General features: G+C 41.5%; 1 protein-coding gene and 1 long non-coding RNA gene across 11 annotated transcripts; one reads left to right on the top strand and one right to left on the bottom strand.

Moving 5' to 3' along the window:
- Window positions 1–942: 942 nt before the first annotated feature.
- LOC103350741 (uncharacterized) lies at window positions 943–29,476 on the bottom strand. 3 transcript variants are annotated; one of them, XR_016212378.1, is made up of 4 exons: window positions 29,409–29,476; window positions 24,223–24,302; window positions 20,258–20,321; window positions 943–1,127 (listed from the first exon to the last, which is right to left on the bottom strand). It is a non-coding gene; the product is annotated as an uncharacterized LOC103350741 (long non-coding RNA). The 3 variants fall into 3 exon arrangements; XR_007909427.3 differs by lacking the exon at window positions 943–1,127 and adding an exon at window positions 10,771–10,870; XR_016212379.1 differs by lacking the exon at window positions 943–1,127 and adding an exon at window positions 19,288–19,418.
- A 191-nt stretch (window positions 29,477–29,667) lies between these two features.
- SLC39A8 (solute carrier family 39 member 8) lies at window positions 29,668–112,694 on the top strand. 8 transcript variants are annotated; one of them, XM_008267560.5, is made up of 9 exons: window positions 29,670–29,885; window positions 30,696–31,182; window positions 55,673–55,835; window positions 69,953–70,122; window positions 72,988–73,110; window positions 73,544–73,708; window positions 108,010–108,217; window positions 108,350–108,534; window positions 111,196–112,694. In XM_008267560.5, exons 2-9 carry the CDS (start codon window positions 30,964–30,966, stop codon window positions 111,343–111,345), a joined length of 1,383 nt encoding a protein of 460 aa, XP_008265782.1. In that variant the 5' UTR covers window positions 29,670–29,885; window positions 30,696–30,963; the 3' UTR covers window positions 111,346–112,694. The 8 variants fall into 8 exon arrangements, with proteins under 8 accessions (XP_008265786.1, XP_008265782.1, XP_008265781.1 ...); XM_008267559.5 differs by having other exon boundaries at window positions 29,685–29,824; XM_008267558.5 differs by lacking the exon at window positions 29,670–29,885 and adding an exon at window positions 30,045–30,255.
- Window positions 112,695–144,179: the final 31,485 nt, after the last annotated feature.

Here is a 144,179-nt window from a genome sequence, read left to right on the forward strand (position 1 = left end):
AAAGACAGGATGAGAATAGAGAGGCCATGATTACAAAGGAATGAGGCCCCAAGTGGGCTAGACAGGACAGAGTCATTACTAAAGGACCTAAGAAAGGTGCTCTCTAAGCCACGACTGAGTTTTCTGATTAAGAGGCAAATAGAGACTGACAGAAGGGGCTGGATAATAATCTGGTGGGCTTTAAGGCTTTGTCAGTTATGAGGCCCAGACCTATCTCTTCACATGGGGTGCATCCTAAGGGAGGTGTGAACCTCCTTGGGGAAGGCACCCTGTTGACTTCCATTACCCAGCTGACCTGGGAGGAGAGCTGGCCAGGTAAAGGCAGGTGGCATCTCTAACAGGAAATGTACAGTTCTGCTGGCAATGTCACTGACCCTACTTGGCTGTCCCCTCAGCAGCAGTGGTCACCTTGGAAGCTGGGCAGAGTGAAGAGCTTTTCAGCTTAGAGCCAGCAAGATCTGTGGCTCTGACCTGGGCGTCCTTCGACTCCAGGGCAAGAACTACTTATTTTTAAATTTATCATAATCTTTGAATTTTATTATAGTTATTCTAATAAATAATTTTCATAAAATTAACTTAAGGAAATATTTCAGAGGTAATGGGGGAGGGTGGAAAAAGTAACAATTGATTTATTTAGCAAGAAGAATTTAGAAACATAGGATTTCAAGGTTGGAATGGTAAGTTCATCAAGCTCATGTTTGAATTCCCTCTTTAATTATGTAACCTGTGATTCAGTCCCTTTAGTGAGAAGACACTATCATACAAAGCTACTTCTTCTACCTTGAACATGCCTATGAATTCGGCTTCAATAACTTAAAAATTTTTTTCTCATTGTAACTCCTTGCAGAGAGTGACAAAGTAAGGGAAACAAAGCAAGCTTATTTTTAGTAGCAGTAGTACAGTTGGTTGGAAACTTAAAATTAATTGTTCACAAGTGATTTAAGAATAAGAACTATTTAATTTTTTTAAAATTAGAAACACCCATGGGAGACCAGGAAAAGCACCTGGCTCCTGGCTCCTGCCAGGATCAGCGCGGTGCGCCGGCTGCAGCGGCGGCCATTGGAGGGTGAACCAACGGCAAAAGGAAGACCTTTCTCTCTCTGTCTCTCTCTCACTGTCCACTCTGCCTGTCAAAAAAAAAAAAAAAAAAAAAAAAAAATTAGAAACAAAAATTTAATGGATGATAAAAATAAATGTAATATTAAAATAAAAATTTCTTTAAATTAATGACAATTTTCAACTATTATAGTGATCTTAGGATCCATGTGCATTATAGAGAAATCCATCAATTAGGTCAACTTTTTTGAGGGTTTTTGTTGGGGATGATGAGAAAACTTAAAAGATACCTGTTTTATGGAGCTTACATTTTTCTTGAAAAGATAATATAAAAATAAAGGAAATAGTTGAAAATATGAGAACACCAATGATGTGGATTCATGAAAGATTAAAAATAATGACTTAGGGCTTGGGGAGAAAGAGAATATGAGGCAGTGAGTGAATCTATGCACTGGTGTAGAGACTGTGGGAAACGAGCTGGGCCTTCAAGGATGTTGTGATTCGGAGACTGATAAGAGGCCATGTGAATGAGGATGAGGAGCTCATTTCAGGCTGAAGGGCAGAGAGGACGAGGTCATGACCATTGCTACTTGATATACAGAAAGCAGGCGTGTGCCAGGAGGCAAGTGGAATAAACTGCAGGAGAATAGGTTGATGTGGTAGAAATGGGCCAGCTGGTAGAAGGTAAGGTGAAGGAAGTCATGGTTTATCTTGCCAGGATTTGGAAGTGTGTTAGTCCATTTCCTATTGCTGTAGCAGAATACCTGAAGCTAGGTAACTTATAAAGAAAAGAGTGTTTTTAGCACACAATTTGGAGAATTCTAAGATACAATATTTCTTCATGCGCTAAGTGGTATTTTTGTTTCCTTCTGTTCAGTTTTATTAAAAATTAAACTTTTTTATCTACTGAAGTGATTTTATGAACTTTGCATGGGTTGTTATCCCTAACTTGTTTTTAGGAGTCTAATTTAAAGGATGCCAGAAAGTTATCCTTCTCCAAGACCTTCTATTGATGATGCATTTTCAGCATTGGAAATGGAGATTGCAGTACCCTGTTAAATCAAATTTCTTTGCCAAAGGGTCAATTTTTCAACCTTTTACCTTAAAGTAAGTGATTTATTGTCTTTTTGGAAAGCAAGTTGTATCAGTGGGCAGAGTAGAGAAAACATATGATATTTGTCTTCCTTTTTAAAGGTTTATTTATTTATTTGAAAGAGTTACACAGAGAGAAAGAGAAGCAGAGAGAGAGGGAGAGATCTTCCATCCACGGGTTTACTCCCCACTTGGTCACAATAGCCAGAGCTGTGCTGATTTGAAGCCAGGAGCCAGGAGCTTGTGGGTCTCCCATGTGGGTGCAGGGGCCCAAGCACTTGGGCCATCGTGTACTACTTTCTGAAGCCATTGCAGAGAGCTGGATGGGAAGTGGAGCAGCCAGGTCTCCAACTGGCACCCATATGGGATACCGGCACTGCAGGTGGCAGCTTTACCTGCTACGCCACAGCGAGCCCCGATATTTGTCTGAGACTGACTTATTTCACTAAGCATATGTTTCCAGTTGCATCAATTTTGTTGCAAAAGACAGGATTTCATTCTTTTTATGGTTGAGTAGTATTCCATAGTATACACATACCATATTTTCTTTATCCAATCATCAGTTGATGGACTTCTGGGTTGATTCCGTATCTTAGCTATTGTGTGTGTATATATGTGTGTGTGTGTGTGTGTGTGTGTGTATATTATTTGACAGGCAGAGTTAGACAGTGAGAGAGACAGAGAGAAAGGTCTTCCTTCCATTGGTTCACTCCCAAAATGGCCACTACAGCTGGCGTGCTGTGCCAATCCGAAGCCAGGAGCCAGGTGCTTCCTCCTGGTCTCTCAAGCGGGTGCAGGGCCCAAGCACTTGGGCCATCCTCCACTGCTTTCCTGGGCCACAGCAGAGAGCTGGACTGGAAGAGGAGCACCTGGGACTAGAACCCAGTGCCCATATGGGATGCCGGTGCTGCAGGTGGAGGATTAACCAAGTGAGCCATGGGTGCTGGCCTGAACTATTGTATATGGAGTTGCAATATGCTGATTTCATTTCATTTGGGTAAATTCTCAGGAGTGGCATGGCTGGGTCATATGGAAGATCTGTTTTCAGATCTGTGAGGACTCTCCTATACTGTCTTCCATAATGGTTATACTAGCTTACATTCTCATGAACAATTGACTAGGATACTTTTATGCACATTATTGTTTTTGGATTTTTGGATGATAGCCATTCTAATTGGGGTGAGGTTTTTATTTGCATATTGAGGTTTTAATTTGCATTTCTCTGATGGCTACTGAACTTGCACATTTTTGTCATGAATCTGTTGGCTGTTTGTCTTTCATTCTTTGAAAATTGCCTGTTTGTGTCCTTTGCCCTTTTCTTAACTGGATTGTTTGTTTTGTTGCTTAGTTTCTTGAGCTCTTCATAGATCCTGATTATTAATCCTTTGTCAGTTGCATAGTTTACGAATATTTTCTCTCATTATGTCAGTTGCTTCTTACCTTTGTTGAGTGTTTCTTTTGCAGTCTAGAAGTTTCTCAGCTTGATGTAATCCCATTTACCCATTTTTGTCTTTATTGTCTGTGCTTCTGGGGTCTTTCCCAAGTAGTTTTTACCTATGCCAATGTTTTGTAGAGTTTCCCCAATGTTCTCCTTTAGTAATTTCATGGTATCAGGTTGTAGATTTAGATCCTTGATCCATTTTGATTGAATTTTTGTGTAAGGTGTAAGGTAGGGGTCTTGTTTAATACTTTGTATGTAGATCCAATTTTCAGACACCATTTACTGAAGAGACTCCTTTCTCCAGGAATTGATTTTTAACTCATTTGTCAAATATTAGTTGGTTGTAGACATGTGGGCTAATTTCTGGGTTTTCTATTCTGTCTGTTGGTCTACATGTCTATTTTTGTGCCAGTAGCAGAATGTTTTGATTATAAATGCCCTGAGTATGTCTTGAAGTCTGGTATTGAGATGCCTCCAGTTTTGTTTTTATTTAAAATTGCTTAGTTGTTCAGGGTCTCTTTTGTTTCTGCATGAATTTTAGCATTGTTTTTCCTAGATCTGAGAAGAATGTTGTTGGTATTTTGATTGAGATTGCATTGAATCTGTAAATTGCTTTGGGTAGTGTGGATATTTTGATGATATTAATTTTCAACCCATGTACATGGAAGATTTTTCCACTTTTTGGTGTATTTTTCTATTTCTTTCTTTAATGTTTTATAATTTTCATTGTAGAGATCTTTCACTTCATTGGTTAAATTTATTCCAAGATATTTAAGTTTTTTTTGGTAGCTATTGTGAATGGGACTGATCTTGCAAGTTCATTTCTAGCCATGGCATTTTCTGTGTATATAAAGGTTATTGATTTTTGTGTGTTTAATTTAAATCCTGCAGCTTTACCAAACTCTTTTATGAGTTCCAAGAATCTCTTAGTGTAGTCTTTTAGTTGCCCTGTGTACAGAATCGTGTCACCTGCAAACAAGGATAATTTGACTTCCTCCTTTCCAATTTGTATTCCTTTGATTTCTTCTTCTTGCCTAATGGCTCTAGATTAAACTTCCAGAGCTATATTGAATAGCAAAGGTGAAACTAGGCATCCTTGTCTGATTTTCTGAATTCATCTTTTGCTTTTGGTTTGTCATATATCGCCTTGATTGTGTTGAGGAACATTCCTTTTTAAAAATATTTATTTATTTATTTGAAAGGCAGAGTTACAGAGAGGTAGAAGCAGAGATAGAGAAAGGTCTTCTAGCCACTGGATCACTCTTCGAATGACCACAATGGCCAAAGCTGAGCTGATCTGAAGCCAGAAGCCAGGAGACAGGAGCTTCTTCCAGGTCTCCCATGTGGGTTCAGGGGCCTAAGGACTTGGGCTATTTTGTACTGCTTTCCCAGGCCATAGCAGAGAGCTGGATCAGAAGAGGAGCAGCTGGGACTTGAACTGGCACTCATATGGGATGATGACACTACAGGCAGTGACTCTATCCATTACGCCACTTTGCCAGCCTGGAACACTCTTTCTATATCCAATTTGCCTAAGATTTTTATCAGGAAAAGATATTATTTTTTTTATCAAATACATTTTCTGCATCTATTGAAATAATCATATGGTTTTTATATTTCCATTTGTTAATCTGATGTATCATATTTATTGATTTGCATATGTTGAACCATCCCTGCATACCAGGGATAAATCTCACTTGGTCTGGGTGAATGAACTTTCTGATGTGTTGTTTGATTTGATTGGCTAGTATTTTGTTGAGGATTTTTACATCTGTGTTCATCAGAGATATTGGCCTATAGTTCTCTTTCTTTGTTGTATCTTTTTCTAGTTTTGGAATTAAAATAATACTGGCATCACTGAAGGAGACTGGGAGGATTCCATCCCTTTCAATTATTATAAATAGTTCTATAAGAATTAGAATTATTTCTTCTTTAAAAGTCTGGTAGACCTCAGCAGTGACATCATCTTGTCCTGGGTTTTACTTTTTGGGAGGCTCTTTATTACTGACTTAGTTTCCATCTTGGTTATTGGTCTATGTAATTTTCTATGTCATCATGATCTCAATTTTGGTAGGTTGTATGTGTCCAGGAATCTATCCATTTCTTCTAAATTTTCCAATTTCTTGGCATATAGGTGTTTGTAGTAATTCTTGATGATTCTTTTTGTTTCTGTGGTATCCATTGATATATCTCCTTTTTCATCTCTGATTTTATTGATTGGGGTCTTCTCTCTCTTTTTGTTGTTTAGTTGCACCAGTGGTATATCTATTTTATTTATTTTTTCTAAAAGCTAGCTCTTCACTGATCCTTTTTTGTTTCAATTTTGTTTACTTCTGCTCTAATTTTAATTATTTCTTTCCTTCTAGTAATTTTGAGTTTGATTTGTTATTGCTTTTTTAGGTCCTTGAGATGCATTGATAGCTCATTTATTTGGTGCATTTCCAATTTCTTGATGGAGGCACTAATTGCTATAAACTTCCCTCTTAACACTGCTTTTGCTGTTTCTCCTAAGTTTTGATATGTTGTGTTGTCATCTTCATTTATTTCCAGAAACTTTTGGATTTTCATTTTGATATCTTCAGCAACTCACTGTTTATTCAAGAGTGTGTTGTTCAGTCTCCATGTATTTGCATATTTCCTAGAGTTTAAGTTATTAATTTTAAGATTCATTCCACTGTGGTCAGAAAATATACATAGTATATTTTTTTCAACTTTTATTTAATAAATATAAATTTCCAAAGTACAACTTTTGGATTATAGCGGCTTTTCCCCCCATAACCTCCCTCCTACCCTCAACCATCCCATCTCCCACTCCCTCTCCCATCCCATTCTTCATCACAATTCATTTTCAATTATCTTTATATACAGAAGATCAACTTTTTATATAATAAGTAAAGATTTCAACAGACTGCACTCATGAAGACACACAAAGTATAGAGTACTGTTTGAGTAGTAGTTTTACCGTTAATTCACATAGTACAAGACATTAAGGACAGAGATCCTACATGGGGAGTAGCATAGTATGTTTTTATTTATTTATTTATTGAATTTTTTGAGACTTGCTTTATGGCCTAGCATATGGTCTATCCTAGAGAAAGTTCCATCACTGATGAAAAGACTGTGTATTCCAAAATTGTGGGATGAAATGTTCTGTAGATATCAATTAAGTCCATTTGGTCCATAGTGTAGATTAGCTCTGTTGTTTCTTTGTTGATTTTCTGTTTAGTTGTTTTGTCCATTGATGAAAGTGGGGGGTTAAAGTCTTCCATTATTATTGTATTGGAGTCCATGTCTCCCTTTAGATCTGCTAGCATTTGTTTTAAAAAGCCAGGCACCTTGACATTAGGTTCACATACATTTATGATAGTCACATCTTCCTGTTGATTTGATCCCTTAATCATTTAACAGTTTTTGTGTTAAACTCTATTTTGTCTGATATTAGGATGGCTACACCTGGCCTTTTTTGCTTTTCAATAGCATGGAATATCTCTTTTTATCCTTTCACTTTCAGTTTGTGTGTATCTTTGTTGGTGATATGTGTTTCTTATAGGCAGGAAATAGATGGGTCTTATTTTTAATACATTCACCCAGTCTGTATCCTTTAATTAGAGAATTTAGATAATTTACATTTAAGGTTATTATTGATAAGTCACAACTTGGTCCTACCATTTTTCCATAAATATTCCTATTGTTTGCTTTGGATTTCCTTTGTACTTTGACTAGGAGATTTTCTGCCTTCACACTCTTTCATAATGATGATGATCATTCTCAGTTTCTATGTGTAGCAAATCCGTAAGAATCATTTATACCTTGGCAACTCATGACGAGAGTCTAGGGTGCCGGCGCCGCAGCTCACTAGGCTAATCCTCCGCCTTGTGGCGCCGGCACACCGGGTTCTAGTCCCGGTCGGGGTGCCAGATTCTGTCCCATTGCCCCTCTTCCAGGCCAGCCCTCTGCTGTGGCCAGGGAGTGCAGTGGAGGATGGCCCAAGTCCTTGGGCCCTGCACCCCATGGGAGACCAGGATAAGTACCTGGATCCTGCCATCAGATCAGTGCGGTGCGTGGGCTGCAGCACGCCGGCCGCGGTGGCCATTGGAGGGTGAACCAACGGCAAAGGAAGACCTTTCTCTCTGTCTCTCTGTCTCTCACTGTCCACTCTGCCTGTCAAAAAAAAAAAAAAAAAAGAGTCTGGGGTGATTACTGACGCCATAAACAAGAGTGTCAATTTGTTAAGTCAACAACAGGAGTCACTGTGCACTTACTCCTCATGTAGGATCTCTGTCCTTAATGTACTGTACATTGTGAATTAATGCTATAACTAGTACCCTTTGTGTTTCTGTGTGGGTGCAAACTGTTGAAATCTTAACTTAATATATACTAAATTGATCTTCTGTATATAAAGAGAATTGAAAATGAATCTTGATGTGAATGGAAGGGGAGAGGGAGTGGGAGAGGGGAGGGTTGTGGGTGGGAGGGAAGTTATGGGGGGGAGCCACTGTAATCCATAAGCTGTACTTTGGAAATTTATATTCATTAAATAAAAGTTTAAAAAAAGGTCTTTAAAACAAAAACAACAACAACAAAAAGAATCATTTATAAGGCTAGACAAGTGGTTACAAATTCTTTCAGTTTATATTTGTTTTGGGAGGTCTTTATTTCACCTTCATTTATAAATGAGAGCTTTGCTGGGTACTGTATTCTGAGTTGACAGTTTCTTTTTTAAGATTTTGGCTATGTCTCTCCATTCTTTCCTACACTTTATACTTTCTGATTAGAAATCAACTGTTAGCCAAATTGGAGATTCTTTAAATGTAATCTGGCATTTTTCTTGTGCACATATTATAGTCTTTTCTTTATGTGTTACTGTTGAACATTTGACTACAATGTGTCAGATCTTTTCTGATCATGTCTATTAGGAGTTCTATGTGTTTCCTGTATTTGGATGTCCCTTTCTTTCTCCAAATTAGAGAAGTTTTCTGCAACTATTTCACCAAATATGCCTTCTAATCCATTCTCTTTCCATGAGTTTAGGAATTCCTAAGACATGTATGTTTGGTCATTTGATGGTATCCCATAAATCTTGAACATTAGTTTCAGTTTTTTCTAATTATTTCTTCTCCTCCTCCTGCTGCTGCTGCTGCTGCTGCGATATTTCCAAGGATTTGTCTTCTGGTTTTAATTCTTTCTTCTGCCTTAATAACTCTGTTGTTGAGAATTTCCACTGAATTTTCTATTTGACATATTTGAATTCTTAATTTCTAATATTTCAGTTGATTTCTCTTTCATATATCTATCTCTCAGCAAGCTCTTTCATCCATATATTGTACAGATTTCTTTATTTTATGCATTTATTTATCTGCATTTCTGAGTAATCCTATGATCACTCTTTTGAATTCATCTTCAGGCATTTTTGTCAATCTCTTTGTCTTCACAATCTATTATTGGAGTGTTGTATTCCTTTGGGGGAGTCATATTGTTTTTTTTGTTTCTTATATTTCTGCTTTTATTTTTAGGCATTTGTGGAAACATTTGTTGGTTTTCTCCTCTTGTGGCTTTTATCTTTGAACTGTGCCTCTGTGGCTTAGTGGAGTGGTGACTCCTTCAGTGCATATCTAGAAACAAATGCTAAGTGGGGTCAGGGGTCAGTACTCAAGGGTGGGGTGAGAGTTCAGGGTGACACCAAAGGTGGGCATAGTAGATCTCTTCTATTGTCAGCAGTAGGGAGATCATATCCCTACTGATCATATCTGCTGTTGTAATCACAACCTTGCCTCCTCCCTTCCAAGGTGATCATTGCTCTCGGGTTAGCCCATGGTGGTTACACACCCCCCCCCATCCACACAGGCGCATGAAGTGCACAAAGGATCTGTGCAGTCCTCAGTGTGAGCACAGAATCCTCTGTAGTGATCCACCCCAGGCAATCTGGAGCTCTGAGCCTCTGAGACCAGACACAGTGCTTGCCCAGGGACCCAGCTACACCCCACACGCTATCATACAGTCACAGAATTCCCCACAGTCATAGCACACAAGGCTCCCATAGTCACAGGGTGCAGGGGATCCACTCTCAGCCCCTTGTACTTCCCCTGTGCATGGAGAGAGCAGAGGCACTCTGAGAGTCAGCTGCCTGTGGGTACTCCGGCTTGGCAATTTGAGCCCTGGAGTTTATGATAGGGTAGGGGGACAGGAGCACCTCGTAGACCTACATGGGTGCCCAGCCCCTTGCCAACCCTCCCAGTCAGACTCAAAGTCATAGAGAAATGCAGATTTTTCCCTCTGATAAAATCCCCTAGTCATGCATGCTAGAGCTGCTGCAGCATTCATTGGTGTTAAGATGGCACTTTCTCCCTGCTTGTCACAAGGCACCCTTGTTGGGGAGATGAGGAGAAAGAAATGTGCTTTTCCTTCACAGAATTTAGTTGGTACTCTGACCCTTTCTAGGGCTCTAAGCTGGACTCATTATCAGTGTGGTTCAAAAGGTTCTCCTTCAGACACTAGCATCAGCAACAAGGGCTACCACAGTCTGCTCTCACATTGCTTTCAGAAGCTGGCTTCTGCAGCTCCTGGCTGTCGGAGTCACGGGTTGGTTGGTTTCCCTCTTGCTGCTGTGTGTTTGTATTGCCCATGATGCTCCACGGTGTATTTTTTTTTTCTGTAGAATTTCCATTGCAAATCTCTCTCCAACTCTCCCCTGTGAATGTACTTCCTCTGCTTTTCTTCTGTTATCTTTACAGGTAAATCTTGTACACCAAGTATATGATGGAGCCAGCATTGTGGCACAATGGGTTAAGCAGCTTCCTGCAAGGCCAGCATTTTATATGAATGGCAGTTTGAGTCCTGACTACTCCACTTCTGATCCAGCTCCCTGCTAATGTGCCTGGATAAGCAGCAGAAGATGACCATGTACTTGGGCATCTGCCACTCACATGGGAGACCCGGATAGAGTTTCAGGCTCCTGGCTTCAGCCTGGGCTAGCCCTGGGTTGTTGTGGCCATTTGGGGAGTGAAACAATGGTTGGAAGATCTTTCTCTTGCTCTCTAAGTCTGCTTTCTAAATAGATAGATAGATAGAGAAGTAAATAAATAAATAAGTAAAATAATTGACTTACTGATTTTATTGTTCAGACCAGATCTTAGTAGTTTATTATCTGAGTGAAGACAAACAACTCTGGAAAGAAGGTTAAACCAGGATTGGCAAACAGGGCAGAAAGGCACCACTGGTTAACCAGATGGAGAAGGTATTCACCAGTACAGCTTGAAGATGTAGAACAGGACATGGAGTGTTCTGGAATTACAAGGAATGGGAAATTAGGGAGAAGGTGGTTTAACTCTTCCACTTCGAATTTGTCAATGTGACAGGAAGAAGGTGACTCTGGTCATTAGATTAGACAAGTTCCCTAGTTTGAGTCCTCTGTCTTTTATTGCCAAGACTCAACTCTTTTAGAATAACCCATCCAAACAAACGAATGGATAATTAGGAAAAGTAGTTAGATGGTGTTGTGAGGAGAATAGGCCAGTCAGAAGTTAATGTGCTAGAAGGTCTGTAGATTGGGAAGAAAATCACTTTGGAAAAGGGGCTTAGGGCAAGTGCCAAAGTGTGTCTGTGTAAAGAGAGGTTTTCTAACTCACTGGGAGAGTCCTAGGTAGTTCACATTGCCAGCTTTTTTGCTGTGTAGTGTGTGCTCTGCAGCTTCTTGGCTATGGTTGGGCTAAGGACTCTCATGAACCCTGCAGAGCTGTTTTGTACCAGCCACTTTGTGGAATGTAGAATATGGTGGTTTCATTGTCAGCTCTGAGGTGTGAACTAGCACAAACTGCAGCCAGTGAATTAAGTCAGATAATTGAAAAGAGCACAACAGATGCATTAAATTTTATCATGGCCCTGACCTCCGTTACCAGTTGTGTAAGATTTCTTTTCCCTCGAAACACTAATACCCTTAGAAGAAAGATCAATGTTCTCTTATTTAATAAAAGAGGCATTAAACTGATACATTTGTAACTTTATCCTCAAAATTTATACTTACAAGTTTCCCTTGAATTCTAATATATTTTGCAGAAATGGAATAATCAGGTAAACTCAATCATTTACTCTTCCTCAACTTACAGAGGAGTCAGAATACAGGATGTGACCCTGTTGCTTACTTCTCAGAATAACAGCTGCCCACATGCCTGAGGAGAAGCCTAAGGCATTGTTCAAAGTCTTCATTTCTAATAGTCTGTTCTGAGAGTTTGAGAGGTAGCATGTGGACCTGAACTTACCTGCCTGAGAACCCTTTAAGAGATTTTGCTGTTCAAGCCTTGGCTTACTTATTCCCGAAGTACTTACTTCCCTTTACACAGTTGGATAGATCAGGAATCTTCCCTGAATATTGTATACCAAGGAAAACTCTGCTATTCCAGGTAGTCATGTACAAAACCCACATTGTCAGATGTGTTTCAGTACAAATGGCTCTTAATTCCTACTTTCTCTCAGAGACAAGTACATTCAAAGCCAGACCTGTCGATTCTGCCTGGGACAGGGAGGAGCACCTACCAGAAGCAATGGACCACAGTTCTAACCCTGCAAGTACCATGCTGCTTCTTCTTGAGGAACAGTGAATACCGACTTGGGATATTGGATGGGTGACACTTGCCTCCTCTGGCAGGAACCCATCACCACTTCATTGATTATGCATAATGACCCACATGCTAAAGGTCTCGTCAGGGTACCTGCTCAGTGAACACACACTCCTAGCGCCATCTAACAGGAACTGGTATGAGAATTTTAGGAAAAGAATTGAGTGATTGCCTTGGAACAATAACTCATGGTCTACACAAAGTTAACATTTGCACATTTCATATGACTTCAGAGCTAGGATAAATGACAAGATCTACATGAAACGTGCAAGCAGGCAACTGCTGTGAGGGCCCAAGACCTTTTGATTTTACCCATCTGACTCTATCCTCTGGAAGGTCAGGCTGAAGAATCTTGACTTTCACATCCATGCACTGTAGTTGACTAAACTCTGGGCTGGTATCCCAGCCTGTGTGCTATAGATGTCAGGTGATGTGTTCATAAGGGAACCATGAAATGAAAAAAAATCGCAAAATGGAGTAAGTTTTTCATAAGGCCAAATTTCCTAAATTTGGAGAAATTTCCTTATTTTCAAATATATGCTTATATTTTAGTGATTTGATTGTCTTTTCTTTATAAAGAATATGGAGAGTATGTCTAGGTCTACACAAAGGTTCTTCAAAAATTCTTGGGAAATGGAATTAAAAGACAAATTTATTTTGGTACAAATCATTTGGAAACCCATGTATTATGCAGGATCTTCAAAAAGTACATGGAAAATGTTTATTTTTTTAAAAAATGCATGAATTTCTTTTTTTTACACCAAAATAGAATTATCTTAGAATCCATTTTCCCACAAAGTTTATGAAGTCCCCATGTGCACACATATGTATGTTGAACAGGCTTACTTGGCAAAGGAAAAGTGGGAAACTGTCTTCTTTTGCACTTTTGAGAATTCTCATTGCTTCTGAAGTTCCCAGATCTGGAAACCACTATTTGTAGTTTTGAGTCCCATGCCAGTGGAAGATCAAAACAAGAGAGTGAGTTCATCTTAGCCCATTTCTCCCCCAAATCAACACATTTTTCTTTTAGAGGAATTTCTGGTTGACAGAAAAGTGCGTGGAAGGCACAGAAGGTTTCCACAAACCTTGCTAGCCCTTTCCTGCAGGATTTCCCCTGTTATCAACTTCTCCCACTTGTGTGATTTTTTTTTACAGCTTGTTATCATTTAAATAGTAGTAATTATTTAAATACTAGTAATTAATTTAAAATTAATTAACTAGAGAAAGAGAGAGATCAATCCCATCCTGGTTCAATCCCCAAATGCCCACAATGGCCAGGGAATAATGAGGGTGGCAGAAATCCAGGTACTGTAGCCATTACTGCTTCCTCCCAGGGTCTACATTGGCAGGAAGCTTGAATCTGCAGCCAAGGCATGTATTAGAACCCAGGTACTCTGACGTGGAATACAGGTATCTTAACAGGCATCTTAAGCACTAGGTCAAATACCTGCCCTCATGTTGTCAAAATTTTAAATTAAAATTTAAAAAGAAAAAATGAATTATTTTAAGAGGCAGAGAGAGTGTGTGAGAGAAACTCTCATTTATTGGTTCACTTTCCAAATGCCTCCAAGGCTAGGACTGAGTTATGGCCAGAGCCAGGAGCCAGGAGCAGAACCCAGGTTTCCTACAGGGGTGACAGGAACCCAATTACTAGAGCACCCACTGTTACCTTCAGAGATCTGTGTGGGTGGGAGGCCAGCCACTGGATTGAACCAGTCAGGACCTGGGGCTGGGGATCAATTCCAGGTACTTTTGGCTGTGGATCCTGGTGTCTTAACCACTAGGCTACATGCTAGCTCCTTGAAATTTTTTCTTTTAATTTTTTTTTTTTGATAATATGATATTTAATAATGACATAGTGACTAATTTGATAAATGTCTTGAAAATGAGCTTTTTACATTACTTCATTCTACTCCTACTAAAAATGGGAATCCTAGAAAGTCCAGGATTTTAACCTGTTTTGTTCATCAATGATCTCAATACACAGAGGAATATCTGAAATATTTTCTGAGTAAATGAAAGAATTTTATTTTTGAATTTTGCATCATCTCATTAGCTACTCCTTAGAATCAAATCAGAACCTGTTTATGGTAAAAGTTATTGCCTGCTAAATTGAAGATCAAAATAATCGCATAGTCTTAGATACAATGTTTTTAAGGAACCAATTACCATAGTGGCTTTTTCATATAGCCAGTGATGACAATATCTACCAGTTCATCATCAGCAGGATTTGTAACGTGAGAGTTTCTTGGTGATAGGGCAGCATTGTTCCTGCTCTGCCCCTTTGCTTGACAACAATGGCACACTGTTGCTAAGGAGTTGGTGAGGATTAAGTATTTTCTCCAACAAAGCAACATCATCTAAGCAGGGACCACCTCCAACTTGGGGGCAGCAATGCTCAGTGATGGGGCTCAGGCAGCCTGTGCTTTCCTGACCACTTGGAGGCTCCCTGGGTGAGACCGTCTTACAGAGTGTGCTTGTGAGGTTCTTCAGGGCCATGCCTTACCCTCCCCATTTTCCTGTAGATTGTCTAGGAGTCCACCTCTTCACTCTCTCTGGCCTGGAATCCCCACATATCTGCTCAAGTGCTGACATTTGTTTTTGTGTAATAAGGTGGGAGGGTGGGGAGTGGCAGTGATAACCTGCTATTTAGATGGATGATAGCAGGGAGGGCAGTTCGCCGGGGAATTCCAGTAAGAATCTTCAGTTCAGCAGGAAGCAGCTCCTTGGGCAGACTCAGGAGGCTTCGAATTGTAGAGCAAGGACGAGGGTGGGGGTGGGAGGAGGAGGGACAGTTGTTGGATTGAGAAATCAAGGAGTCAGAGGCCTGGAACAGGTTTGATTTGCTTCTCAGCCTTCCTGAAATCTATCCCTTGTTGTGCCTTTGGGTGAGGTCAAAAATTAAAGGCATCTCATTAAAAAGTTATTTAAGATATTCACTGACTTATGGCATTTACTTAAATTCTCCATTTGAAAATTTTTGCTTTGGTTATGAACTCTTAAAATTGCTTTCTAAGTAATGGATTTAAAAATCTGAGTAAGTGTGTATCCATGGTTGTAGAGGTAATGGTAACCAAGGTTTTTGAAGGTAGCATTTTTGACTACATTTTATAGACTTTCATTTGTTAGCCTTGCTTCTATTTTGCTTCAGCTCTTTCTATATTGTTTGAAAACTTATTTGCTGGCTTTTTGGTATTGAAAATATTTAGTAATATTATTCCATAATTTTCTTTTATTCATTAACCCATTTATTCTGCCAATATTTATTGAATATATGAAATAAATGAAATACTTTAAACCAATGAGAAATAGAAAGCTTTAAAACTTATAATTGAGTGGATAGCTTAAACAAATTTAAGTAGATAATGAAAATGAAGCGCAATACATTTTAAGACACAGAAGGGACACCTAACCAAAAATAAACAGCAGAGAAAATCTTCAAGACTAAATGTGATGTAAATTAGGTACAATAACATAAATGGAAGAGTTGTTGAGTAGAGAAGGTCATAAGAGAAGGGAGCTGCATGTGCAAAGGTTCAGAGGTGAGAGGTTGCATGACTGGTCAGGAATCTGAACATAGATAAATGTGACTAGTGTATCAAAAAGAAGTGGGGATGGTGAGAGACGCAATCGGGAGGGAAACCAGACTTAATTATGAAAGTCGCATTAAAAATATCATTCCAAAGACAAAGTTTTTATGAGTGAGTAACTGGGATCCGATAGTCCACTTGGAGAACAACTTGGTAAAGGCAATGTACAAGCTGGGGAGGTCAGTTAGAAGACTGTAGAGCATCCAGGTAAGAGCTGATTGCGCCATAAACCTCGGAAAGACAGTGGCCTTGAAGAGAGCAGACCCATCTGAGAGTCTGTCAAAACTGATGGCCAGATAAGATGCATAGAGGAGAAAGCTAAGAGGGTGACACTGACTATCTTAGTATGGGTTTCCCCAAATGCAAATAAGAGTCAAAACTGGGATGCAGAGGTTAATTTTAATGATGAACCCAGGAAGTAAGGAAGAGATAATGAGGACAGCGCATCAGGGAGGGGGCTTGATATTATGAGAGAATCCCCCAAGGAACTGTGTTGCAAGATTTCATTGACAAGGGTCTCTCTGAAATACTGGAGCCTGGGCCTTTGGTCCTTGACTCTGCTTTTTGGTTTGGGATTGTCCCCAGACAAGCTAGCACCCCAACATTTGAGAGCAGCTGAGCAGGTCTCAGAACTTTGGAGAAAATCTGAGGCAGAAAATCTGCCAGCCCTACTTGACGTGGAGTTAGAGCTGGAATGGGCTAAGAGGACCTGACACAGAGCAGGAGGGTGGGTAGCCACAGTGAGCATGTTCCCGGCTCAGATAACTGGATGAACCACCATGAGCTGAATTCTTGAAATACCTTGTGGGACATCCATGTGGTGAGATCCAGCTGGTGGAGGGACACAATATGGTATTCAGAGCTGACACTATAACAATGGCTTTAGGAGCTGCAACCTAATCATAGAAAGTATATTAGTTTGCCACAACTGCTATACCACAGACTGGGTAGCTTAAAAAACAAAAATTTTTAAAAACTTTGTTATTTATTTGTGTGTGTGTGTGTGTGTATGAGAGAGAGAGAGAGAGAGAGTGAGCGAGCAGGACTGGTAACTCAATCCAGTCCTACCAAGTCAGTGGCAGGAGCTACCACTGCTGCCTCTCAGGTTTTTTATTAGCAGAAAGCTGAAATCAAGAGGTGGAGCTGGGCGTCGAGCCCAGGCACTCTGATGTGGGTGGCAGATGCCCTGACTAGCATCTGCATTGCTAGGCTAAACACCAACAAAATAGACTCCTCAGGAGTGTAGAATGGTGGAAGGTGCAGGTGTTTGGTGCAGTGATCAAGATGGCACCTGGGGCACCTGCATCCCTTACTGGAGAGCCTGAGTTCAGGTCCTGGCTCTGCTCTTGACTGCAGCTTCCTGCTAACGCACACACTGGGAGGGAGCAGGTGATGGCTCCGCTACTTGGGCCCCTGTCTCTCATGTGGGAGAACCAGATAGAGTTCCTGGCTTCTAGCCTGGGCTTGACCCAGCCCTGGCTGTTGTGGACATTTGGGGAAATGGGTCAGCAAATGACATATCTCTCTTTTCCTTTCACCTTTCAAATAAATAAACTCAACTATTAGTTTAAAAAAAAATGGAAGGAAAACCAAAAAATGTGTGGCTTTTTGGGAGAGAGGGACAGGATTGTTTCAAGAAGGACCAAGGTGCCAGCCCACGTGGTGTACTGGTGAGTGACTTGGTAGAAGGTGACAAGCATGAGATTGTCAAACCCATGGCTTGATCTTGGAAAAGAAAGGGAAAACTCTGGCTGAGGGAAGAGGAGGTGAACTAGAACCCTGGCTGCAGGACATTGTATTGTAGGTGTTCGGCTTCAGCGTTGCTGGGAAGATGCTACACGTGGGTGAGCAAGTGGGAAAAGTGCAGAAGGGTGAGACTGTTGGTGGAGCAGAGCCCAAGGCGCAGGAGAGCAAAGGGCTCATAGTTGAGGGGGAGGATGGGCCTGAGTCATAAGTCTTCCAGTTGACTAGAGTGAAGGGAGGGAATGATAGGGCAATGATGGGAAAATGAGCAAAGGAGCGTGTGAGGCTGGGATTTTGGGAAAAGAGACGATAGCTCAAATGAAACTAAGGGTTGCAGTAAGGTTTGATTACAGAGCATGAAACTATATGTTTAAAATAATTTATATGAGGACATTTTAAAAAGTTCATGGAGAATGTCCACTATGAAAAAAGTAGGCAAGGATTTAAAACATTTTCACACTGAAATCAACTCATCTTTTAATCTCATTTCCACACAAACTTTTTGAAGTGCCCTTGTGGACTATTAAACCTGATATCACTTTGTTATTGAAATGTTTCAATCTGTTTTCTTCATGAAATCGAGACATTAAGACATCTTTAAAAAGATGAGTTTAATGGAAATTTGAAGTAAAGCTTTCATGAAATTGTTACATTTTCATACAAAGATGATTAAAATGCTGTTGCATTACTTCATTTCCAAAAAGCAGCTGGAATAAAACACACAATGCTCTTCTTCCAGGAGAGTTTTGAGAGAAAAGCGTGGCAATTCGTCTGTGATGATTTAGTCACCAAGTTTCACCATCTTTAATATGCTGCCCTATCTTGGTTTTAAGCTACTATTTACTACCGATAAAGATGGCAATGAAACAATGGAAAAGACAAGTTTATGTGGATTCAGATAGTTGTTGACCATGAACTGTTACATCATAGACTAATGGGATCATAGCCCTGTTCAGATGCTAGGTAATAAAATCTGTAATAAGAGGAAATATCATAGTTTATTTTACAAATATGATTGAATGCTCTTTAATTTTTTCATTCGATTTCATGTGCTAAATTTCTGCTACCCTTCAGAGCATGAGCTGAGCAAGAATTTTCATTTATTGTATTTATTTACATAATATTTCTGACTTCAAATTCTTTATTTTTAAATTGCCTTAGGATCCAGGAGGAAGTTATTTTCCCCATATACTAAGATAATAATTTTTTAATTTTTATTTTTTTTTAAATTTTTAAAAAATTTTTTATTTTTATTTTTGACAGGCAGAGTGGACAGTGAGAAAGACAGAGAGAAAGGTCTTCCTTTGCCATTGGTTCACCCTCCAATGGCCGCCGTGGCTGGCACGCTGCGGCCAGCGCACCGCACTGATCCGATGGCAGGAGCCAGGTACTTCTCCTGGTCTCCCATGGGGTGCAGGGCCCAAGCACTTGGGCCATCCTCCACTGCACTCCCGGGCCACAGCAGAGAGCTGGCCTGGAAGAGGGGCAACCAGGACAGAACCCGGCGCCCCGACCGGGACTAGAACCCTGTGTGCCGGCGCCGCAAGGCGGAGGATTAGCCTAGTGAGCTACGGCAATAATTTTATGTGTCAATGAAATCATATAGTAGGATTGATGACAAAGGATTTTAATGGAAATTAAATTAATTTGATAATCAAAAGTTTTTTATTTAAAGATTTATTTTCATTTAAAAATTAACTCTCAGAGCTAGAGAGAGAGAGATCTTCCATTCGCTGGTTCACTCCCCAGATGGCTGCAATGTCCAGGACTGGGCCAGGCTGAAGACAGGAGCCAGGAGCTCTGTCCATGTCTCCCACGAGGGTGGCAAGGGCCCAAACACTTAGATTATCTTCTGCTGCTTTCCCCAGGCACATTAGCAGGGAGCTGGATTGGAAGTAGAACAGCTGGGACATGAACTGGTGCCCATCTGGGATGCCAGCATTGCCAAGTGGCAGCTTTAATTGTTATAGCACAATGCTAGTGCCAGTCAAAAGTGTTTTATACCAGTTTATATTTGGTCATTTATGTATTTAGATGTCTTAGGTATGCCTTAGTTCCCTCAACTTCTAAATCTGTAAGACAAAAGTTAAATACCTTTTTTTTCCCTATTACATAGGGTGAATATGATAATTAAAGTCTGTTAATGGCTGTGAAAGGTATAATACAAAGACTTCATAGTTTTACTTTGGGATAAAATATTAATGACAATGTGTTCTTTTTTTTTTTTGACAGGCAGAGTGGACAGTGAGAGAGAGAGACAGAGAGAAAGGTCTTCCTTTGCCGTTGGTTCACCCTCCAATGGCCGCTGCGGCCGGCGCGCTGCGGCCGGCGCACTGCGCTGATCCGATGGCAGGAGCCAGGAGCCAGGTGCTTCTCCTGGTCTCCCTTGGGGTGCAGGGCCCAAGTACTCGGGCCATCCTCCACTGCACGCCCGGGCCACAGCAGAGAGCTGGCCTGGAAGAGGGGCAACCGGGACAGAATCCGGCACCCCGACCGGGACTAGAACCCGGTGTGCCGGCGCCGCTAGGCGGAGGATTAGCCTAGTGAGCCGCGGCGCCGGCCGACAATGTGTTCTTGCAAAGCATAAAAATGTTAAACCTTGAAATTCTTGAAAAACTATAACATGGTCCTTGCAAAACTCACCATAAACAGTGAATGCTTAAATGAAAAATGGGAATTGTAGCCCTCCATGTTATTCATGATCTAAAAGCAGGTGAGGATACCTGGAGTGAATTTGCACCAGCAGCTGCTTCAGTTCTGTCTTCAGCTTCATGATTTTTCCTTGGCCTGAAAGCACACTGAATTATTTTCCAGCTTGAAGCATTAAGCAAACAGTGGCAAGGCAGTGCCACCAGAACCATACATGATTTTTGAGGCAAATGTGGCAATGCTGTATTAGCAACTGGGACCTCTTTCTGTGGTACTGTATGGACATTTGCAGCCACACAAGTTAGAATACAATGGAACATGTCCTCATTGCAGAGTCGCCCTAAAGGAATGGGGTGTTATTTTAAAATCAACTCACAATTCATGCAAAGTAAAAATGTGTGTAGCCATTGAAATATGGCCTTATTGAAGAAATATAGTACATTTGAAACCTTAAGATAAGTAATCTAGACAAGGATGTATTTCCACTGAGGACCTAGTGAGTACCAGGGCCGACAATATGGTGAAAAAGTCTATCAATTCCCTGTTATTTTGGAACTTAGATTGTAGCAAGGGAGACAGGCAATGGCTACGTTAAGAAACAAACACATGGGGCCCAGACTGCGGCATAGCAGGTAGGGCTGTCGTCTGCAGCGCAGCCATCCCATATGGACTCCAGTTGTAGTCCAAGCTGCTCCACTTCCAGTTCAGCTGCCTGCTAATGTGCCTGAGAAAGCAGTAGAAGATGGCCCAAGTCCTTGGGCCCCTGCATCCTCGTGGGAGACCTGGAAGAAGCTCCTGGCTCCTGGCTTTGGCTTGGCCCAGCCCCCACCTTTGTGGTCATTTGGGGAGTGAACCAGCGGATGGAAGATCTCTCTCTCTCTCTCTCTAACTCTCCCTTTCAAATGAATACATAAATCTTTAAAAAAAGAGAAATAAATACATAATGTTACTTGTCATAAAGTAAAATGAAGTACAATACATTACCTCATCAAAAGTAGCTTCTGGGGAGGGAGGAGCAGAGTGGGGGGCATTTATCAGAGTACACACTTTAGAGAATGGGATGGGAGGAAGTGATGCCAGGAACTGTAATAACTCTTTTCAAGAAATTTGCTCTCAGAAGGAAGCAAGGAGAAGGGTGGTAGTTTAAGGAAGACATAGGGTCAAGGGAACTTAGGAGAGGTAAGGTTTTCTGCATGTGGACATAATCTAGTGCAGAGGGAAAACTGATGGTACAGGAGACAGAAAGAATAACAGTGAGACCAAAGACCTCAAGTGGGCAAGAGAGCAACGGATCTGTTGTGCCAATGGAGGACTGGTCTTGGAAGAAGGCTTGGAAAATGAACTTGCTGTAAGAAGAGAGAAGGAAAAGTTTTAGAATTCAGATAAAGATGGATCATAGTTTTGACGATAGGAAGAAAACTTTCTTAGTGTTTGTACAGTCGTATACCACATAAGGATGTTTTCGTCAATAATAGACCTCATAGTTGATGGTGGTCCCAGAAGATTACATAGTCCAGTGAAGTCATAACTGTCTTAGGTTGTATAAGTATACCCCATGGTATTGATGAAATCATGGAATGATATATTTCCCAGATTATATCCCCAAAGTGACATATAACTGTGTGTTTCTCATTTGATATTTAGACCAATGTCATAATCCTCATTATCATGATTTTAGGGCATTGTGGTAAGTACTGAAAAAAGAGAAAGGTACATGAGAGCACAGCAGACAGTACAGAGTTTGAGATACACACTCACACACTTTTTTTTTTTATTAGGCAGAGTTAGAGAGCGAGAGAGAGAGACAGAGAGAAAGCTTTTCTTTCTGTTGGTTCACCCCTCAAATGGCTGCTACGGCTGGCGCTGTGCCAACCTGAAGCCAGGAGCCAGGTGTTTCCTCCTGGTCTCCTATGCAGGTGCAGGGGCCCAAGCACTTGGGCCATCTTCCACTGCCTTCCCGGGCCACAGCAGAGAGCTGGACTGGAAGAGGAGCAACGGGACCAGAACCTGGTGCCCATATTGGATGCTGGCACCGCAGGCAGAGGATTAGCTTAGTGAGTCACGGCGCTGGCCCCACCCATACACTTTTTATAAATATACTGAGCATCTAGTATTTGCCTTTATGCTAGATATTATGAATACATAGTATATTTTAATGCTCACAACATTTTATAATGTGAATTATTGTCAAAAGAACCTTTGTATACACCTGTATAAGTATTAGATACATTCATATTATAACCCAGGGGTAACTAGTAGGAAATAGTCATGAGGATATATCCTTTGAAAGTTATGTAGTCAGTGCAAAGCTGAGAATAGCGTTTTTCAATTTGTTTCTTTAAAAGAAATATTTGTGATATCAATTAAAGATCAATGGAAAGGCAAGCCCCAACTATTTTAAGAGCTTTAAAATAATCGAAGGTAAAAATCCGCTGTGAGTAAGCACACGTAGGTTATCATAACACTTGATGGGTTGATCAAACACTGCAGTCACTTTGGACTTCACCCTGGACTTCTTGGCCAAAAGTCTGTTTCAGAGGCTTTTTGTTTCTCAAATGTAAATCAGTTTTTAGTATCCAGGGGTGTTTATCATCTATGTCAATATTTCTGTCAAAAAAAGATCACAAGTTTGAAATATGTGTTGCATATGGCTTCAAATTTTGGCCTTGCTTGCTTTTAAAAAGCCAACATTTAAACTAATTTATTTTTATGTTTTCTACCTGTCTTTGATTTCAATTAATTCTGAAAATATATTTTAAATATGGATTTATGTGTGTGAAAGGGAGAGTTAGAGAGAGAGAGAGAGAGAGAGAGAGAGAGAGAATTTCATCTGCTGTTTACTGCCGGAATGGCTGCAACAGCTGGGTCTGGGCCAGACTAAAGCCAGGAGCGTGCAACTTCTGTAACTAACTGGATCTCCCACATGGGTGCAGGGGCCCAAGCACTTGTGCTATCTTCCACTGCTTTCCCAGGCGCATGAGCAGGGAGCTGGATCAGGAGTGGAGTAGCCTGGTCTCAAAGTGGGGCTTATATGGGATTTTGGCATTGCAAATAGCTTAACCTGCTGTGCCACAGGGTTGGCTCCCACTCTTAATATTTAAGAATGTAGACTGTAAGCAAAACATTCTTGCCTAGCTAAGGCAATAGATTAATTTTCCAAATGTTCTCTTACTAGAATTGAAATATCAGATAACAATTCAAGCAATGGTTATAGGAAGAAAATAACATCTATAAGAAAATGATGATAATACAGTGAGGATAATGTTCACGGTTGGCTTTGACCAGACCTGCCTGGTAGAGCAAATTGCCCTAGAATGATTATGTCATCATATTCAATGTGGATTAAAGAGAGTAATTATAGATATTATTTTTGTTGATGGTACTGGTTCTAAGATCATAAACACTGGGCCCTATTATGTCAGCAGAAACAGATGAGTAAACAATAACAGTGGTGTAAATGTTCTGTAATTATCTTAAAACCCAGGCATCTCTGAACCAACTGTAGCAACAGCTGTGATATGATCTGGTTTGCCATGGAACCCAATCTCACTCTGGCTCCATACTTACCGCAGAGGCCAGGCGCAGTGTATGAAGCTTGTAATGCCATATATGCCTCTTCCTTTTCTAATCTTTTTTTAAATTAATTAATTTATTTGAAAGGCAGAGTTACAGAGAAGCAGAGAGAGTGAGAGAGAGGTCTTCCATCCACTGGTTTACTCCCCAGATGGCTGCAACGGCTGGAGCTGAGCCAATCCAAAGCCAGGAGCCAGGAACTTCTTCCAGGTTTCCCACACTCAAGCACTATAATAAATGTATCTAGTTTTCAGTGTTACTAATAACTGTAAAGGATCTTAGATGGTTGAACCCTAAAGCCAGATTTATAATACACCCAGTGTGTTCTCTTTCGAATTTCTCTTCTAATTCTTGTTTTATCACTCTTTGCTCAGTACTGTGCTGTGTGAAGACCTTGGGTTGGAATTGTCTGTGATGAATTCCATAGAGAGCATATAGATCTTTCCAGGAGGCCCCATCATCTTACCAGAGTGAAAGGTGAGTGCTTAGTCACAGTGAGAGTAAACACGTCACTCCACAGAGTTGTTTTTCAGTAAGAACAGGTTTCTAGAAAAGATTGGAAGTGAAACTCATCAAGAGGGTTCTTATATTGGCTGAAGCTCCTGAAAGTGCTCTCTGCTTGCTTTTTAAATTCCAGAGTCTCATTTAAATTCTTAAGTTAAAAATACCTTGCAAGTTAGATAAGCCAGGTGCCATTGCCGGAAAAAAAAAAAAATAAATAAAATTACAGCTAGTGCCTCAATCAACTCTCCTTTTTTGTTCTTGATTTTTGATGTTTTTGTGTGACTAGAGATATTGGATTTAGCAGACTTGTAGGAAGGGCAGCAAGGGAAGGAAGAGGGGAGGATGTGGGTCCCTTAGTAAGAGGTTGAGAATTCAGAGGAGAGAGGAGCTCCTGGTGAGTTTCATGACATGGATTTGTTTAACACTAGGCTTTGTAGGATGTTTCTATCTTGAAAACAAACTTTTTAACTGTTCTCACACTCATATTTCCCAACAGCTCAGTTGCCACCAAGATTTTGGCCTTAGAGAATTACAATAGGGGACATATCCCTTCCCGGGAGAGTTATTAATGCCTGCTGTTGAGCCTACCACATTCCCCATCAAAGACAGAATGAAAGGCTTGGATGCTTTCAGTGGCATTTACAAAAGTATACAAAAGTAGCAATCTATGCTACTTGTGCTAGTTACTGTGAGAAAGAAACCTGCAGCCACCCAGCATGGGATCTCCCCACTGGGCCCATGGAGACGCAGGACTGAGTCTTCCCCTCCTTATTCCCTAGCGAGGCCACTCAGGCTTCTACTACCCTCTGATTTTGACCATTTTTATCCCTTTAATTGTAAAAGTAAGGCATAGCTTTTTGAAAAATTCTAATACTATCAAAGGGTATAAAGAAAAGGGACACATTTCCTTCATTCTTCATTCCAAGGAAAGGTGTTGTTCTCTTGTCAATTTCCTGCTTTCAGTCCTACTTTGTAAGAGAAGACACTGTGAACAGTTTAGTTAAGATACTCCAAACCTTTGTTTGTACCTTTGTGTACACACGCACACACAAACACACACACACACTTTGGCTTACATTTTTTATAACATATCCTGCCTCTTATTTTTTCCATTAATTTATTCATTATATTTCCATGCAACACCTATAAGGTTTCCAAGTACTTCTAGGAATATCGTAAAATATTTAAAGAATTATAAAGCATAAATGCCATGGTAGGTGATGCATGTGAGCGGAGCTGAATGAGAGCAGGAATATTGGTTCATTAGGAAAGAGTGGAAGAGAAAGGATGAAGACAAGGAGCTAGAACAGAGGTCAGTGTAATTCCCAGTTTTTATTTCCCCCTCAATTAAATAATTGATTCATATTTGCATCATAATTGTACAGGATAAGAATCTCTAATCTCACAACCTGAAATTCAAAACCCAAAAGTTTTTTAAGAGACATAGATACAATTACACAGTAGAAAATTCCATACCATGAAACTTTGTTTCATGCAAAAATTATTAAAAATATTGTATGAAATGGTCTTAGACTATGTGAATAGGTGAATATGAAACACACATGTGAATAAGGTAAATACAAAACATGCATTTTGTGTTTAGACTTAGCTCCTATTGTCAAGATATCTTACAGTACATTTGCAAATATGCCAAAATCCTCTCCCCCCAAAAAAATCCCAAATCAGAAACACTTCTGATCCCGCATATTTCAGATGAGATATACTCAATCTGCACTATCCTTAAGAAATTGATTAATGTTGGGGCTGGCACTGTGGCTTACTGGTAAAGCCGCCGCCTATAGTGGCGGCATCCCATATGGGAGCTGGTTCGAGTCGTGGCTGCTCCACTTTTGATCCAGCTCTCTGCCATGACCTGGGAAAACAGTAGAAAATGGCCCAAGTCCTTGGGTCCCTGCACCCACGTGGGAAACCTAGAAAAACTCCTGGCTCCTGGTTTCTGATCAGCTCAGCTCTGGCCATTTCAGCCACCTCTGGAGTGAACCGGTGGATGGAAGACTTTCTTCTCTCTCTCTCTCTCTCTCTCTCTGCACCTTTGCTTCTTTTTAACTCTGCCTTTCACATAAATAAGTAAATCTTAAAAACAAAAAGAAGTTGATTAGTGCTTCTTTTGTGGGGATAAAATGGAAAGAGACAGGTTTGGGCTTAAATGTGTTACTTTACATGTCACTTAATTTCACTGAGCGTTCTTCTCCAAAATAAGACCATATTAAACTTGATGTTATCTATAGTTCTTTCTAGTTTTGATTAGTGCTTTAATATCCTGGAGAAAAAAATAACCTCAAGAATTTTGTTGGGTATAAAGCAGTCTTTGTTCTACAATATTTTTAGTGGATCTTTTCCCTTTCCCATTGGCAGTTTGGTAGGCCAGTTTCCAGAGCCCATTAACCTCCCATCTTAGCTGATGATAGTATCTATATTCTGTTTTATAGTTGATAAAGTATTTCATGAATCTTTTCTTACCTGATTTTCGGGTATCAGTGATGTAAACTGAGCATATATTATTTTAATACCTATTTTATACATTAAGGATGAACTTCAGAAAAGTCTTGCAGAAATCTGATCCTACCTATATATTATTATCCCTAGCACTGATGGCTGAACAGACCTACATGATCCAGATAGTCATCTTGTTCTTGTTTGAAAAATTTAAGCATGGCATATTAGCAACAATAACGACTGAATGTTATTTGATTCTAGTAATATAGGAGAAGAGGGGTATAAATTCACTGAGATACTTAGTGCAGTTGATCATAAATAATCTTTTGGAGCATCAGTAGATGAAGACTTCTGTTTTTTAAAGTAACTTTTCTTTCTTTGAGAGGCAGAGGGAGAGAGGGAGAGAGAGACAGAAACGGCACTCACTTGCTGTTTTACTCCCTAAATGGCCATAATAGCCAAGGTTGGGCCAGGCTGAAGCCAGGAGTCAGTGACTCTCCATCTAGGTACTTAGGTAGCAAGGAACCATTTGAACCATCATTGTTGCTTCCCAGGGTTTGCATTAGAAAGGAGTTGGGGTCAAGAGTTGGAACTGGGTATGGAACTTAGGTATTCTCTATTGGATGCTGGTGTCTTAACCGGCATCCACCAGGCCAGACAGCTGCTCCCAAGAAAGCGTTTTTGACCCAGTGGGAATTTGGGACTTCCCTCCACTTCTGCCAGACCCTGCTTTTCTGCCCTCGGGTCTCCAGTTCCAAGAAGTCTCCTGCAACTCTCTCAGGACTTCTTACTTTGCATTTCCCTTCTTGAATGTGTCTCCACATCTAGTCTCTCTCTCACTGTTCTGCTTTCCTTCAAGCTCAGGGGTTACCTGCTCTGAATTATTTGCTCACTGTCATCTACAGACCTAGGTGCTCCCATCTCTCTCCACTGCAACCCCTAAAACTGCCACAACAGTCCTCTCACTTCTCTCTAACCTGTAACTACTGGCTTCTTAGAGATAAAATAAGGTGTACTTTTCCATTCTTGTATTTCCAGGCAGCATAGACTGATGTAAATGCTGAAAATGTGTAATGATTAAAATTAACAAGTTTGCATTTTAGCAAAATGCTAGTTTTCAATATATTTGCTTGTGCAAACCTTTCTTCTTCCCTTCTTAATATTCTGTTTAATTTTTATTTTTGCTATTTTGAAAAGATTTACTTACATATTAAAAGCCAGAGCAACAGAGAGAATGAGGAAGAGAGAGAGGGAGAGAGAGAGATCTTCCATTTGCTGGTTCACTCTGCAAACACTCATAACAGCCAAGGCTGTGCCAGGCCCAAACCAAGAATCAGGAACTCTAGTTGGGTTTCCTATGTGTGTGGCAGGGGTCCAAGTTTTGGGCTAACCTCTGCTGCCTTCCCAGGCACTTTAGCCTGAAGCAGAGCAGCCAGCATAAGAACCCATGCTCTGACATGGGATGCTGGCATCCTAGACAAAAACTGCAAGTACAGTAACACAATCTTTTCCTCCCGAGCCATCTGAGAGACACAGTTTGCTGATGCGAAGCTTTATTTCCCCAGAATAATTTAATGTGTACTTCCTACATTCTTTGACCATTTCCTGGCTTTATTTCAGATTTATCCTGATTTTTGCCTTCCCAGTACTGGAATCAGCCTCTTTTCAGGGAGTCCTGGCCCAGTTCAGTAGAGAATAGTATGTGCAGGCCAAGTTCTGTGCCCTGGCCATTCTCAGGGCTGTTATGCTGGTGTTGTTCTCAGCCTTCTCCGCAGACGGAGCCAAGCATTATTTATGATCCTGTTCCCGGCGGGCGCCCTGGCTCACTAGGCTAATCCTCCGCCTTGCGGCGCCAGCACACCAGGTTCTAGTCCCAGTCGGGGTGCCGGATTCTGTCCTGGTTGCCCCTCTTCCAGGCTAGCTCTCTGCTGTGGCCTGGGAGTGCAGTAGAGGATGGCCCAAGTGCTTGGGCCCTGCACCCCATGGGAGACCAGGATAAGTACCTGGCTCCTGCCATCGGATCAGCGCAGCACGCCGGCTGCAGCGGCCATTGGAGGGTGAACCAATGGCAAAGGAAGACCTTTCTCTCTGTCTCTCTCTCTCTCACTGTCTACTCTGCCTGTAAAACAACAACAACAACAACAACAAAAAAAAAAACCAAAAACAACAACAACACAACAACAACAACAACAACAAAACTCAATGATCCTGTTCCCATCCTGGAAATCACTCATACACACTGATGTCTCCAATTCCAACCCAACAGCACGAAGCTCACCCTACCTTTCTCCCTCTCCATATTTGCACTCCCTTTCCTGACAGTGAGAAAACTGGTGCCTATAATCATTAATATATTTGCTTACCTAATGATTTTCCTTATATGAAATCTCTATCTGCTGCCAACTCCTCCCCACTAATTCCACACTTCCCCCCTTGGACTCTTACCTGGCTGGCTGCCCTCCTCCCTGTACACTGAGGATATTTTAGCTACTGCTCTACAGGTCGCCCTCCTTCCCCCGGGTCTAACTTCTCCGTTGTGCCAACCAGATCCCATCCTTCTGGAATCTTCCCTCCTCATCTCTGTGGCGTTTACATTCCTCCCGGGAGAAGGAGACCACTTCCTCTTTCCAGTGTCCGTGTCTGGACTGAGTGTCTCTTCAATGTGCTGCTGTAGCAAGGCTGGGTACTCACCCCACAGAAGTCAAGAACAGCACTTTGCATTCCAGTTGTCCTTAGCCATGGAAAGCAGAGCACCGTTCTATTTTTTTTTTTTTTTATTTTTTTGGACAATTTATCTACCAGACACAACCTTTGTTCCCAAACACTGCATTCGCATTACATAAACCTGTTGACCTCACACCTAAGCCAGCTTGTCTTGAACCCTCATTGGAACAAATAAACATTGCTTCTGATCAGCGGATATCCTGAGCGGGGTCAGGAAAAGCCTTCCCTGGGCAGTGCTGGGTCAGCTTAGCTGGCCCCCAGGCCACAGATTTGGTTTCCTCTTTCTCTGATTTTTAAGAAGCCAGACTAAAAGGCAGTTCCTGTTAATCTCTTAGATAATGGGACCAGCACCAGACTCTATACAGGAAGCTCGACTCAGCAAGGTAACAAAAAGGCGGATCTTCACCTAGATCCACAAAGGGGGCTCGGGACCCCGACATGAAGGTAACCCTTGTGGTGATGGTGGGAAGTGAGCGGCTGAGGCTGGGAGGGAGCTGCGCGGCCAAAGGGGGCAGGCTTGGTGCGCCCCGGGTACTGTGTCCCCACAGGCTGCGGAGGCGTGGACCCGCCCTCCTCCCCTTATCTGCAAAGGGCGCAAGGGCCGGGCGCAGGAGTTGCACAGCGGACTTGCAAGAGATAAAGGAGCAGAGAGAGAAAGACGGAGGGTGAGGGGAAAAAGAGGAGAGAGAAAGAGAGGGGCAGAGAGGGGGAGAGCAAGGGCAAGAGCAAGAGCAAGCAAGTTGTGGGGGGCGCTGTTGACCCCAGTTAGACCCACAGAGAAAGCCGCACCAGAGGAGAGTCAGAAACAGAAAAGGTGAGAGGCTAGGGAGTCCCTGCCAGTCACTTGCCAAGCCCAAAGAGATCCGGGGACAAGGGGGTGAGTCTCATCCAGACGCCCAAACCCCCGGCCTCCCGAGGGGCCGCTTGCTGCAGCTGCTAGGAGTCCGCGCGTCTCCCTGCTCCTAAGTGTGCTGCGGAAGGAACGCAGTGTGGAGACAGGAAGGGGCGGCGGGGAGCTGCCCCTAGTGTGCTTTTAGCTCTTCCTAAGCAGTGGCGTGGCTTGCCGCTTCACATCCGGGAGGAGCACGTGTCATCACACAGTAAGCAAATCCTGGGGCTTTTGCAAACCCGGCTCCGGGGCAGCTGGCCCCATGCCCGGTCCGCCGTCCGAAGGCTCCGGCAGTGCTCCTGGGACTGGCCAGCTGGTGGCCCAGTGGCCTTTATCTCTGTCCCCCTTTGTCCCCTTTATCTCAGGTTCTCCAGGAGGCCCCCAGGGTGGGGGTGGGCCCACTCTGCCTATCACTCCCCTGCCGCGCTGTCACTTCAATGCCCCGAAGGTCGCGAGCTGCTGCTGTGTGGAAGGCGGTGGAGGACCAGGGGTGCCCCGCGCCACGGCTGACTCCGACAAGCACCGCCGCCTGACCCGTGCGCCCTAGGGCTCGGCCCCCGCTGCGCCCGCGCACGACCCAGTGCGCGTCAGCCCGAAGCAGGAACTCGGGGGTGGGGGGCAGCCCCGGCCAGGATGGCTCCCGGAGAGGCAGTGGCCAGCCTCCTGCTGCTGGCGGCCACAGGCATTGGAGGGGCGGCCGAAGGGCCTGGGCTGGACTTCAGTGAGGATGTGCTGAGCCTGTTCGGCGCAAATGGGAGCCTGTCGCCGGAGCAGCTTGGGCGCCTGCTGGAGGAGCTGGGAGCCGCCCCTGGTGAGGGCGCCCCGGAGCCTGGCCCGCTGCACTTTAACCAGGTAAGGTCCGCGGCCTTGCTGCGCTGTGGGTGTTCCTCTTGTTTGTGAATCGCTGTTATTTGGGACAAGTGCAGGAGAAAGACTTGAATCAGGTGCTTCCTGTCGCTTGGTTGCTTGGTTTTCACCAGACTGGACTGGTGTTCATGGAATCTCACAAAATTTGCGTTTTATGCTTAGTGAGTGGAGAGGCCAGGCGCTTGTGGTGTTGATTGTTAGAGGAAAGTTTATGAAGTTGTTGAGGGCGGGAAGCCACTGAAACAGCTTTTTAGCTAGGAGCCATGTACTTAAATCTTCCCTGAAAGATTGTGGCTTCCAGGCTTCCTACAAAGTCAGCAAGAAGAAGAAATTGCGTGCTATTCCGGTTAACAGCTAACCCTGGTGGGTAACAACCGCTATTTAAAACAAGACATAATGTCCTGCTGGCTCGCGTATACGTTACCTGACGCGTGTAGGACAGAAGGGCCTCTTGTCTGGATGGGGAATCCGAGGCAGCGTTGAGCCCAAGTCTGTGGCAGACTGGGTTTAGAGGGTTAGTTTTTGATCATCAGTCAGGTCACGTGTTTGATTTTAGTAATTATTCAAAGAAAAAAATACATTCTCTTACATATACCTAGCGTTATCTAGGCATTTGGCTATACCTTGGACTCAAGGGCAATCAGACTGTCTAGGAGCAATTAAGGATCCTATCTGTGGGTAGACATAAAAGTCAAATTTCAAAACAGGAAGATAGAGATTTCTTAGTATTTCCATAATGTTCTATGATTGGACATTTCTTGAAATTGCAAAGTAGACAACTGTGGTTTCTTCAATCTACCCAAACCACCCTTTGGAAAACTCACCTAACTCAGTGCTCTGATTTCCCCCCTTCTTCTCCTTAGCCATTGATAACTGGTGTTGAATAGCAGAATGCAGTATGTTCCATATTGTTTGTCACTTTGGGCAATGTTAATTTGTTACACAAAGGTGTTGTCATCCCAGATGTTTGTGAAGTACTCCAAACTGTACTCCACTCTTGGAAACTGGGCATTTCCCAAGGGATCTGACTTTGGAATACAGTTCAGGAAAATTTAATCAGATAATTCTTTTGGCTAATGTTATAGGTAGATATAATGATATCTTATGTCAATTAAAATGTACAGTAGTCCATGGGATATCAGAGGTGATCTCTCTTTGAGCTGGAAGGGTCTTGCAGTCCTCTTATGCATGTTCTATAGTAAACTGTTTGGAGTTCTGGTTCTGATCATAGTATTATATTTCATTTAATGTCTGAGAAAGGATACATTGAAAAAATTACAGTGTCCATGTATTATATTGATGTTTCAGAAAAAATTCAAGTAACTTCCCAAGTTTTTTCTGGCTAGTTCCATTCTCTTCTTTTCAAGTAAGGGAAACAGCTGAGCTGACTCCAGTACATCTGGGTAGGTGTAGTCATGTGCTTGCTGAGATGCAGAGGGACTTGAAGCTGCGTATCTGTAGCCCACATACTGGCTGTTTTGACGTAAATGATCACCTTATCTTGCGGACTGGAAGTGTTGTAGAATTTTAAAAGGGCAGAAGACCCCCAAGCCACTCTTGCAAAGACAATGAAAAACATGCCTAAATTATTTAAACAAATTGGTACATTTACTAGCAGTATGATTCTCAGTTTATTAACAGATAGGATGTTGCAATAGGAAATTATATGTATGTTATACCTGTTTCTCATTCTTAGGTTTACATATTTAACCACCCTCATAATGGCCTTTGTGGGCATCAAAAAGAGACAGGAAGACGCCCATAATTGTCTTGGAACAAAAGGGCAGTCAAGGAAAACTTACCACGTAATCAGGCTTTAATAAACGTCTATTTGATGTTCTAAAATATCCTAATGAAAACAACAATCATGGGTTAAATGATGACAAATGAAAAGCCAACCTAGAAGAATGCATTAATTTGCTGGTAATTGGTGGACTTGAGCCAAAGCATTCATGTATGGTCCAATATGTCATCAAACAATGTGGAGTAAAATTTAAGGCTGTTAGTGTCTCCATACCTTAAAGAATGCACCTTCCGTTTCCTCACTTGGAACAGAGTAGAATAAACAATGTTCTGTTTGATTTTTCTTACATTAAAAAAGGTTAAGAAAATAAGATTTATTTTTATGGGCCAGAAATTTCAAGGACGTTCCAGAAGATGTACCTACAAAGGACAGTGTTCTTTTGCTTCTCTCAGGTGAAAGACTAACTGAACTCTGGAGGTTAGGCAATTTTATAAGATTTTTCTAATATATTTTTAAGCAATCCTAGGTACTATTTATTAACTTGTTGCTTTGGGAAACCAAAATGGTCTAAGTTCAAACTTGAGACAATAGAACAATTCAGTTTTCCTTTTTCTTCTTATAGCTGCTGAGGGTACAAAGAGTAAGTATAACAGGTAACCCAAACAACAGAGAAGAGGGAACCCTTTTAACCAAGTGGATCTCTGGGGCCCCAAGGGTGTGTAGAGGCCTGATCTATTCACTGGGGTTCCTAGAATACACAGGGCCCCCATGTCTGACTACCTCTGGGTTAACGATCTAGGGAATTTAAGAATGGCCCCATGGCCGCCTTTGGCTTGTTCAGATAGTCCTTTCTCATTCTCCAAATGTTCCCTTTCCTTCACATTGTCTTCTCAAAAGCTTCCTTCCAAGTTCTTATGATAAGACACTGGGTAAAAATTCTTGTAAAAGCAAAGAACATCATTCTCCAGATTTTCCCAGTAAGCTGTTGGGAATGCCTCCATTCAGACAACCAGGCTTGAAGGAATGCTTGTGGGGTGCCGGATGTGTGGGAGTGAGTGGTAGGTGGAAGTGAGAAGTGACCTTTGTGTCATGCTGACACTCACTCAACCTTCAACTTTTGTTTGTCTTTCCTCCTAACTCTTTTGAAAAATGATCTTGCAGCCCATCTCCTGCATTATATATTTTTTTCTTTCACATGCCTACTATTATTTGGTTGCCAGAGTCTTGTTTTAAACCTTTCACAATTTAAGTATTCCTAAAGCAACAGTTCTCTCTCTTCCTCTCTCTCTCTCAATGACTTTAATCATTTGAACATCAGAGAGAAGGAAAGAAAGAGAGGGAGAGAGAGAGAGAGAGAGAAAGGGAGGGAAGGGGGAGAGAGAGGAATCTTTCATCTTTTGGTTCACGTCCCAGATGGCTTCAATGGCTAGGGCTGAACCAGACTGAAGCCAGGAACTAGGTTCTCTCCCATGGGTGGCAGGGGCCCAAACACTTGGGCCATCTTCTGCTGCCTTTCTCAGGCCATTAGCAGGGAGCTGAATTGGAAGTGAAGCAGCCGGGACTCAAACCAACGCCCATATGGGATGCTGGTGTTGCAGGTAGTAGCTTTACCCGCTGTGCCACAGCGCCTGCTCCCAAGTATTCTCTTCTTTGAAAAATTGCATAAACCATCTTTTCACTGGCAAAGTCTAAATCCTGAGCCTGCCATTCAAGGTGCTGTTGCCCCTGTGCCATCCTGCCTTTCCAGACCTGGTACCCACCAATGAAGCTATTTGTTCTTCCATTAATTCATTTTCTGCACAATTTTGCTTACCCAATTTTAGGTCATTATTTTTCTTGAACCCTTCATGCCTCTGACTGGAGTGTTTTTTTAAAAAGTTTTTTTTTTTTTTTAATTTATTTGAAAGAGTTATAGAGAGAGGTAGAGACAGAGAGAAAGGTCTTCCATCCATTGGTTAACTCCCCAGATGGCCGCAACGGCTGCAGCTGCACCAATCCAAAGCCAGGAGCCAGGAGCCTTTTCCAGGTCTCCCACATGGGTGCAGGGGCCCAAGGACTTGGGCCATCATCTACTGCTATCCCAGGCCACAGCAGAGAGCTGGATCAGAAGAAGAGCAGCTGGTGCCATATGGGATCCCAGTGCTTCAGACCAGGTTGTTAACCTGCTGCACCACAGCACTGGTCCCTGGAGTGTTGTTCTTTTAGCTATCAAACTTTGTATTTTAATAAAACCCAATTAAAACTTGCCATAAAACACTTGTGGGACATCACAGCCAGTCCTGATTCATTTATCTCTCTATTTTCTGAATTACTGAAATATTTTTATTATACTTATGTCACTTTATTCATGTGTCCAGAAGATATTTTGAATTACTGCCATACTCTGTTTAGGATGGACAAAGTACAGCTGTGATCATTATCACTCATCTCGTTAGAACAGTCCAGTCCCTTGAAGATAAACGTCAAACACTCATGTGGCTTAATAGCCTGTTTATGATCTGGTTCCTGTATTATTCTCAAACCTCACCTTGTGCCACTGATGCAGTCTTCCCGGACTGTTTATGGTATCTGCTTCTCCATATGTACCTGCTATGCTCAGGAAACAGTGCAGGCATGATTTCTTTGCAGAAGAATTGACCCTCTCAAAAGTTTAGCAGGAGTCCCTTTTAGTGACCCTGTATTAATTGGTGCCTGTGTAATCAATATAACATAATCTTATATATACTGTAATCACATTATAATATGCAAATGATTTTATATGTATTAAAATTTTCTTTTTTTAAAAAAAGATTTTATTTGTTTAAGAGGTAGAATTATAGATAGAGGGGGGAGAGACAGAGAGAAAGGTCTACTGTCCGCTGATTCACTCCCCAAGTGGTTGCAATGGCTGGAATTGGGGCCAATCTGAGGGTAGGAGCCAGGAGTTTCTGCTGGGTCTCCCACACAGGTGCATCCTCTACTGTTTTCCCAGGCCATAAGCAGAGAGCTGGGTCAGAAGAGGAGTAGCTGGGATACGAAGTGGTGCCTATATGAGTTGCAGGCACTACTGCAGAGGCTTAGCCTACTACGCTACGGCACTGGCCTCTGTATTGCAATTTTTTATTTACATGGCTATACCTCTGGCTGCCTCCCTCTCCATCCCCAAAAGATTTTAAACAAGTTGAAGACAATGGCCTGACTCATCTATCTTGGGAGTAGTGTGGTGCCTGGGTCATACCATGTATTCATGAAATAAATCTTTGAATAAATGAATGAAGATTGTTTAAGATGAGTGAGATCATTTGGGGCTCATATGACTTGATGGTTTATTAGAGGAAGTATAACATATACATACATAGCCATAATGAACAATTGAATGATTTAGGGCTAATTTAAGAATCACAAATGTGGGATGCTATCAGACTTGTGTTTTCATAAAATTAATCTGACATGGGAGTGTGGAACGTGGTAGAGTGGGTCACGAATGAAGCTAGGGAGGCAGCTGCAGTAGACTGCATGGGTTGTGATGACCACTTAAACCGGGAGACAATCAGAAGGTAAAATAAAACTGCCTCCAGAACCTTCTGAAAGAGCAGGCATGGACCAAGGGTATGCAGAAGACCCCCAGAACAGATGTTATATCCTTCAGCCTTTCTTTTTTTAAGATTTATTTATTTATTTGAAAGAGCTACAGAGAGGCAGAGGCAGAGCAAGAGAGGGAGGTCTTCCATCCGCTGGTTCACTCCCCAAATGGCCACAGTGGCCAGACCTGGGCCAATCCAAAGCCAGGAGCCAGAAGCTTCTTCCAGGTCTCCCACATGGGTACAGGGGCCCAAGAACTTGAGCCATCTTTCACTGCCTTCCCAGGATTGGAAGTGGAGCAGCCGGGTCTTGAACCTGTGCCCCTATGGGATGCCGGCACTCAGGCAGCGGTTTTACCTGCTAGGCCATGAGCGCAGGCCCCTCCTTCAACCTTTTACCCCTGGCAGTCATTTAGGTATTATTTGATCTTCTCCTTCATTTTCTTCTGGCCTTGTTATGCCAGAGGGAGAGGCAGTGAGGGAACTTTTGGCCCCTATTCATGGGTCGCCAGGCTGGTGGTGTATAGCAAACAGATGATATGTGTGTGTGTGTGTATGTGTGTGTGTATTGTTTGTTGTCAGCTATTGAATCTTTTTTTATGAGATGGGGCAATAACAGAGTAGACAAGGGAGGTTCTTGGAAGCACTGACTATGGACAGAGGAGATAAAGAGAATCTGCTTTTTTTCCTTTTTTCTTTTTTCTTTTTTTTTTTTTTTTTTTGCCTTTATGTGCTGAGAAACGCTGAGGGTTAACCTAGTAGGAATGTGTTCCAGCCTGATGGTTCAGGTGAGTAACTGGAAGGCTGAGTCAGCAGGGTGAGGTTGTGCTTGGGTTTCTAGTCAAGAAACTTCTAAGACAATAGCCTTGTTCCAGTCGATCTATTACTCTCATGCAGGCTGTATACAGTGTGTTGATTGTGTTTCAGGGTTTGGGGTTAATAAGGACACTCATGCTTGATTTGACTGTAATGTCAAGCGATTAATTTGCTTTGATATCAGGTGTGATTGGAATCCATATAGGAAAACACTTTAAATTTGTGGGGAGCAACTCGGACTAGACTAAGTTACTGGAGTTAAGACTTATTCTATGCATCTGCTCTCCCACAATATGGCGCTGAGAAGGGAAACAGCTTCTACACAGCTGCCTCCAGTTCAACCAATAAACTGTGGGACCTGCTCCTGATTGGAGGAGAGCAGCGTACTCGGCGTGTGGGTAGCAGAGTTGGGATTGGTGGAAGAGGACTATAAAGGAGGAGAGAGACGGCATGCACCAGGAACATCTAAGGGGAACACCTGTGCAGCCCCCGAGAGAGCCGGCCGGCGGTGTGCCGCTCCCCCGCGGAAGTGGGGAATGTGGCAGGGGGAACCGCCCTTCCACGGAGGTGGAAGGGATGGTAGCCAACCCGGGAAGGACCAGCAGCCAACCCGGGAAGGACCAGCAGCCAACCTGGGAAGGACCAGCAGCAAACCCGGGGAGGGCCGAGCAGACAGAAGAACAGCGCAGGGTCCTGTGTCGTTCCTCCACGAAGAGGGAGAGCGACATAATGGTGCCGTGACTCGGATATGAAGCCTAGGCAGGGTTTAGTGTCGTTCCTCCACGAAGAGGGGGAGCGACAAAATTGTTTTCAATTTAACTCCCACATTTGCACACTTAACTACTATTCTGAGTCACATGGACCTTTTTGTATATAATGTAAATAATTAGAGCTAAGATTTATGAATCGATTATTATATGACATACCTTTTTATCCAGTTGTTCTATGGTATTTAATAAATCAATCTAGGGGGGAAAAAGTCCCATTATTACCTAAATTTTATGCACAAAAAAAATGTAGCACAGAGAAGTTTAGCAGCTGGACCGATGTCACGAAGTAAGAGCAGTCTTAAATACTGTACTGTCGTTATAGTCTAGGAAGCAGTATTTCCCTACCCACAGAGACCATTACCTCAGATGCTGTAAACCAGACAGAGGTTACTAATGGTTGAATACTTGTCTGGCACCTTGCTCGGCTGCAATGGCTACAGTGACTGGTCCTTGTCCTCAGAGACCTTTTGATAGCGTTAGGACATAAGATGGAAACCTGTGCGAAGCAAGCATGCAAGGCAACACTACAGTAATCCCTGAAGCAACCACTGGAAGGCATCACAAGTTCATGTATGATTGCCAAGTGAATATAGGCTGAGAGTCATTTTGGCTTGGAAATGCCTCCTGAAAGAGATACAAGTCAGTCAATTTTGCCTACCTGGTTTGTTTTTTTTAAATTACAAATTGATTGAATATATTTTTCTACCAAATGTCTTTGCACTGTTAATTACAAGATGGTTTTCCTGGGAGTTGTAAACATTCTCTTTAATAGGATGAAGTTTTATTTTTTTATTTCTTTTTTTTTTAAGAGACTTATTTATTTGAGAGACAGAGTTACAGAGAAGCAGAGGGAGAGAGACAGAGACACAGAGGTCTTCCATCTGCTGGTTCACTCTCCAAATGGCTTCATTGGCTGGAGCGGGGCCAATCTGAAGCCAGGAGCCTGGAGTTTCTTCCAGGTCTCCCACTTGGATGCAGGGGCCCAAGTACTGGGGCCATCTTCCTCTGCTTTCCCAGGTGCATTAACAGGGAGCTGCATTGGAAGTGAAGCAGTTGGGATATGAACCAGTGCCCATATGGGATCCTGGCACTGCAGGCAGAAGCTTTGCCCACTACTCCACAGCTCCCTATTTTTTATTTATTATATGATACTTTTTGCCTACCAGAGATTATGTATTAAGCAACAGTAGTCCTCTTGTCTCTAGAAAGAGTTTGTATGCGAGGAAAACAACTACACAGGTATCTTGAAAAATTTATGCAAAATGGAATTAAAAAATGTATTTATTTTGGTGCAAAAATTCAAAATTAGTACATAGGAAGGGTCTTCAAAAAGTTCGTGGAAAGTGCATATTATGTAAAAAATCATGTGTGGGTTTTGAAGTTGTCTGCATGAAAAATAACATGTTTTATTTCCATTTTCCATGAACTCTTTGAAGTGCCTTCCTATGTATAGTGGGAAAACTTTCAGTCTAATTATCACTCTGGAATTTTCTGCCAATGAGTTCTTTCTCTCTTCTGGCGGTTTAGCATGGAAATCATACTTTAACATACCTGTGAAATAACCAAATTCCTGACTGCTCTACACTGGAGAAAGAGGTTGGTGTGTAGGTGCTGGGGAATGAGTTGATGCAAGGATGGGGGAGTAGGGAAGCTGAGTACTTTAACAAAGTCCCTAACTCTGTCTATAGGCATATAGGCAAGACATTGGGCTCAGGAGGGAGTTCTAACTTTCTCCTGCACTCACCAGGAGAGGGGGAGGTAAACTCCTTTCCTCAATTGGTCTAGATGCAGAAAGTAGGGTCCCTGGGTGGGATTTTGCCTGTGTCATGGTTTCCATGGTTCAGGCTGTATTTCTGTTTCCTGATTATAACCATGTTGGGAGTTTTTGAGGAACAGGGATTTAGTTTCAACATCATAAATACCCATTGCTTTTCTACTGAGGCTATAGTTTCAAGGGGTTGCTTTTAAATTTAACATACTACTGAATTCTTTGCATTATCAATTTCTTTTTGTGGCAGTAGGAGTTAGGGTAGGAAAATGGGAATACAAAGAGAAGTGGAAAGTAAAGCCTGAGGTTGAGAATTGTGGACATTCCACAGGGAAAATAAAAGCAACCCCTAGTGCCTGGCAGTAAGACTTTGCAAGTTATTTGTATTCAGGGTGATGTTTCCTCAAGGGGTGTGCACCTTTGAGTAAAAACAGCCAGAGTTAGGATCATTTACAATACAACATAGTAAAGGAAAGAGAGAGAATGTTACTAGATTTTAGACAACCTTAGTAACTATGCTGTTTTCAGAGTTTTCCCATTTCCTTCTCCAAATAACAGTAGATTCCTGCTGGTAATTGAAGCTAATTAATTTATTCTCAAACTATTCCCAGTTGTCTGTTTCAGTTGCCAAATGGGTTTTCTGAGACTTGAGATTTGCTTTATAAGGAAGTGAAACTATCATTGAATTACCTGTGTGATGATGGGATTTGGGAACCTTGAAAACCTTCAGAATGGAGCCTTGTTTAATTTGGTTTCTGTCTGTTTCCAAAGATCCTCTGTTGTTTCTCTTGGCCTGAAGTTTAAGAACAAAAACAAAAATCTGTGAATTGAGATCAAAGGTGTTAACCTGAAAAGTAGAATGATGCCTTCAAAGTCCAAATATTTAACACCTCGACTTTTTCATTTAATACCTAACTGAGTAGTTGGAGAAAAAAAATCAAGTGAGCATTGATAAGGCCTCTAAGGATTTAGTTCTGTGAACTGAGTTAAAAAATAACGCAGAATTGTCATCAGTTTACTTAGTGAGTTTCTTAGATCTTTAACCACAAATAGAGAGTACAGCATAATGGTGAATGATTTTGCCTCTGCAGTCAGACCCACTTGGGCTGAAATTTTAATTCTGTCACTTGTTAGTTGGGGAGTCATGGACAAGTAACATGACTGTTCATTCTTAGTTTCCTCATCTGTGGGGTGAAGAAATGGGCCTTACACATGGGATGGTTGTTTGAACTAAAATATAAGCAGAGGCCGGCACTGCAGCTCACTATGCTAATCTTCCACCTGCGGCACCGGCACCCCGGGTTCTAGTCCTGGTTGGGGCGCCAGATTGTGTCCTGGTTGCTCCTCTTCCAGTCCAACTCTCTGCTGTGGCCCGGGAGGGCAGTGGAGGATGGCCTAAGTGCTTGGGCCCTGTACCTGCATGGGAGACCGGGAGGAAGCACCTGGCTCCTGGCTTCGGATCGGTGCAGCGCACTGGCCATAGGGGCCATTTTGGGGGTGAACCAATGGAAGGAAGACCTTTCTCTCTGTCTCTCTCTCTCACTGTCTAATTCTGCCTGTCAAAAAAAAAAAATGTATGTATATAAGCTGAATGATTACACTGACGGAACATTTGCTGTATTCCGTGCACTTATAAATTTAGTTTACATGTACTAACTCAATAAAATGTAATATTTTTCATTACCTGTATTACTTTGATTAACAAATAATTAAAAAGACAGTGTATGTAAACCACTTACCCTGGCTCAAATTATGTGCTCAGAACCCAGTTATTATCACAAAACTTATGTACTTTTTGTAGCTATATTATCCCTAGCAAAATTGACCTGAACACCTTAGGGTCAATCAACTTACCCAAGAAAGCAAAGCTATAAAAAGACAGAAAGAATGAATTAAATAAAAAGTTCATTGAGAAATAAATCAGTTTAGTGATGCTGGTTTAAGTCCTAGTTTCCATGGTGATTCTCACCTCAGTGGAAGCTTTTAACATATGCTTCTGTTTCCCTTTCGTCAAGCACTGGTAATAAATTCCAGACAACTTAACCCGTAGGTATAGAGACTAATACAATAATTTGAGTATTTCAGTGCACATAGAAATTATTCTCTTCTCTGTAGAGAACTTCTAAGCTATATTTAATAGTTGGCTCTGTTTTGTTATTTTGGTCCAAAATTTATATCATTACTGAAATGTGAATGGTGGGGAGTCTATATTATACTTCTTGAAATTGACAGCATTATGATTTTAAATTTAGGTTTATTTCTGAATATACGTAAACCTTCATGTGTTTTGAAAGCCAAATAGCCAGGACCCTCCTTGTTTGCTGAGCCCTGTTAGCTGGAAAGAGAACAGGGGCCATTTTGGTGTAACTGGGAGGAGAGTTGTGTCTCTACAGGGTCATGGAAAGAGAAGGTTAGTTCAAATTTCGTGTGAAAATAACATTGGTAGGTGTATTCTGACTGGGTAACACATCATAACTGATCACATGTGCTACTCAGCAGACTCCTTTGTGAAGAGATGTGTGACATCCAGAGACTTGGGAATTGAGTTTGAATATGAAATCATGGTGCTCTACAGTTTCTTTAGGAACAGAGTCCTCACAATTTAGGTGCATCCTTTGGTCACCACATTTCCACATATTAATGAGAAGAGTTAGACACTGGCTCTGTCCCTAGTCCTGGGCTCATGGCACGGGCAGGGCATTCGCAGTAGCAGAGGAAGCAGGTCCTGTCTTAATAAGAACAATAGCTAACTTTTATGGAGTGTTTCTTGTGTGCCAGGCATTGCGCTCAGTGCTTTCTCATACGAAATTGCATTTGTCATCCTAACCCCACAGAGTAACTGTTCTTGCTATTCCCATGAGAAGTCCCAGGGGTAGATAGGTTAAGTAACTCACAAGTGGTAGCGGAAGGGTTCCGCTCCGGGTGCCAGGAATTACCTGTGCTCCACGCACTGTTGCTTTGCAAGATGAAGAATGTCATTCCACAGAGGGCTGGCTTATGTTTTCCAAAAAGCTGCGGGCCTGGATATCAAGGTAGAATGGATGCCAGTTTCATGAAGCTGCTAGAAACTGGACAATCGTTTGAAGGAGGAAGGAAATTTTTTTTCTCCTTCTGAAGGTCTTCCTGCAATAATCAGGTTAAATTTTAAAGTCTGATATTAATTCCTCTTACAAACCATTTTCCAACCTTACAAAGTTATTTCCTGATTAGTGATATTTGATACTCAGAACAAAACTCTGCAAGAGAAATTAGGACATATTAGGTTCCCTAGAAACTGAGGCACAAATCAATCGTTTGGAAAAATTCAGACCGAGTGTTCACATTTGTATGAGAGATGAGACATTTCAATTTGGAATGCTTGGTTCTTTCCTCTGTGCTGATTTAAAGCAGATGTATTTTAATGAGTCTAGTGCACTGTGAATCCCCTGAGAGTCCCACGGACTTGGTGCCTCCCGTTCTGTGTGTAATTGGACTGTGGAAGTATAAGAATGCTTGTTCTATTTTCTCACTTCCCAGTCACTTCTCATCTTGTGATCCAGCTGCTCCCACCACTTCCTTGAAATTATTCTACTCAAGGTCACTGAGTACCTTTTAAACAATAGTTAAATACAATGGGAGTGTCTACGGCCTTACCTCTTGGTTAACTTTGAAGGTGTTGATTACACCCTGCTTTCCTTGTACAGCTTGCAGCTGTATCTGCTGTTTATCCCCTCTCCCAGGCTGCTCCGTTTCAAGTTCCTTTGCTCATTCTTTAAATATTACTGTCCTTCTAGGTTCCGTCTCAAGCCTGCTTTCTTTTAATTTTCTACACTTCGTGCAAATTCAACCTGCACTCTGATCGTGGCTAGCTTTTTGAAGATGTTTTCTCTATGAGTTGGCTTGGTTCAGATTTCTTCCTTGAAATTCAGCCTTGCACACCCAGCTGCTTGTTGATGTCTACTCTTACCTCCTCCCCAGTTCAACAGATCCAAGCCTGTTTCAGATAGAACTCAACTCCATCCCTTTCTCCATCAGCACTTTGGCTAATCCTGTTTTGCCTGTATCGTTGATAAGGATCACCATTTGCTGGCTGACCTAAGCTGAAAAACCGGATAGTATTCCTGACTTCTGTCTCTCTCCTTACTCTTCTCCCACCTTCTAGCCTACTCCCATGATATCTACTGCACTTGAGTCCTGCTATAGTAACTTCCATTTAATCTTTATAAATCCCAGGATCCTCTTCGAGTAATGAGGAAAATGTGTACCTACTTCATGGGATTGTGTGTGTGGGGGTGAAGTCAGATCGCATGTCTAGCCCTTCTGCTTTGCGTCTGGTGTGCTGTTACTGCTCAAAAAATGTTCACGGTGTTGCTGCTATCGCCTTCTGCATCCAGTTTTGCCTGGTGTTTCTCCCCATCCTTCACATTTCTGCCAGACTTCTATTTCTAATGTGCAAAACTGACCCAGTCGCCGTCCTCGATAGCTTCCCATTACTGTCAGAATTAATTCTCAATTTCTTGCCCAGCTGTTTGTGACCCTGCAGCCTCTGCTCCCACTCCTCTATTTCTCCACCCTTATTTCTCTTGTTCCTTTACATCTGATTTTTAGATGTTGCTTTCCCCAGGAAGCCTTTGATTTTAACCTGGGTTAATTACACTGGCTTCCCATTCAAGGCTCTTACCTAGCACTTACCAGGGTATGCTGCCGTTGTTTATGCTTTTATCTGAACCCTGTCTGGAGAAGTATGGAAAATTTCTAAGGTGGAGGACTGGCAGAATCTAGCATAGAGATGGTATTCAGGAAATATTTGTTGAATGAATAAGTGCTTGATAAATAACTGTAGCCTGTTGAATGGGCATTTGGCCTAGTGGTTAAGATATAGGTTAACATATCCATGTCCCATATCAGTGTCCTGGGTTCTGTTTCTGGCTTTAGCTTCTGCCTCTAGTTTACTGCTAGTGCAGACCCTAGGAGGCAGCTGTGATTGGATTCTTATCACTCATGTGGGAGACCTGGATTGCATTCTTGACTTCAGCTTTGGGCTAGGCACTGGGGAGTGAAGCAGCATATGGGAGCAATCTCTCCCGAACTCCTTCTTCCACACATACTTTCTTTCTATCATGCAAATAAATATTGAAAGAAAGAGTGAATATTGTGCAGCAGGTAAAGCTGCTCTCTGCAATGCTGCATCCCATATGGACGCTGGTTCACGTCTTGGCTACTCCACTTCAGATCTAGGTGGAGAAAGCAGGGGAAGATGGCCCAAGTACTTGGGCCCCTGCCACTCTTGTGGGAGACCTGAAAGAAGCTCCTGGCTCCTGGCTCCTGGCTCCTGGCTCCTGGCTTAGGCATGGCTCAGCCCTGGCCATTGCAGCCATCTAGATGGTGGACCAGCGGATAGAAGATCTCTCTCTCTCTCTCTCTCTCTCTCTCTCTGTGTGTGTGTGTCCCTCTCTGTCTGTAACCAAGACTTTCAAATAAATAAATAAATATTTTTTAAAAGAAAATCTTATGTACAATAAATTTTATAACAACACAACTAGGTTAGTTAGGTCAATCTAGTGGCTCATATAAATAGAGATTAACCAATGATTCTTTTCTTTGATGCAGACACATGAATTTTGAAAATAGCATTAAAGAAGTGATGTGTTAAAGTTTAACCTATATGTTGTCTGAGTAGAAGGATGTAGTGAATTTTTTGTTACTTGATTTTCTCAATTTTACGTGATTTCTCAATCACTTATACTTGAATTTCCTTCATAGCATATAGCTGTACTTTCTAGGGCAACTTGGAAAACCTGGTGCCAGTATTAGGTTACTAGCAGTGGAAGCACCATACCACGATGATTCTGGGAAAGTTCATAGGATGAGCAGAAGAACTTGTGATTGTGAAACTTGGTTCTTCCGAGATCCTGATACACGACTCTCAAGTTGTTGATTCATAGTTCTCAAAAGTATATTCATACTGTTGATAGTGTCTCATTTAGCTTTATCCACCCCCTTTCCTTAATCTACCAAAGTAGTGAATGTTTATACACTGAATAAAACGTGTCTAAAGCCTTGTAGGAAGTTGAAGAAGGTATAGAAAGGAAGAAGTCCAATCTTTGTAGAAGTTATGACCTTATTAAAGAGTCGTCTATTTCATGAGCAAATAGTCACACCAGGAAGCACTCCCTAAGTGTTAAACGAATACCTTGGGTCCAGGAGTCTGGAGAGGAAGGGGTAAGTGAAGCAATATGAGGGAATTTCTGAAAGTTCACAGGAAATATGTATTATGAAAAAACTACACATGGGTTTCATAATTCTTTTTATACCCAAATAAACCTATCTTTTTTTTTTTCACGATTTATGTATTTATTTGAAAGGCAGAGTTACAGAGAGGCAGAAGCAGAGAGAGAGAGGTCTTCCATCTGCTAGTTCACTCCCCAGATGGCCACAAAGGCTGTAGCTAAGCTGATCCAAAGCCAAGAGCCAGGAGTTCCTCCAGGTCTCTCATGTGGGCACAGGGGCCCAAGGACTTAGGCTATCTTCTACTGCTATCCCAGGCCATAGCAGAGAGCTGGATTGGAAGTGGAACAGCTGGGTCTCAAACCAGTGCCCATATGTGATGCCGGCGCTATAGGCCAGGCGTTAACCCACAGCACCACAGCGCTGGTCCCAGTTCAGAAGCTCTTTGGTTAAGTGGCATATGGGGGCTTTGTCATTGTTGTGTGCTAGATTCTCAAACTTTTTGTTCTGAAGACTCATTAGTACTTGCAAAAATTATTGTGGGCCCCAAAGAGCCTTAGTATATGTGATTTATAGCTATAATATTTATCAATATCAGAAACTATAAATTAATATTTAATAAAATAAAACTAGAAATTAATGTTGATAAAATTTAAAATGTTTATTTAATTTATTAAGTGTAATGATACTAATACACCCACCCCTGGTTAACATTTAAAATGAAAAAAACTGTATCTTACATAACCAAAAAATAGTGAGAATAGCATTGTTTTCCATTTTTTGCAAATCTCTTTAATATCTAACTTATTAGAAGTTGCTGAGATTCTCATATATGCTACTGTGTTCAATCTTTTGCAACCTCTGGAGACCCCACAGAAGACTGAGAGTAAAAAAGAAACATGGAGTGTCCGTACTACTCTGAATATAATTTTGATCTTTAAGATTCTCTGCTAGGGCCTTGGCAACCCCCATGAGTTCCTGGAGCATGCCGTGAAACCCACCGTCCACTGTCTTGTGGTTGCGTCTGAGATAGACCAGGCCAGTCCTCGTATGCAGAGGTGAGGTGGCTTGGAAGGATGAGCTCATTCCTTGTGGGATCTCTGTGGAGGAAGGGAGGCTTGACCTTGACACTTGGTCCCTGGAGGCACTGAGTGGGAAGTCCTGGGTGAGCATCAAGGCAAAAAGGCATCTAGTTCTTGGCAGCAGTTGGGAGAAAGCCTTTGGGATGAGCTCACAGGTAATGGAAAGTAGGGCGGCCCCTGCCACCTGGAGGCAGGGCAGGGTAGGGAGAGGCAAGAATTCCCCGAGTGTGCTCTGACATCACTGCAGGCCTTTGGGGCAGAGAAGGCCTTGGGAAACTGTGGAAAAGGACAGGGCTTTGGAAGCTGCCAGCCTGTGTGATCAAGTCAGAAAACATCGTCAATATCTTTTAAAAAGCATGTTGTAGCTCTTAACATATCTTGATTTTAGTAAAATCAAAAAAACAACTCCCGCTTATCTTGCATTTAATGGAAGCTAGAAAAGTGATAAAAATCAGAATTTAATTTTTTATTTTTCTAAATGAAAGGGGAAGTCAAGTACATTGTTTGAAACTTTGGCCTATTTAGAGAGGCGTAAGGAAAAAAATAAAAATCACCTGTAATTCACCACCTAGCAATAAACACTATTAACTCCTTACTATCTTTAACTATTAACTCCTTACTATATTTAACCTTACTTACCACAGTGCTGCATTCCATGCAAATTGTTTCAAAATAGCCTTTTTCTCCCTTACCAATGTTTGATGAAGCAAGACATTTTCCTCTTTTAATAATGTATCTAGGAAAGGCTCTTTTCATCTCTTTTTCAGGAAGAGTCTGAGTGATTATGAGTGTGTATGTGTGTGTGTGTGTGTATGTGTGAGAATTCATGAGTGTATGTGAATGTGAGTGTGCATGTGAGAGTCTGAGTGTGTGAGTGGTAGTATGAGTGTATGTGAATGTTAATGTGTGTGTTATGTGAGTGTGTGAGTGGGAGTGTGTGAATATATGTGTGTGTGTATGTGAGATCTGTGTGTTTAAGTGTTGTGCACACGTGTATGTGTATGTGTGTGTGTGGTGTCTATGTTGCTGGTGGGAATACATTAGCACCTGGGAGGCTTCTGTAGCAAAACCTGAGGGAGATTTAATCTGGTGGAAACAGAGTTGGGATCCCTTGATGAGCCACTTCTTAAACCTAGAGATAATCTTTGTTGTTGAAACCTTAAAAGAATTCAGCCTTCTACTTCGATAAGATAAAAATGAGTAAGCTTTGAAAACAAATTTAAGAGGGAAAAGCTTCAAGAGAAGGTTGGTAGAGGGCGATTTGGCTCATATACAAAATGAACAGCAACCGGGGAGGGTAGGAAGTGACACTGGAGTTGCCTGTAACAGAGCTTAGGTAGTCGCAGCAAGGACCAGTCTGGAAGGGACTCTTGCTTTCCTCACTCCTGCTGTGAGCGTGGAGCATTTAAATCACCAATCTCACAACGTTGCTCCGTGACCCCCGAGAGGATAAATAACTATAACTGGCATTGTTCAGTTGTCTCAGGGGTCAGAATTGGCCTCCCTATTGTTAAGCCCAAATCACCATTTTAAATTTATATATTTAAGCTGTTCTCTTGGGATCTTGGCCGGTTGCCTTAACTGAAATACTCTTAGGTGTACTTTCCTTTGTGCATTTTTTTTTTTTGCTTTTTCATAGTTTTTTTTTTTTTGGTTATTACTATGAACTTAAACCAATTTTACAATTAGTTAAGCAATTCTAGGAAGACAGGGTGAGAGGTTCATTCATTCATTTACTCATTCATTCATTCAACATGTATTTATTGACCACTGCTGTGTACCAGATATATAATATTAGTGGTACTGCAGTCAGTGAGTACCGAGTAGATAGGAGTCCAAGGATTCCGAAGTTTCTTTTCCAGTAGGGAATCATTTTGGATCTTCACCTTTTCTTCCTCTGAGTACGTTCCTAACAATCTGGCCAGTTGGATTGGTCTCATCGTTGTGAAGTTATGTGATGTAGCTCAGGTGGATGAATTAGCAAGGTGTAATCTAGAGAGAGAGCATTCAAGATGTTGTAGGTTTGATGATCTTGTGATGCGAATACTTTACAGCAGGGTTGTCAGCCAGGGGCCTACAGCACAAGGAGCTGTGCTGGTTCTGGGCTGTCAGCATCTGTTGCCTTAGCAAGGCTGATGCACCTGCTCTGTTTTCCTATAATGGGCAGGAAGATTTATTGGGAGGCAAAGAATCATGATCATATTTCATTTCCTTCTTAGGTCTCAGCTTGGTGAGAAAACTTGGTTGATGTTTGAGTTATAGGATTGTTTGTAAGGTCCCTTTCTGGGCAGGATCTTAAATATGATCTAAGAGTCATTTAAGTTTATGACTCAAGTCTCTAACATGGTTGACAAAATACGCTCCCTGCCAGGGTCTGAAGGATTTCCTCTTTCACTGTTTGAGTTTTCAGTGTTGGCTCAAGACATGACAGCCAGGGTACTGGCTTAGAAATCGAAGACTTAAGATGATACAGTTTTGCATTCTGTCTTTAACATTTCTGACTTGTTTAATCTTAGACAGTTTACCTGCCTAAGAGAAATCTTCATCCAGATTTCTTCTAAAATCCACTTTATTTGATGAATGGATTAAAAAAAGATGATAAGCGTTAAGCATATATCATAGCTCTGTCACTGTGGCTCTGCTTCTTAAAACTCCTGTGGTAACTATTGCTTCTAAAATTCACTTATTAACTAATCACACACTTGTTTTCTCCCTTAATTTTTGTGAATCATCTCTCCTTTCCCCAACTTTCAAAAGCACCAAAATAGCTTTCCTGACACTGTACATATCTATTTCTCTAAGACATCTCTCCTGACTTTTCTTTTTATCTGACAATACCTTGCACATATCTTTACTGTACTTCTCCATCTTGTTTCTAGCTATTTTCTCTGCTGAATGGTGAACCTGTTAAAGATGGAGCCCGCGTCTTATTCTTATCACCTATGAGAACATCTGGCACAGAGAGAGTGTAATTCACCTAGTTGGTGAATGAATAAGGATGAGGGAGAAATGGAATGGGCTTCTTCTTCACTTCTTCACTTCTGTGACAGCAGAAGTCACGAATGGTGTTGTGTATTCTTATTAAGCCTTTTACTTGTTGCATCTCTTCAAAGCACAGGAGGCTGCTTTCACTTGGGGTATGGGCGGGGTGTGTTGCAGCCTGTTTGCACAGCTGCATGCAGGGCAAGCATGAGAAGGGGCTGTAGTTATTGCTGAGAAACAACAGCTGCAACCGTGCAGAGCAAGGCAGGGCAGAGAAGTCACCAAAGGAAGAGGAGGCAGACAGAGCCCACGCTCTGCCTCTGGCTCCCTTCGGGGCTCTGTAATGGAATTTGAAGTGTGTGGCTTGGTTGTATCACAGCCGAGCAAAACGGACTGATCTAGATGTTTCATTCTAATTTTGATGGTCACTGTGTCTAAATGTATTACACACTGTTCTCCCTGCCTCCCCTCCCCTCTACAGAGAAATCATAGCCATGCCCAGCAGTATTCTCATTGGGAATACAGACTGCTTAGCTTCCCACAGAACCCAGTCCATGGCAACATAAAATCTGAAACCATCTCTGGGGTGACTTTTGAATGGGATATTTCTTTTCTGGTGTGGTGTGAATGCCTTGGCACAATGGGCATCGAATCATGTGGTCCTGTTGTATTTACTGTTTGCCACTTGACAAGACAGCCAAGTAGAGAAAAAAACCCATGTGTTAAGAAAAGGAAGATGAAATGGAGAAGCTTTAAAGAGTGGTAAAGTTTATCATTTTGTTTGCCCATAGGTTATGGATGTAGAATTCATTCATCAGGCTTGTTTTTTGGTATTATTTTAAAGACAGGATTTCATTCATTTTTAAAGATGTATTTTATTTATTTGAAAGGCAGTATGAGAGAGGGAGAGAGAGAGAGAGCGAGCGAGCGAGTGAGCGCGAGCGAGCCGGAGAGAGTGACCTTCTATCCCTGGTTCACTCCCCCAGATGGTGGCAACAGCTGGCGCTGGGTCAGACTGAAGCCAGGAGCTTCTTCTGGGTCTCCCACATGGGTACAGGGGCCCAAGCAGTTGGGCTATCCTCTGCTGCTTTCCTATGTGCATTAGCAGGGAGCTGGATCAGAAGTGGAGAAGCCAGGACTTGAACCAACACACATATGGGATGCTGACATTGCAACCAGTGACTCTACCTACTGGCCCACATCACCAGCCCCCATTCACTAGCTTTACAAACTGATGTTTAAATAATGTGTTCGCGAATCCATCAAGACTCTTTCATTTGGAGAAGTGAAAGAGGAAACAAAAGAGAGTTCAGTGACTCAGGGAACTGAAGAATCAAGGAGTGAAACCGCTTCAGGCACAGGTGCATGCAGGCGATCAGCTGTGGTATTGGAAAGCTGTGGGTCTCTGTCTTTCAGCCAGCTTTCTTTCCCATGGCAGCAAACAAAGTTTAAGGGTTCCTCAGCATCATAGCAGTCCTAGTGGAAAAATACATCTTCGGGAGCTTAGTTGAAGAGTAAACAGGTCTGGGTCCTATGTACACTGGTCAGCCCCACCCACATGACATAGACGGGGACTTCCGGCCAGGCCGGCAGTCAGTTACGCCATGGTGGAGAGGGAATCCCAGGCAGGCATTCACTACATTTTATCAATTTAGATTATTATCTTAAACGCATTTCTGTCTTTGAGAGGCAGAGAGAGAGAAACAGATACACAGAATTTAATTTGAAGAATTGGCTCATGTGCTTTTGGAAGCTGAGCAGTCACACCATCTCCCGTGAACTGGGGACCAAGGAAGGCTGGTGGTGAGATTGAGCCTGAAGGCCTGAGTCAGGAGAGATGATGGTGTACATTCTAGACTGAGAGCTGGGGAAAAGGGGAGAGAATGTCCCAACTCAGGCAGTGGTGCAGGAAAACAGGCAGTCTCCCTCCCTCCACCTTGTGTTCTACTCAAGTATTCAGGGCATTGGTGATGCCCACTCACGGTGGGGAGGGCCATGTACCACCTCCGCCGCCTCAAATGCTCATCCTATCTGGAAACACGCTCAGAAACCATGTTTAATCTGGTCAAGCTGACACAAAGTTACCCATCATAAGGGGAAAAGAGACCTCTGTGCAGAACTGGGCTCCATCTGGATACCGTGTGACAATGAGGACTGAGAGCCAAAGAGCTCGGTGGGTTCAGTGGATGGGAAGTTACTGAGGGGGATTTTGGTTAAGTGGACCTAACAGGCCTGTTACAGAAGACAGGCCAGGGTGGGAAGAAATCCAGGATAGGGAATGAGGAATTTGACTACTTACTGTGTGACCAGATAGGGTAAAGGATTCTCTAGAAAACATGCTTAGCAGGTGACTTACTACATTAGGAGGATGCAGGCCCCACAAGGATAGATGATGTGGTCAAGACCTGAGCTTAGAGGCCCCTGAGTGAAGCTTAATTAAGGAGGGAGTCTTCGTCAGCATCCATGCTGTGTAACCCATATCTTGGCAGACTCCTAGGCATTTATTATAAGCAGATGTCGAGTGTATAAACTACTGAGGGAGGAACTTGCCCTCATCACTCAGCCTTCCTCCTGCCCAGTCCCTGCACCAACCCCGACCATTCTCCCTAAAACCTATTTGGGAAAGAAGCAGAGAAACATCTGTGTAGCCAGAACTGGTGAGGAAGGAGTTAGGAAGGCAGATATGCATGGAACTATTCTCTCAAATGATTTTCAGTATCATTTGGGGTTCTTATTTAGAATATGTGTCTAACTCCTTTTACCTCCATCTCCATCTTACTGTATTTTATGAATCTGAGGCTCCATTTGAGATCACTTTACTGTGACAGAGACTATCAAATATGAATTTAAGTCAAAAGTTATTAAAAGTCTTTAGGAAGGCATCTGCTGATTAGAGTTTTTCCTCATCCCCCACCCCCCACCCCAAAAAAAAACACCCAGCAAGTGTCAGGGTGGCATTCTTGAGAACTGCTAGATACAACTAAAGCAATAAGAAGGAAAACTGTCAGGATAGGAGCGTGAAGGGGAGTGAAACTCATCACAGCATGGCATTCAGGCCCACACTATTCAGTATAATTGCAGGGAGTTGTTTTCTAGGAAGCCTTGGGCATCCTACTACTTCCATAACTTATGTAGTCATTTTTTGGAGGTACAGGGGTATGCTTGAGAGAGTGCTTGAAGTTCCTCTTCAGCGGCAGTGGCTCAACTGGTTTTGTTGTTGCCCGCACTGTCCTGGCCCTGGCCTCATCCTATTGGTCCCTTTAAGAGACACTGCTGTGTCGTAGACAACTGCCTTCTTTTGTTTTAGATTCAACTTTTTTAAAATCAAAGTGCAATAAAAATCAAGTCTGCTTTGACACCAGCATAGGCTACTATCCAAACGTACTTGCATTCTGCCTATAGATAGGTAGCTCTTGAAAATTGATCAGGCCTGTGATGAATTCAGTTTTGGCCTACTGTTAGAATTCTTGTTTTCATCTGCTTATCAGGAGGCAAGGCCTTGAGTTGTGTCATCTCCTCACCTCCATGTGCTTCCTGGTGATTGGGCAGTTGCAGCGGTCATATTGTCTATGTTGTGTTATCTATGTCCACCTGCACAGATCATCAAGGCTCTAAGCTGTCTTACAGTTCTAATTATGTCTCATTTGACAACACCATTAAAAAGACTTTGGGAGAGAGTCTTTAACGATGTACAGTGGCAGTTGTGATATCCTAAGAGGTGAGGACATTCAAAGTCCTGTTGTCATTCCCAGTAAGAAGTAAATTTTACCCTGCAGTCTAGTTTACACATGTGATATGTACAGTGTGTAACTGAGGCCGGAGTTTGACTAAGCAACACTTATTCTCTTAGGTGTGCTGCACTTGTCATTTCTATTAGTTTTTGTTCTAAAAAAAAAAAGTAGTGACTGTGCCTTGTCAAGTGCACCCCTGATCCAGGGAAGGCTCCCAATCTGAGAATGAAAAGAATGGCTTACCAATCAAGTTCTAGGAAGTCTTAAAATGTTACTTCTGAGAAGTTTTGGAGATTATCTAGAGAGCTTCCTCTTTTCCTCCTGCTGAGCCTCTGGAGGAACTTGAAGCCCAGGGAGGTAAATTCATCCTTGCAGGAAACAGCTCTGCTTTGTGTTTGTTCTCCCACACCTGCTATTCCTGGAACGACCCAGAGGCCGGTTGAACCACCTGGGCCCTGTAATTTTTCAGTCTAGCAATTATGCTCCCGCATGACTGCATGGTGATAAACTATACCCAGTGTCCCTTTCTTAATTGGCTGTTTCCCGATTTCTTTGATAAATAGTAGTGATCTCCTTGTACCCAAATCTGACAAATTACATTGTTTCTGTTATAATTGTTATAGTCAAACAATTAACATCAACTTTTGAGTTTTCAATATTATTCATAGTGTATTAGTCAGTTCAGGTTGCCATTACAAAATATATATGTAGCCTAGGCAGCTCAAACAACTGAAATTGATTTTCTCATGGTTCTAGAGATTGAATGTGTAAGACCAAGTTGCCAGAGGATTGCTGTCTGGTAGAGTTTAGAGAGAGAGTGCACGTGAGCAAATTCTCTGATGTTTCTTCTTACAATGACAGCAATCCCATCAGGCCAGGGCCCTACCTTCATGAGTTCAGCAAACTCGTTCTCTCCCAGAAGCCCAGGGGCCTTCAACATACGGATTTTGGGAGTCTATAGAAGTCTATGGCACATTGCTAAGGTCTTAGTATTGTTTAAGGATTGACTGAAGTGTGCAGAAAACTTTTCTCCACTGCATTTATTACAACTGGACTTTCCTATTTGAGTGAATGTTTTTCACATTATATGTAAGGCATTTATTAGCATTTATTTTATATCATTTTAAAATTTTCATATCTATGGAACCCAATTTATAGTTGAAAGTTTAACCTGAACATGAAATGATATCTTTAACAAGTTATTTTGACAGGTTTGTTCTAGTATAGATTCTATCAATTCCTTAATGAATTTCTAAATAGCACACCACTATTTTCCAAACTTTATAAAATATACCTACCCTCACTGAGGTTAATACATATTTTAGTGAACAGTAATTGGTGCCAAAACATATTTTAAGACAACTTTTATATATTGGAATTACTATTGCTATATAGAAAAGGAGTGAATTTCTTAACTATGGAACTGTAAGGAACCAGGTGTTTGTAAGAGCCATGCCAGTAGCCCATTCAAACTATCCATTCAAACTTAAAACAAGTAAACTGAGAGGGAAGGCTGAGATCATAAAATTGCCTTAAAATCATTTGTATTAGTTTTTTAAAAAGTCTTTGGACACTTCCAAATGAGCTGCTGTGTTTTTGTCTGTTGTAGAAAGGCTGTCGATTAAGAAGATTTTTTTTTGCTGTCTTTTTGTTTCTAAGGTTTAAAGATTTGGGCTGTGTTACAATTTTATGGTCCATACGTTTCTCTGGTGAGCTTTTGTGTAAAGAGTTAATGCTGTGCAGTCTGATGAAATCTTGCCTGTGTGTTTTTACAATGCCAACAAATGTATGTTTGCTTTGTTTATTCTGTTCCAGTGCTTATCTGCCGAGGAGATCTTCTCCCTGCACGGCTTTTCAAATGCTACCCAGTTAACCAGCTCAAACTTCTCTGTCATCTGTCCAGCAGTCTTACAGCAGCTGAACTTCCACCCTTGCAAGGATGGACCCAAGCACAAAACAAAGCCGAGTCTTTCCGAAGGTACGTGGTTCGTGTTTCTGTCATTTCTGTGAAAAGTCTCTGAGCCAGCGTGAAACGCCGGGAACGCATGTCTCTTTTTTGGCTTTAAAGCTTTGAATGAGTCTATTTAGAACTTCTTGGTAAAATAATTGTATTTTGAAAATACTTAGAATAAGAGTAGTTAGAACTTATTTAGCTTTCCTAAGTTACGCTCTTCAGTTTGTGGACTCCAAACTGTATTTCATATGGCCAAGCAACTTTATAAAACTTGAAGTTTGATTTAAACTATATATATATGTATTTTAAAGATTTATATATTTATTTGAAATGTGGAGTTACAGGGGATAGAGGGAGAGGGAAAGTTAGAGAGAGAGAGAGAGAGAGAGAGAAAATCTTCCATCTGGTGGTTCACTCTCTAATTGGCTTCAATGGCCAGGGCTGGACCAGGCCAAAACCAGAAACCTGGAGATCCATACAAGTCCCCCGCATAGATGCAAGGACCTTAGTACTTGGGAATCTTCTGCTGCTTTCCTAGGCATACCAGTAGGGAGCATGATCAGAAGTGGAGCAGCTGGGACTTGAACCAGTGCCTATATGAGATGCTGGCACTGCAGGTGACAGCTTAACCCACTGCACCACAGTGCCAGCCCCAACAATATATATTTTGTGCTGTGCATATTGGAGTGTACATTAACTATTTGGCTTTTAGCTGACCAGTTAACTTCCACTACCTCTTAAAAATGTTTCCTTACTTAGTTTATCTACTTGAAACAGGGAGGGCGAGAAAGACAATGAATATGAATCTTCGATCTGCTGGTTGACTTACCAAATGTCAGCAAAAGCAGAAACCAGGACCTCCATTCAGATCTCCCACCTGAGTGGCAGGGTCCCAAGCATGTGCGCCATCATCTGCCACCTTTCAGGGTGCCGATTAACAGGAAGCTAGATTGGAAATAGAGTAGCCAGGACTTGAACTAGCACTCTGATATGGGATGTAAACATACCAGGCAGCAACTTAACCCATTGTGCCACAATGCTTTCCCCTCTGTTAACTATTGCTTTTCATATTATTTAAAAATGTGTCAGTCTATCAGTTTTCAATGAATAGGTATGGGAAGTTATTTGTTCTAAATTAAATCTTAAGGAACTGAACTGTGACTGTTTTACTATTCATAGGTGGAAGATAGTATCAGAAATGATTTTAAGCGTCTACAATGGTGTTGCCATAAGTAATAGTTTATTTATTTAGGAGGCAGAGATAGAGACTGAGATAAAAAGGAGTGGTGGTGGTGTGGTAGAGAGATAGAGAGAAAGCAAGCCCATGCTCCCATCTACTGGTTCACTCATGTGGGTTCACCCACATATGCTTGCAATGTTGGGGCTGGGTCAGTTCACAGGTAGGAGCCAGGAACGCAGTGCAGATTTCCCATGTGAATTGCAAGCAGTGAAGCCATTGTCTGCTGCCTCTTGGCATGTGCATTTGCAGGAAGCTTGAATTGAGCAAGTGCCAGGTATCAAACATAGGTCTTCTAATATGGGACAAGGGTGTCTTAACTACAAGGTCAAATACTTGTCCCTAAACACTACATTTTTAAAGAATAATATGGTATAAAGAAATTTTAGGGGGCCGGCACCATGGCTCACTAGGTTAATCCTCTGCCTGTGGCGCCAGCATCCCATATGGGTGCTGGTTCTAGTCCTGGTTGCTTTTCTTCCAGTCCAGCTCTCTGATGTGGCCTGGGAAAGTAGTGGTGGATGGTCCAGGTGCTTGGGTCCCTGCACCCACATGAAAGACCAGGAAGAAGCACCTGGCTCCTGGCTTAGGATTGGCACAGCTCCATCCGTTGTGGCCATCTGGGGAGTGAACCAACAGAAGGAAGACCTTTCTCTCTGTCTCTCTCACTGTCTGTAATTCTATCTGTCAAATAAAAAAAATTCTTTTAAATATAAGAAAACAAATGGATGCTTAATATATAGTTCACATCCTTAAACATGTAGAAGTACACATTCACTAGTGAGGTAAACCAGTTGTTCAGGGAGTCTGTTTTGCAGCTGTATGCATTGTATTGGTATCCCTAGATTGTTAACTTGCCCTACATGTATATTTTAATTTTAATTTTAAAAATTCCTTTAAGGGATAACATAAATAAGATCAGTCATCTACTAATAACAATAGATAGAATTAAAAAGGAGAGAATGATCCAACATGGGAAGCAGGCCACATAGCAGACTCATAGAATGACAAACACCCTAAACAGCACTCTGGCATCAGAATCAGCTCTTAAGGCATTCAGATCTGGCTAAAAAGCCCATGAGAGCATTTCAGACATGGAAAGCCCATACACTTTGGCAAAAATGACCTACATGAAAGATCTGTGTGTGTGAGATCCCGGCGGAAAGAAGGATCAATTGAAGAAGGAGGTACCTTTCTCTGAAGGTAGTAAAGAACTTCCACTTTACTTATGGCCCTGTCTAAATAATGTTGGAGTTTGTGCACTCAAAAGGCTTCCACAGCCTTGGCAGCTCATTACAAGAGCCTCTGGTGATTACTGACATCATAAATAATAGTGTCAATTGTTAAATCAACAGTACTATTGTACTTGCTCCCCATGTAGGACCTCTGTCCTTAATGTGCTGTACTATGAAAATTAATGGTAAAACTTGTATACTTGAATTCAAACAGTACTTTATACTTTGTGTGTCTGTGTGGGTGCAAACTGTTGAAATCTTTACTTAGTATAAAGTTGGTCTTCTGTATATAAAGATAATTAAAAATGAATCTTAATGAAGAATGGGTTGGGAGAAGGAGTAGGAAGTGGGACAGGAGTGGGGGTGGGGGGGAGAACTGCTATATTCCAAAAGCTGTACCTATGAAATTTATATTTATTAAATAAAAGCTTTCAAAAAAATTCCTTTAACAATTATCTATTGATTGGCACACCAACCACTGTTCTGTGCATTGAGGTTTCAGTGGTAAGCAAGAAGAAAAGTTCCCTGCCACTTTAGGGCTTATGCTTTGTAGAGAAGAGAACTAACGCTTACTTATAAATATTTTTAAATGTTTGTTTATTTAAACAAAAAAGAAAATAAACATTATAGTTTCAGAGGGATATGTACTAAAAGAAAAGAGAGAAGGTATAGGAGGTGATGGTGGGGCTGGGGATGAGATTTTGTTGAGTTCAGGAGTGACAGTACATCTGAGTTTGACTGAGGGGGAGTAGAGGACTATGGCAGGAACCAGCATAGCCAAGGAATATATGGCAGGAGCACAGAGCAGCAGGAGGATCTGTGTGTGTGGAGGAGAGTGAGCATGTGGGAGTGGAGAAGCAGGTGATGCCCTGGAGGGAGACGAAGGCTGCATAGGGCAGGCCTGGAGGGCTGTGATAAGTTGACTACCTTTTATTCTGTGTGGCATGAAGCCACTGTCGGGTTCTGAACAGAGGAGTGCCACGGTCTTACTTGATTCTGTAAAAGAGTTTGCTACCTGAAGTTTGAAGCGTAGGTTGTAATACTTGAGAGTAGAAGCAAGGTGATTGGTCTGGGGTTCATCCTCAAGATGAACAGGATCTGGGCAAGGGGGCAGGTAAGTAGGAGTGGGGAGAAGCGGTCAGATTCTGGATGGATTTTGAATAGGTGCTAAGTGTTTTGCTTCTGGATTGGATGTGGAACAGGAAAAGAGGGATCCTAGTTTGAACCGAAAACTGGAGAGGGAGATGCACCAGTATCAGGAGTGGAAAAGACAGGAGAGCAGCTGATTATAGTGGAGAAGGAAGTGGTGAGAATGAAGAGTGAAATGCTTGTTGACACTTGGAGACTGCAGTAGTCCACAAGTAGTCATTGGTACACACACATGTGGAGCTCGGAGGAGAGTCCAGGCTGGAGATTTACCATCTTAGAGATGGTGTTTAGACACTGGTCTACATGAGATCATTGAACATGAGTAGAACTAGAGAGCAGAGACTATAAGAGAGCAAAGGTAGAGAAGAAAAGGGAAAATGCTACAGAAAGGTGCCACTTGTACTTGTTTTTGGTTTCCTTTGTGTATGTGTGTTTAAATCTACATGAGGACACTTCAGAACCTTTGTAGAAAATGGAATTAAAAGATAAATTTATTTTGGTACAAAAATATTTTGAAAGCTATACTTATGAAGCATCTTCAAAAAGTTCATAACATGCATGTTGTAAAGCAACTATGCATGGATTTCAGTTTTTTACACCAAAATAAACTATCATTTAATTCCATTTTCCATGAATAATAAGGCTAACATTGACAGGATAGTGATTATAACCAAGTTTTTGGTAGTGATTACAATTTAACAGTCACTGTCCCAAGAACTGTATGTGTATCAACTCACTTAATCTTCATATAATTATATGATGTTGGCACTGCTATTCCCATTTTACAGCCAAGAAAACTGAGGTATGGAAGGTTAAAAATCATTTGCTCAGTTTCACAACTTGTATGTGGTAGAGACAGATTCAACCCAGGTCATTTCAACTTGAGAACTCATGTTCTCTTTTATATTCTAAATTTATATATACAAAGAATAGAAATCACTAAGTATAATATGTCAGTGTGATTAGCAATTTCTTCAATAACAATTTCAATTTTGAAATAATTGTGAATTGTTCATGCAAATATTTTTGCTGGCATATATTTATATTTCTATAATTCTGTAATAAATTTTTTTTGACAGGCAGAGTGGATAGTGAGAGAGAGAGACAGAGAGAAAGGTCTTCCTTTTGCCGTTGGTTCACCCTCCAATGACTGCCACGGCTGGTGCGATGTGGCCGGCGCACCGCACTGATCCGAAGGCAGGAGCCAGGTACTTATCCTGGTCTCCCATGGGGTGCAGGGCCCAAGGACTTGGGCCATCCTCCACTGCACTCCCTGGCCACAGCAGAGAGCTGGCCTGGAAGAGGGGCAACCGGGACAGAATCCGGCGCCCCGACCGGGACTAGAACCCAGTATGCCAGCGCTGCTAGGTGGAGGATTAGACTATTGAGCCGTGGTGCCGGCCACTGTAATAAAATTTATAATTTACATTCAAAAGTAAATTCAGCAAATATTTTAATATACTAACATTTATTAACATTGTAGCATGGTAAAGACATAGACTTTGAAGTCAGTTCACTGGAGTTCCAATCCCAGCTCTAATTTTCCACTGAGGTTGTTCATGTGCCTTCAATCTCTTTCTGCTTGAGTTTCCTCTTTTAAAATAATACCTTTCTCATAGGGTTCCTATAGTACTAAATAGCAGCATTTATGAAGCACTTCAGTGCTACATTAGGTCCATTAGTTGGGTCTGTTGAGTAACATATATCTTATATGTACATAATTCTGCGTATAGGAAGTGAGACTTCAGAAAAGCCAAATCTCCTACTCTGTGTAGGTTCATTACCGTTATTCCAAAGTGTTTTTACCCCAATTTCCCAAGTTACTCTATCTTGGGAATCAGGAGATGAAAATAGGAAAGTTGGTACAAGTAGGAAGGGAGAGAATTCTAGAGTGAATTCTGCAGGGTCACAAAATGAAAAAGTCCATGATTCTGAGCTACAAGATCAGAAAGGCACCAAATATTTGGACAGTGGAATGATTAAAGAGATAAACACCTCTGAGGCTGTATATTGTCTTAAGGATTTAAATGGTGCTGAAGCTGGGTGGGATAGGGTAGGAGAGGATACTGAAAAGTTCTGGAGAATTAGGGAGACTGGTGGAGGATTTGTTAATGCAAATATGTTTACTCTGATAATATATTGCCTTTTGTGATGTGCTATCTTATTGCTTTATTTCAGTGCAACTTAATGACCTTGAGAGACTTACCTAATGTCTCATGCCTCAGTTACTTCATCTGTAAAATGGATACAGTGATTGTACCTTCCTTATAGAATTGTTGGGACTTTCAAATGAGTTCATATATGTAAGTGCCTTGAAAAGTGTGTGGCTAAGAGTAGGAAGACTATGATTTTGATCTTCTTATACATGAATTTATAGGTTCATTTTATTCCATGTAATCCTACTCTTTTTTAACAAAATAGTGATTGATAAAAATTATGTCTATTAGGCCAGCACCGTGGCTCACTTGGGATAATCCTCTGCCTGCGGCGCCGGCACCCCAGGTTCTAGTCCCAGTTGCTCCTCTTCCAGGCCAGCTCTCTGCTGTGGCCCGGGAGGGCAGCGGAGGATGGCCCAAGTGCTTGGGTCCCTGTACCCACATGCGAGACCGGGAGGAAGTACCCGGCTCCTGGCTTCAGGTTGGCACAGCGCCGGCTGTGGTGGCCATTAGGGGAGTGAACCAACGGAAGGAAGACCTTTCTCTCTTTCTCTCACTGTTTATAACTCTCTCACTGTCTCTCTCTCACTAACTCTGCCTGGCCAAAAAAAAAAAAAAGATATCTATTGGATAATTGATATAATTGCATACTTAATACATTAATTGCATACTTTATACATTAATACATTAATCGCATACTTAATCTGAGCTCATCTAAGGGAATGAAAAAACCAAAACAAAACCAGCTAAAAGGGGTCACGAGATAAGATTTTCATGAAAATATTTATGATGTTGCAGTAGGAAGATTTCTCAGAGATCTCCCATTTTGTGATTTTTGAAGTTGACTTTGAAGTGCTTTATAAAACCATGTTAGTGAATACATCAACTGGTGGCAAGTTAAATTTTTAGGAGAGAAATTTAAGTAATTTAGTGCTCTGAAATGGCCGTATTTGATGCAGTCATGGCATACTGTTTAATTCAGTTAATTGGTAAGAATAGCAGAATTTTATTTGTGACATCCTTGAAGATCATATAGTTCTACCCTGTATTACAACTAATGATACATGTCTAAGTTCCAGGGAACCTATGTGGCTTCCTGTAGATACAGTATTTAGGTGGGACAAGAACCCAGTCTCCTGACTCCTAGTTTGTTTTCTTTTTGCTAGATAACAATGAACTAAATTAACTGCATTTTATATGATGGTCTACTTAGTACTGTTTTTGAAAATAAAAATAATAATAAACAGTATTTATTGAAGACTGACAATTTTCCAGGGGTAGTATTAATTGGTTTTATTATTTTTTTGAAAAACTCTGAAAAAGGAACTGCTTTTAATGTATTTTATTTATTTTAAAACTTTTTATTAACATTTTTGAGACATACAAAAATTGCACATATTTATGGAGTACTATGTAATGCCTCAACCCATGTATATCTTGTATAATGTCCAATCAGGGTAAATATATTTATGTCTTCAAACATTTAATATTTCTTTATGGTTAAAACATATAAACCTCAGAACTTTTTACTCCTATGTAGCTGTAGCCTCATACCCATCCCTATATGCATTTTAAATATGGAAAAATTGAAGCTTAGTGAAGTCAAGGAACCAGCTCTATGTACCGGTAAAGGTAAGAGCTAGAATTTGAGCACAAATCCTCTGGCTCCAGAATTTGCACTATTGACCACCATTCTGTAATGCTTCTCATTTGCACAGTGCAGACCAGGTAGAATTTTTTTTTGTTTAATTTAAAAAAAAAAAAGGTTTATTTACTTATTTGAAAGGTAGAGTTACAGAGAGAGGAAGACACCAACAGAGATTGATCTTCCATCTGCTGGTTCACTCCTTCAGTGGCCGGGGCTAGGCCATACTGAAGCCAGGAGCTCGGAGCTCCATCCAGATCTCCCACATGCATAGCAGGGCCTTAAGCATTTGGGCCATCTTCCATTGCTTTCTCAGATGCATTAGCAGGGAACTGGATCAGAAGTGGAGCAGCCAGGATTTGATCCTGAGCTCATAAGGGGTGCCAGTTGCAGGGTCTTAGTCCACCCAAATGAGGATGGACTGGGTCCAAAGAAAGGTAAGTGCGCCACTCACCCGTTCCCCAGCTGTGCAGGGGAGTCAGCTTTGGTGGTAGACAACTTTGGATACCTCCCACCTTACTTCCTTTGGACGCCATCTTTGAATTGCCATGAGTGCCTAATTTCCCTGCAGGCGCCATCTTTGAATTGCCTCCTGTGCCTAATTTCCTCAAAGATTCCCCCTTTTTTGTTTTATATTAAAGAGAGAAAAAGAAGAACTGAGTGGAGAGTGTGCCTGTCTTAGGTTGTCCTCTCTGACTGGGATCAGCCCTTTATGGAGCATGTCTGTCTTAGGTTGTCCACCTCTGGGGATCTTACCTGTCTTTGACTACTACTCCAGCTGTTAAGGGCTGCCCCAGGGGATCTTACCCGTCATTGGCTACCACCTCAGCAACTCAGGGTATTATGTATTATACCTCTACATCTTGTCAGTTGCCGTGGGTGGATGTAGAGTTCCCAATCTGGTGCTTAAAGAGTGGCATAACCCAGTTCTTAAAGAGTGGCATGTAGTTGTCGGACCACCATTAACTGGACAGCAGCAATGTGATCTTGGACAAATTTACAAGGACAATGGAGACCAAGGGTCATCAAGGGGTAGGAGATAAGGAAGCCATTCCCCAACACCAGACCACAGGTAACTAGAGCTTCAGGATCTTCTTGGAGGGTCTTGATCTTGTCCTTGATGACGTTGGAGCAATTAGCATAAAAGCAGCACTCCTGATGTACCATGATGATCCAGTCACAATGAGGCAGGGAGTTCAATATGGTCCCTTTAAGAGAGTGCAGAGAAAGGCCATGGTCCCCCATTTACAGGGAAGACTGCGCACGCCGGGGCCTAGCAGGACTGGCCGTGGGGTTGGGTAGGCACGCTGTTTACAAGATGGTGGCGGGTGATCCAAGGGAGACAAAAAGGGAGAATACCCATAAAGGGGTGCCACATAGGTGGCACTAGGCCCTCTGTGATTGGAGGTGTGGTTGGTTGAGGCAGTCCTGGGCCTTTCGGGGTTGCTGCCACACCTGAAGGCTCCACCTTAGTTTTAACTGCCTCTGGGGATTTATGAGCCTCCCTCAGGCCAGTGTAGGCCGTCCCCATGATGATCAGCATTCATTCCTTCCCAAAGAAGCATCTTAACAAACTGGTCCCGAAGGTCCCCAGCCGGCAACTTATGATGGAGACTGTGTTGGACCCTGGCTATAAAATTCGGCAATGACTCTCCCGGTTTTTGTTGCACCCCTGTGATGGGAGATTTAGTGGGCCCCTCATCCAGCTTGTACCAAGCATTAAGTCCTGCCTGCCTCACTTGTTCACAGTAAGGAGCGGGTAAGCGCGGCTTGCTGGATCCCGGTAGAGAATCCCTCCCCCATCCCAGCCTGCATAGCGTATGTAATAGGAATAGCCAGCTGGGCTGCTCGGATAGCTTCGGCCTTCACCCGGCACTCCTCCGTAAAGAAGGCGCACCACTTTATGAACTGGGAACTCATGAGGACTGCCTTGGCCACGTCCAACCAGTTCTTGGGGACACATGGGTGATAAGCTATGTCTTGCAGCAGGGTTTGGGCCCAGGGGGAGTGTGACCCGTCTTCCACCACTGCCTTGCAAAGCTCCTTTAAGTCCTTCGCTTCCCAGGGATACCACTCCAGAGGTCTGTTGCTGCCCGGAGCTAAATTAACAGGGTAGGCTTGAAGTGGCAGGTTCCTAGGCCCAGAGTTCACTTCCCTACGCTGCTTTATGTCCATTGGATAAGTTTCCACAAAGGTCACCTCATTTCTCCTCTCCCCTACCGGGCAGTCGTAAGGGCCCAGATCACATAGCACCCTCTGTGGCTCTACGTAGGGGGAGGCCACCTCTGCCCCTGGGAGGTATGGGGGGGGGGGTCCCCGGCCCTTCTGTGGCTGATGGGCTAGGTGGGATGATTTTCATTTTCGTTTTTACCTCAACAGTTCGTGCCTCCATGGGGTCTCTGCATTCCTGATCAAACTTAGCCCATTCTCTCTCCCCGCCATCTTCCTCTGAGTCTTTAGGCTCTCCCAAGTCCTGCGCTGCCTCTTTCTCCCTCTCACCCTTGGAAGTTGGGGGTATAGTGTCTGGGTGGAAGGATGCTTTAAGGGCGGTATCAAAGTTTCTCTCCCTCTCAAGGGTGAGTTTTTCCACCCATGACCAAGTGTTCCAAGAAAAGAGATTAGCCGTCTGAATCCAAAGGGCCAAGGTTATGAAGGCTTCCCAGACACTTTCTAACATATAGCATAAGGCCTTTAAGGCCGGGTCCTTTTGGGATGAAACTGCATCACTCATACTGAAGGTTTCACTTACCCTGAGAGACCGCTTAGCTTCAGCCGAAAAGTTACTGGTCATGCCCCACGTTGGGCGCCAGATGCAGGGTCTTAGTCCACCCGAACAAGGATGGACTGGGTCCGAAGAAAGGTAAGTGCGCCTCTTGCCCGTTCCCCAGCCTCCTGATCCCGGAGACAGTCAGACGCAGCAGGGAGTCAAGTCAAGCAAGCAAGAACTCGGTTTATTGCGTGCATAGCAAAGCCTTTTAAAGCACAAGACTGCAATTGTCGTCACGTCCCCTGATGCTGTGCAGGCAGTCAGCTTTGGTGGTAGACAACTTTGGATACCGCCCACCTTACTTCCTTTGGACGCCATCTTTGAATTGCCTCCTGTGCCTAATTTCCCCACACCAGTGTCAATGAACCACAGTATTGGTCTCTCAGGTAGGAACTGAAGTCTCAGATATTTGCAGATTTGTAAAATGGTAATAAGAATTGAACTGTGTCCTAAACAGGGACTATAATTGCACCTGCCTTATAGAATTGTTGTATCAAATAACTTAAAAAAAGGAAATAGCGGCGCTGGCACATCGGGTTCTAGTCCCAGTTGGGGCGCTGGATTCTGTCCCGGTTGCCCCTCTTCCAGGCCAGCTCTCTGCTGTGGCCAGGGAGTGCAGTGGAGGATGGCCCAGGTGCTTGGGCCCTGCACCCCATGGGAGACCAGGAGAAGTACCTGGCTCCTGCCATCGGATCAGCGCGGTGTGCCGGCCGCAGCGCGCCGGCCTTGGCGGCCATTGGAGGGTGAACCAACGGAAAAGGAAGACCTTTCTCTCTGTCTCTCTCTCTCACTGTCCACTCTGCCTGTCAAAAAAAAAAAAAAAAAAGGAAATAGTCTTAAAATAGGAGTAGTAAAATTTCTTGACATACTATTATTACTAACATTCCCTGGAAATCCATTAAAACCTTTCAGAGTTCACAAAGAAGTAGAAGGGACCCTCTCTGAAAGGGCTTACTAGAGGAAGTACTTTGTGTGTATAGAGAGAGTCAAGGAATATTTTCATACTGACTCGCTCTTGCATGCCTCAGTTGAGTGGAAACACTGATCTTTCCCCCTGAATAATGTCCTAACAATGCAAGAAGGGGAAACTATGCAGTGTGTCTTATTCTCTCAGTGACTCGTAGTTCTGATAAATGTGCACAAGAACAAGGAGGATTAGAAAGACTGGATAAGCAGATGAACTGGTAATTTTTGACAGAGTTCTGGGCTACCCCATAAAATAGAACATTCATTAATTCATTCAGCAAGGACTGTGTGCTGTTTGCTGGGCAATTTTCTAGGCACCGAATATGATTAAAGGATAGCCCCTCTCCTTGTGAATCTCACAAAAGATGCAGACAAAGATATAAGTAATATAATTACTGCAACACACAAGAAATGGCAGTTGTACCAATTGCCTTTGAAAAAAGAAGCATGGGAATTTTGATGAGCAAGGGACTGTTGCTTGGACGAGGAGAAACATCTCATAGAGAGGTGTTTGTATTGGCATGGAGAAACATGTCTGACTTTCTCAAGCAATGAAGATGGAAAGGTGTTTCCAGACAGAGAACCACATGTGTGTTTGGAAAACATATTGTCCAGATAAATACCAAGTTTAGCAGCGATAGATAGGACTGGAGATGTTGAGTGAAAGACAGTTTATGAGGGGCAGCTTTGAAGAGGTGCATTTGCTAATCTTGGTGTTTCAACATAGAAGCCTGAGGCCATATCCAGTAGGGGAGGGAGGCCAGAGAGGAAGCTGTCACATCACATCTGATGAGGGCTTGGGAGGCGATGGGTGCCTGAGCTCCCACAGGAAGTGAGGATGGAAGAGTTGGAGGTAAGAAATAACTGAAGCAGAATTGATGGGGTTCAGTTACCAATTATCTATGGAATTGATGGGCGGAAAGTGAGACATTGGGATTGATCTTGATGTTTTTTCTATTTAAGGAGGCAGTAAACAAGGATATTGGAACAAGTTTTTCCAGGGGAAGCCGTTGAGCTCAATATATGTATGGGGCTTTGCCTCTGTTTAGTACTCTGAAGTTTCTTTGCCTCTCATGTTTAGTTTTCAACATGTAGATATCTAGTCTGCTCAGGGGCATAAAAATATCTGTTGAATGGGTGAATGACTGTAGGTCTGTAATGGGATAGAAAGCTATTTGTGTTAAGGGAAAACATATGTAGATATCATGGGGGAAGGTGTAGGCTTGAGAACTCTCTCTTAAAGGGAACGTCCAAAGGGGTAGATGGTATTGTTTTATGTGATAAGGTAGGGAGTGGGAGGAAGGTGGGCTGTTGGATGACTGTGTAGGGCATGGCCAGGATCTGGGGCTGATAGGAAAGTGTCTGGAGAAGATAAGGTCGTCCTGGTCAGTGCTGTGATGATTCTTGTGGTTACACAGTACATTGGTTATCTGTTTTTTTTCTTTCTGTGTGTTTCACAGTCCACTTTGTGTTATATTGCTCTGTGTATCTGTGTGCACATGTGTGCATTTCTCAGCTCCCAAACAGAATATTGCAAACTCCTTGTTGATGGGAACTATGGTTTGGTCTATATCCCAGGCTCAGTGAATATTTCCTGTTTATTCATTTTTAAGTCAGATGATCTCTATAGATGTAATGACACATATTGCTGAAAAGTTTGGGCCCAGGAGCCAGATGATCAGGGTTTGAAATCCAGCTTTCTCTCTGACTGGGGTGGCTTATTGGGACTCCACTTGCTTTGATCCCTCAACTGTCAGAAAGAGGTAGGTTAGCACTTTTAGGAACTTGTGAGGTTCTGTGTGTGAACCATGTTGATCAGGTGCAGTGCCTGGCATATGGCAGGTGCTCCTTGAATTACTGGTGTACTCTATACATAGTGCTAATGGGGAAAGTGGCCCGTTTAAACTTGGTTTCTGGGTGTTATGAAGAAGTAGCAATGCAGAGGCAGCATTCTTATCTTTCACATTGTACTTTGTGCACCTTGTGGAAGGCCATAGGCAAAGCCACGCATTACACAGTTCCAGGGATCATGTTGTAGTGAGGCTGTGCTGCCATTGCTAAGTGTTTCTGGGTATGTTTCACTTGCATTTCCGTTTTGTCCTCAAAGCAACCTCTTTAGGATCAAGAAGGGGAAATCACGGCTTAAAGGCCATAGGTCACAGATGCCGTTGGCTTTAGAGTTTAGGTTAGCGTTCATTCGTTTCATGCTAAGCCACCTTTACTGTGTATCTGTTGGGCATTGGGCCCTCAGTACTGAGCGGAAAGATGCACACCTCTGTCTGTTCTCAGCGCGTCCTCTGTATTAGCACATTTTGGCCTTACTCTGGGCCTGCCAGGTTAGCTGTGTGATTCTGCAGCTCCCTCCCCCATGGCTCCCTGTGCTCTCTTCCCAGTGCTCACTGCACTAGGCTGACTCTGGGTCCTGGGAGGCCCCTGCTGAGGGTTGAGGTGCTGCTGCCTTCTTGGAGAAGGTTCACTCTGGAGTCTGCAGAGAAGTGACTGTGGCAAGCCCACTGTCTGTAGCTATGATCACCTTGAAACCAACCCACCCTGACTCAGGTCCACCCTTGCCCTCCACCCAGCACCTGCTACCTTTCTCCTGAATCTCACACCCGCTCTGTATTCCTGTGAAAGGCTGTGTTCTAAACTAGGCCTTGAGCAGTAGGTGAATCCAGGAGGCTTGGAGCCTGTGGACTTCAGACTGTGAGTCACTGCCCTAGATGTTCTCCAAATTCTCTGCAATCTGTAGATCTCGTTGATCCCATAGTCAAAATCTAGGACTGATGGAAAGACAGGCAGTGTTCCTGTTACCAGTTCCTGTGTGATCAGCTTTCTGGATGATTTACATGAAGAAGATTCTGTTGTTTTAAAGATTATTGATTTCAAGCTTTTAAAGCAGAAATTTGTTTCCAGCTCAGGGGACACTGACTTCGCCTGATTCTTATGCTCAGATTAATTTCTTCTCCCTTTTCTCTCTGACTCACAGTTTGGGGATATGGACTGCTGTCAGTGACGATTATTAACCTGGCATCTCTCCTCGGATTGATTTTGACTCCATTGATAAAGAAATCTTATTTTCCAAAGATTTTGACCTTTTTTGTGGGACTGGCTATAGGGACCCTTTTTTCAAATGCAATTTTCCAACTTATTCCAGAGGTAAGGATGTTGGCTATTTGTGAATAATTGTTTCTTTGAAATGTTTTAGTACTTTGTATAGTAAATGTTTTAGTACTTTGTACATTTTTAGTCTCCATAATTCTCACAGCATGTTATGGTCTGGTTTATAGTGTTTTGGATAAGAGAAAGCTGAGTCACGGCAATCATAAAAGCTTGTCCCAAGCTGCTGTGGATGTTGGTGTCAGAGACAAAATTAATATTCCAGGAGGCCACCAGGCAGGTTCTGATGGCCTTGGCACTTTATTCTGCCTTGCACTGGGCAGAATTATCTGTTTTATTATTTATTTATTTAGTTTTCTAAAGAGCATACCATGTTACATTTGCTGAAGATTTACCATAAAATTTCCTCCCATATTCCTACAGTCACAGAGGAATAGAGGATAAATGAGAGTGTGGTTGACAAACCTTTTCATTTCATTTGACTTTGGGAAAAAAATCAATTGAGGGTGAAGAAACTGCAAGTGTTTTTTTTTTTTTTCTTTTGATGAAATGTGTTATTGACCTGACATTGACCACAGTGTGCTATTCGATTACGACAAATCATGTGTACGTTATATTTTAAATCTGTATTGTGGTTATATAAAGAGGAGAAGTAGGAGAAGGGAAGCAAGTAAGAAGGAGAAGACAGGGTACTTGGTAAAGGAGGGGGAAAGAGAGAATCATCAAGAGGAGGGAGCCACAAAGAGACTATCAAAATCTGGGTGTGCACGCGCTGTCTGTCCCCACCCATGGTACACACAGCGAGGAAGGGGTCTGCCCCTCTTTTAGTTTTCACATCTCTATGTGAAAAGAGGATTATAACTTCTTAGAGACACACATTTTTAAATTTTTTAGCATATTTTTTGCTACAAAGGGAACAGATTTCATGCATCCTGTAGGTACAATTCCAAGAAGAGAACTGCACTTTCCTCCCTCCCCTCTCTTCCTTTCACCAGTTTTGCAGAGAGATAATTTTAATTCACTCTATATTCACAGGCTTAATTCACCACTAACCATAATATTCAACAAGTAAAAATTAGGAAGACCACAGTTCCACAGGAGTGTAAACAAGGGCTAAAAATGACAATCATATCACATGATGTCCATTTCATTCCTGTGCATTTTTTTTGTTTTCTGTATTAACTACCACATATCAGAGAAAACATGTGACATTTATATTTTTGAGACTGGCTTATTTCATTAAGCACAGGTTTTATAATTATTATGATCTGATGTAGAAATTACCTAGGAGAATATCCACTTCAAACCCTTAACTGTAGAAAAGAAAAAAAAATTAAAAGCCAGATGTACTCAATGATTTGCTTATAGCTAGATAGCAAGCTACTAGAAAAGCTAGGAGGACAATAAAGATTTTCTAGTTAGGAGTACATCCTATGCAACCTATTTAATAGAATACAATATTATATGTATATGTATTTATCATGTCATCTGTTTTGATGAGGTCAAAGTAAACTAATATTGTGTGTGGACTGGAGATTCTATGTATCTGATTTTAAGGTTTTCTATTTTCTTGAATGTAGCAGTATAAAGAATCTGTCTATAATAATGCCTCAAATTTTCATAGAGGGTTATTTGTTTTTTGTCATTTCACTGTATGTTTATCTCTTTGATGTAGAGTTTATAGATCGCATGTTTTATGCCATTTTTACGCTGTGCAGACCGTTAAAGGGAAGTCATTCCTATGAAGATGTGGCCATGTGGTCTCCTCAGAGGCAGTTACAGGATGAGAACCCACCAGACTTCCGTTATTCTGTCCCCAGGGGAAGATTTACAATGTGTAGGATGGTGCAGAGTCATGTGGCTTTTCACACATTGCTCTCTCCTGTTTTATTTATTCTAAATTTATGCTTCATGTCCATTAGGAACATCTGGACTCTTTATAACTTCAAACTCTAACTCTCGCCCTTTAGTCTTTTAAAAAATGAATTATTTCACAGAGAATATCAATATTCACAGAGGCCTAATATCTCCCACCCCCAATCCACACAGCCATGTCAAGGGGGCCAGGACGGGGGATAAGCAAGACCATGCATACAAAACTTAAGGTTTAACTTACATGGGTATGCTTTATCTGCCATGGAAAGTCTATGGCATACATATTTGAATACTTGGCATAAAACACACACAACCCCCACTGTATCTGACACGGATACTCCATATGCTATATAAAGCACAAATTTCCACTTTATTTTTCCAGAGAACAATTTTTCTTCAGCCTTTAAAGATTACACTCTTTACACGGGCTTTCCTGGAGGCTGTGGGGCAGCACCGGCAGGTCTAAATCGGGGTAGTGATGTCCAGTCCTTGCCGGCTTCACAAGATTGATTTCCGACCACCTTGGTGTGAATGACACAATTCACACAATAACGTAGCTTCACATACAGCTTGGGAAGCATGGAGGCATTGAAAGCACTCCCTTCGCAGATGTCCCTGAGGGCTGCAGCCTCCACTGTGTTGTGAATGACAAGCTTCTTAATGGCTTTGTCCCTGGGCAACCAGAGACTGCAGTTGGTGTTGCAATTCGGCTGCATGGGCCATGGCCCTTTATAGCACCTGTTGTTTCCCCACTGCTAAACATTTCCTCTTTTTAAGGCAGTTACTGCTTTTGGTGTAATAGCAAGGACACAAAGACCCCTAGTGGCATCATTTAAGGGGACTTCTGGTTACAAGATCTCTATGCTGTCCCATGCAGATTGGTTACTCAGATTTCAGTCTTTGTTTTGTGACATTGGAAGGTAAATTCCCAATATTATGTGGATGGAAAGGGGGGAACTACAATGAAAATTATGGTTCTATCTTTTTGAAATCAAATTAAATGAGTTGGCTTTTCCTGAATTGTCTCAGGCATTTGGATTTGATCCCAAAAGTGACAACTATGTTGAGAAGGCAGCTGCTGTGTTTGGTGGATTTTACATACTTTTCTTTGTGGAGAGAATGCTTAAGATGATACTAAAAACGTATGGTCAGGTAAGTGAACTTAAAAGCCTTTCATATGTTACCCTCTTAGAACTGTGTGAACAGTCCTGTTCTTAAACTTGTGAATGTGAGGAGAATGAAAGAGTTGACAAGAGCAAGAAAAATGCTTGCTTCAGATTATAGAATTTGGGGCAAGTATCAATAATTTAATGTCAAATAACTGATGTACATAATTAGTATTCCACTCATATTCACCAAAATAGGAAAGTATATTTACACTATCATGAAAAAACCTAGCAACAACAGAATTGAATAAATGGCAACATCCAAAGAGAGAGAGATTTAATTAATCTTAAAGATTGCATTATATATGGAATAGTTGTCACCAGTTTTTCTCTTAATGAAAGCAATAAACTGTTTTCTTATCCATATGCACACCTGTTTTTCCTCTTATAACTTCATCTTTGTTTGTTTAACTGCGTAGAATGATCATACCCACTTTGCAAATGAGGACTTTGGTCCTCAGGAAAAAACTCATCAGCCTAAAGCGTTACCTACCATCAATGGTGTGATGTGCTATGCGAATCCTGCGGTCACAGAGCCCAATGGACACATCCATTTTGACACTGTCAGTGTGGTGTCTCTGCAGGTATTTCTTGATTCCAGCTTCCCTTTGTTATATTGCATGCTTCCTGTTGTGTCAAGACTGCCATGTTTTTGACATTCACAAGTTATTAGTGTGTTCCTGTATATGTGGGGTAAGTGGGACATAAATCTGTATTCTTTTTACATTTTCCCTTTATGTGTTTAAACAAGAGTGTTGAGAAAGAAATTATGAATTACTGGGTCTGAGGATTCATTATTTTGTAAGAGTGCTTAAATATGCAGCAGTCTCTCATTTCAATATATGTAATAATACATAGCAAGATTAATTCAGATCATTTATCTTATTTCTGTTCTCTCAAGATAAAAAAAAAAACAAAGAATCCTTTGAGTGATTTTGAAACTATAAGAGGAAAGACTGCTTGTAAGTTATTGAAATGATGTGCATAAATTAACTGACTCAGCATTTTTATTTGCATCTTCTAAATAATAATAGATACTATTTATTGAGCAAGTATTATGTGCCAGCTAATATGCTAGGCATTGTTTTCTATGTTATAGAATTATTTTGATTTCAAGTGATGGATCTCAGACTCAAGTTATGTATACACAAAGGTAAATTTATCGGAAAGATACTAAGATGTCTAATGGAACAGGCATACTAGAAAGAAGTGACAGCCTAGGAACCATTGCAACCATTGGTACCGCCTCTCCTTCACTTTCCTGCATCTCTGCATCACTCTTTTCTTTCATTGTGAACCATTTCCTCTGTGAAGTGGCAACCATGGCCACTAACGACTCCTGAGATCTGTGTCTTATTGTTTCAGCTATTAGAAGGCAATTAACTCTCTCATTCCTAAATCCAAAATTCCTGGCAATTGACTTCCTGGTCTAGCTTGAGTTAGGGCATCAACTCTAGAGTAATTTAAGTGCTCAGAGAACTTCATCCCTTTTTCGGCTCCAAGGGAATAGAGATGGTGTAGAGGAGTAGTTATTAAAAGGGGGTATTGGGACTAGAGTAACGTTGACATTCACAACAGTTCTTACTTGGTAAAGAAAGTGGAGCCTTAGATATTAAATAATCTCTCTGGGATTACTCAGCTACTAAATGGCAGATCCACAGCTACAAATTTAAACACAATATAAAAATGAACAATTAAAAATAAAAAAGAACAGAGTGAGTGTTTAGCATAGGGTTAAGACAACTATACCCCACATTGAAGATCCTGGGTTTGATTTCCAGCTCTGGCTGCTGACCCCAAGTTCCTGTCAGTGCAGACCCTGGGTAGTGATGGTTTAGGAAATTGAGTTTTTTCTGCCCACCTGGAGATCTAGATTGAGTTGCTGGCTCCTGGCTTCAGCCCTTCCAGCCTTGGTTGTTGTGGGCATTTGGGAAGTTAATCATTAGGCATTTGGGGGGTCAACCAGCAGATGAGAGGTCTCTGTTTCTTTGTCACTCTGCCTCACAAGTACATTTTTAAAAATTAAAAAATAAAAAGGAGAGTCAACCAAAGGAAAAAAAAAAAGAAAAGCAGAAAACTGATTTCAGAAACAGAATAGGATAACAAATGACTTGAGTTTCCTTCTTGAAAGAAAACATGATTGATCATATACTTCTCTCCCATCTGATGAAGGAAAATCTCAAGTGTGCTTGATGAAACAATTTTGTGTTAGCACTAAACTAAAAGGGAATTATTTCATGCAGTATAATGAATGATCCTTTCAGCCAAGATTTTGGAAAGAGTGTGGAAATGTTCAAATGGATAATTTCTTATAATTACAACTAATATGTAATGTGTAAAGACTACGCCTAGAATGTTAGAAAATTGCCTCGTTTGATCTTCACAATAACCTAGGTCAGGTACTGTTTTGCGGCTTTCGGAGGTTAAATAGCAAACCCAAAGATACCCAATCCCTGTATGGCAAAGCTCAGGTTAGTAATGAGGCTGTCTGAGGCTGAAGCCTGTGTTCTTATATACTTTGCTGGACTGCCTTGCTTACGTCACTCTACTAGAAACAAGATGACAGCATTAACTTTTTATTAATAAATATTTATTTTTGTAGAGGAGAAAGACAATTTGGCCCAAGGTTATTGCCTTCTGAGGATAAAATTTAGTGTAGGGCACAACAGAAAGAACCTAGAGAATGAGAGTTAAAATTTTTCCTTACACTATGTGTTTAAATCCTAGTGGACTTGTGCAAGATTTTGGCAAATACCAGATAGTGGTGAAATCATGGCTGAACCTTGGCGATGCTTGAAGAAGTGCTGGTCAGCTACTGCTAATTTAAACATTGATTAATAATTTTTCAGATGAATACTTCTTAAGAGTATCACCTGTACCAACTGGCAACTTGAATTACTGCCCCAAGGGAGGGTCTTCCGGCCTCTCAGAGTGAACAAGATAATTGTAGGCAGGGACACAGGTCTGTGGAGAAGGAGCTTTGAGCCTGGTCCTGACCAGAACAAGTTCTCAACTAGGATGCCCAGATTCTGTAACACAAAGCATGGGAAGATACAGAGTTTTGGATTTAAAATATATCAAGGGCTAATGATTTCTTTGACTATATATGTATATATATATAGTCCATCCACTGGATGGGAGACATTTCTCTCTGTCTTTCCCTCAGTCTGTAACGCTGCCTCTCAAATAAATAAAATCTTTTTTTTTTTTTTTTTTTTGACAGGCAGAGTGGACAGTGAGAGAGAGAGAGAGAGAAAGGTCTTCCTTTGCCATTGGTTCACCCTCCAATGGCCGCCGCGGCTGGCGCGCTGCGGCCGGCGCACTGCGCTGATCCGATGGCAGGAGCCAGGTGCTTCTCCTGGTCTCCCATGGGGTGCAGGGCCCAAGCACTTGGGCCTTCCTCCACTGCACTCCCTGGCCACAGCAGAGAGCTGGCCTGGAAGAGGGGCAACCGGGACAGAATCCGGCACCCTGACCGGGACTAGAACCCGGTGTGCTGGCGCCGCAAGGCAGAGGAGAGCCGCAGCACCGGCCAAATCTTTTTTTTTTTTTTTTAAAGAGGAAGGTGTGTGCCAGGACGACAGTCATGTACCAGGCTTTATGAATAGTCCTGACACTGATTTCTCATGGGGACCATTTTATGGCCATTTTGGTTGAAGCTATGGTCTTGAATGTAGAAAGAGAGCTCAGAACAAATCAAACAACATATTACTATTTTCAGTTTTTTTTTTTAAGTTGCATAACAAGTTGAAAGAAGTGAACTTAAGAAACGATGTAAACATCTAGGAATTGCTTCAAAAGATATTGCAGTAGAAGTGATAGTGATTCTAATAAAATTAAAATGTTTTCTATCATGAAAATAACTTAGAAAAAGTGAAATAACTTAGTTGGCCCCATTAAAATGATTGGACATTATCTGTAAAATTCATGGTTGATTTAAGATCCAGGCACAACTTTAAGAATTTCGTTGATGGAGCCAGCACTGTGGCATAGTAGGCTAAGCCTCTGCCTACAGTGCTGGCATCCCATATGGGGGACCGCTTCAGATCCCAGCTGCTCCACTTCCAATCTAGCTCCCTGCTAATGGCTTGGGAAAGCAGTGGAAGATGCCCCAAGTGCTTGGGCCCCTGCACCCATGTGGTAGACTCAGAAGAAGCTCCTGGCTCCTGACTTTGGATCAGGCCAGCTCTGGCTATTGTGGACATTTGGGGAGTGAACCAGTGGATGGAAGAGCTAGCTCTCTCTGTTTCTCACTCTCTCTGTCTATAACTGCCTCTCAGATAAATAAATAATCTTTAAAAAAAGAAACCAAAATTTTGTTGACAATTTTAGCTGTTGATGTCTCACCACAGTGAAGTTTTACTATTTTACTAAATTGAACGTGACTAAAAAACTACCTAAAATTATGAGTTAAGGAAAGTAGTGTAATTGAGCATTACTGTCATAACAGCATGAGCACTTTTTAAAAAGATACTTGAGAGGCAGAGAGACTGTAGGGAGAGAGAGAGAGAAAGAGACAGAGACATAATTGGAGGCAGACAGGGAGTCTGTCATTGGTTTACTCCTGAGATTTGTGAAACAGCCTGAGTTAGTTGGGTCTAGCTGAAGCAGGGAGCCAGACCACCATCCAGGCCACCCAGGTGGTGGCAGGGACCCAATTACTTGAGCCATCACCACTGCCTCTCAGGGTCCACAGTAGCCAGAAGCTAGAATTGGGAGCAGGAACCGGATGCTGAACTGAAGTAATCTGATATGGGACATGAGAATCTTCATCCCTAGGCTATACACCTGCTTTGCCTTCATGATTCTTGGTTTTACTGAAGTATGGGAAGAAGGGAATAAATGATGTAGAATAATTTGATATATGACTTAGGGATCCAAACAATTCTGACCTATCCCAGAATACTCAGGTATGCGAGAATATTAAAATACAATAGTTTTTGGCATTTTGTTTCTATTCAGTTATATAAAAAACATAGATTTATCTGTTTTCATTTTGTTGTCCTGGCAGCATACCTGTATAGGATTAGAGGATATTTTATTTAACAGTTAGCAAGCTTGATTGTAATTTTTATATAATTTAAAAATAGAGCAATCCCGTGAGGCTTCCTTAGCACTTTTGCTCCAGACCCAGGAGATGTGAGGCACAGTTCAGCATGGTGTGTGCATCTGTGTGTGTGCACTGCCCGTAGACATGCACATTGTCTGGGAAAGGTCAGGGGATTAGGGGACCATGAGGTGGAAAAGCAGGGCAAAGAGGAGCACAGGATTCCATTGCTGTGGTTACTCTGTTATCAGCACGAGGCAATGTGTCACATTTCGCTGTGTGACGTCACCTTGTTCTTTGCTCTCTCTCATGTGAAGAAGCCATTTCAGTTCCTGTGCAGTCTTTTTTTCCCCTTGAGGCCACAGCTTTGGAAGGACCAAAGTTAGCAAAGGGTTGGTTCCTTGGGAATGCTAGCTTCTTTGAGGAGTGTGTAGCTCTTCAAGGCCACTAGAGGGACCACCAGGCAGCAGTTATAACCAGCCTCATTTTATGAAATTGCCTGTGCTTTCATTTAAGAATTGGAAGATATACAAAGTATAAAGTGATATGATCCACCTATTTTTATAATAAAAGTAAAATAAATATCAGGCATTTTAGAAGTTGCCTGATGTGAAATTTATGTTTAAAATAGAACTAAAATGAAGTGGCATTGACCTGCAAAGTTTGGTGGAGTGAAAACTTACTTTGTCAATAATGGACAGAAATTGATACTCTGCAAATATAACGATGACGTATTTGAAGAGCTTGGGTCCCCATGAGAGTCTAACAGATTTTAAATGCACATAATTTATAAAAAATAAATATTCAATAAAAAATCTAGTACTTAGCATGCTGTTGGTACAGGGCGTACATCATTGAGACAGAATTGACAATCTTTCTGCTCATCTTATACATAACAGAAATAGTTTCTTTTTTTTTTAAGAGAGTTATTTATTTATTTGAAAGTCAGAGTTACAAGAGAGAGAGAAGGAGAGGCGGAGGGGGGGCTGTCTTCCAACCGCTGGTTCACTCTCCAGTTGGCCGCAATGACTGGAGCTGGGCTGATCCAAAGCCAGGAGCCAGGAGCTTCTTCAGGTCTCCCACGTGGGTGCAGGGGCCCAAGGACTTGGGCCATCTTCCTTTGCCTTCCTAGACCACAGCAGAGAGCTGGATGGGAAGTGGAGCAGCCGGGTCTCGAACAGGTGCCCATATGGGATTCTGGCACTGCAGGCCATGGCTTCACCCACTACATCACAGCACTGGCCCCTAGTATGTATTTTTCACAGAAAAGTAGAAAGCGTTCTCTTTCTTTAAAGTATGAGATACCAAATATTGATTGGAAAGTATGTATGTGAGTCTTTCTGGTGGTTGATTTTTTTTTCCATCCTTTCGTGGAGGTGAGAAAGGTAGAGTATATTCTTGAATGCCTGTGTTGAGGAGTTGGGAGCAGAAGGGTACTGAGGCATTAAAAATATTAAACTGAATGCCCCTGTATTCAGCACCATACTTCAGTCTTAGGTTTGCTTTGTGTCCTTGGACTGAAAGTCTCTCTGGTTCAGTTTCTGCAAAGGCTGAACCTCCTGTAGTGATGTATAATGGCTGCCTCGCTGTACCAGCTTGGGAGGAAGGATCTGAAGTTCTCGTTGTTTCTGAAATAGACTCACAGTCAGTTCTCTTATGTTTAATTCTACTCTTTACCTTCCAGGCCCTGAACTTTGCTGGTGATCTGTGCGTCCACCACTTTGCTCCTTGTTAATATTTCCCTGTATGAAGTCACTTAGAACTCATCCTCTGCTTTTCGTCTTCCAAATAGATCAGTGTGTTATGTTGTCTTCCATGATTTCTGTCCTTGTGGTGTTTTATCTTTCTTATTCCTTTCTTTTCAGAAGTTTCGGTAGGAACTAAATATATGTCTAATCTGCCATATTTCACCAACATCCCATTTACTATTTTGTATAATGTAGTTTTGAATATCATAGGATTTAAAAACCTACATCAGGGGTGGGTATTTGATATAGGAGTTAAGAAGCCTCTTGGGATAACTGCATTCCATATGAAAATTTCAGAGTTCAAGACCTGGCTCCACTTCATTAACTTTTAAAGAAATTTCATTTATTTATTTGAAAAACAAGGCTGCATAAAGAGGGGGGGGGGAGAGAGAGAGAGATCTTCCATCTGCTGATTCACTCTCCAAATGGCCTCAGTAACCAGGCCTGGGCCAAGCTGGAGTCAGAAGATTAGAAATCCATCTGGGTCGCCCACATAGGTGGCTGAGGCCCAAGCCCTTGGGCCATCTTCTACTGTTTTCTCAGATGCATTAGCAGGGACCTTGATCGGAAGTAGAACAGCTGGGACACAAACTGGCGCCCCTATAGGATACTGGTGTCACAGACTGGCTTAACCTACTACACTACAATGCCAGCCCCTGGCTCCACTTCCGATCCTGCTTCTTGCTAACATAAACAGCAAGTGATATTTCAAGTTCTTGGGTCCCTGCCACCCCTGTGGTAGACTCCAATTGTGTTCTTGCCTCCTGACATCATGTTGGCCCAGCCCTGGCTGTTGGGGGAATTTGGGGAGTTAGTCAAAGGATGGAAGACACCTCTTTCTTCCTTTCTCTCTTTTTGACTTTCAGATAAATACATTTAAAAAAGGTTAAAATACCATAAATTAGTTAATTTCCTATGTGTGTTTATATTAACAATTAGTTACAATGGAAAAACATACAAGTAATTCAATTACATGAGTGATTGGTCTTGATTGACTGATGCTTACCAGAAAGCTGCTTTGATTTGAGGTGGAGGGTGGTGGATGATGTGGCCTGATAATCAGAGGAAGGGTGCTGGGTCTGTCTTGTTGGTGAAATTTGTGCTCTCAGTGGATCCCTGAAGGCTTTTGAGCCCTCTACAAGCCATTTTTTCTGGTTCTATTATATGTGGTGCTAAAGTCGTGAAAGTTGATGACTGAATCCCCTAAGAATTTAGCCCACACTTCCCCCATGGTTAGTATCCTTTTCTTCTTCTCAATCTAACACTTTTTCATATTTCCCTTTCTTAATTTTAAGATTTCTCAATTTTTAACATTTTTCCATGTTCACTTCATATGTAAATATTTTATGCATATGCATAAATACTATTTTTTCTTGAAAACAGGAATATTAATATCACAAACTGTGGAGTTCATGACAGTAATCATAGAGTGAAGTAAGAAGGGGATGTCAAATAGATGGTATAATTCAGCAAAGAAAATACCTACAAATATCTATATACCAAATAATATGGTATCCACACCATTTTTATACTCTAAACCTTCCCCATAAAAGAGAAAACTTGATATTTCTCTGTTTGTGACTGCCTTATTCCACTTAGCATAATGATTTCCAGTTCCATCCATGTTTTTGATTATTTGTATTTTATTCATTTTTATGGATGAGTAATGTTTCATTGTGTGTATATATACTACATTTTCATTATTCAGTCATTAGTTGATGGACATCTAGGATGGTTCTGTATCTTTGCTACTATGAATTGGGCTGCTTATAAGCATCTCCTCAAAGTGCAGTTATCTCTTTCATATGCCGATTTTACTTCCTTTGGAAAGATTTTTGGAAATGAGATAGGTGTGTCATATGGTAGATCCATTGCTAGTTTTTTTAGGGATTTCCGTAATGATTGTACTAATTTACATTCCCACCACTAATGGATTAGGGTACCCTTTGCTCCACAACCTTGCCAGCATTTGTTATTTTTTGAATTTTGGATAATATAGCCATCCTAGCTTGAGGGAGGTAATACTTCATTGTGTTTTTTATTTGCATTTGCCCTGATGGCTAGTGATCCTAAGCATTTTGTCATGTGTGTGCTGGCCATTTGTATTTCTTTCTTTGAAAAAATGGCTATTCATATCCTTTGCCCATTTCTTTTACTTTCGAAATTTATATTTATTGAATAAAAGTTTTCTGTTAAAAAAAAAAAAAAAGAGGGGATGGCCGGCGCCATGGCTCACTAGGCTAATCCTCCGCCTGTGGCGCCGGCACACCGGGTTCTAGTCCCGGTTGGGGCGCCGAATTCTGTCCCGGTTGCTCCTCTTCCAGGCCAGCTCTCTGCTGTGGCCCGGGAGTGCAGTGGAGGATGGCCCAAGTCCTTGGGCCCTGCACCCCATGGGAGACCAGGATAAGCACCTGGCTCCTGGCTTCGGATCAGCGCAGCATGCCAGCTGCAACATGCTGGCTGTAGCGGCCAATTGGGGAGTGAACCAATGGAAAAGGAAGACCTTTCTCTCTGTCTCTCTCTCACTGTCCACTCTGCCTGTCAAAAAATAAAAATTAAAAAAGAGGGGATGATCCAAGGAATTTAAGTGAAATATAAACAAAGACACAGGATGAGAGCAAAAAAATAATCAAGTATTCATGGGAGAGATGATGATCAGAAATTGCTTGAATGGAGTATGCTTTTGGAAGTTACAAAATTCATTGTTTTTATATATCTCATGTCAGGAACCAATCATATCTTTTAAAACATATGTATTACTTATTTGTGGAAGTATCCACTTATTTTTTTTTTACTTTTATTTAGTAAATATAAATTTCCAAAGTACAGCTTATGGATTACAGTGGCTTTTTTCCCCCCATAACTTCCCTCCCACCAACAACCCTCCCGTCTCCCACTTCCTCTCCCATTCCATTCACATCAAGATTAATTTTCAATTCTCTTTATATACAGAAGACAGTTTAGTATATATTAAGTAAAGCTTTCAACAGTTTGCACCCACACAGAAACACAAAGTGTAAAGTACTGTTTGAGTACTAGTTATAGCATTAATTCACTGAGTACTAGTTATAGCATTAATTCACATAGTACAACATATTAAGGACAGAGATCCTACATGAGGAGTAAGTGCACAGTGACTCCTATTGTTGACTTAACAAATTGACACTCTTGTTTATGGCGTCAGTAATCACCCTAGGCTCTTGTTATGAGTTGCCAAGGCTATGGAAGCCTTTTGAGTTCGCCGACTCTGATCATATTTAGACAAGGTCATAGTCAAAGTGGAAGTTCTCTCCTCCCTTCAGAGAAAGGCACCTCCTTCTTTGATGACCTGTTCTTTCCACTGGTATCTCACTCACAGAGATCTTTCATTTAGGTTTTGTTTTTTTTTTTTTTTTTTTTTTTTTTTTTTTTTTTTTTTTTTGCCAGAGTGTCTTGGCTTTCCATGCCTAAAATACTCTCGTGGGCTTTTCAGCCAGATCTGCATGCCTTAAGGGCTGATTCTGAGGCCAGAGTGCTGTTTAGGACATCTGCCATTCTGTGAGTCTGCTTTGTATCCCGCTTCCCATGTTGGATCATTCTCTCCTTTCTAATTCTATCAGTTAGTATTAGCAGACATTAGTCTCGTTTATGTGATCCCTTTGGTTCTTAGTCCTATCATTATGATCAATTGTGAACTGAAATGAACTGGATTGTTTGTTCTGTTGTTCTTGAGTTTTGTGAGCTCCTTATATATTTCTGGACATTAATCCTTTAATCATATGCGTGGTTTGTAAATATTTGCTCTCATTCTGTCAGTTATTTCTTCACTTTGTTTCCTTTGCTATGTGTATTAGTGGTATAGTGGTGAGCATAGCTGGTTTGGTTTTCATATTCTCTTTTTAAAGAATTTATTTATTTATTTGAAAGGCAGAGAGAGAGAGAGAGAGAGACAGACAGTCAGACAGATAGAATGAATCTTCCTTCTGCTGGTTCACTCCCCAAATGGTTGCAACAGCTGGAGCTGGACAAGTTAAAGCCAGGAGAGTGGAATTCCATCCAAGTTTCCAATGTAGATGCAGAGGCCAAAGTACTTGGGCCATTATCTACTGCTTTCCCAGACACATTAACAGGGAGCTGGATCAGAAGCAGAGCAGCCAGGACTCAATCTGGCACCCACTTGGGTGCTGGTGTCATAGGTTGCACTTAACCTATGCACCTGTTTCCTGGGTCCATGTAGTGAACCTTGACTCTGCCCATTGCTGACTAGTCTTTCAGGTGCTCTCTCCTTTACCTCATCTCCTCAAATGCATATTCTTGTATGCTTTGTGAACTCACTACCTGTTCTCTGACATTTCTCTTTGGAATAATACAAGGGATTTTTCTAGGGAGCATGCTATATACTCAATCATCACCCTCTCTTTTTTCTCCTAGCCATTCAGTATTTTAGCAAACATTTGAGCACCTGTTGTTGACTGATGCTGGGAATATAGTTGTCATTGTAGGTGATATTTTCCTGGTGCTTTCTCTCAGTCTTCTTTTACTTGCAGGGCAGCTGAGTGTGGAGGAGAAATCAGGGCTTTGGAGATACACAGGCCTGTGTTCATATCTTACCAAGAAAATATCTTTTGCCCTTAGTTTGGTATCTAAAAAATGAGGAGCAAAAATCCTTAAGTGCTGGCACCGTGGCTCACTAGGCTAGTCCTCCGCCTAGTCCTAGTCCTGGTTGGGAAACCGGATTCTGATCCAGTTGCTCCTCTTCCAGTCCAGCTCTCTGCTGTGGCCTGGGAAGGCAGTGGAAGATGGCCCAAGTGCTTGGGCCCTGTCCCCGCATGGGAGACCAGGAGGAAGCACCTGGCTCCTGGCTTTGGATCAGCGCAGCGTGCCAGCTGCAATGTGCTGGCTGTAGTGGCCACTTGGGGGAGTGAACCAATGGAAAAGGAAGACCTTTCTCTCTCTCTCTCTCTCTCTCTCTCTCTCTCTAACTCTGCCTGTCAAAAAAAATAAAAATAAAAATTATCCTTAAGTTACTGCGTTTTTGTGAAAATGCAATAACTGATTGTGGGACAACTCTGTAAATTGTGTTTAACACATCGTGCACACATATGATAAATACACATCTTCCCAGTTGTTTTTCTTTCCTAAGTTTTTACCATAGTCTTCTCACCAAGTCCTATCACTGTGTCTTTTACTCCTCTGGGAATAGCTTCCAAATTTCTATGACTAATTATGTACAGATAATCATGAAGAAGATGGCTTCTTGTACTAAAGCACATAGCTGTTTGAGTCTATGTGTATATTTTCCCTCTAGGATACACTAACATAATGTAAAGGTAAAATGTGCAGAAGTCATGCTTTCTCATCTCTGTTATTTACCTTTCTTACAATTTAAGTACTTTTCCCAGAAAGTAAAGTTTGATTTTTAAAACGTTTAGTTCTTTTAGCCATAAAGACAACCTTCTGAGTGTAAATGCCTGTGGACTTGACATTGATGTGTCAAACAGCCTCAGATAATTTGGAACATTAACTCTCACTTAATGGAACAGAATTTGCCATTTGAATGCTGATATTATTGGATGTTGATATATTGATATTATTGGATGTTGCATTACAGATTGAGTTTTCCAGCTGTGCACTCAATAAGTCCACTCTTAGCTGTCATTTGATATGTTCAGTTTATTTGAAAGAACATGAAAATAATGACGCTTTGATGATGTATGAAATTTTGAGTGTCAATATTTTAAAATAATTGGGGTACACCAAATTTCCTAAAATTGAATGAAGGCTTATAGTTAATGTTATTAACTTTTTGTTTTAGATATAGAAATGTTACACAGATTAATTTTAAAGGTGAAAAATGCAAAAATGATAGTATGAAAAGTGAGGTAGAATAGCAGTGAATTAAGTCACATTACCTTAGTTAGTCATGCAATTATTTTTAAGGATTTAATTAATTATTTGAAAGGTAAAGTTGCAGAGAGGCAGAGAGAAAGAGAGAAATGTCTTCCATCTGCTGGTTCACTCCCCAAAGGACTGCAATGATTAGAGCTGCGTCCATCCGAAGCCAGGAGCCAGGAGCTTCTTCCGGGTCTCCCACGTTGATGCAGCAGGACCTGGACCATCTTCTGCTTTCACAGGCCACAGCAGAGAGCTGGATCAGAAGTGCAGCAGCAGGGACTGGAACTGATGCCCACATGGGATGTCAGCGCCACAGGCAGAGGATTAATGTACCATGCCACAGCATCGGCCTCAGTCATGGAATTTCAATTAAATCAGAGCCCAGGTGGAAAGCCTTGAAATATCAGAGCAACATGTCGAGAAAGGAAAGCTGCTGGGGCCAGCATTGTGGCATAGCAGGTTAAGCCACTGCCTGGGGTGCTGGCATCCCATATGGGCGCCATCCCATCATGGCCCAGCTGCTCCAGTTCTGATCCAGCTCCCCACTAATATGCCTGGGAAAGCAGTAGAAGATGACCAAAGTGCTTGAGCACCTCCAGCCACATGGGAGACCTGAAAGAAGCTCCAGGCTTCAGCCCAGTTCATCCCTAACATTGTGGCCATTTGGGGAGTGGACGACTAAGTGGAAGAGTTCTCTGTCCCCTCCCCTTCCCTCGTAAGTCTGCCTTTCAGGTAAATAAATAAATCTTTATAAAAGAAAAACTGTTCAAAAATACTTTTGCTTTCCCAGACAGGACTGTGTTCTGTATTTGTAAATTTTACAAAAACATTGTACGTGATAGCTAGTGTTGAGAAGAATTTAGGGTTATCCACTGTGGCCCCTTATTTTCACTAATCATTTGGCCAGTTAGGAATACTGTTCTTCTAAGCATTTTATGTATTTATTTTCAGTTTCATTTGAAAGTCAGAGAGACAGACATTCAGAGGGAGAGAGAGAGAGAGAGAGAGAGACCGACGGAGACCTTTAATCTACTGGTTCACTCCCTAAATGCTCACAGTAGCTGGGGCTGGGCCAGGTCAAAGCCAGGAGAAAGAGCTTAGGTCTGCCATATGGGTCTCAGTGATCCAAGTACTTGAGTCATCATCTGTTGCCTCTCAGGGTGTACATTATCAGGAAGCTGGATTGGAAGCAGAGGAGCTGGAACCTGAAGCAGCTACTCTGGTATGGGGTGCAGGTGTTGCATGCTGTATCTTAATGGCTATACATGTGCCCACCCCAGACACTCTGTCCTTCCTCTCACACAGGGAGGCTGGTAGCCTCACCAGTTACGCAGAACATTCACAAAAGAAACATTGGCATTGCAACTTCTAGGTCAGTTAGGATCAACAAGATTATATATATGAAAGTGTTTTAGAAGGCATTAAAATCTGTATTACTTAATCTATTTGAAGACAGAATATTGCCTACCAGTCTCAGGTACTGCTCTGATATCCATATGAAAAGATAACATTTTAATTAATTATGTGATAAATATTTAAGTGACATATTTTTGTAGAGTTTATTTTGTGGAGTTATAATATATTTGTAGATTTGAACCAATTGAAATATGCTTTAAGGTCCATGCTAACAAAATTAAAAAGCCATGAAATTTGAATTTCTGAGTTTATCTTGTGATTGCTTCTCAGTGTTTTGGCTGAGATCAAGTGAGTATATCTTGTGTACTTTGACATATCTTTTCCCCTCTCTATGTGTAGACTCACATGTCCATAATTGACAAGTCCTTAGAATGGCAAAGACACTGCTAAGTGGAAGTAGTGCTAGCCTCGTTTCTGCCTTGATGAGAATGATTCTAATTCAGTAGGTTGTTTTCTCTTTTAAAAATAGCATTCAATGGATTAACTTAGTTCCCCCATATTCATAACTCACTAAATATTTTTCAGTGTTGAATGTTATTGAAATTTTTCTTTTTCTATACTACAAGTATAGATAATCTATACTTAATTTTTCTACTTTTATTATTAGGAAGTTTAAAATGGTGAAAGACTACATGAATAAATAAGTATATTTTTTCACAAAAATTGTGTTTTTCTGGATTAAAGTATTATTTGTTAGGTACTAATTGATTAGTAGCATGGAGATTAGAGCAGAATAACTTTGCCAAAAAAACTTGAGTCAGATAGATTTAAGTTTAAATTCTTTCTCTGACAACAAGCAAGTTATTTTACTTGTCTAAAACTCACTTTCTTTTTTTTTTAAGATTTATTTATTTTACTTGAAAGTCAGAGTTACACAGAGAGGAGAGGCAGAGAGAGAGAGGTCTTCCATCCGATGGTTCACTCCTTAATTGGCTGCAACGGCCAGAACTGCGCCGATCTGAAGCCAGGAGCCAGGAACTTTTTCTGGTATCCCATGTGGGTGCAGGGGCCCAAAGACTTGGGCCATCTTCTACTGCTATCCCAGGCCATAGCAGAGAGCTGGATGGGAAGTGGAGCAGCTGGGTCTTGAACCAGCACCCATATGGGATGACGGCACTTCAGGCCAGGACGTTAACCCTCTGTGCCAGAGCACTGGCCCTTAAAACTCACTTTCTTAATCTAGAAATAGGCAGTAGGGTTAGGCTTATGGCCTAGCTGGTTATGACACTGATGGACACTAATAGCCCTTATCAGATGCCTGGGTTTGAGTCCCAACTCTGCCTCTGTGCCCAGCTTCCTATGTACTGTGTACTGTGGGAGGCAGCAGGTGGTAACTCAAATATTTGAGTTGCTGCAACCCATGTGGGAGACCTGGATGAGTTGCAGGCCCCTGGCTTTGATTTGGGATGGCTGTAGCCATTGTGGGCATTTGGGGAGCATACTAGCAATGGGGACTCTCTGTCTTTCAAATAAATAAGGAAATGAAACTGAAATTGGCAATAATACCAATCAAGCAGAATTATTATGACAATTAAATGAAATAATTTAAAGATGATGAATAGGGGTAGCTTCACTCTTCAAATGGCCACAATGGTCAGGGCTTGGCCAAGCTGAGGCTAGGAACCTGATACTTGATCTGGGTCTTCCATATGGATGGCAGGGACCCATCTTCCACTTGGGCCATCATCTGCTGCTTTCCCAGGAACACTGGCAGGGAGCTGGACTGGAAGTGGAGCAGCCAGGACTTTGAACCTGAGAACTCTAGTAAGGGATGCAGGTATTGTAAGCCGCGGCTTAATCTGCTGTGGTACAATGCTGGCTCCGAGATTCTGGGTTTTGTTAATCTGAGGGAGACTTAAAACAGGGAGGAAAGGCCTAGTGGACCTGGAGAGATGAGAATTTGGAAAAGAAAGGAAGTCATGGTGAGGATGTCTGATGGAACAAGTTTCTAAAGAAGAAATGAGAAAGAAATTAGCATACCTGTGCAGCTGTTCATCTTAAAAGAGAGAAGCATTCTTATTCTATGACAGGGTGCAAGGTGGAGAAAGTGTGGGTGGGGGGAGGTAGTGTGTATCCAAGGGCTTTCATTTCAGGTAGGCAGGAAGGGCAGTAGCAATGAAGGAGTATGAGGCTGAGAAAAAGTGGAAAAGGCGTTTGATAGGTTTTCTGTTAATGTGCTTGAGAGTTGATTAGAGATGATAACATTGCCGAGGAGTAAGGCGGAAGTCTCAACCATGAGCCTGTGCCCTGGATTTTAGGGCTGAATCATTGACCTTTACATTGCTGGAGACTCTCTAGCTACCCACTGATTTACACAGATGTGAAACTCAGAGTAGGATATGCCATCTTGTGAGAGCCCCACACAGCTGCAGACAGGGAGAACAGTAATGCCTGGAAACTTTGGAAGGCTCCAGGAGGCAGGCGGTCTCAGGAAAATAAGCTGCTCTTTTAAACAAAGTTCCAGGAACATCATTGTGCTCACCACCTTTTGGAAAAGTGTCTCTGGCTGCTGACCCATAGTCAGTGCCAGCTACAGTCATGGGTTAATAAGAATCTTAGCTTTATACTATCTGTCATTCCTGAGTTACTAACAGCAAAGACAGTGATGGTGGTAGTTGGTGGTGTGACTGTAGAGCACCCATCATGTACGGGGAAAGCAAGAATAATTCAAAAATATCTTGGAAAATGGACTTTAAAAGATATGTTTATTTTGGTGCACAAATTTCTAAAATCCAAGCTTAAGAGGGGTCTTCCAACATTCATGAATAATGTGTCATGGAAAAGCGATGATATCCAGGAACTTTTGAAGTATATTCAATTCTTTCAAATTAAATTCATGTGCAACTTGCATTGGTAGGTGTGATGGTCTTCATTTTACAGATGAATTTGAGTCACATTAATAACATCAGAGTCAGGATTAGAACTTAGATCTTTCACACTCAAATCTGTTTTGACACAGTGTAAGTTGCTTCCTGATTTGCATGCTTCTTATGAATTAAAATGACTTAATAACATGCAAATTCATTTTTCAGAAAACACTTCATATTGCTTGATGAACACTTTTTGAGCATTTACCATATACTCAGTATTCCTTAAAGTACCACTAGACAGGGTTATTGTGTGGTGTGATGAGTACGATAGTGGAGGTACTCATAAGTGACTATCCTGAGAAAGATGTGGCCCACATGGGGGTGAGAAGTGATACAAGTGAAGTGGTCAAGGGTGCTTTCCTGAGAAGGGGATCCTGAGACCTGTCTTGAAGGATGTATAGGAAGATGCTTGGTTGATAAGATTGGGTAGCCCAGGTGTAGAGGATTCTTCCAATTTTTAAGAATTTGTCCTTTCCTAATTTTGAAACATTTGGGGAAACATCCCTATGGCACAGTGGTTCTTAATCATTCCCCTTAGGAAATAGGTTCAATGAAGTCCATTAACTTTGGCAACAGAATATGGAGACCTACCAAAATTGGCTTTCACTTTAAGGAGTTCGTGAACCCACCAAGCTATGACCTGCCAGCTGTTATATTTTATTGGAGAAACATTGTTGAACAGAGAACATGCGTGAGGGCAGGAGTCAAAGCCACTGTGGCAGGTGCTTTACAACTATTATTATGTTTAATTCTGATGACAGCCCTGTGAAATAGGAATTAAATCCACCTACAGATGAGTACATTAAAACTTGTTTAGATAACTCACTGAAATTCACACAGATAATAAATGGCAAAGCTACACTGAGATATCCCTTCTTGGGGTCTTGTATCCCAAGCCCATGTTGATTCCATACACATGACATGAACTTCCTAATGGAAACATTGGTCTAGTCAGTTCTGATTTCTAACAATTCATCTACAAAGGAATGTCATAGCTGATACATTATGATTTTTCTGTTTTGCTTGCAAGTTGGGGGTCACGGAGGATTTTGACAGTAAAAATTGCTTTTGAAGCAAGTTTTTAGGTGATTAAATAGATACCATATTGTTATGTAATTGATGTGCTACGTTAATCTTACCCGTACATGGTGGCAGCTTTTATTAAAGATCTCAGCCACACCTTATGCTTACTGCTGCAGTCCAGTTAGTGTAAGTTCTAGAAAAGCAATAAATGTGCATTTATCTATACATGTTCTATACTCAATTGCTTTCACTAATCAAGCAAGACTTATCCCTACTTAGAAGAATTAGTGAGGTTTTACTTAATTAGGCTTAATGTCAAGTTAATTTCCCCCCCATTAGTATAATTAAGAATTTATATATTGCTGTGTCATGCATGCAGATTGATAAAGGAATTGGGAATGAATGCCAATACATTTTTCCCTTGAAAGATTAGGAAAAAAAATAAGAAGTAAATTATTCTGGACATCAGAAAGAATTGTGTAATTCTATTATATAGAAAGCCCAGTTGCAAATCAGCATAAGCATTAGAATATTTATTTATTTATTTTTAATTTCTCAAAAATTTTGGTAAACATGTAATACTTACACATTTTTATGGGGTCCAGTGCAATATTTCAACACATTAATACAATGTTAATGGATCAAATCAAGCAATTAGCATTTCCACTGGCTTATCTTTAGATTTGGAGCCCACCAGCTTTTCTCTTTTAATTCTTCATTCACTGTAGACACATTATTGTGAACTATAGTTGCCCCACTAAGGAGCACAAGAAATTCTGCTTCTTCTTTAGCTTTGTTTTGATGACCAACATCCAATCCCCTTCCATCCTTTCTCTGCTTACCCTTTCCACTCTTTAGTAGTCACAATTCTCAGTTCAGATCAGCTTTTTGAAAAAGGAATGTTTACATACATATTCTATACATGGTGGATCTTCATTTTAAAGAGTTATTTGTTTGAAAAGCAAAGAGGGATGGAGGGAAGGAGGCAGGGGGGAGAGAGGGAGGGAGGGAAAGTGGAGGGAAGGAGAGAGGGAGGGAAGGAGGGAGAGAGAAAGAGAGAAAAACAGAGGGAGAGAGAGACAGAGAGAAAGGAGAAAGAGAACCTCTATCTACTGGTTCATTCCCAAAATGGCTTAACAGCCAAGTCCGGGCCAGGCTGAAGCCAGGAGCCAGGAACTCCAGCCTGGTCTCTCACATGAGTGGCAGCATTCCAAGTGCTGGGGCCATCTTCCACTGCTTTCCCAGGCTGTTAGTGAGAAGTTGGATTGGGAACAGAGTGGGCAGGACTTAAACCATACTCCTATATGGAGTGCAGGGGTTGCAATTGGTGGCTTTATCCACTGTGCCGCAACACCGGCTCCTGATGGTGGGTCTTTAATATCAACATTTCCAAGACTTTTTAAAGTTTTTGGGACATAATGTTATAAGACCTGTCCATTTCATAGTTACAGGATTGCTGAAATAGACCTCTTCCTTTTCTTTCACTTCTGCTGTTTGCTAATTTAAAAATACGTATCTTGTGCTCTGTCGTTTACATGCTACATTCTGCAGTTTGGAAATACTGAACCAAGACCTGGTGAGTAAATTAGTATATTGCATGATAGATAATTTGCCAAAACATGAGTCATTTTGTTGTAACAAATGAAATCCATGTCCCTTGAAGAAGTACTTGGGGAAGTAGAATTTATTTTGTGTTCTGTTATTCCGTGTTATATTTATTCAATACAGTTTTTCCTCCGCATCTGGGCAGCATTGGTTCCAGGACCCACCACCTCATAAGGGACACTGACTCCCTTATGCAAAATGTCATAGCGTTTGCATATTACCTGTACACATACTCCCGTAAAAGTGAAATCATCTCTAGATTGTTTACTTAATATACTGTGAATGCTATGTTAGTAGTTGTTATACTGTATTGCTTAGGAAATGATGACAAGAAAAGCATTTGTACATAGTTAATACAGTCACAGTGGTTTTTATTTTCCTGAAACAGTTTTGGTTTGTGATTGATCAAGTTGTGAATGTGGACTGTGCAGATCTGGTGCTGTTTATACACTCACTAAAAATAAGGATCCTAATACAAGAAGGTGACAAATCTAAAGCTTTGTGGAAATGAAGTGTGGTCTCACCAGAATACTTTTGGAGTGTGATGTTACTTCATTATGGTGCCTAGTATTAGCAGATCATAACTTACTTTCACTTACAGATATTCATTAGTCTCTATAATCATATCTATTTAGTTTTATGTCTGAGGCAAATGTCCAGATTGCAGATCTCAGTTTAAAACCATTAACACTTCACTGATGATCTTAGTGAATAAAAAAAGCATCAAAGGTGCTTGAAGTCCCATTTAAATGTTCACTGTTGGCCAGTGTACCTTCAGATTAGAGTCAGACCATTGATTGCATGGTGAGATTTGATTTCGCTGTATGTGCCAACTTTTCAGATAGGGCATTTCACACCCTTTCCAAGGATTTAAATCCAATTAAGTTAATGACTTCCTTTATTTTAATTAAGTGGTAACTTTCCCTGGTCTTTAAATTTATCACCATGCTAACAGTGTCTCAATATTCAGAAGTATTTTAAGTTTTGGGTTCTAAATCCTCAGAAAGGGGAGACTAGTGTGAGCTCAATTCTTTTTGAAGTGGTTTGGGTATTAGTGTTTTTTACTTCTGTTAGCAGGTATCAGAACATTAAAAATAAGAAAGAACAGACATTATTTTACTGAATCTCCTTCTGCTTAGATATATCAAAGAATTTACTGAGCATGACTGTATTAAAACACCAGTGACTCAGTGAAGCTAAAAGTCAGAAACATTTAATAGCAGAGCATAACGCTAATAAATATTATGTTTGAAGGTTCAGTAAACAATCCAGTCTCTGTTTCATCCTGCTCTTCCACTAGGTTGTAAAATACATTTTGGAAAAACTGAAGTGAAGTATCAATCATTGTTAATAGTTTTCTAGGCTGAAAAACAAACACTCAAATCTAGAGATTGTTTTTGCATTTGGAAAATAGAATCACAAGAATCCTTTATTGGACAAACATCATTCTTGCAGAAATAGGCCATATTTTTAGAGTGTTTGTGACTTCGACCAAAATTCCACAGTCATGCAGCTTTTATATTAAAATAACAATAGCAATCTTAAATTGGGTCTCTGATAGATGAGCCTTTTCTATGGTAGCATTTCATGTTGTAAATTACAGTCTGGTCTGTACATTAACTCAGTGAAGCTACACTAATGGGCAGGGAGATGGTGCCCACTCATTCATTCCATCATTGTACCCAGGGATCATTTTCCAGGTGCCTGGAAGTACCATAGCAGACCAGACAGAGAATGGTACTGCCTTCTGCTGCTCTGGTTCTTTCTCGTGGACATGAGGCCCCAAATCATGGGGTTATAAATTCTGTGCAGGGAATTGAATGCCATGATCTGATGATGTCTGGGGCACTAGGTGGTTAGGAAAGATCTCTTTAAGGAGAACACATGTGAGATAAAATCTGAATTGTAGAAAGAAGCCATCCAGGTGAAGGCCAGGCAGAAAGACGTCTGGAGAAGCAGCCATTGAAAGGTCTGTAGAGTAGGAAAGAGTTTGATCAGAGCAGCTAGAGCACAATGGATGCTGGTATAAAACAACATGAGAGAACATTCTAGTAGAAACACTTCTTCCAGTTAGCATCACTGTGCTCTAACATTTGAATGGTATTGCTAATCTAAATAAGCTTTTGGTTTCCAAATCACATTTTATTAAATGTGACAAACTCAAAAGGGCTGGTCAAGAACCCAGCTGTGTTTTCCTGTCCATGCTTGCAGTCTGTAGGCAGTAGATTATCGGGAGTGAATTTGAAAGTTCAAGGATGGTGTGTTTTTCTCCTCAGCGATTGGAGGTATTATTTTAAGCGTGTCTGAAGTGTTAGCAAACACAACACCTAAGAACATCAGCTTAGCTTGTCCTACTCAGTTGCTGGCACCTCCCAGGAAGGAGGCTGGCAAGTAGCAATGATTATTGCTTTAGCCATTGTGATAGCTGTAAGTTGCATAAACTCCATCAGAGATTCCTTATCTACAAAACTCAACTCTCTCGAGCAGTCTGTTGGCCTTTTGTTGCCTGGGCTTAGGAGGCAAATAGTCTGGCTTCAGGTTCTGGCTCTTCCTTTTGCTAGCTGTGTGGTTTCAGTGATATCTTTTCTTCCAGTATCCTAATTTACTTCATTTAGGGGCAATGGTAGCTCTCATCTCACGGTATCTTGGAAAGTATCATGAAAACTATGCGTGCAACCTGGGTACATTTGTTGCTACTATTCTTGCTTTTATGTCTCCTTTAAACAAGCTTCTGTGTACATCTTAAAAAGTTAGATTCATGTTGGCTACCAAGAAGATCTTCTGCCCCAATGACTGGCATGGAAGGGCAAGCCATCTGAGATCTCTTGATGGGGTCGTGAATTCAGCGTTACCCTTCGCCTTTCAGTTCAGCAAAACAGTACCTTCCTTCACTTAGTAAAAAGAAGCACTGACTGAATATCCACGAACTATGAAACACTGGGCTGAAATGGAAAAAATAAAGCCCCTATTTCTCTGGGAGCTTCTGATCCAACTGCACAACTCAGCCACTGAGAATGGGCAAGCAAACAACAAACAGCACTTAAAACACCTCTGCACTTTCTCTATTTTGTTTTACATAGAGGAGTTAATTTGGAATTAACGATTGAACATTATTTTATGCACACCCTTTCCAGATTTTGTGTAAATGTCTATATATTTGCTCCTGGTAAAGATTAGAATAGCTACTTTGGTGACAATGAACATGGAACCAAGACAATGTGAACATGGAACCATGACAATGTGAACATGTCATGAGAGGAGATGTACTTTTATTGTTGTGCACCTTCATTCAGTCAATGAGTACTCATGGGGGTGCCTACAGTGCTAGATGGTGGGTGAAGAGGAGCAAACAAAACAGAAAAGACAATCCCTCATCTCCCAGAGATCCTGGGTTGTTGGGAATGCAGTTCAAATCAAGACTTTGGAGGTGTGACTTTGCTGGAGTTCTTTAAGCTCTCTGTTCCTCATATGTAAAATGGAAATAATAACCACACAGGGTTGTTGTGCAGATCTGATGACTTAATCTACATAAGACACGGAGAACTGTACTAGGGTCACTGGGTATGAGAATCGTGCTAGGGATGTAGTGAACAAGACTGCTATGTGAGGCCACATCATTCCTACTGTAATCATTGTTACTCCTCTCTGCCTAGCAATGTATCCTGTATCTTTCATGCCCAGTTCTCCCCTGTAAAACTTCTTTTATTAAATGGGTCAGCAAACCTTCAGAGTGACACAGTGACATTAAGAGGGACTGAAGTGCTGGTGCTCTGTGTGGCTTCTGCTTTCCACATACAGAGTAGATATGGCTTTTGTTTCTCTAAACTGCTGCATTGTGGGCTAGGGCTCTGGCTGCCCCTCACAGAGAGTGGCTCCCTCTTTCTGTCTGTGTGTTGCTCTTGTCGCCTGTTTGCCAGCAACTTGCCTCTTTCCCAGGGCCCTGTGCTGGCCCTCCTTGCCTGTTCTGATGGTGTGGCTGCTTTACCTGTGCCTGTCCTGCCTCCTTTTATCTGTCATTCTCTGATTCTTAGCACTTTCCCCAAGCTTCCTGCTCTCAGAAGCTAGTGTTTCTGTATTTTCTCTGCTTGTCTAGGGCCGATCAATCATTTGTGGAACATTAGGATCTTCAGTTCTCTCTGACATATTTGACATCAAATGGGAAGTCTACAACTGGCATCTGCTGAATGGGGTTGGCTTCTCCATGGCACCCCACCCCATGCCAGTTTCCTCATCTGAATTATTCTGGCGGTCTTGATGCTGAGCTACATAGATATTACTGTATTTTGGGAACACTGCTTTTTTAGTATGGCAGCAACTGCTTTTCCAATTTACAGTAAACTTAACCTATTTCCTGATGCTCCTGACTCCCTTTAAGACTTTTCAGAAACAATGAGGGTGGTGTGTGGTGGAGTACATTATACAGATTTTTTAATAAGAAATTATATTCTGTTTCCCAAATACACCAGAGCATTAATGTCATCCTTGTCTGTAGCAACAGTAGGTGACCTTTTAGAATGGTGTTTATAGCTTATTTGGATAACTGTAAATGTTTAATGTTTCATTAGTATATACTTTTAATTCCACTGACAATATAGTAGCAGATTTCTTCAAAACCCTTCATGTTTCTCCTAAATTATTTTTTTAAGGTAGAAAAATGCTATGGTCTCAAATTGAAAAGTAAAGACAATTATTTCAACCCCTAATGACCAAGACGGTTTTATTCACATCCCACAGAAGGGGTGGAGAGAAAGGAAACAATTTTTGAGGTTTCTGGAAATTGTTATTTTCTTGCTATTGGTTATTTTCATTAGCAAAAGAATTTTGGAAATAGTTTAGAATTTTTTTTCTGAAACCAAATGACTGGAGGTTTAAGTGCATTTAAATTATATTTGGTTGTATGAATAAAAGGTAAAATTAATGTCTCTTTTCTTGTTGAAGTTTCATTTTGGTTACAGTGAGGGGAGATTGACTTTCCAAGACTTGGAGAAGAACTGAGGAGCAAATAGCTACAAAATACAAACCTTGAAATCATGATAAAATATAGTTACATGGGCAAAGCCCATTGAAATTTTACATTTAGAGACTGCTTTTAGTTCTTTATTTAGTCCTTTTGTTACTTTTTCCATTGAAGTGTATTTTCATGTAAATAGAATCTACAAATGTTGTGTTATGAAGTGAGCATTAGAATATTTTTTAAAGATTTTATTTATTTATTTATTTGAGAGGTAGAGTTACAGAGAGACAGACAGACAGACAGACAGAGAGACAGAGAGAAAAGTATTCCATCCGCTGGTTCATTTTCCAAATGACTGTAATGGCCAAAGCTGGTTCGACCTGAAGACAGGAGCCAGGAGCTTGTTCTAGGTCTCCTATGTGGGTGCAGGGGCCCAAGCACTTGGGACAGCTTCTATGGCTTTCGCAGACTATTAGCGGAGAGCTGAATTGGAAGAGGAGCATCCAGGACACGACCTGGTGGCCATGTGGGATTCTGGTGCCACAGGCAGAAGCTTAGTTGGCTAAGCCACAGTGCCAACCTGGAACATTAGAATTTGAATCAGTCATATCCTTTCTACAAAGAGATGGAACTCTCAAATAAGGATTCATAGTAAGTTGGAGGGACAGTTTGTGAAACTCTGGGTGTAGTGCAGGGGAACCATGGCGGGCAGTGCCGTAACCTGAGGTTAGTAGCAGTGGAGCTATTCTCACACATCCAAAGGACAAAGGACAGGAAAGGAAGATGTTACTAGAATCTGGAAGGAGCTAGTCTTGTGTGGAAAGTCACTGTCGGCAGAGCAGTGATCTTTAACTGGAACCTGCCTTAGTTACTCCTCAAAAAGAGAGTCAAGGAAGTAAGTCAAAGGAGCCAAGGGAAGAGTCTCCCTTTCTCCTGTTCTTCCTTCCCTCCAGTTGTGTGCTAGAGCTCTCTGGGACCTTTGATAGATTTCATACAAGTCCTGTGGGCTGGAGAACTGGGAAAAGAAGCGTTAAAAAGTGGATTAGGAAGAGGAAATGCAGTGTATCTGGAATACTCTATTTTCCTTTCCCCTGTCAACTTCTACTCTTATTCTTCATGTGGGTGCAAAATGCAAGTTCCCAACACAGGGGGAACCTACTATCATATCCCGGTCTGATGTCATATCAGTTGTGTTGCAACCTGAAACTAACAAGTTAGCCACCACCATTATTCTGGGGAGAGGAGAGGGGGGACAAGGTGCAATTAAGGACATGAAATATAGCTGCTACTCACTTTCTTAGGGGCCTCTTCCACTGTACTTTCTATGTTTACTTCATTGACTGGCATCACATTAATTGCATGGGTCTTTTTTTTTTTTTCACTTGTGGTGACCCAAGTCTTCATTTCTGAAGGGTCTGATCCCTTGATGATCTTGTTTTTATTTGATGTTTCTAATATAAAATCTTTCTTGACCAGGACTGTTGGGAAGGGAGTTCTGAGAGATGTCCCACTGAATTCCCGGAGTTCTACATATAGTATTGTCTTCATTAAGTTGCATTAAATGAATTTCCTGCATTACTGATTGCCATTAACCTCAGCAGTATAGTGACTTCATCTTTTACCTATTGGTTTGGAGGCACACAGAATCTCACAATCCCAGGTGTCAATCTGTACTTCCAATGAATTAGAAAATGACTATATTTCCTGATGGAAGCATTATTTGTTTGGACATTAAGATATTCAAAGCCACTAAGTCCAGGACCTTGGGGCAGGAAAGTAGACTTTTTCAAGTGAGTTATTAGATATAAAAATAAGGTGGAGGTGTGAATCCTCTATAGAATATCTATAGGTGTTCTTCGAACTGTGTATACTCTATAGCAGAAATGGCACCATATATGAGGAGTCTTTAAAAAGTTCATGGAAGGCCGGCACCACGGCTCAATAGGCTAATCCTCCGCCTTGCGGCGCCAGCACACTGGGTTCTAGTCCCCATCAGGGCACCAGATTCTGTCCTGGTTGCCCCTCTTCCAGGCCAGCTCTCTGCTGTGGCCAGGGAGTGCAGTGGAAGATGGCCCAAGTCCTTGGGCCCTGCACCCCATGGGAGACCAGGAGAAGCACCTGGCTCCTGCCATCGGATCAGCGCAGTGCGCCGGCCACAGTGTGCCGGCCACAGCGGCCATTGGAGGGTGAACCAACGGCAAAGGAAGACCTTTCTCTCTGTCTCTCTCTCTCACTGTCCACTCTGCCTGTCAAAAAAATAAAAAAAAAATTTTTAAAAAAATCATGGAAAATGTATATAATGAGAAACTATCTCATTTTTTGCACCCCAAATAAACTTATCTTTTATTTATTTATTTATTTATTTTTTTGACAGGCAGAGTGGACAGTGAGAGAGAGAGAGAGACAGAGAGAAAGGTCTTCCTTTGCCGTTGGTTCACCCTCCAATGGCTGCCGCGGCCAGCGCGCTGCGGCCGGCACACCGAGCTGAATCGATGGCAGGAGCCAGGTACTTATCCTGGTCTCCCATGGGGTGCAGGGCCCAAGCACTTGGGCCATCCTCCACTGCACTCCCGGGCCACAGCAGAGAGCTGGCCTGGAAGAGAGGCAACCGGTACAGAATCCGGCGCCCTGATGGGGACTAGAACCCGGTGTGCCAGCACCGCTAGGCGGAGGATTAGCCTGTTGAGCCGCGGCGCCGGCCGAAACTTATCTTTTAATTCCCTTTTCCATGATCTTTTAAAAGCACCCCCATATTTAGCTGCTGATTTAAGGTTTATACTTACAACTTACATGAAGAATTGCAACTTTTTAGGGTGTTACTTTTTAGCTTGCATCCTGACCAAGCCTTCTTCAGGGAATGCCACAATTCTGTTAAGCTGGCTTGCTTCTATGAGAGAGTAAGTGATAAAATCCATGAATTCCATGGGTTGAGGTCTCACTTCCTTTGCTGAAAAATGGTTTGGAAGGTGGTTTTAAAGGAGACTTTGGGCTAGATATCAGGCATACTCTGAGTCCATGAACGATGGAGCTTGCGAGTGTAATGAAGGCAGGGAAGGCATCCTCATATGTGTCTGTCTTCTAAGTCCAAAGACCATCCCCTAATGATGGGGGGGGGGATTCAGTGCTACTGTTGGGCAATGATACCTTCTTGGGGACTCAACACCAGCCTTGGCTTTTGGCAGGTTGAGACTTCTTTAGAGCTGGAAACTAGATCACCCTTGGCAGAGGAAGAGAATGCTGAACCCATAAATAACCTCCCTTTCTACTACCCTGATACTTGGTATGTGGGCTCATTAAGCAACATTGGGATGATTGATGAATGTTACTGGGTGACATTTACAACCAAATCTTCTTGTACTTTTCATTATTGAATCTGACCTCTGTGATGGTCTCCTGTGAGATTTAGTGGAATACAATTAGCTTCATAGTCTGCCTAGAGGAGATCTATCACTGTATTTCTTTCCAGATGTCTGCCACCTGTTTTCCAGTTTTATCTTTTGAAAGTTTCTGACCAACTAGCTTACTCTGTTAACATCCATTCCCAAGTTAGTGTAGCTCTATACTTCAGGCCATTGCTCCAACAGTAAGTGGAAAGTCAGATATTCCATTCAACATTCTGCCCACTGGGAGGATTTCCTTTTATCATGGTGAGGATCATTGTGAGCAAGATTTTACAGTGGACCATACTATGTCTTCTGGCATACTTGCAGATCTCCCCACAGTTGATTGATCATAGGGGATTCCCCATGAAGCATCATTGTTATTTGAGATAAGATGAAACAATAGGATTGGATACCATGGGAATCTGAATCAATTGCTATTGCAATTTCCTTGTGTCTTCAAAAGCAATGTGGGCCTGTTCTTGTATGTACAACTTAACACAGAATGCGGGTGTGAATATCTGATTTTGTGGTTTGCATTCAGTTCGTGGTGGGTATGATCTCATGATCAGTTAGCAACCCATGGGCAGAAAAGCTTCTCCAAGGATCCATGAACAAGAAAGGAACTGATTTTGATTAAAAAAAAAAAAAAAGAATAGTTAGTGGAAAAAGAGGGACATTGTTTTAACCCCAAACCCTAGAGTTCTGCCCAGAGGTTACTTTATTAGGGTTTGCCACAAGGCTCCTTGTAGCCTCTCCGACTGCCACAGACACTTCCAATTCCATTGGTTCTGCTAAGTCGTAAGAACCAATTGGCTGAAAAGCTTGTAACACAGCCTGGGCTTCACAGTGTCCTTTCATGTTCTGGGCTTCCCTAGGAAATACAGTACAACTCAAGGGCAACTCATGTCCTCTTCCCTCCATACTTAACAAAATATATTAGTTATTTATTGGAGAGAGGAGAGACGGGAGGAGGATTGAAGGGGAAGGTAGGGAACGAAAGGAGGAGGAAGGGGGACTCTCGCCATCCTCTGGGTTACCACTCAAAAGCCTGCAAAGCCCAGGAGGCCAAATCTGGGAGCTGAGAACTCAGACCAATCACATGAGCCATTGTCACTGCCTCTCAGAGTACACAACAGCAAAAAGGCAGAGTCAGGGGCCGGAGCAGGAGTCAAACCCAGGTCCTTCGGTGTGAAAAACAGGTGTCCTAATGTGTGTTTTAACTTCTAGGATATATGCCTGGTCCCCTACTTTGGATCTATAAAAAATATAATTTAGGTATTGTATGGCTACTTCTAGCATCAGTGATTATGTCAGTTAGGATTCAATAGAAAATAAATTGTCAAAATAGCCAATAGAAACTAGGATCATCTTCAGATGATTTAATTATTAGGTATGAGTAGGGTGTAAGAGAGCACAATGCAAACAAGGATCATGCATGGCAAAGTTGCTACCAAAGTCTAGTCCCAAAGGATATGAAGGGACAGCGTTACAAAGATCTGGGAAAGAGTTGTCTCCAGAGGATCTGTGGCCTTCATTTGAGTGTCATGGACAGCTTGAGGTGGGACCACGTAGAGATACCCCAGGAATTAATATCCTGACTCCTGCCAGGGCTCCCCAGTAGTTTATCTCAAGTGGAAGTTGGAGAACAAGGAGCCGGTAGAGGTGGCCCATTGAGAACAGCCCACAGGGAGCAGAGCAAGCGTGGAGAGCTGTTTGGAATGAGAGATGGGAGTCACTTACCCAGCCCTGAAGTCTGATTCCTGGATGCTGCTTTCTGGACTGTGAATGCCAACGAGGTGGCAGTTGTTGTCTGGAGAGTTCTGTCCTCAGTCCTTAGCCCAGTTCCTGCCCCCTGTGATAGATGCTGAGTGCATAATTAAGCAGTAGACCCTGATGCCTCCTTGGATCGTCATTTTCCACATCTGTAAAATTAGGATGCCAGTGTCTGTCCTGTTGTACTCATGAGGGTGGTGTAAAGATGAGAAGATGAAAGAGCTAACATCTGCAGGTGCTTTGTGAACTGTGAAATGCTATGTGTATGTGAGATTACTTCACATCTTTTAGATTCCCTTTCCTCTTTGACCCAGTGAGCTATCTGACTCATAGAAACTTATTCACTTAGCATTCATATTTTTCTCAGTGGGTCCTACTTTCTGGCTAATTCATCTCCTGACTCATACTCCTTGAGCTTTAGTAATTGATGTTTCTTCAACAGTGGGTTTCCTACTTACTACTTGTTGAATTCTTTATTTATGGAGGGTTAAGCTTGTGATTATAAAGAAAAATGAAAGTGTGACATTGTAAAAATTAAAAGAATAACAAAAAAAAATTAAGGGTGGGTGGGAGGGAAGGAGGGAGGGTAAGGTGGGAGGATCATTATACTCTTAAAACTATGTATATGAAATACATGGAATTTGTTCCCTTTTTATAAATAAAAACTTTAAAAAGAGCTTATTTATGCCCAAGCTCATGAATTCTTGTTGAATTTTCCCTGTTTCCTTTTTAAAACATTATTTTTATATTTATTTGAGATATGTAGAAACAGAGAGAGAGAGAGAGCAGGAGAGCGAGAGAGAGAGAGAGAGAGAGAGCGAGCGCTTCTACCTGCTGGTTCATTTCCAAAATGCTCAAAGCAGCTAGGGCTGGGCCAGTTGAAGCCAGGAGCTGATAACTCAATCCAGGTCTCCCACATGGGTGACAGGGACCTGTTCCATCACTGCTGCCTCCCAGAGAGTGCACATTAGCAGGAAGCTGGAGACAGAAGCTGGAGGTGGTATTCAAACTCAGACACTCTGATAAGGGGTGCATGTGTCCCAAGCAGTGTTTTAACCCTTAAGGCAAATACCTCCTCTTTTATTATTAACAGATTTCTGTTACCCACTCATATTTCTACAGCTCTTTTATATATTTGTTTTTTTTCTATCTTTTTTCTCCAGTAGTATTGATCTATAGATTCTAGAATAAATTCAAGGATCATACATGATACATCATTATCTTGTATATTCTAAGGCAATTTTAGTTTTAGCTGTGTTCATCATGGCTGCCCCAGTGCCCAGCGAGGTTTGACTGTGTCCAAGCTGCTCTGTAGCCACAAACGAGGCTCTTCCTTGAGACTGAGCCTCCCTCTCAGGGCAGGCCTCATCCAGTGGGTGCTTGCCTTGCCTCCATCACCACACCATACTGCCTTTCCTTTCCTGCTCCCTCCCCCGTCATGGGCCCCATGGTTTGTTATTTTGTTTTCTAAGAATTCAAAGACAAGAGATGGGAAGGGGTGTGTGGTTTTGTGGCACATCAGGTTAAGCTGCCACCTGCAACATTGGCATCTTATATGAATGCTGCTTTGAGTCTCTGCTACTCTACTTTTGGTCCAGCTCCCCGCTAATGCACCTGGAAAGACAGTGGGAGATGACCCAAGTACTTGGGCCCCTGCACCCACGTGGGAGACCTGGATGGAGTACCAGGCTCCTGACTTCAGCCTGGCCAACTCTGACCACTGTGACCATTTGGGGAGTGAAGCAGCCAATGCAAGATATCTCTCCCTCTCACTCCTGTAACTCTGCCTTTCAAATAAAAGAAGAATGTATAGTGAAGAACTGGTGTTGTGGTGTCATGGGTTCTGATCCAGCTCTCTGTGATGCATCTGGGAAAGCAGCAGATGATGACCCAAGTTATTGGGCCTCTGTCACCAACATGCGAGACTTGGATGGAGTTCCTGTCTCCTAGCGCCTCTGTGGCCATTTGAAGAGTGAACCAGTGGATAAAAGATCTCTCTGTCTCCCTTCACTCTTATTCTGTCACTCAGCCTGTCAAATAAATAAATAAATCTGTAAATCTTAAGAAAAATACTCAGTGGGTGTAAAAATTGCCCAGACCACTCAATAGGGGAACAATCCCCACAAAGCTCATCCACAGTGTTATCTTGCTGATAGGGTCCTTTTATTGTATGCATTCCTCTAAGTATAATTGTGCTTAGACCGTCATGGAATTACAATTACATTTTTTTTCCCCAAAAGGTGTCCACTGGGTATGTTGCTTTATAATATATTTTTTTAACCTCAGTGCTATGTTTGGCACCTTCACCTGTGGGAAATGACATGTATTCCTCATCTCTGCTTCTCTGCATTGTATTTCATTGCAGGGGTTCACTGTACTTATAGGATTCCCGTCCTACTGAAGAGTGACAAAGGCTCTTCTTTCTCTGTCCCCATCTTCTGCCTCCTCCTCCTTGCCCTCCTTCCTGGTTTTCTCCACCTCCTTCCATTCCTCCTTATGCTCCTCATGCTCCTCCTCCTCCTCCTCCTCCTCCCATCATTCCCTCTTCTCCTTAAACCTGCTCTCCTCTCCTCCCCTCCCATCTGACACTACTCTTGCCTTTCCCTCTCTGCCTCTAACCCCTCTCACATCCCCGCCCCACCCCCATCCTCCTCCTGGCTTAAAGTTCAACTACTCTGCAGTGGCTCCACTTGCTTTCTCCATCTTAACTTCCCAGGACTTTTTAGTTTTCACCTCCTAGTTGTTTTTCCTAGTTTCTCCATTACTTTGTAACCATTGTGCCTGGATCTCCAGTTCTGGATTACTCTACCCTTTGCTGTCACTTTCATTCTGTTAATAACTGAGAGAGGTGTTGAGAGCTTTTTTGCAGATTCCACAGCAATTCTTTTTATTTTCTTTTAAGATTTATTTTATTTATTTGAAAGACAGAGTTACAGAGAGAGGTGGAGACAGAGAGAGAGGTGTTCCATCCTCTGGTTCACTCCCCAGATGGCTGCAATAGCTGGAGCTGCGCCGATCCAAAGCCAGGAGCCAGGAGCTTCTTCCGGGTCTCCCACGGAGGTGCAGGGTCCCAAGAACTTGGGCCATCCTCTACTGCTTTCCCAGGCCATAGCAGACAGCTGGATTGGAAGTGGAGCAGCAGGGACTCGAACCAGCACCCATTTGGGATGCTGGTGCTCCAGGCCAGGGCTTTAACCTGCTGTGCCACAGCGCTGGCCCCCACAGCAATTTTTGTTAGAGCCACACTATGATTCAGTTCTGGTTTTTTGGATTTCTGGTCGTTTTGCCAGCTGGAGTTGTCTCATCAGTGCTAAGCATATACACAGCCTTTTATTTGGAATAAAAGTTCAACAAGAAAGCAAGCAAACCATAGCAGTAAACAAAAATAAGAAATGGAGAGAGGATTTTTTCTAATTTACCTAGGAGAACTTGAATGAACTATTCTTGCTGCTCAGTGATTTAGTTCCTGGGTGAATTGTAACTCTTGGTATTTACCTACTTGGTTTGTTCCAAAATTATTTAAAAGGATAGCTCTTATTCTAGCTTTTTGGAATCTATGCTCACAGTGTTAGCCTGAGGCATAACACATAGAGTCCTTCCTATCTGACTTTGGAAGTAAGGGAATGTTGCCAGATATCTTCCTTTCGTTTCTTTTGAAGAGCTAAAGGTCTTTGTGTAGAGGCTCCGTATGGGATATCAGGTGGCCAAGACTTGGGCTTGTAGTCTTTTCCCTGAATCATCTCAAGAAAATTAGGAAATAGGATTCAGTAAAGCAAATTGGAAGGTGACAACCCCGGTTTTAATTCAAATCATCTTGCTGAGTGTATCTGAAGTTCCACATAGCCCTACTCACTTTCCTTGTGGCTTTTCTCATGGCCTCTTTTGATCTCTTTCAGGAGTGATTGCTTCCTGCTCTGGGGAAGTGAGAAAGTGAGTGAGCTAGAGAAAGAGAGAGAGGGAAAGAAAGATAGAGAGAGAGAGAGAGAGCTTCCATGTACTGGTTCCCTCCCAAAGTGGTTGCAATGGCTGGAGCCGGTCCAAATGTATTGCAAGATCTAAAGTCAGTTCTGAAAGTGTTGGTCCCTGAAGTGTTTTGAGCAATGAAACAATATTGGAATAAAACAGCCTCTTAGATCATTGCTCTGAAGGAAGCCCCTGTCTGTTTGATATTTAGTACACATTTTAAAGAAGCAGTCATATACTTTGTGTCTTGTTTCTCCAAAAGTATGCCTCTTGAAGATAGAAGCTGTTTTCTATTTCTATGCATTTCCCATAGCATTCAGCACAGTGTTTTACAAATTGCAGATGTTCAATAAATCTGTTGATTAGCCACTTAGAAGTGAGAGGAGGAAAATTAAGAATGAAATGTTCTGTAGTTAATTACAAATTGCAGAAATGAGTTTGCAGTTTATCACATATCTCTACAACTTCTGGAAAAATTCTTTAGTTGATATTTTTCAGTACATTTTGTACAGTTTTGTCAGTTTTATGGAGGTCTAAATTCCTATAGTGAGTCCATTGCAGTATTTTCTATTTTTGTTGTCTTTTCAAAATGGAAAGTGTAAAGCTATTTCAATCATAATTCATGAAGTTTAAGTTAGCAATTGAAATTTGTAGCTGGCAGGGACCATATCGTTATAACCTAAACACCGGGTGCAGTTGCTGGGACAGAAGGGAGCTCAGTAAGTAGTTGAAAAATAAATCAATGCTTGAGTACATTCTCTGTGCTCAAACTGACTGTGACAACTTGCTTGGCACACAGCGGGGTAGAGTGGGCTAGAATCAATGCTTCTGTTGCCTTCATGCTTTCATTTGAAATTAAACGTGGGAAAAACTTCACATTTGGTCTTTGAATATCGATTTTAAAGTACATCTAATTCTAAGGTTAATACCTGTTACACTGGAGGAAGGCTGGAGTAAGAATTCGTTCCTACAAACCAAAAGGATTATTTTAAGGGGAAGCTACTGTGAAAGGTCTGTAAGTGGCTTATTCAAGGTGTGCCAATTGATTGGTTTCATGCCTCCCTAGCATAAATTTTCTTTTCTCCATTATATATTATTAGGGTTTCCTATCCACTGTTTCTGTTGGAACAGAGTCTTTCTTAAGATGTAACCCATATCTGACTTCTCTGAGTTTTAGGCTTTCGGGAAATGTTAGTTTTCATGTTGATGGATTTCCTGCTATTTTTCAGGATGGAAAAAAGGAGTCAAGTTCATGTACTTGTTTGAAGGGGCCCAAACTGTCAGAAATAGGGACAATTGCCTGGATGATAACACTCAGCGATGCGCTGCACAATTTCATTGATGGCCTGGCGATTGGGGCTTCCTGCACTGTGTCTCTCCTGCAGGGGCTCAGCACGTCTATAGCAATCCTGTGCGAGGAGTTTCCTCATGAGTTGGGTGAGTGAAAGTTGGTTTGCTTGGTTTCAGTGGAATGAGACATGTCAAAGTCCCTGTTGGACGTTGACAGTTATCTTCTTCTCATCCCCAAATGGAAAACTCTGTTCATTTGATATTTTCTTTTTCTTCTAGGGGACTTTGTGATCTTACTCAATGCCGGGATGAGCACTCGACAAGCCTTGTTATTCAATTTCCTTTCTGCATGTTCCTGCTATGTTGGGCTAGCTTTCGGCATTTTGGTGGGAAACAATTTTGCTCCAAATATCATATTTGCACTTGCTGGAGGCATGTTCCTCTACATTTCTCTGGCAGATATGGTAAGAAATGCCAACTTTTAATTTTGTTTCAATTTTACATTTAGAAATGAGCCTTTGAGTTGTGAGTTGACCAAGGGCAACTTGCTTTCTACAGTGTGGAAGGCCTTTCAGCTGTAATTGCGAACATTTCACACATCACTCTTCTTGGGTAGTTTACACTAATAGTAATTCGAAAGGCTTCTCATTGATTTTCTACTGTGATATTATTGATAGAGGGTGAAAGGCTTTGTTTTTGCTGAAGTAGAGGTATTTTTGTAGCTCTCCTCTTGTCTTGTGGATATACCTTGTCTCCTATTTGTATTGTGTCCCAGTAGGACTCCCCCTTGCCTTGCTTTTGTGAAGATTCCACTTTTGGAATGGGGAATAGCATGTTAGAGTAAAACATCATTTTTGTTATTTTGAAGTTCTAAACATTAAAAGCCTAAAACTGATACAAGGGGTGAAATTAAAGTCTGACATTAGTGGCAGGCATTGGGGTAGCGGTTAAAGCTGCATGGGATGCCTGATCCCATATCAGAGTGCCTGGGTTTGAGTTCCAGCTCCACTCAGTTCCAGCTCCCTTCTCACGCAGACCCCGGGAGGCAGTGTTTTAGTTCAAGTAGTTGAGTCCCTGCCACCCATGTAGGGAACCTGGATTGGTTTCCTGGATCTTGACTTTAGTCTGGCCCTCTCTCAGCTGCTGTGGATGTTTGGGGAGTGAACCAGTAGATAAGAGCTCTCTGTCTATCTGTATTATTTGTCTCTGTCTCTGCCTTTCAAATTAAGAAAAAAAATTAAAGAAAAATTGACAGTATTTATTTTGAGTTAGTATACGTTATACATTTTTTGCCTATATGGGGTCTTGGTCTTTATTTGTATTGGTGTTTATATGTGCTTATGTGAGTGTGCATATGTGTATAATAGAGAATATATTGCACATTTCCAACTGAATCATGCATATCTTTAGAAAATGAGAATGTGTTAATGTATGAAAATCAAAATATTTCCTTTTCATTTGGAACATAGACAATTTAATTTTCTCATTTATTAGTTTCAAATTACAGCTGTCTAATTCTGTTCATTTTTCTGTGCAGACCCTTGTAAGAGCTAGTATCTCATCTCTTAGAACCACCACAGTGCTTATATTTTTCTAAACAGAGTTAATGTCTCACACTGTCTTTGTTCTAGGTGGTTGCTTTCTTTCTTTCTTTTTTTTTTTTTAAGATTTATTTATTTGAAAGGCAGAGCTACAGAGAGGCAGAGGCAGAGAGAGAGAGTGAGGTCTTCCATCTGCTGGTTCACTTCCCAATTGGCTGCAATGGCCCGAGCTGTGCCGATCCAAAGCTAGGAGCCGGGAGCTTCCTCTGGGTCTGCACTCTCATGTGGGTGCAGGGTCCCAAGGACTTGGGCCATCTTCCACTGCTTTCCCAGGCCATAGCAGAGAGCTGGATCAGAAGTGGAACAGCCGGGACTTGAACTAGCGCCCATATGGGATGCCGATGCTGCAGGCGGTGGCTTTTCCCACTACGCCACAGCGCCAGCCCCTGCTTATTTTCTGATATAAGAATAGAATCTATTAGAGTTGTTCAATTTAAAACAATATTAATGATGCTGTCTATACTTGTAGTTTTGCATTTTGCAGAATTGTTTCACAGTTTTCCCTTGTTTTATCCTAGCAGCAATTTTCTTAAGGGAGACACATTGATTATGGATGCTGGAGGTGCCTGGGTTGCTTTGCTAGAAACTGTAGCATGTGTAGCTAGTAATTTTGGAATGTGTTTTAAAAAACCCGGCACTTACAGATCTCCACATCTTTCAGGAGAAGTTATCTGATTAGAAAAAGGTAGATTTAAAACCAAGTACTTATGGTTTTTATTGCTTTCGCTGCAATGAGATTGTTACAATCTTCAATCTTAGGATCATGCATATTTTATTTAAAAACTTTATGATTTTGTAATGTAGAACAAGTAGAAGGAAAAAAATTGAAGCAATCATGAACTAAGTGTATAGTTATTTCTAAACATTTATTTAATTAGCTACTGTTGATACATTTTTTGTTCCAGTCCAAGAAATCTGTTAAGCACTGGGAACTCTCAAGTGAACAAAATAAGTGCAGTCGTATTCATGGGACAAAAATGTCTAGAAAGAGAGGAACAAGAAATTAAACAAAAAAAGCACATGGATGACTAATGATAAATAACATGAAATAAAAAGAAAAGAGTGTGTATGATAAGAGATGCTGGTAAAGGAAACTGCCCTCAGTCAGGTGGGGCCGAGGCAACGGTTTCAGGAAGGAGGGAAGCAAGGTGAAACCTGAAGGATTCGGTCCACTGAAAAATTGGAGGGACAAGGGTTCAGGAGGAGGGGAGGGCAGGTGTGAACACTGAGAGGAAGGAAAGAGGCTGGACGTGTTGGAGTCTTGAAAGCAGGATGTAGATGCAGCATAGAGAGGAAGAGAGAGCGAGAGAGCCATAAATGATGCAAATCCCACCCTACTGATTTGAGAATATTATTTCAGCACTTTTATTCTGAAAGTGCTTCATGTTGCTATTATGCCTTCTATACGAAAACATTTAAACATCTGAAATAAATTACCATGTTCCCCACAGAAATGTATAAACGGCTGTTTTATCTTTTACCACAAGGTGGCAACAGCTATCTAACAATGTCTCTTTCTTCTAGTTCCCGGAGATGAATGATATGCTGAGAGAAAAGGTAACTGGAAGAAAAACGGATTTCACCTTCTTCATGATTCAGAATGCCGGAATGCTAACTGGATTCACAGCCATTCTGCTCATTACTTTGTATGCAGGAGAAATTGAGTTGGAATAACAGGAAGCGGAAGACGGTGTTGTTATTGAAGGCATTTAATAAATAAAAACATCTCCAGAGGAATTTTTAAGCTGATTCTATTTAGTTGAAAAATAATTTTGTTTTCCACTATAGGTCAAGTAAATTAATTAGTGGTTTCAGATCTGTGAAAAAGGTTTTTAAGTCATTGTTGAAAACACTGCAAAAGGTTTTTGGTTCTTGTCTGAAATGCCTGGTATTTTTGGCAAGTACCCAATTTTTTCTTTGTTTCACACATATTAGAAAATCATCATGAAGCAAGACATTTATGTTCTATAATCATATGAACACCTAGACCCAGAGAAATATAGAAGCCAAGTTTTATAAACCTTTAAAATTCAGTTGTTGGATCAGAGGTTCAAATGGTTTCAGAGTGTTTTCTTTCACTTGATTTGTTCTAGTACTTTCAAGAGCAAGTACCTCAACATGGGGAAGAGGGTGTCCGACACTGGACATTGGAGATTCAAGGCCTTAATGAATTGTGCACAGCCTTTGTAATGTTTTGTATTTCAGTTAGGAACCTGTAGAATTGTTTTGAAAGCCATTGTAAGATATTATGAAATAGGAAACCATTAAGGTTTTATAAGTCCTACTAAGTTCAAGCCTAGACTTTTTATGGCCTGCAGTCTTCCAGACTCCATGAAAAGCCAGAATAGCTTTTTATGACTTAGGCATGGTTGCACCCCTTAGAAATGGTGGGACCGTCTGTAGAGCTGGTGACAGCTCAGTTTCAGTGTGGGTATGCTTTGTGAAGGTGAAAAATATGTTGCTTTAGAGAAAGAGATTTAATGTAATCTTAAGTAATTTACTTTTAAAGATGAATGTAATTATTTAGTAGAAAGTATATATAAATATAAATGCAAAACAACAGCTGGTCTACTGTCCTTCAAAGAATGATTAAATAGAAAACATACGTTCCTTACAGGTGACTGAGAGTTACTCAGAAAAGGCTTCTTTTGTGTTGAGTTCAAGTTTTTCCATATGGTGTCCTTGGGAGAAAACTCAGTACACTATGGTTATTTTTCTACCTTTTATAAAGATAGAGCTTGTTTACTCATTTAGCAGGTGATAGAAAATTAGTCTAAAATTGAATATTCTAGTCCCAATTCACACTCCCAAGTCACATAAGGAAAGGTAATTCAACAGCGAGGAAAATGAAGCAATAAAGCCTCCAACAATGATCTCAGGAATTCCATCTTCTCGACGCCATAAAATGTTTCACATAGCAGTGATGTAGACTTGATGAATGTTTAACATGTACATTAATGTATAATTCACTTTATGACTGACACTTTAAAAAACTGGACAAATAGTAAACACATTTAAAACCACGTACTGTGCCACTGTGCCTCTTATTGTTCATTGAATAGGAATCTGTTTTAAGTGACTACCATGTACCTGGTATTATGGGGAGAGAGATAAATAGGAAATTGGTGATGTGTTTATTTTAAAGATATTTAGGAAGTACTGTAAAGATTTATAATTGCTTATAAAAATCAATAAACATAGAATTTTTTTATAAAATTTTTTAAAAGATTTATTTACTTATTTGAAAGTCAGAGTTACACAGAGAGGGGAGAAGCAGAGAGAGAGAGAGAGAGAGAGAGAGGTCTTCCGTCTGCTGGTTCATTCCCCAATTGGCCGCAACGGCTGGAACTGTGCCAATCCGAAGCCAGGAGCCAGGAGCCAGGAGGCAGGAGCTTCTTCCGGGTCTCCCATGTGGGTGCAGGGGCCCAAGGACTTGGGCCATCTTCTACTGCTTTCCCAGGCCATAGCAGAGAGCTGGATCGGAAGTGGAGCAGCTGGGTCTTGAACCGGCGCCCATATGGGATGCCGGCACTGCAGGCCAGAGAATTAACCTGCTGCCCCACAGCGCTCACCCCCAGAATATATTTTTATTATTTCATCTTTTTACATTCAATATAAGAAATGAAATTGGCTTTTTTAGAGCATAGATTGTATGTCTGGCTTAAGAAACTACTTCTAACATTGTGTTGAAAGGAGATAACTTAATGAACTCTCATTTGGTGCAGATCGTTCCATAAGCATTGTCTGGGCACTTTTTGTTACTCCTTCTATGCTTGTACCTTGTAGCCATTTTCCTCAGTTTTAAGAACAGAGGCAATAAGGCATGAGGCAATAAAATAAAATAAAATAAAAAAAGCACTCCTTTTTGGAGGTTATGGTAGAAAGTAGGAGGTAAGACATGGAAACCTATGGTTAAATTTTTCCTAGATGGCTTTATCCAAGAGCCCTGGAACTGTCAGTCAACATATCTTCTACTGAGGCATTTGTTTCCTGTACCAGTTGAATATGCTATTATCTTTAGACTTTAAAGATGCTACCATGACAAACCAATGTGATTTCAGCATAGTATACATTGGGTTACATTCATTTTTGCATTGTTAAACTTAAAAATGTCAACCTATAGTTGGCATTAATTGACTACTGTGTCAGTCCTCTATTGCTATGACAATATATTGTAGCAGACCACTTGTAGAACCAAGGCTCACAATAACTGGCCATTCTCTCATGCTCATGGGTCTGGGGGTGCAGCTGATCTAATCTGGGATCTCCTGGGTAGTTCAGCTTTAGGCTATGGCTTTGCCAGATTTTGCCACGTGGTTGTTGGTACTACAAAAAGTTGTGCTGCAAAGGGAATGGGTTTGAATATAGGGAGAGAATGAAGAAGTAAAAACTGATTCAATGTGCATAAAGCGGTATCTACAGACTTGAATTTCATTTTCCCTAGCAGAAAATACCTGATATTGGTAAGTCATCAAAAACTACCAGGAACATCTCCTTACTTTAATAAAATTGACTCTAATAGATTTTCTAATTTCTTTTATGAGAATATGTATTTTTTCTTCACTAGTACAAGTGATTATTTGTAGGTGTGTGGCTATACCACTGGCATACTCCTAAGTCAAGATACTGTATTTGTAAATCTAATTCTACCAGGGTTCATTTCTGTAACAGTTGCTTAGTGCAGTGGATGTGAGAGTCTAGAATTATGAAGGTCCTGGAATACTATTGTAATCATGATCTTTAGGAAGGCTCTCCTGAATTGAGCATTACCATATCAAAAAGGATTTCTTCAGGAGAGGAGAATTTTTAAGTTAACTAATGGAGAACCACCAAAAGTGCACCATGGGTTTACCAGGTAATTCACAGATGTGTGTCCAGAGAGCTGGTAACCGATGGCCTGTGCCCAGTCTCCCCTCCCTGTTCTCCCTGCAGATCTTGTTTTGCCTTTTCACCAGTAGGTTCCTGTGATCCCCAGACTTCTCTCTGTATATTTAAAGTTTATCATCGTACAAGAGTTTCTCAACTTTCTAATAAAGGAATGCTCACACTGATGTTTGTATAGCTGCTTTCTCATTGATACTTAGTCTTCCACACAGCTGTGGGTTGTAATACCTGTTAGGTTGCTTTTACCTTAGCTTCCTTTCTGTGCTAGATACACATAAACCATTTATTCAAGGCCATTTGGCTTCCTATTTTGGAGGCCGCCAATCTCTGTACTGTCTCAGTCAGTGACTTTACCAGTAAAATTTCAGGACAGTGAAGGCAGCTGGATAAACTGCAAATATGAGCTGCCTGTTCTACCAATCCTAATCTCGCAGTTTCCCCTGTATTTTAACGTTTCCACACTGTGATCACTGACAACCAGGTGGCGTTGTGGAGGTAGTGATACTTGTGTGAAAATGAAAAGCACCTGTTAGATCTGGCAAGACTAAGCAAATGTCATTGTTTCTGTGTTTGGGATTTGATGGTGTAGAATAACAGCCCTGAAACAGGTAAGGCTGCTATTCCTTCCTAGACAAGAGGGGTGAAAAAAGCAGTGTCAGGCTGGCCTGGCAGTACCGTGAACATTGGGAACCTGGATTCCTTGGATCTGTCTTCCCCAACGTGTGACTCCTGCCTCCATGTTCCAAGGTGATTGGGACAGATGCACCCTTAGACATCTAAATTTGGCATGCAGAAAGGAGTAATGGGTGGAAAGAAATAAAGTTCCCACCCAACTCTTTTTTTTTTTTTGAAAGCTTCATTTATTTATTTTAAAGTCAGAGTTACACAGAGATGAAGCAGAGAGAGAGAGGTCTTCCACCTGATGGTTCACTCCCTAATGGGCTGCAATGGCCAGAGCTGCGCCAATCTGAAGCCAGGAGCCAGGAGCTTCTTCTGGGTCTCCCACATGGATGCAGGGGCCCAAGGACTTGGGCCATCCTGAACTGCTTTCCCAGGCCATAGCAGAGACCTGGATCGGAAATGGAGCAGCCGGGTCTTGAACCAGTGCCCATATGGGATGCTGGCACTTCAGGCCAGGGCATTAACCCACTGTGCCACAGTGCCGGCCCCACACACACCCAACTCTTTATTCTCCTTCTAGGAGCATTTTCACATGTAGTATCTAACAACCTCACTTATCTTCACTGACCACGATTAGTCAGCTGGGCACACCCTCCTGCGAGAGAAACTGGTGACCATTTTGGCTACATTGTCACTAGTAAAACCAGGGTTATTTTACTAGGAAGCAGCCAAGAATGGATAAGGAGCAGTCGGTTGTCTCAGATGTAACAGGCTTTGCATCAGTTTCCCCTGGGAAGCTGATTGCTGCAGGTGGTTCTGACACAGGCAGATCAGGAAGTGCAGCTTCTCAGAATCTCATAACATCTTTCAGCCCAATCCCTGCCACCTTCGCAATTCTCATTATACTGACCCAGCTCACTGTCTTGCTTGATGACCAGTATTCTTACACACTTGTACTTGTCTTTATGGTCTCTCTCTCTTTCATTTGGCCCTGAGTACTATTTATTTACCTTGAAGAAAATTTGTTTTCTCCACAATTGTCTGAACTCTAAGGACACAGAAACAAAACTTTTTCTGTGAACTTCAACTTTGCTGTTTAAAAACTTTTCTGATGATCAGACTCATGTCTGAAACTCTGAAATTAAGTATTATTAGAGGAAATTGGCAAAAATTAATTTTAAAAATTATTTTTCCTCTCTGGATTCATATAACCACTCAATATAGCCAAAATTTGATCTGAAATGGTATCTTATCTGGTTTTTTTTTAACTTTTATTTAATGAATATAAATTTCCAAAGTACGGCTTATGGATTACAATGGCTTCCCCCCATAACGTCCCTCCCACCCGCAACCCTCCCCTCTCCCACTCCCTCTCCCCTTCCATTCACATCAAGATTCATTTTCGATTCTCTTTATATACAGAAGATCAGTTTAGCATACATTAAGTAAAGATTTCAACAGTTTGCTACCACACAGAAACATAAAGTGAAAAATAATAGATGATTTTTTAAATGATGATGAAATCAGATGAGAACTATTGTCATGTTTAATCCCAGTGAGAGTCAAGTTGGGAATTGATAATTTCTTCTTCTTCTTCTTCTTCTTTTTTTTTTTTTTTTACAGAAGATCAGTTTAGTATACATTAAGTAAAGATTTCAACAGTTTGCACCCCCATAGAAACACAAAGTGAAATATACTGTTTGAGTACTCGTTATAGCATTAAGTCTCAATGTACAGCACATTAAGGACAGAGATCCTACATGAGGAGTAAGTGCACAGTGACTCCTGTTGTTGACTTTAGAAATTGACACTCCTGTTTATGGCATCAGTAATCTCCCTATGCACCAGTCATGAGTTTCCAAGGCTATGGAAGCCCCTTGAGTTCTCCGACTCTTATCTTGCTCAGACAAGGTCATAGTCAAAGTGGAGGTTCTCTCCTCCCTTCAGAGAAAGCTACCTCCTTCTTTGAAGACCTGTTCTTTCCACTGGGATCTCACTCACAGAGATCTTTCATTTAGTTTTTTTTTTTTTTTTTTTTTTTGCCAGAGTGTCTTGGCTTTCCATGCCTGAAATACTCTCATGGGCTTTTCAGCCAGATTGGAATGCCTTTAGGGCTGATTCTGAGGCCAGAGTGCTGTTTAGGACATCCGCCATTCTATGAGTCTGCTGAGTATCTCGCTTCCCATGTTGGATCACTCTCCCCTTTATTTATTCTATCTATTAGTATTAGCAGGTACTAGACTTGTTTATGTGCTCCCTTTGACTCTTAGAACTTTCATTATGATCAATTGTGAACTTATCTGGTTTTTAAAAATTAATCTTTTCAGATAACTTTTTAATTTTGTAGATGATAAAGTAGGCTACTTACCAAATCACAACTTCATTTTCTTTGGATGTAAGTGGGTAGGGCTTGCCTATTTTGAACTTTATATAATGACTTAATTATTATGCTGTGGTTGTACATGTTATCCGCACAACTGTATAGACTAATTTGTGGTCAGACCCCAGTGAGGTAGCAAGCATTTACTTGATGACCATGTGTGTGGTCACCAAAGGGATGTTTGATCAGGGTCATGGGAAAGAAAAACAAGATGAAATGCTGTGAATTATAGGGGAAAATCTCTCAGGAAGAATTCAGATTGGAAATGCTTCCCTTTTTCTAAAAGCTGAGAAAGTTTATGGGACTCATTTTGTTCTACATTTTGTGGCAAGCTCCACCACGGTGGGACCCATTGAGTTCGCACTGACACAGTGGGTGGTGTCTGACTTCCAAGAATTGCAGAGGCTCTGAGGAGGGTTAGCAAGTGGCTTTGGAGGCGAAGTGTGGAGAGTTGTTGCTGCTTTCAGCTTGATCTCCATCCTAGGATTTGTTGAGAAAAAGAACAAATGAATAATCTTGGTCTATTGTGAGCCAATTAGAGGAACAATTTAAAATCGTGTGTAAGAAGGTTTCCATATTGAGAGCAGAGAGAAAGTAGTTTTGAGCAGACTTTTGAAAAACCAAGAACTAAGTCATGTGGGGCAATGGGAGAACCAGAATCCATCCTGGGGGAAGAGGCCCTGTGAAGAATCCTGAGAGTGCCTGCAAGAGCAAGGTGAGCCGTAGGTCCCTGTCAGTTACACAGCAGCAAGCCCTGTGTTGACTGCATCTATCGAGGAAGAAGTTTTATATCCCCTCTTTTCTCTAATGCACCTAAGCACTTAACCGCAGAGGGGCCAGGAGCCATAGTTAGCAGTCAGGAGGAGTAAGGAAGGTAAAAGACAGGTAACTGGACTGAACACTTTGGATAAATAACTTCAGGCTGCGATGGTATGATTTTATGTTCCCTCAGAGTCCTGGATCTGTCTTTTACCAATGAAAATTTCATCCGGGTTTGGGAGAAGAGCTATCCAGTGCCTATCCCCCAAGAAGGCTTAGAAAGCTAGTGAAGAGTAAAACAGAGGTTGTTTTTGATTCACCGTGTAAGAACTGCATATTAATGCACTGATTATATATGCACTTTAAAGATTAGTGCTCACAACAACCCTGTGAAATGGACTCTGTGTTTAATACGAAGCGTATGACAGCAAGCCACAGTAATGTCATCCTGAGTCTTGCCCTTCCATTTTGCCCTTTCTCAGAAGGATGCTGACTCCCTGGCACCTGACTCCAGCCATACAGTTTAAATGCTATTGTAAGTCTTTCTGATACAATTGAGCAGGATGCCCGAGGGGCTATTGCCTACGTAATAGTAAAAGAATATTGTGACCCAACTCTGCATATGTAAATGTAAAAATTTTTGGCTTTTCTGCTGCCCTATGTATGTAAAGTCTTGATATAGCCATGGCCAGATTATCTGTCCACCTTGGTCTGGATTTTCCTATGTATGTTGTCCTAAGAAACTAATTTATTCACACTTGGAGCTCCCTTCTTCATTTTCAGTCTAAGAATTTCTTACTTTTTTAAAAAATTTTTTAAAAAATTTATTTGACAGGTAGAGTTATAGACAGTGAGAGAGAGAGACAGAGAGAAAGGTCTTCCTTCTGTTGGTTGACCCCCCCAAATGGCCACTATGGCCATTGCTACATTGGTCTGAAGTCAGGAGCCAGGTGCCTCCTCCTGGTCTTCCATGGGGTGCAGGGCCCAAGCACTCGGGCCATCCTCCACTGCACTCCCGGGCCACAGCAGAGAGCTGGACTGGAAGAGGAGCAACTGGGACTAGTACCTGCGCCCATATGGGATGCTGGCACCGCAGGCAGACATTTAACCAAGTGAGCCAAGGCGTCGGCCCCAATAATTTCTTACTTCTAAGGCTGGGCAGGGGGAGGGTGTTGCTCTGTCAGCATTCAGACGCCAGGTCTGGCTGGGAAGTTGTAGCAGGGCCACAAGCTCTGGGTGTGTGACTGGGGAAGAGCACGGGCCAAGTCCTTAGACTCACACTGCCAACCCCACATAGTAGCTGTGAACAACAGGAGAGCCCCTTCCTCTTGCACTGCCCCCTCAATCCCTCCACTTTGAAAGCTCAACGTGATGCATACTGGAAAGGATGGAGGCTTAAATAAATCCTGCCCATTATTGCAGAGCTTGTATTGAAGAGTGAATCTGGGATAGCAAAGCAGTGAATTGACAAGTAGTAGGATAGGGAGTGTATCCAAAGTGATGTCACTTGGGGGTGATGAGTATTTCTGCATGTCACTGGCCTTCAATAGCACAGGATGGAGATCCAGTCTCTACCCTTCTGTATCTTTCTTTTGGCCACAGCAGACTGACCTCCATGGACGTCAATGGGTTTAAGCAAATGGGAAACTATAACAAGAGATTGGAGGAAGAGAGGAGACCAAGAATAGGGTATCAATCTCCTTGACTGTCTTCTCACTGGGTCTCTTTGGGCTGTCTGTGTTACTCAAGAAGGTGGGTGGTAGTGGTTTGCCAGTCAGGAGTGTCCCATTCCACCATTATTATAATCTTGAAGGACAAAGTCATGGAAACTATTACAGGATTTGCTCCACTGAAGACAGGGAGCTCAACAAAATTTTGAGTAGGGCCTATATCAGGTTTAGCGACTCTTCTAATAATCTGGATAAAGATCACACACAGAAGTCTATCCCTTAGCACCACGATGATCACTGCCAAAACAAAAGGCTTACTCATTATGCAGACATAAAAGGCTGGATCCAATTACAATGTTGAATTTCTGATTAGCTCTGAGTGGTAAAAAAAATTCAAGGATCTTTGCTCATTGCATAATGTGAAAGTGAGTGGTAAGTCTCTGAGCGCTGATGGGAAGGCAGCAGGAGAATTTTTGGAAACTCTAGAGAAGCTGGCTGTAAAGGAAAATTATTTGCTGGCACCAATCTGCAAATCTAGATAAAAACTCTATTCTGGAAATGGGTGCCTGGAAGGATTTTCATCTACAAGGAGGCCAAGTCAATGCTAGATTTCAAAACTTTTAAGGGACAGGATAACAGCCTTACTTGGTTACAATGCTGGCTGAAACCCTTTGTGATTTAACAAGGGAATCTGAGGACTTTCAAGCATATCAATGAGCACACACTGCCAGTGCAACACAGGAGCAATAAGAAGACATGGAGAGCCCAGGTCCTCTTCTAATAGGCCCTCCTGAGTCGGTGTGCCAGCAAAATGGAGAAGCGTTGCTTGGAGAATAACATACCTTTCAAGATTCTGCTTATTGTTGCTAATCCTCCTGCATATTCTTCCCTCTATTGGCGATCTTTATCTCAATGTCGAAGTGGTTTTCCCTTCTTCAAACACTACCTCTTTGATCCAGCATGTTATAGGAGCTCTTAAGGCCTGTTCTTGGAGGAGGACCTTTGCTTGAGATCTTGCTGCAACTGAGGAAGTCACTGAGACCCTGGAAGCCGTACTGGAAGGGTTAAAAAATCTGAGTGCTCAAGAACCTTGCTGTGGTTTGGGGTGTTGTCACAAGGAGTACGCAGACTGAAATCCAGGGGCCGGTGCTGTGGCACAGCAGGTTAAAGCCCTGGGCTGAAGTGCTGGCATCCTATAGGGGTGCTTGGGCCCCTGCACCTCCATGGGAGGCCCAGAAGAAGCTCCTGGATCCTGGCTTTGGTTTGGCACAGCTCCGGCTGTTGCAGCCAATTGGGGAATGAACCAGCAGATGGAAGACCTCTCTTTCTGTCTCTACCTCTCTCTATAACTCTGTCTTTGAAATAAATAAAATAAATCTTTAAAAATAAAAGAATGAAATTTGAAAAAGGACGCTCAGGAGGTTCATTCATGAATACAGAGGATATGACACAGAAGGGGCAGGTACCTCAACAAAGCTGTGGTTGAGAGGGCAGGCAACTTTAGTGTGGGTGTGCATGGCACTGAGGAGCTCCTAGAGGTGGTTTCTGCAGCATTAACTAATGAGCTGCAGGGACTGGAACAGGAACGCACACTAAGGAGAAGGCAAGAGAAAGGAAACTTCTAGAGAACAAGAACAGCTCCCCTCAAAGATCACAGGAAAAGGCTTGGCAGAAGCTTTTACAAGTTCCTTATAAAGTTTGAAAACATGGGCCCCAAAACACTTAAGGGTTTCCACTAACGGAGAGGAATATTTCATGGTGCACTATCTGCTAACAAGCAAATCTATGATAAAAAAGAAACATACTGAGAATATCAGCATGGTTCTGAAAAGAGTGACACTTCCTTCAGAAGCACTTTGGCAGGTCATCCATGAGGAGTTCCGAAGAAGGTATTGTGATCACAGATGACCTCCATGTGTGTCACTACCCTCTGACAACTTGCCATGGGCCAAGACATGGAAGTGGAGGGCAGTGAGGCAATGATCCCAACACCATGAAGGTCTACGGTAAAGTGTTTGTGTTTTACTTTCTAACTAAAAGTTTTTTAAAAAAATTAAAAATTTTACCAGTAGGAAAAAGCTTATAGAATAAGGATACAAAGATGAAAATTTGTACAACCATACAAAGCTAAATGTTATTGGAAAGAGGCAGAAAATTAAAAGAACCTAAAAGTTTGTAAAGTGAAGACATTACAGAAGACTCAGGTTAATCTATGACTGAAGAAAGAATGTTTTTTTTTTTTTCTGTGAATTTAGTGTAGCCTAAGTGCTCAGCAACTATGAGGTACACATTAGTACACAGCTAATAACTAATTCACTCACCACTCACTCACGCATCCAGAATAACTTTCAGTCCTGCAAGTTTCATTTATGGTAAGGGCCCTATACAGGTATACCATTCTAAAAACTCTCATACTGTATTTTTACTTAATATTTCTATGTTTAGATATACTAAGAGACACAAATACCATGGTGTTACAATAGCCTACAGTTTTCAGTGCAAGCACTTGATGTACAGATTTGTAGCCTGAGAGCAATAGGCTCTCACATAGCTTAGGCTTGTAGTAGGCAATGCCATCTAGGGTTTTGTAAATATTCTCCATGATCCAGGAACACTGATGAAATTGCCTAATGATGCATCTCTCAGAACATATTCCTGTTGTCAAGCAACATGACTATATTCAAATGGAGAAGACTATCTAGGCTATTTCGAGAGACTATTATCACATTTGTGGCAGGTAAGAATATTTTAAATAGACGAAAGATTCCAACTATTTGGCACACTTAAACATTAGGCATCACTTATTTTTTTTAAATAAAAGCTGGTTTCTAGTTGGGGAAGAGTGAATATTTTTCCAAATGCTCACTGAAGAACAGTTTGTGACTTTGGAGATTTTTTTCCCCATGAAGATGGGTCTTTAGGTCATCTTTGCTCACCTCAAATGTACCATGTTCTATGAGACACAGTTGAGTGAGAAACACCAAGGACTGCAGTTTTTAAAAACAAAGTTTCTTTACTTATTTTAAGCTGCTTGAAAGGCAGAATGATAGAGGGAGAAAAAGAGATCTTCTACCCCATCCATGCCATTAGTTCATTCCTCAAATGCCTCTAACAGCCAAGCCCAGTCCAGGTGGATACCAAGAGCTTGGAACTACATCTGGGTCTCCCACTGGGTGTCAAGGGTCCAAGCATTTTAACTGTCATCTGCTGCCTCCAAGGTTGCATTAGCAGAAAGCTAGATTGTAAGTGGAGCAGCTGGGACCTGAACCAGGCACTCCGATATGGAATGTGAGTGTCCCAAGCAATGGTACAACCTGCTGTGTCACAATACCTGCCCTGGACTGCAGCTTTTGACCACTGGGTTGGGAGAGTCCAACTATTGGAAGCAGATAGCTATAAATGGACTTTATTTTCCCTTCCAAAGTCATATGTGTTAATATTGCTACTTTTATAACTAAGTAAGCACTTGTTAATGAAATCTTGGAAACTGTGGGAGAAGGTATGCAATTTTCTCCTTTCTCTGTCTTTGCTTTTTCATGTTTCAGTAAAAGAGTCTTCTTTTAATTTGTAAAAACTAAAGCTCATAATTTCATTGCATAAGCATATTATAGAAGGACGTGTGTGAGAACAATCAGTTCCACTGTCATCCTGATTCCTTGGTGGCTTAAGGTAAAACATGTTCAAAAATTCTTAGAATAGTGGGTATTAGAGATGACATTCAATACAATAGGAGTTGGGCTCCTTTACGACTTAGTGGTGATAAGACTGTCAAAAGTTATATTAAAATCACTGGCCAAGATGATTGGGTAACTGATTTTTGCTGATTTACCTGCTTGTCCTTGACTTCTGCTTGTTCTTCTGGACTTGTCAACCCCTGGACCTAACTTCACCCCTGTGCTGTAAGATGGGCGAGTCAGACAGGCTGAGCCACTCATCATTTACTAACAGAACATTCCTAGGAGGTGCAGGAGCCAATGCTGTTGGCTCTTAGATGTGACTCCTGAGCTGCTGCTGTCCGCATCCCTGGTATGAAGGGAAACCTGAGAAAACAAGACTAATGTCCAGAGAGAAGTGTAACTTATGGGTGGGGACTAGCGTGGCGAGGGCATTATTGGGTTGCACTTGGTTGTAGTCTGTAACACCCTCTGTATTTTTTTAAAAGCAGTTCCTTTAATTCTGTGAGTTATCCAAATTATTTTGATGTCTCTAATTTTTTTTTTTTTTAATTTAGCACAGTTCCCTAGGACTTTGTCAAGATTTGAAGACAAGTTTCTATGTCAGGCAGAGTAGAGTACGGTCTCCATTGTGTTCTTACAGTGAGAAAAGCCTTTGAAAACCTGGAGGTAATCTCCAACTTATTTTTTCTTTCACTTTACAGATAGTTTAGTACTTTCAATTTAGGACAGTTACTACAACAGAAGTGATACTTTTTTTTTTTTTTTTTTGACAGGCAGAGTTAGACAGTGAGAGAGAGAGAGACAGAGAGAAAGGTCTTCCTTTTCCGTTGGTTCACCCCCCAAATGGCTGCTAAGGCCGGCGTGCTGTGCCGATCCGAAGCCAGGAGCCAAGTGCTTCCTCCTGGTCTCCCATGCAGGTGCAGGGCCCAAGCACTTGGGCCATCTTCCACTGCACTCCCGGGCCACAGCAGAGAGTGGGACTGGAAGAGGAGCAACCAAGACAGAATCCAGCACCCCAACTGGGACTAGAACCCAGAGTGCTGGCGCTGCAGGCGGAGGATTAGCCTAGTGAGTTGCGGCTTTCCTTAGTGGTGACTCGAGGAGGGGTAATATCTGGTGCCACTGCAATGCTTTGGGGCTAGTGGGACCTCAGTCTGTAATCTAAAGAATCTGGGGTTCAGGACAGATAAGATGTTGAGATAATAGTCTATTTATAGAACCATATGATTTTAACAGCAGGAGCAGGATAGGATAACTGAGGGAGTAACTTATATGTCCTGACAAGGCATTCGCCATCAAGCTTTGTAGATCACTCCAAGGAAGATGTTTAAAGTAGGATATGAATCTAGGCCATATTTCATGCACCATGTATTCCCCAGAACAGTGCAGTTTCTTAGCAACCATCACCTGGTTGTCACGTTATTGCTTGATTTTTATAGACACCTAGCTTTTTTAGGCATACGCCTCACGGAAACTTAAGCATAATACATAGGTTAGAGTTGGTATAACTACCTTTCACTTTCTTCTAGATGACATTCTAAAAATTAATTGTTCAAACTTTGCCTCTTTTAAAAATAAGATAAACCACCACAGGGAAGCATTACAGAGAATACAAAAATTCTGAGCTTGATCTCCTAAATAAAACATATATTCAATAAAACATATATTCAGTGTCTACTCATGCTGGGCCTGGAGGACACAAAGATTGACCAGCGCTCATCCCTGCACTCACGGGTACCCTCCAGTGTCAAAAAACCCAGCGATTCCATGACTCTTAAGCATTTTGATGGAGAACATAGGCAGTCAGACAGATAGACAAATAATAACTGAGCACAGATGGGAGGAGTCTCCTTAGTTTGGAGGAGTCGGTCAGAAACGCTTCTCAGAGGACGTACTTACTTCTGATTCTGTGACCTTGGTGCCAGTGAATCATGTCTCACTCTTTTCTGAACAGCTCTCTTGTGGGAGCCTCACCCCAGGGTTTAACTATGGTTTAAATTCTTTTCCAATTAATGACACCTAGAGAGAACTGTAGAGTATAAATATGCATCGAGGGAAAAAAGTACGAATGGTGTATTCTCTTATTCCTTGGAACATGTGAATAGATGTGGCATCAAGAGCAGCTGTCTTGCTACTTTATGGGGTTCAATTCTACACTCCTGAAGGGTATGTTGGAGCCCTAACCCCCAATACATGAGAATGAGACCTTATTTGGCAATAGAGTCATTGAAGATGTAATTAGTTAGGCTGAGTACATACTGGAACTGGATAGGTTAGTTTCCTAATATAGTGTGACTGTTTTCTCTATAAAAAGAGGGAAATTTGGACTTATGGAGAGTGCCTTGTGATTATGAAGGTAGAGATGATGTGATGCCTCTACAGGTTGGGAGATGCCAAGGATTGCCGCAAACCACCAGCTGCTAGTGATACCGGCAGGCACATAGGATTAAATTGATTTGTGAGCTGAGACCACACCTTTGCCCTGCCCCATTTCATGATCTCACGCCCCTACCTGACCTCACCTGTACACCTACCTGCCAATCAGACTATGAAACCACGCCCATTTGGAAGTAAATAAAAGTTCTGGAGCAGCTGGGGCCCTTCTTGCTTGTTCTCTCCTCGTGCCCGATGCCTGCTCGTCTGTGCGGCCCATGTGCTTTCTCTCTCCCTAGAAGCCTCCGGTCTACTCCCTGGAAAAGCCTGGGAAACATTTAAGCTCCTTCTCCCTCTTATAAAGCCCTCACTTTCCTGTGTATTTCTCTTTCTAAATAACTGTTACACTGCACCATACTGCCTGTTTCATTTATAAGCAGTCGTTTTTTAGAATTCTTGTCTAAATGACAAAAACCCTCGAAGTAGTAATCTTAAAATAACTAATAAAACTTTGAGTACAGGTCCCCGATATTAGCAGGAGGGAGGCATGAATTCTCCCTTGCAGCCCTCAGAAGCAGCAGATCCTGTGCTTATGTTGATTTTGGACTTCTAGTCTCCATATCTGTGAGATAACGGATTCCTGTTGTTTAAATCACCCAGGTGGTGGCATTTTGTTGTGGCAGTCCTAGAAAACTGATACAACTACCTTCAGGGGAAAGAGCAGAAGGACAACGGAGTATGCTGAGGCTGAAAGAGAGAGAGAGAAAGCAGAAGGATGGCCCATGTGTAGCCTTAGCAGATGAATTAACAAAGTCCTCTCTGGCCGGCCACTCCCTTGGGACTTCTTGGTACGTGTAACAGTTATGTTTCCAGTTGTGCAAATCTTCTTGAGTTGCTTTTCAATGACTAGCAGTTTAAGCAAACAAATTCATTCAGCCTTCCCCAGTGGTTCCCTTTGCAATACAAATTCTGGCACCAAACTCTCCTCCCTGGCCCTTCTTCACCTTGCCCCCAGCTGTCTGTCTACACACCTGAGGTTAAGAGAAAATGAGGAATAAAGTCCCGAGAGACTCCCCTGCTTCTGTTGACCCATTGGGGCAGTGTTATCACACATTTATCACCAGTAGGAGTCAAGTCCAGCCATGACTGCTGCTAAGGGGTTTAGATGGCCATGTTGTAGGAGAAGAGCTCAAACAGATGCACCGACCTCAGCTCTTTCACCATTATGCACTCTGTCCCTCAGAGTGCCTTACGGAGTACCTGATAATTATAGAGCAGGTGGAAAAGAAGCAATTTGAGGCGTATGCCCAACCTCTTCACTTTTGGAAGGCAGCTTTGGGGCTTGAGGTTTTAAGGGTGAGGAAAAGGAGACATTTTCATACTCTGCTTGCGGTATAGGAGATGAAATTCCCATGTGAAAATGTCCTTGCTGTAAGAGTAGTTCTTTATACTCGCATACCCTACCCAGCCTCCGACTTCAAGGCTGAACTCCCCACGTGCTATCCTGCTGCCTGTGCTATTGTGAGTCATGGGCCTTGGGACTCTCCTGATAAAACTTTGTGGTTTGCAACTGTGGATGCTGGTCTGGGCTCTCACCCTGCTTATACTCTTTGAAGAAATAATGGTGGACTGAGTTCAGAGAAAGGCATTTTTTAAAAGTGCCATCTCTGTTGATGAACGAGGAATGGGAAGCATCTTCCTTGAATACTTTGTGTATTAGAGCTGAGATTAATGATTTGTGAGGTATCCTTAAGAATTTATAAAGTTAAAAAAAAACTTTAAATAGGAACTTAAAGGGTGCAAAGAAACTAGAACATCCTTCAACCTGGTTTTGGAATATAGAAATTGCTATTGCTATTTTAAAATTAGTATAAAATAGGTAATACTGAGCAGAGAAAACTTTACTAAACATAACTTTTGTGGTTTTTTTGTGTTGGCTTGTTGCCAGTCAGTACTAGCTACTAAGTACTTCTGCTATTTTAAATTATGAGTTATGTTATTTCTTTCATTTATCCTTATACTGTTACTTACTAAGTATTACTTCTGTTGAAACTAATTTTACTTTTGAATTTTTTTTCTGTATGTAATTTTATAAGTAAGTTGCTGGGATAAGTACAAAAACATTTTCTTAAAATTTTACTAGGTTAGGGCATTGTGGTACAGAGCATTAAGCCACTTCTTTGGGCACCTGCATCCCTCTGGGAGTCTCAGTTTGAGTCTGGCTACTCTGTGCTTCCTGCTTACATGCCTGGGAGGCAGCAGTCGATGACTAAAATAATTGGGTTCTGCCACCATGTGGTAGTTCTGGATGGAGTTCCTGATTCCTGGCTTCAGCCTGGTCCATCTCCCGCTGCTGTAGGCATTTGGGGAGTGAATCCGCAGATGGAAGATTTCTTTCTCTCTGTCAATTTCCCACTTTTTTCTGTCACTCTGCCTTTCAAATAAGTAATCTTTTAAAAATATACTGTAAGTTTATTTTCAGTTGTTTAATCTTTTAGGTTTAATTTTATATTACCCAAAATAATATAAAATTTGAGTCCTTAAATTTGTTTTAGCTTTACTTACCTTTTTAAAAGATTCATTTGAGAGGCAGAGTTACAGACAGAGATGGAGAGAGAGCAAGGTCTTCCATCCACTGGTTCATTCCCCAGATGGCCATAACGATCAGAACTGGGCTGATCTGAAGCCGGGAGCCAGGAGCTTCTTCTGAGTCTCCCATGTGGGTGCAGGGGCCCAAGCACTTGGAACATTTTCTACTGCTTTCCCAGGTGCATTAGCAGAGAGTTGGATTGGAAGAGGAGCAGCTGGGACCTTGACCGGTGCCCATTTGGGAGGCTTAGCCCACTGTGCCACAGTGCTGGCCCATTTGCTTATTTTAAATTGGAAAAGAGCAGAGTGAGGGGGGAAGTGTTTTGGAGTCGAGAAAAACGACTCTTAACTGTGCCTCTGCTGGCTGTGTCTGAGTCCTGTCTCCCTGGACCTCAGTTTCCTCTTCTGTAAAATCAGCGTAATAATTCCTATCTCATGGAATTCAATGTAACCACACATAAAACATGCTTGGTAAGTGGTAGACAGCCAACTTGTATCACTTGATAAACACCTGCATCCTCTGAACAGCATTTAGGAAGCGTGAATTGTTTAGACTTCATGGTTGTAAGGTCACAGAGCTATCTTCAATTATAATCTTAATCAATGCTATTTCTGTAGTCCAATCATTACCCTAGATTTGTTTTCTTTAAAAAATATTAGAGAGAGAGAGAGAGAGAGAGAGAGAAAGAGAGAAAATGAATCTCCTATTAGCTGATTCACTCCCTTAATGATTAACAGCTAGGTTTGGGCCAGGCCAAAGTTAGGAATGGATAATTCAATCAGGGTCTCCCACAGGGTGGCATGGACCCAACTTCTTGAGCCATTAACTGCTGTCTTCCAGGTTATGCATTAGCAGGAAACTAGAATTGGAAGAGGAGCTGGGACTTGAACCCAGGCCCTTAGATAAGGGATGTAGTTGTTCAAGTAGCGTCTTTACTGCTGTGCCAAATGCCCAGTGTCCACTTTTTATCTGCATATGTATGTATAGCAGGAACATTACTTATATACCTAAATTCCATTTTCACTTTAAATTTTGGTGCTTAGCAACAGGTATGTGAGACCAATGGGATTCCAGCCTGGATTCAGATGGAATCATTAAATACCTTCTCTCTCCCAAAGAGAGATGTCCTTTGATATTAATCCTTCCTTGATGTCTCCCAATTTCTTTGTGATAAGCAGTGGTTTTGACACATTTCTAACCCCAAACTGCTAAATATTTCCCTCTCTTCTCTTGTATTGTCTGTGTTGGAGGAAATATGATTTATGTTATCATTATAATAATACTTGTGATATTTTCATAGAACTTAATGTTCACCAAAGTTCTTTTTATCTGCTATATAATTTCATATTCACATGAACTCTGCATGGTGTGTAGAACAAAGTATATTGTCTGCATAATTCAGATGAAGATGTTAAGATCCAGAGAAACTGATTTATCTGAATTTATAAGCAGAGTTTAGAATTCAGTATTAACATCCCTTTTGTAAGATTTTTACTGTGTACAGCAAGGTAGATTCTTAAACTCTTTTGGATCCTGAAAATAATTGAATTTGGTGCACAGGATAGTCTCTCCTGATACACATTTGACTATAGTTCCTTCTCCTTCCCAACTTAGCTTTTGAAGTGAACTTCAGCTCAATAGTCCTAAACTACCTATGGATCACATTGCAATTCATGTGGTAAGACAAGCTGGTGGGCCTGTGCTGTAGTGTAGTAGGCTAAGCCTCTACCTGGGGCCCAGCGTCCCATATGAGTGCTGGTTTGTATCTTGGCTGCTCCTCTTCTGATCCAGCTCTCTGCTTGTGGCCTGGGAAAGCAGTGGAAGATGGCCCAAGTGCTTGGGCCCTCGCACCTGCTCGGGAGACTGGGAAGAAGCTTCTTTCTGGCTCCAGATTGGCTTAGCTCTGGTGGTTGCAGCCATTTGAGGAATGAACCAATGGTTGGAAGACCTATCTCTCAGTCTCTTTCTCTTTCTCTGTTTGTAACTGTACCTCTCAAATATATCTTTAAAAAAAGAGATAGGCTGGTTTCACTTCTTTATGACACTATCTTGCCTGTAAGTGAACACCCAAGACATAAGGTACAAACCTTCCTCCCAACAATGCTCTCCACTAGTTTTCACTAAAGGAAAGAATAGCAGTTGATTAATTCAGTCAAATTGTATTCCATGGAAAACGGAAATTCTTAGTAAAAAGAATGCTGTGTACAAATAAACTTAGGAAATATTTTCGTGCTTCAGACTCTAGATGTCCTGCAGTAGAGAAATCTGTGCAACACTTTTTGACCAAGCATTTTCTCCTTATTCTCAAGCCTTATGCCTTCTTCCATCCCTCCTGTTTGGATAATGCTTATGAGCATCATCTAGAAGGCAATTTTGAAAATAGTGACTACTTTCTTTTAAACAGTTATTTATGAGGGAGGAAGGGACGAGAGAGAGATCTTTTATCTTTGGCTCACTCCCCCATAGCTGGGTCAGTTGAAGGCCAGGAGACAGAACTCATTCCAGGTCTCCCGCATGGATGGCAGGGACCCAAGTACTTGAACTACTATCATTGCCTCCCAAAGTGAATTATCAGGAAGCTGGATTGTAAGCAGAGTCTGGACTCAAATCCAGGGACTCTGATGTGGAAATGCAGATGTCTTGAGCAATGTCTTAACAGCTGTGTCAAATGCATGCTTCATGGTGACTACTGTAATTCAATTTATGTGATTTCTTACCATCTCTGCTAGTTATCTCAGCACTTACTCCCAATGTTATAATTGCATCACCACTTGCGGAGTCTAGAACTGCTAAGTCATTAGCTGCTTGCTCTTCCTGTGGTTATCATTTTCAGATTTGAAGACTTTTACTCTGCCTACTGGTCCAATGTATTGAGTTCAGCAATTAGTTCATTTTTCTCCTTTTTATTCTAACAGCTTTTGAAGCTAGGGATCAAATGCACCCTTTGTAGTAGTTATCCCTCTTTCTCACTCTCAGCAGTGTCTATTCTTATTTTGCTTTTAGAATGTTCTATTCACTAATTCAGTGAGCTGCTGGAAGCTGCTCACTCTTTAATCATCAGGCAGGTTTGAGAAGCACACGGATGCTGTGAGTGAGCACGTGGGTCTGGGGCCAAGATACCTAGGCTCAAATTCCAGGCCCACTGTACACTTTCTCCATGACCATGGAAATCTGTTAAATGACCTTATCTGCAAGTCACTGATAATAAGGGTGCCTACCTCACAGATGCCATTGACTGGAAAGCATTAATGCATATTATGAATTTGGAACAGAAGTATAAGTTCATAATAAGCCGGGGCTTATTATTTAAAGTCCATTGGATCTGGTTCTCATGATTTAGTGGCTTTGCTGTATGCAAACACCCACACACTAGCTATTGCTATTCTCACTATTATTCTTTTGCTAATTCTGTTAATTGTTTTCTCATTGTGTTGACTTAACCGGACTCCAGAATGGGGTCACTTTAATGTAAACTGTTTATAGAAATTCTAATGCTAGTGCCCAGAGTCCATGTTATGGAGTTGATATATGATGTTGCTTTTGATTTTAATAACACATACCCAGACTATGCTCTTTCTTACTTATTAGAAAGAATGTCTCTGTCAAACTGCACCTGAGGGTGGAAGAGCTGCATGTGGGAAAGTGTCAGGATATATAAAAATGAGGAAGGGAGAAGAGACAAATATATTATATCTTCTGGAAATGGACACCCATCAAGGAAGCCTCAGTTAATGGAAAAACAACCCAGACCTTATTCCTGTGTTTGTTTATTTTTCCTCTACTCACTATTTCATTGCATTTTGCTACAGGGTGAAGGAATAATGTGTAAGTTTGCTCTCACAACCTAAATAAGTGACCCAGAAAAACAAAAGACTGTCAGGCCTACATTTTCTGTTCTATGTTATTCTTTTTAAGTTCTGTTCTTCTTACCCTACTGTGGGAATACTTTGCTGAACAGTTTTAAGTGTCAGATAGTTTATGTGAATCATGGTTAGTTTGTCTTCCCTGAAAGGACAGAAAAATTACTGATGGCAATTTAGATTTATTTGGATTGACTATTAGCCGTGTTTCATGTGTTAGAATTATGACCTTAAAAGTGGAGCGGTTTGATCTGAAATTGCAGGTGGGCTGGAGTCTGTTAACTCTGGGCCATCAATAGCCACTGGATGAAGACATGGCTTAAGGGAGGTCATGGTCTACCTTATTAAACAAACATACTTTTTTTGAGGCACAACTAATCATTTACATAAAATCTTATAGGGAACCCAAATATGAAAGAAAATGCCATAAAAATGGTTGAAGAGTGAAGACTGCTGGTGTCTCCCAGCCCTCATTTTTGCCCTAAAGTTATCTCTGTAAAACCCAAGAACTCTAGGCTTAAATCGTGGCTGTGTGGAATACAGGAATATCCTTGTTAAAGGTGCCACTCTTGGGCTGGTGCTGTGGCTCACTTGGTTAATACTCCGCCTGCGGTGCCGGCATCCCATATGGGTGCCGGGTTCTAGTCCTGGTTGCTCCTTTTCCAGTCCAGCTCTGCTGTGGCCTGGGAGAGCAGTGGAGGATGGCCCAAGTCCTTGGGCCCCTGCACCCACGTGGGAGACCTGGCTCCTGGCTTTGGACTGGTGCAGCGCCGGCCGTGGCTGCCATTTAGTGAACCAATGGAAGGAAGACCTTTCTCTCTGTCTCTCTCACTGTCTCTTTCTCTACCTATCAAATAAAAAAAAAAAAGCTTTTTAAAAGGTGCCACTCTTGTGTATTAGTGAAATACTTAAAACCATACTTAGATTTTTGTATTTGTAATGAATACTCTTGAAGAGAGATTGGCAGATTTTTTCTGTAAATAGACAGTAAATGTTTTAGGTTTTGTGGGCTAACAGGCAAAATTAGGGCTACTATGTAGACAAACAAGAGAGAAAACAAATTTCTGTAAAGCTTTTAGACAAAACTCAGTAGAATACCAACAATCATCAGGTACATGTTTTGTAGTACAGGTTGGCTAATGGAAAGAGTGTTTTTTTTTTTTTTTTGAAAGGCAGAGTGGACAGTGAGAGAGAAAGAGAGAGAGAGACAGAGAAAGGTCTTCCTTCTGTTGGTTCACCCCCCAAATGGCCAATACAGCCAGCGCTGTGCTGATCTGAAGCCAGGAGCCAGGAGCCAGGTGTTTCCTCCTGGTCTCTCATGCAGGTGCAGGGCCCAAGCACTTGGGCCATCCTCCACTGCCTTCCCAGGCCACAGCAGAAAGCTGGACTGGAAAAGGAGCAACCGGGACAGAATCCGGCGCCCTGACCGGGACTAGAACCCAGTGTGCCGGTGCTGCAGGCGGAGGATTAGCCTATTGAGCTGTGGAGCCGGACAGAGTTGAGTTCTTTTTAAAAAAATATTTTGCTTACCTGGGGTTCAAGTTAATGTCTCTCAAAATGAAAGCAAGTGTTCATGTGCAAAGATAACTATTGTAAGATATAAAAAAACAGACAGCAGGTCGGATTTGGTTTATGGGCATGTAAAGAGACAATACTGCAACAAATTAGAGGACCTTAATTGGCTTTTATTTACAATTTCAGAATCAGGCAGTCCTCGGAACTAAAATAATTCAAGGAATCCGGGGCCTTAGTTGTGGACAGATAATATCTATAGATAGAAGACAGAAGTGAGTTATAGTTCTTAACTGGTTTGCCTTATTTGAATCAGTTAGCTGCCTATAACTGCTGTAAGCTCAGCTGCTGTAACTAATCAAAATTCGGCCATTAGTTTCGTATGTATACCCCTAAATTGATGTTTTATGTACTGGTTTGGTCTGTTGGCCACAGCAGAGGCGCCCTGTCCAAATCATTGTCTGTTCCAGATTTTATTCAACAGGTCATGGTTTGTGAACTCCTGCTTAGATAGAGCTTCAGCTGAGAAGAGCAATGAGATTTGAATTATTCTGTAACTACTTTTCCAATGATAGCAATGTAACACTTTCTCACTGCTATCATGTTGGCAATATTTTTTCTCTTTGAGGGCAAGAGTATAATATCTAATGGGAATGAAGTTTTAAAAAAGATTCTCACATAGCCTCCATGGAAATATTTTCTGTGAGGGAATTTGTCAAAATACATCACAAAATCTAAAAAAAAGTACACACACATGCTTTGATCTACTGATTTTGCTTGTAGGAATTTAATCCAATGAGGACTGTATAAAAGTATTATGTTCAGGTTACTTGTTGTGCCATTGTTTATCATGGTGAAATTCTGAGCACATCCTAAGTGCTCAGTATCCCAAATGCTTAGTAGAATAAGTTAATATAGGGACATAAAAGAGATAATTATACAGCCATTGTGGATTATATTATGGAGTTTTATTTAATGACATGGGAAGATAGTCACAATGTACTATTGTTTTAAAAAGTAAGCTAGACATAATTTATAGAGTAATCCTATTGGCTAAAAATATGTTCAAATATACACATAAAGTATAAAATACAAGGTGACCTGCAAAAATGCAAAGTGTTTATTTGTGATATAAAAATAGGTCATTTTTAGTAGCATAATAATAAGCAGCATTCCTTTTTTTCTTTTGTGAAACTTCATTTTATTTGAAAGGTAGACAAAGATCATCTATCTGCTCATTCACTCTCCAAATGTCCCCAACAGCTAGATCTGGGCCAGGCTGAAGCCAGGAGCCCAGAACTCAATCTAGGTCCCCATGTGGTGGCACAGACTCAAGTACTTGAGCCATCATTTGCTGCTTCTCATGGTGAGCATTCGCAGAACACTCGATCAGAAATGGAGGAGCTAAGATTTGAATCAGATACATGGGAAGCAAGTATCTGAACCAACAACTTAATCACTGCACCAAATGTCCACCTAATATTATATTTTGAGTGTTAGTAACTGCAGGCACTCTGGGAAATGCTTTATACAGTCTCGTGCAATTTATAGTTCTATGAAGTAGGCATGATTACCTCCTATAGCAATAGGGATTCTGAAGCTTGAAGAAGAAAGTTTCTCCTCCAACTGAGGTGGGGATATCGGGGTGAGATCCATGTTTTGGGCTCAGATAGGTCTGATTCCAGAGTTTATACTGGTACCTTACATACCATTCTGACTTTCTTGATGCTAATTTGTATTTCTCCTGAGATCAGACGAGATCGGGCGCGTTCAGGGTGGTATGGCCGTAGACTAATTTGTATTTCTATTCTTGCTCTGAACTATTATTTGGTGTTGTAAAGAAAGTTGAAAATGAAATATTGGGTGTGAGTACATTAAAAACACTGAATTGTTATATAGCAGGCTTCACCATTTCTTGTTCTTTTAATGCTGTTTCCAAGGATTTCTGTCTGTCTGTCCTCCCTTCTGGTCCAAGAGACTTCCACGAAAAATCGGAAGGGCTGAAGACATTGCTATAGGCTGCTGCTAGGAATGGATATTCCACTTACCTCTAATCCTGTAACCTAGCCAAGAAAAAATTAATTTTCTCCGAGATGAACAATAATATTCCTCACTTTTAAGGTAAATACTTTTAGGGCCGGCGCCGTGGCTCACTTGGTTAATCCTCCACCTGTGGCACCAGCATCCCATATGGGTGCCGGGTTCTAGTCCTGGCTGCCCCTCTTCCAGTCCAGCTCTCTGCTATGGCCCAGGAGGGCAGTGGAGGATGGCCCAGGTGCTTGGGCCCCTGCACCTGTGTGGGAGACCAGGAGGAAACACCTGGCTCCTGGCTTCGGATAGGCGCAGTGCCAGCCATAGCGGCCATTTGGGGGGTGAACCAACGGAAGGAAGACTTTATCTGTGTCTCTCTCTCACTGTCTGTAACTCTACCTGTCAAATAAAAAATAAAGGTAAATACTTTTATTCCAGGAGACAGTCTGACTCTTAGAGCTCCTTAGCTCTAATCAGGAAACTTTCTCTTCCTTCCCCACCATTCCCTTGCTCCTCATCCCATCCCTACAGAGTGTATCTGGATAGCATAGGTTAGCACAGGAGGTTAGCGTATTCAAATTCATATCTTAAGAGTTTACGTAATAATGTGTCTATTACAAAAAATTACTAGCTGGATTTAAACTTTAGGATTTTTTTCTCTTGCATGCTAGAGATGCTATAAAATTGATGGCTATTAAACTCTCTGCATTTTCCACTCACTGAACAAGATGAACTGTTCTTTGCTGCTGCACTGGTCTCCAAGATAATGAGTCCATCACCAAAGGTCTGTGATCATCCTCCTGTTCTGCTTTAATGTGATTACTGGGTTAGAGTTCATGGTCAACTTGATCAATTTTTTTTTTGACCTGTTTTGTCATCTTTTGTTCTCAGCTCCTTAAAAACAGAATATGGGTAAATTATTCATCTTTCTCAGGAGTTGTGAAGAATCATAGTTTTATTTATTGGATGAAGTTAAAATGTTCTGTTGTGAAATGGTGTCAGATTACAGATGGACAGGAAGGGCCAAGTGAAGCCATTGTAGGGGACAATTACAAAATCTTGAAACACTAGGAAATTAGAAATTATTGTAAAGTTAAATATAGATATTGGATTGGGAATTTAATGGCTATTATTGACTCTGAATCATTTTAGAGTACCCAAAATCATATTGTACAGTGAATGGTAATAAACATATAGCTAAGTATAGTAATTGTGGCTGGGGTAGGGAGGCAGGAATTTGTATAACATGGTAGCTCTAATTTTTTCTTTAGTTCTCATTAATTTAAAAAATGTTTATTGAGATTCCTAGACCACGGGGACACGAAGCTGAGCAAAGCAGAACCACTGTGTTGTCATGGAGTCTAGAGTTTTCTGGACAGAGGCTATGATGGTCAGTTTCAGTTTTCAACTTCACTAGATTAATGAATAGTTAGAAACTTGGTGAAACATTTTTGGGGGTGTGTCTGTGAGGGTGTTACCAAACGAGATTAGCGTGAGAGCGGAGCAGGTATAGATGGCTAACCCTCAATCTGGGCGCGTCAGTGGTTGGCTGCAGGTTTGGGGAAAATAAATCCAAAGGCAAATAGGGTTCATTCTCTGAGAGCTGGGGCAGGCCAGGCTCCTGTCTTTAACACCTTTGGCTGGCCCTTGGACTCCAGGATTCATCTCAGCAGCCTCCTTTCTGATACTCAGCTTTTTGGCTGCAAACTTAGTTACATCTTTGACTTCCATGGTGCTGAGGCCCCTGTACTTGGTCCAAGTCTGGCTGCCAATGTCTCAGGGTCTCCATCTTGTAGATGGCCTGTTGTTGGACTTCTCAGCTGCCATAGTCGGCCATTCTCCCTAATTTATCCCCCTTTACGTATCAGTATATGTGTTCTATCATTCCATCTCTGAATAGAACAGTAAGTATTTGGTAATGTTGTGTGATTTGGAATCTTCAATAAGTGATGAGGATGCATAGCTCAATCACCCCTCATTTGCTTGAACACATAATTATAGTGACTGAAAATGAAAGGGAGAGGGCCTTTGAGGAGTGACTTTCCTGACTCTTCGAAATATCGATGGACTCATATTACAAATATATTCCAATGTCACTGATTCAGACCAAAGGAGGAATACTACAGTAATAATTGTTATCGTTTCATAATATTTCTAAACTGAAGTTTGTAAAGAGTATTATTTATGAGAGAGTGAAAGAGAGGCGTTACATCTGTTGGTTCATTACCCTAATACCTACAACTGTGGGAGCTGGGCTAGGCTGAACCTGAGAGCTGGGTACTCAATCCAGGTCTCTCATGTGTGTGAAGGCAGCCCAATTACCTGAGCCATCACTGCTGTCTCTTAGGGTCTGCATTAGCAGGAAACTGGGCTCAGGAGCTGGAGCAGGGAATCAAACCCAGGTTCTCTATCTTTTGTTTGTTTGTTTTAATAGCTAACTATTTTAGATGATGCTTTTTACTTTATTTTTTAAATCTAGAAACCTTTTATTTAAGGCATACAAACTTCATGCAGTTCATATATACAGATTTAAGTACATACTGATTCTTCCCATGTTACCCTCCCTCCCGCCTGCTCCCACACTTCTTCCTCCTCCCATTCCTATTCCCATTAATTTTTATAAAGATCTGTTTTCAATTAATTTTATACATATAAGATTAACTCTACACTAAGTTAAGAGTTCAAATAGTATGAAAAAAAACTTCAGCAGCCTAGACATAGGCTGTTCAAAATCATCACATCTCAGTGTCAATTTCACTTCTATAGATTACCTTTTAGGTACTGTAATTGGCATCTTAACCACCAGGCTGAAAGCCCACCCCTTTTCTGTGGTTTCAACTCTCAAGAAGTGTTACAAAGATTTGACAACAGCAAGGCTATACTATCTGCTGATTTTGATAAGCTCATAAAAGGTGGTTTGCTGCTTGAGTACTTTTTGTTTAAGCAGTGATTTTTTTTCAATTCTATGAATTTACTCAATGTGAAAACTGCATTAAACAAATAAAACCCTTCAAGCAAAATTTTTTTTTACAGTTAAGTGGTGAGCACTTTTTAAAAAGACGTATTTTATTTATTTTGAAAGAGTTGCAGAGAAAGAGGGAGAGAGAGAGAGAGAGAGAGAGAGCATGGTCTTTTATCTACTAGTTCTTTCCTCAGATGGCCACAATGGCCAGCACTGGACCACGCCAAAGCCAATAGTTTCATCCAGGTATCCCATGTGGGTGCAGGGACCCAAGCACTTGGGCCATCTTCTGCCACATTTTGCAGCTCATTAGCAGGGAACTGGATCAGAAGCAGAGCAGCCAGGTGATGAACTGGTGTCCATATGAAATGCTGGTATCATAGGCAGCAGCTTTGCTCACCATGTCACATCCCTGGCCCCTGACAATGCTTTTTAAAGGAACTAAAAACAATTTGTTGTCTTTCCCAACATATGAACTTTTTCTTTATCATCTCTTCAAGAACCCTGGAATTATACTCCCCCCAGGAGTTTGTTCGTGACTGTCATCTAGCTGAGTATCAATATGATCCAGGCTGTTTGTCTTTCAGAAGTTCTTTTAAATTAATTTGTATATATAAAAAAATTAGGCTCTGATTTGCTATCTTTTGTTCTTGCAGGGGAGGCAAATTTCATTTCTATCCTCTCAGACTCTCCAGCTGGGCCTGAGAATTAAACTGACATGAGAGATTAACTAAAAAAAAAGCAGGCAGATCTTTGTACATACTTGGGAGCCCCCATAGGAAAATGAAGACGCTATGTAGTAGCAAACCCCAAATGCTCACATAGCAGGTGAAATGAAGAGTGGTATTTGTGACACATACCACAAAAGTAACTAAAATGCGTGAGGAGCCTAGGGAAGATAAGAGTTTTTTTGTTTGTTTGTTTTTTTTTTTTTGTTTTTTTAAACTTTTATTTAATGCATATAATTTTCCAAAGTACGACTTATAGATTACAATGGCTTCCCCCCCATACCGTCCCTCCCACCCACAACCCTCCCCTTTCCCACTCCCTCTCCCCTTCCATTCACATCAAGATTCATTTTCGATTATCTTAATATACAGAAGATCAGCTTAGTATACATTAAGTATGGATTTCAACAGTTTGCTCCCACACAGAAACATAAAGTGAAAAATAATAGATGATTTTTTTTAAATGATGATGAAATCAGAGCAGACCTATTGTCATGTTTAATCCCAGTGAGAGTCAAGTTGGGAATTGATAATTTCTTTTTTTTTTTTTTTTTTTTTTTTTTTTTTTACAGAGGATCAGTTTAGTATGCATTAAGTAAAGATTTCAACAGTTTGCACCCCCATAGAAACACAAAGTGAAATATATTGTTTGAGTACTCGTTATAGCATTAAATCTCAATGCACAGCACATTAAGGATAGAGATCCTACATGAGGGGTAAGTGCACAGTGACTCCTGTTGTTGACTTTACCAATTGACACTCCTGTCTATGGCATCAGTAATCTCCCTATGCTCCAGTCATGAGTTTCCAAGGCTATGGAAGCCCTCTGAGTTCTCCGACTCTTATCTTGTTTAGACAAGGTCATAGTCAAAGTGGAGGTTCTCTCCTCCCTTCAGAGAAAGGTACCTCCTTCTTTGATGACCTGTTCTTTCCACTGGGATCTCACTCGCAGAGATCTTTTGCCAGAGTGTTTTGGCTTTCCATGCCTGAAATACTCTCATGAGCTCTTCAGCCAGATCCGAATGCCTTTAGGGCTGATTCTGAGGCCAGAGTGCTATTTAGGACATCTGCCATTCTATGAGTCTGCTGAGTATCTCACTTCCCATGTTGGATCACTCTCCCCTTTATTTACTCCATCAGTTAGCGTTAGCAGGTACTAGACTTGTCTATGTGCTCCCTTTGACTCTTAGTCCCTCCACCATGACCAACTGTGAACTGAAACTGATCACCTGGAACAGTGAGATGGCATTGGTACATGCCACCTCGATGGGATTGAATTGGAATCCCCTGGTATGCTTCCAACTCCACCACTTGGGGCAAGTCAGCCTGAGCATGTCCCAAATTATACATCTCTTCCCTCTCCCATTCCCACCACCATGTTCAACAGGGATCACATTTCAGTTAATTTTCAACACTTAAGAATAACTGTGCATCAATTACAGATCTAAACCAGTCATATTAAGTAGAACAGATAAAAAAACTACTAAGAGGGATAATGTATTAAGTTGTTCATTAACAGTCAGGGCTATGCTGATCAAGCCACCATTTCCCATAGTGTCCACCTCACTCCAACAGGTTTCCCTCTTGGTGTTCAGTCAGTCGTCACCGATCAGGGAGAACATATGGTATTTGTCCCTTTGGGACTGGCTTATTTCACTCAGCATGATGTGTTCCAGATTCCTCCATTTTGCTGCAAATCACTGGATTTCCTTGTTTCTTACTGCGGTATAGTATTCTAAAGAGTACATATCCCATAATTTCTTTATCCAGTCTATCGTTGATGGGCATTTAGGTTGGTTCCAGGTCTTAGCTATTGTGAATTGAGCTGCAATAAACATTAGGGTGCAGACCTCTTTTTTATTTGCCAATTTAAATTCCTTTGGGTAAATTCCAAGGAGTGGGATGGCTGGGTCGAACGGTAGGGTTATCTTCAGGTTTCTGAGGAATCTCCAGACTGACTTCCATAGTGGCTTGACCAGTTTGCATTCCCACCAACAGTGGGTTAGTGTCCCTTTTTCCCCACATCCTCGCCAGCATCTGTTGTTGGTAGATTTCTGCATGTGAGCCATTCTAACCGGGGTGAGGTGAAACCTCATTGTGGTTTTGATTTGCATTTCCCTGATTGCTAGTGACCTTGAACATTTTTTCATGTGCCTGTTGGCCATTTGGATTTCCTCTTTTGAAAAATGTCTATTGAGGTCCTTGGCCCATCTCTTAATTGGGTTGTTGGTTTTGTTTTTGTGGAGTTTCTTGATCTCTTTGTAGATTCTGGTTATTAACCCTTTATCTGTTGCATAGTTTGCAAATATTTTTTCCCATTCTGTCGGTTGTCTCTTCACTCTCCTGACTGTTTCTTTTGCAGTACAGAAACTTCTCAATTTGATGCAATCCCAATAGTTGATTTTGGCTTTGACTGCCTGTGCCTCCCGGGTCTTTTCCAGAAATTCTTTGCCTGTGCCAATATCTTGAAGGGTTTCTCCAATGTTCTCTAGTAACTTGATGGTGTCAGGTCGTAGATTTAGGAAGATAAGAGTTTTTTAAAAAAGATTTATTTATTTGAAAGAGTTACACACAGAGAGAGAAAGGCAGTGAGGGAGAGGGGAGAGGGAGAGAATCTTCTATCTGCTGGTTCGCTTCCCAGATGGCCACAATGACCAGGGCTGGGCCAGATTGAAGCCAGGAACCAAAAGCTTCTCTGGCTCTCCCGTGTGAGTGCAGGAGCTCAAGCACTTGGCCATCTTCCACTGCTTTCCCAGGCACATTAGCAGGGAGCTGGATTAAAAGTAGAGTAGTCAGGATTCGAACCGTCGCCCATAGAGGATGCTCACATCATAGGAGGAGGCTTTACCCGCTATGCCAGAAGAGTTATTTTCACAAGGTCTGTGCAGATTTTTCTGTGCCTCAATTTTCCCTACCTGGTGATGAAACTTTTTCATTTTTTCTGGCACTGGGTGAAGAGAGGAGGTCAGGGTGTGCCTATTGTATGTATTCCTTTTGAAGTACATTTAGCTCAAAATAGTTCTTATGCAAAAGTGACATATTTTGGCATTAGTATCCAGCCATGCTTCATGCTCTTAGTTCATGTTTAGTATTAGTTTCAGAGGGCAAAGAATTTTTATTTTGCAGTAGAAAGTGGTTACAGAAGCCTTGAAAATAACGTACCTGTATCGCAGTATTTCAAACAAATGTGCCTCTTCGGTTTTTTTTTTCTCGAGAGCTCTTTACAAAACTTCCTCATGACTTGCTGGCCTACATCTAAGCCGTTCACTGGCAAAGGGGAATGGAATTATTGTAATTGGCCTATCAGCCAATCATGCTATCTCTACAGGGCCTGGAGGCTCTCAGGGGTGGTCTGCTGGTTCCCCTCCAACTACTTTGAGAAGGATGGGCACAATTTAGCTGACTTGCACAAATGGAGTGCCAATGACCACCGAATAGGTAAAGTCTGGTGTTGCCAGAGTTGTTTTTGGCAAGTTAATATTATCAATTCTGGCAAAAGTTTTTTTCCTCTTACGATTGTTGAAAATCTTTCTCACATCATAGTATCCTGAGTTTTCTTCATATAATTAACTTGGCCACAGAACTCACTGTTCAGGGATACGAGTGAAAAATTTTTTAAACAATGACTTGATACATACTTCATTCTATTGCTATGACATTTTACTCGGGCAGATGCACTTTTGGAATGACTACTTAAAATTCCACAGTCTGCAAATGAAGCAGGGTTAGGGACAGAAAAGTTGAAAATATATCAAAGGAAAAGGAAGATACCATATACAAACTCTGTTTCTTCAGACTGTGTTGTACCTAGAGAAGTTACATCCCTGGTTAGGTGTATCTTTCAAGGTAGCTGGAATACATGAGATGACAAGAGACAAGAAAGACGGAGAGTGTTAAGAGGGTAGCTGTGTCCTATTATAATTGCTATGAGGAAGCCCTAACTCTCATTAGCTGAGAATGCAACTGTTTTTGGAGATGGGCCTTTAAAAAGGTAATTAGAGGGAGGCTGTCAGGGTGGGCTCTAATTCATTTTGCCTGGTTTTCTTATAGGAGGTGATTAGGACACACACAACCTCACTCTAAATAGTTCTTGTATACTATGTAGCCTAAGTAATATATATTTATAATATATCATAAATTTAGTCAAAATTAACCTGCTGGATGTTTCCTATTTGTTGGGCTTTGTATGTTAAACACCTTAATTGAACCAGTGTGCTGAATCTTGACAATGACATCACGACATATGCCCTTTTATTGTTCTCTACATTGCAGTGAAGGCTCACAGACTTTAAGCAGATCCCCAAGACCATGAAGGGACCAGAGTCCATCCCTATGGTGAGTGAGGAGTGAAGCCGGTAGCCCGAGGCTGAGAACACTTTGCTTTTCATCGGCTTGACCACTTTCTCCTTAAAGGGGTCATCGGGGAAACATGTATGATGTACAGCTCAAGTCAGCATTACT

Source organism: Oryctolagus cuniculus, chromosome 8, assembly GCF_051225735.1.
Source record: "Oryctolagus cuniculus isolate XC-2025 breed Fujian yellow rabbit chromosome 8, ASM5122573v1, whole genome shotgun sequence".
Lineage (NCBI taxonomy): Eukaryota > Metazoa > Chordata > Mammalia > Lagomorpha > Leporidae > Oryctolagus > Oryctolagus cuniculus.

Excerpts from the sequence above, each read along its gene's own strand:
- SLC39A8 (XM_008267560.5), top strand. The coding sequence starts at position 30,964 with ATGGCTCCCGGAGAGGCAGTGGCCAGCCTCCTGCTGCTGGCGGCCACA. Across the intron at positions 70,123-72,987 it reads TTTTCCAACTTATTCCAGAG|GCATTTGGATTTGATCCCAA; the intron begins GTAAGGATGTTG and ends GAATTGTCTCAG. Across the intron at positions 108,535-111,195 it reads ACATTTCTCTGGCAGATATG|TTCCCGGAGATGAATGATAT; the intron begins GTAAGAAATGCC and ends TCTTTCTTCTAG.